The sequence below is a fragment of the Geotrypetes seraphini genome, chromosome 6 (genome assembly GCF_902459505.1).
Source record: "Geotrypetes seraphini chromosome 6, aGeoSer1.1, whole genome shotgun sequence".
Taxonomy (NCBI): Eukaryota; Metazoa; Chordata; class Amphibia; order Gymnophiona; family Dermophiidae; genus Geotrypetes; species Geotrypetes seraphini.
Genome location: NC_047089.1, coordinates 84,654,326 through 84,798,504, shown reverse-complemented (window position 1 = coordinate 84,798,504; position 144,179 = coordinate 84,654,326).

Sequence of the window (144,179 nt, the reverse complement as noted above, 5' to 3'; positions counted from 1 at the left end):
ATTTAACCTGGTGGTTTTTTGCCAATGACAAGAAGTGTAGCAGCTTAAAGTCTTTTTGATCTGCTGTCCTTATGTATGATTTTGAGGCTTTTTCTCCACCTTTTATGATAATTGATATCTCTACTGGCTTGCCCACCTCTGGCTGGTAGTATTTGTTTTGATTTTTGGATTTAAACATCTCTATCATATCTCCCCTCTCTTGCCTTTCCTCCAAAGTACACTGTATATATTGTGATCTTTGAGTCTGTCCCTGTGCGCCTTATGACATAGACCAGGGTATGCTGTGTTGTCTTCAGTTTGTCTTTATATATGTGGGTCCACTAACCTACAACAAACATGATACCAAAATTGAAGTTCATGACCAACGGACCTCCCTGTTCTCAATCAGGTCACAGCATACCCTGAAGAAAGCCACAGGAAGATGGCTGAAACTTCGGTTTCTACCTGACAAGACACAGCGAGATCTACAAACCTGCAAGCATGCTTGAGATTGGTTTGCATACAGTGGAGGTAATACATGGATATCTATATCAATCATATTCATTGTGAGTATCCTGAAAACCTGACTAGCTTGGTGTGTTGAGAACACCTGTTTTAAAAGAACCTTGCTTTTCTTTATAAAATAGGTTCTACATAAGTATCCTCTGGGCACCCCTTTATAGAATTACGATCTCAGGGAGTAATTTTATAGTCATTTCACATATACAGTATGTGATAGTATTTGGGCTTTGTTTACATCCAAAAATTTTAAAGCACTTTAATAAAAGGGACCCTAATGTAGGTGTTTTGCATAACAGTCAATATGCACTAACTGTTAATGTGTTACTGTGCAGTGAGCAAGCAAGCATTAAAAGCCTCTTTGAACACCAGACATGGTCCTATGTGAGTTATTTCAAAACTGTATCCAAGCTTATCTAATGTTCTTGATGAATGGCATGTCATAGATCAGCAAAAAACAATTGCCCCCTTTTACTAAACTTCGATAGCGGTTATTAGCGCAGGGAGCCACGCTGAATGCTCCGCCCTGCTCCTGACGCTTATGGAGTTCCTATGAGTGTCGGGAGCAGTGCGGGATATTCAGTGCAGCTCCCTGCGCTAATAACTGCTATCTCGGTTTAGTAAAAGGGGGGGGAGGGGGATGTTTAGTACAGAAGAGGCATTCTTTTTCAGGCAGACTGTCAGAAAGTCATATAAAATGGTACAGAGCTGGTTAGATACCTACAAATATAATATAATAATGTGAGAAAAAAATCAACTGCTGCCTGTTTTGTTTTCAGAACAAATACTTGTACTTCCACAAAGACCTGATATAAATCCATTTTTTTAACTGGCGATTCACTGTTTATTCTTCAGAGAAACATTACAGAAGAAAACCAAATAGGTCTTTTATAGGAATTCATTCGTTCATTCTGTTTTTGTGTTTTGTTTTCTATTTTGTCTGTGGCACAACATCCCTACTCCTAAAAAAGTTAAAGGTAGAATGTAACTGTTTGTCACAATTATGTCTCATATTGGCAGGTGTTTTGAACTTTTTGTTTGGTGACCAGACATATAAATTTCAGCTCTTAAAGCTTTACAGGCAATTTAAGGGCTCATTTATTTCACTGACAGCAAGATGTATAAGCTACCTGGCATCCTGGATGTCTGGGGCAACAATTCAGCACTTTGTTGCTTGCTTGTCTCATAGGAAGTAAATAGTGGTAATTTTTCAGCAAAGGCATAGGAGCACAAGGTGCTTAGCAAATAAATGAGCAGAAGATAACCTGTAGTGTCCTGAAATTACCACACTTCATGAATAATAATATAATGATCTATAGATTGTTCATGGAGAGCCAGGACATATTTAGCGAAAGCTAATTTGGAGTCTGTGAAACTTAACAGGATAATGTGTAACTTTTGAAAACATGATGACTTTATCAGGTTGTACCTATTCTTATTGTTGTACTTTTATAGATGTAACTTTGGGCAACATTTCTGCACCTCACCAAAAATGGTCTTGGTAAGAAATTGTATACTAACAGTATGAATTGTTTTAAATGAATAATTCTGTCTATGTGACTTTCTTTGTTTTATTTCTTTCTAAAACCTATTTTTTTTAACTCTTATTAGGGCAATTTATAAAACTCAATAAGCAGGAAAGGAACTATAAATTCAAAGAAAAAAAAAGATTCAATTGCAGTCGCAAATCTCTCTGCCATACTAATTATTCCCCGGGAATACTTTTTGAAACAAATGAGCTTTCAGAAGTGATCAGAAGTTCAGATTAGATAACTCAGAGTATGAGATGTGGAGGGCCATAATCAAAAAAGACATCTAGGTCTGACTTGGGGCTCCTTATACGAAGGTGCGCTAGTGTGCGCTACAATGCCACGTGCGCTAGACGCTAACGCCTCCATAGTGTTAGTATGTTCCACGTGGGGCATTATAGCGTGCACTAAAAACGCTAGCGCACCTTTGTAAAAGGAGCCCTTGGATGTTTCCTGCAAAACGTCCAAATTTGAAGTCGCAAAAATTGCCATTTTTTGAAACATTAACTGCTGGACGTCCAAATATATATAATTTTAAAATCATCTATTTGGAAGTCTAGGCCACCGGGACATCTAAATTGCCAGGACTTTATACCCCATTTTTGACCAAATGAATCATTCAAGTTAGAAACATCCAAATGGACACCACTTAGATGTGGGAGGGATCAGCATTCTAATGGACTGGCCACATAGACATCCCAACAGAGCAGTGGGGCACCTTAGAGGGTATTGCTGTGAACTTCACAGAAAGGGTGTCACAAATACATCTCATCACAACCCCCTTACAATTTAGGTGAGCTCCTCAAAACTCCCCTAATACCTATAATACTCACCTGTCTACCACCCCAAAAGCACTTATGGTTGCAGGTGTCACCTATATGGTAGTAGAGCAGGGTTTTGGTGGGCTCACACTTTCAATCATAAATGGAGTGGTTAGAGGGGAACATGGGCCTAGGTCCTCCTCTCTATGGTTTACTAGGTTACCCACTAGTCTAATTAAAACACCTGTGTGATGCTGTACTAGGCCTTTCCAAAGAAGACAGGTATGCTGTTCTAGAGAAAGGTATGTGCTTTTTTTTCAGAAATTTTGGGGGTAGGAGGTGGTTAGTGAGCACTGGGGGAATGTGGGGGACTCATGCTTACTTACGTCAGTGGTTTTCTGGTCAGTTTGGGGACCTTTGTGACACCCCTTATTTTACTAAGGTGTGCTAACCATTTTAGTGCGCTAAATCTACACGTGCACTAACCGCTAACGCATCCATAGACTAACATGCACGTGTTAGTGTTTAGCGCATGGTTAGCATAGCGCACCTTAGTAAAAGGAGCCCTTAGATGCTTCTAAAACAGGTCTAGGTGTAAATGTCTAAGGCCCTCTTTTACTAAGGTGCGCTAACTGATTAGTGCGCGCTAAACGCAAACATATGCATGTTAGTCTATGGATGTGTTAGCGTTTAGTGCATTCTAGTTCAATTAACACGCGCTAATCGGTTAGCACACTTTAGTAAAAAAGGGGGTAAGTTTCATCCAGTATACTTCACTGGCGATATACTAAACTGGTTGCATCTTATTTCACAATCCTTTATAGTAAGAAAACTGAGTAACCTCCATAAATTCTTAATCGCATCTCACATATTGTTTGGATCATTGGAAACCCTTGTAGTAATCCTTCATTGTTTTGTACAAAAAGACTGATTATAAGTCGTCATCAATCCTTTTAGTTTTTTGATTTAGTTAAACAATTTATTTTTTCTTCTTATATTAAAACTTAATTTAATTTAAAGCATTTATCTTTTAAGTAAGATTTCTGTCAGCTGGGGGACTCTTGCCGACATGTTTCACCTATATACGCACATATTACTACAGGTTTACACCATACAGATCCTTTACCCATATACAATCATTGATATTCACATTTAATACAACTTTTTCTTACCTAAATCTACCGCAGTCCACCATCCAGTCTTTCTTTTTGTCTGACAAGATGGCAGTGGTGGTTTTTTTACTTCTATTTATATACGCTACACTATGACATCATCCTGTACTTCATTACGTTTTCATTTCATTGACTCTCTTCTGATAGTTCTTCTTTTATTCAATATTACTTATAAGATTGCAGCTGTATTCCTAGCATCAGATTAGATAGTTGTTGTCTCTACATCAGAGTTGACCATTCATTTTCTAAGTTAAGTCCTTTTGGTATTACAGTGTCTAACATGAAGATCCATTTCTGTTCTCTATAGTTCAGCAGACGTTCATAATTGCCACCCTCCCACCCATCTATTATTTAATCAATTACTTGCCACTAAATTTCGCTCCAATGATGTTTTTATCACACCAATGCTATACCAGCGGGGCTTGCATCATTCCTGTTGTAATCCGTGATTTATATTCATTTAGTCGGATATGCACCGGTCTGCTGCTCCTCCCTATATGCACTAGGTTACAGGAGCACTGTATCATGTAAAACACATTTTTTTACTTTTGCAGTCAGTAAATGTTTTGGCAACAATTTTCTTTCCTGTTTCTGACATTATCCATTCATATCCTTCTATAGTATACTAGCACCATTGGCAAGATCCACATTTTACATGTTTCATTTTGATTTTATCTTTCTTTTGGCACATATTTATTTATATAAAAAAAAAATTATATACTGCATTCAACTATGCATTTTCCATATCACAAAAAGAAAAATAAAGAGAAACCGGAACAAAAATCCACACATATATAAAATCTTGTTTCCCAACGATTATCACATATAACACAGACATATCTAAACAACATCATTAATCGTTCCTGTTATAAGCAGGGATAGAATGCAAATTCAATCAATTCAGAAATACAAGCAAGCTTTAAATCATACATTGCTAGTCAAAGGAATTCTAAAAAGCGATTATCAACTGAAATATACCTTAGCATAAGAAGGCATTGGCAAATAATTGAGTTTTCAGCATTTTCTTAAAATTCATCATCCTCATACAAAACCGCACGATACCAGGCATATCTACCTTTAGCTATTATTTCTTCTCTATTTTTATTTCTCCGCTATGCTATTGTTGGAAGTGCTTCAAATTCATCAGATAAGAGAAATATATAATATGCCAATATTTCATTATCACTGATTTTAATTGATGTGCCATTCTATTATAAGGCAGTACACATAGTACTTTATCTTCATGTTGTTCTGTCTTTTCTTGTAGTAATAACTATCTTTGAGCATACCGTGCCTGAATCTCTGCTTTATGTATCACCAATTTTGGATAATTTCTATCCAAAAGACATTGTTGTAATACTTCCACTTCCATTTGATATAATAATAATAACAGTTTATATACCACAGGACCATGAAGTTCTATGTTGTTTACAATGATTAAAAAGTTACAGATTGAGTAGTACTAATAGAGTTAAGATTTAGCGGTCGGTTATTGTGGAGAAAGGTTGTTCAGTGTAGCTGCTTAAGTACTTTAGGAACAAATATATTTTTAGGTGTCTCCTAAATTCCCCATAAGTATTCGCGAGCATGAGTAATTGTGTCAGATCTTTACCCCATAACGCTGCTTGATAAGAGAAGAGATATGTCTCCTTAGTAGAACATATTCTTCTTATTCTTAAATATGGGCCTATCGGTAGATTATAACATAAAGAATAAGGGTGGGCACTGTGGAATTGCAATAGTGTATTTCTCTATGCCAATTTTCCATAAAATTGAGTCTGTAATTCATTACCTCTTTTCACAATTAATACATTTAGAAATTGTATTTGTGTTGCATCATATTGTAATATAAATTGTAGGTTAAGGTTACATGTATTCAACCAATTGCTGAACTCCAATACACTGTTTTCTGCCCCTTCCAAATGAGTAGGATATCATCCAGAAATCTTTTCCATAACAGAACAAAGGCAAATTCTTCAAATTTTTCCATATAAAGTGTTGCCACTGAGCGAAATACTGTAGCTCCCATCGCTACACCTTGCTGTTGTTGATAGAAATCCCCTGCAAACCAGAAATAATTGTCCTGTATTACTAATTTTGCTAGTTGATTCAAGAATTTAGTAGATACTCTATTATTATCTGTTCTTTTTTTCCAGTGTAATATTAATTATATCCAGGGCACCATCCTGTGGGATTTTGGTATATAAAGATATCACATCCAAAGTTGCTAACCATACTTGCCCATCTAAATTCTTCATATCTTCCAGTATCCTAAGTAGATGTGAGGTATCTTAAAAAATATTTAATTTGAGTAGTTGCGGGCTGCACATAAAAGACCAAGAACTTGGATAATGGTTCCAGAATTGATCCTCTCATGGCTACTATTGGGCGTCCAGATGGATTGGTCATGTTCTTATGAACTTTAGGTAAAAAATAAATCTTCAACATTTTTGGATGTTGTTCCATTAGGAAACTACTTTCTTTTGATGTTAACATTCTTATCTTCTGGGCTGGAATTACTACTGGTAGTTGTTTAATTTCTTCCCTCAATCTCAGTCAGATTGTCAACTAGTTTGCAGTATGATGATTCATCTAACAATTGTCTATACAGTGTGCTTCCCTTTCATACTGTGGTTGTGATTTGCTTATAATGGTAACCCCTCCCCCTTATCTGCTCATAAGATTAGTAGATGGTTAGCAACTCTTAATTGATTTAATACTTTACATTCACCCTTAGTTATATTATCCTTTTTAAATTTATCTTTCTAATTTTTCCATTTGATCCTCATTCCATACTAGTTCTTTGAATGGCCTTTTCCTGCAAGACCTCAGCAAAATCGTCATCACCCCGATCCTAAAAGACTCTAAAGGAGCAACAGATCAACCATCCAACTACAGACCAATAGCCTCAATACCACTTTATGTCAAACTAATGGAAGGCCTAGTAGCCAAACTCCTCACCAACCACCTAGACCAACTACAGCACAGAGACACTACTAGGTTCCCTCCTGGACACAGCTAAACAACACCTTAGCACAGGTAGTAAAAAATGCTGATTATACAACTGGATCTCACCACAGCATTTGACCTGGTGGACCACAACATCTATTACAAATACTAGATACAATAGGAATCACAGATAAAGTACACACATGGTTTCAAGGATTCCTACAATCCAAAACTTACAGAGTAAAGTTGAACAAAGAAAAATCAGAACCATGGTCCAACCCCTGCAGCGTACCCCAAGGATCTCCATTATCCCCAACTCTCTTCAATCTTTTCATGGCATCCCTCAGCACCTGCCTGGACAAATTAGGCTTAACCTCCTATAGCTATGCAGACGACATCACCATTCTTCTTCCTTTTGACCAACCAACATCCTCCAAGACAGACACTCTGCACAGGACACTTGAAACAGTAGCAACATGGATGAAAAATCACAAACTGAAACTGAACCCAGACAAGACAAAATTCATTTTCCTCAAAATAATAAAACCCCAACCATAACAAATCTAGTAATAAACTCAATCATACCCCATACAACAACCCACTCTAAAGCTTCTGGGAATGATGATAGACAGATGCTGTACCATGTATCCACAAATCAACAAAACAATACAAAAATCATTTGCGGTCATGAGAAACTTAAGGCAAGTTCAAAAATTCTTCAACAGAACACAATTCCAGCTCTTGGTCCAGTCCCTAGTCCTAGGTCTTCTAGACTACTGCAACAAACTCTTATCTCCCTTGCTCCACAACCATGATAAAACAACTACAAACAGTACAAAACACAGCACTAAGACTTATCTATTCACTGAGGAAATACGACCACATCACAGCGGCATACCTCAACTCACACTGGCTCCCAATACAAGCGAGAGTACTATTTAAATTCTACTGCCTACTATTTAAAACCATAAACAGAGACGGCCCTGCCTACATAAACAACTGCCTAATTCAAACTACCTCAACCAGACATAGGAGAACCCACAAACCGTTCACGCAGCCCCAATCAGAGATGTCAAATGAAAAAAAAACTGTATGATGGCCTTCTAGCCACACAAGCAGCAAAACTAGACTACCAACTCTCTAATTTACTGATAATGACCCCAGACTACAAATCATTCAGAAAAGAAATAAAAACCATGCTATTCAAGAAATCCTTGAAGACAAACTAACACCGCAAGACTTGTCCCAATTCTCTGAAGCAACCCGCCCTACTCTTCAATTCCTCTGGAAATGGCCAGATAAGTCCTTTTATAATCTGCCTTGAACTGCAAGGTAATGGCAGAATAGAAATCACTAATGTAATATAATGTAATAATATGGGTTCATCACCCCAGGGGGTATCCAAGTAGACCTTGGTTTAACCTTTGATATATCCACATTTAGGAGGTTTTTACAAAAAATACCTTTAGTTATAATTTTCTAATAAACTGAAGTTGACTAACTCTGATCTGAAAATTGTCATAGGGAGCAAATCGGACAAAACTCAATCCTAATTCAAATACCTGTATTTGTTCATTAGTAATCTCATATGTGGATAAATTTATGACTGCTGATTGTTTCAAGTTTTTGGTCTTATTATATTCGTATTCTGATTTCTTCCTCTTTTCCCTCTTCCCATTCGACCTGTGCCTGTATCCTGTCGTGCTAATAAAAAATCAACCTTCTGTCTTTCTTGTGCATTATATCCACCACTTTCCTCTATACTAGAGAATGACACGGGGAAAAACTTTATCACCATTCCCGTCCCTGTCCCGTCCCCGCGAGCTCAGTCCTTGTCCTTGCCCTGTCCCCGTGAGCTCAGTCCCCGTCCCCACCCTGCAAACTGTCAGATTCCACCTGCACAAGCCTCGAATAGTTATGATTTTATACTGAACTTATTTTATTAAAGTATAAAACAAGGCTATTCTGTATAATTGTCATTTTATAAACACAAATAATACAGAGCAAGGATCAACAAAACCCCTGTCTCCCCTCCCTTTCAAAAATATCCCCTCCACTATTGTGAAAACTGAACAAACCAAATTACTACAGAATGCTAAATAGAAAAATTAAGCTAACAGAATACTTCAGTCACACATGGCAGGAATAGTGTTAGGAGAGAGCATCTTGTCAGAATTTTTTTAGTTTTCATTTGCCTCAATGAATCTTTAAAGCCAGCCATCATTTGTTTCAGTTCTTCCAACCGTTTATCATATTCTTCAGAGTTAAACTTATCTTTAGCTGTCTCTTTCAAAGTTGTCATCTTGGTCTTCAATTCACTCTCCACTTTCCCCGTGGTTTCCACAATCAATATCATTAAATCACAACTGCATCGATTTAAAATTGCTGTCCATCTATCCAAAAAGTTCTTATCTGTATTAAAAAATTTGGCTCCTTCAACATTCTTAATCCTCTCGGGATCATAAAGTTTTGTAAATATTGAATGAGTGCTACCATGCAATTCAACCCTAATCAGACACTTCTGAATCAGCTGCAATTACACTGGTCAAAAGCATTTTGCTACTGGAGTTCTGTCACCTGCACCTTAACAAGGGCCACATGCTGACTCTAAATCCGAAAACAGTTTTTGTCTATCACATCCTGTCTTTAAGGTATGCATCAGTTTGTGTTTATATCATTTTCATCATAATGCTACAGTGAAGCGTTTGTATTTTACTGTTTCTGTAACACAATATTGAATTTTAGGACAGCTCATTAATCACATATATCAGTAATTTGAAAGCTTATACTAAAAAGTGTTTTTGTTTAAGATATTATAATTACTATGAACATTGTCTGCGGAAAATTTACTGCACAAGATCAGTGAAAGAATCTGTCCAGCAGACTTCAAAGTGCATACAAGCATTATTTTGGCTGTAAAGTTGATGTGGGCACCTCATGTGTGCTGCACTGTCTACTATTCTGGATTAACACAGTGGCTAAATGGGAAATGGAAGATTCCTTTCATTGTACCCATGGTGTGGCGTAGACTGTTATTTTTGCTTGAAAAAACTGCTGGATTCACAAAGAGGAAGAAATAGGAAATTTTGTATCCTGATTACCCTTCAACAATTAAACCTGTTCTCCAATTGAAACAGTCATTTGGTTTACAATTTAGTCAGCACTTTAAATGGTTACAATTAAAACAGGCAATTCTAAATGGTATTCCGAATTGGCATACTTTTAAAAGGTCAACACAGCCTTTCATATTTTTTGTTTCCAAGTGGCGTTTCATGGTCATGAGGCCAATTTGGCAAACTGTCTAAAAACCAGTAACGTGTATCTCAGAAACCTGACATGCTAACTGAATTTCAATTACAGATCTGAAATCAGTGTCATTAAATTAACTAAGAACACTTCTTAAGTTCTCAGTAGCAAAGAAAAACTTTTGTGTTGGCCACTGTAATTAGGATATTATCAGTCATCATCTTGCAGTGTAGCATTTATATTAGCATTTTGTTTATTTAATTCATTCAAATATGTGCACATATTTTCTAATATTTGTAAATATTTATAACGTTAATTATAAATTAATTAAACATTAATTATAAATGTGTTTATTATCAGCATGCCAGAACTTAAAAGCTAACAAGAAGTATGACACTTTTAAATTAATGAATTTGGGTTGTCCTAGACCATGGAGAATCACATAGGAGCACTCTGTCAAGAAATATTGTGACATTGTGAATTAATTTATATCTCCGATGATTACTTCTTTATCCTCTGAGATAAAGTTTTAACCTTTGTAAGCATTGTGATTCCCAACAGTTTGTTTTGTATGTTTGTTTGTTTTCTTTTAACTAAATTTGATTTGTACATCGCTTTGAATTAGAGAAAGCGATTAATCAAGAAAAAATAATAAACTTGAAACTTGAAACTTGAATTACATAAGAACATAAGAACATAAGCAATGCCTCTGCTGGGTCAGACCTGAGGTCCATCATGCCCAGCAGTCCGCTCACGCGGCGGCCCAACAGGTCCAGGACCTGTGCAGTAATCCTCTATTTATACCCCTCTATCCCCTTTTCCAGCAGGAAATTGTCCAATCCTTTCTTAAACCCCTGTACTGTACTCTGCCCTATTACGCCCTCTGGAAGCGCATTCCAGGTGTCCACCACTCGTTGGGTAAAGAAGAACTTCCTAGCATTCGTTTTAAATCTGTCCCCTTTCAACTTTTCCAAGTGTCCTCTTGTTCTTTTATTTTTCGAAAGTTTGAAGAATCTGTCCTTCTCTACTCTCTCTATGCCCTTCATGATCTTATAAGTTTCTATCATATCCCCTCTAAGTCTCCTCTTCTCCAGGGAAAAGAGACCCAGTTTCTCCAATCTCTCAGCGTATGAGAGGTTTTCCATCCCTTTTATCAAGCGTGTCGCTCTCCTCTGAACCCTCTCGAGTAACGCCATATCCTTCCTAAGGTACGGAGACCAATATTGGACGCAGTATTCCAGATGCGGGCGCACCATCGCCCGATACAATGGCAGGATAACTTCTTTTGTCCTTGTTGTAATACCCTTCTTGATTATGCCTAGCATTCTATTTGCTTTCTTAGCGGCTGTTGCGCACTGTGCCGTCGGCTTCATTGTCATGTCCACCATTACCCCCAAGTCCCTTTCTTGGTTGCTCTCATTCAATAATATCCCTCCCATCGTATAGTTGTACCTCGGGTTTCTGTTTCCAACATGCAAAACTTTACATTTCTCAACGTTGAACTTCATCTGCCATCTCGCCGCCCATTCCCCCAATTTGTTCAAGTCCCTTTGCAATTCTTCGCATTCCTCTTTAGTCCCAGCTCCACTAAATAGTTTTGTATCGTCCGCAAATTTTATTATCTCACACTTCGTACCTGTTTCTAGATCATTTATGAATATATTAAATAGCAGCGGCCCGAGCACTGAGCCCTGCGGAACACCACTCGTGACCCCCATCCAGTCCGAGTAGTGGCCCTTCACCCCTACCCTCTGTTTCCTACCCGCCAACCAGTTTCTGATCCATCTATGTACGTCTCCGTCCACTCCATGGTTCTTCAGTTTCCGGAGTAGATGTTCGTGAGGCACCTTGTCAAAGGCTTTTTGGAAATCAAGGTATATGATGTCTATGGGGTCTCCTCTGTCCATCCGTTTGTTAATTCCTTCGAAGAAGTGCAATAAGTTCGTTAGGCACGATCTCCCCCTGCAGAAACCATGTTGGGTTGTTTTCAAAAGTTCGTTTCTTTCCAGATGTTCATCGATGTGTTCTTTAATCAGTGCTTCCGCCAGTTTCCCCGGAACCGAGGTCAAACTCACTGGTCTGTAGTTTCCCGGGTCACCTCTTGATCCCTTTTTAAAGATGGGCGTGACATTGGCTATCTTCCAATCCTCTGGGATCATGCCTGTTTTCAAGGATAGGTTGCAAATTTGCTGCAGTAGTTCCGCTATCTCCTCCTTTAATTCCTTCAGAACCCTGGGATGGATTCCGTCCAGACCCGGGGATTTGTCAGTTTTAAGTTTTTCTATCTGCCTGTGTACATCATCAAGGCTCACTTCCATGGATGTTAATTTTTCTGCTTGATTTCCATTGAAGATCTGTTCAGGTTCCGGTATGTTGGTTGTGTCTTCGTTTGTAAATACAGACGAGAAGAACATGTTGAGTCTTTCTGCGACTTCTTTCTCCTCCTTCACCGCTCCCTTCCTGTCTCCTTCGTCCAGCGGTCCCACCTCCTCCCTAGCTGGCTGTTTCCCTTTAACATATCTGAAGAACGGTTTGAAATTTCGTGCCTCCCTGGCTAGCCTCTCTTCATACTCTCTTTTGGCTTTTCGAACCACACGGTGACATTCTTTTTGATACTTCCTGTGCTCCTTCTGGTTCCCTTCAGTTTTGTCCTTTTTCCATTTCCTGAATGAATTTTTCTTATTGCCTATCGCTTCCTTCACTATTTTAGTCATCCATACTGGGTCTTTTGTTCGACCCTTTTTGCACCCCTTTCTGAATCTGGGGATGTGCAGATTTTGTGCCTCGCTCACTGTGTCTTTGAAAAAAGACCAGGCATGTTCTACTGTTTGCCATTTTTTGGAAGTGTTCCTTAGTTTCTTCCTTACCATTTCCCTCATTGCTTCATAGTTTCCTTTCCTGAAGTTGAAAGATGTCGCTATGGTTCTCTTTCAGTTCGGTATGCCTACTTCAACCTTGAACTTGATCATATTATGATCACTGTTTCCCAACGGTCCCACTACTTCCACTTCCTTTGCAGGTCCCCTTAGTCCATTTAGGATTAAATCCAGAGTGGCATTTCCTCTCGTCGGTTCTCTAACAAGCTGCTCCATGAAGCAATCTTGTATAGCCTCCAGGAATTCTGTCTCCCTAGCGCATCTTGAGCTTCCAAGACTCCAGTCTATCCCAGGATAGTTGAAGTCTCCCATAACAACTGTGTAACCGCTTTTGCATTCTCGCTTCATCTCGGCATCCATTTCTTTATCGCTATCTCCGGTATGCCCGGGTGGACGATAGTATAGGCCCATCTTTATTTCATGCTCTTTTCTACCCGGTATTTTAACCCATAGCGATTCCAGTTTGTTGATCATCTCCGCTGTGTCCATTCTTGTCGATTGTATGCTTTCTTTTACGTATAGGGCTATTCCTCCTCCTTTCTGACCTGACCTATCCCGGCGATAGAGCTTGTACCCCGGCAGTGCTGTATCCCATTTGTTTTCCTCATTCCACCACGTTTCAGAGATTCCAATGATGTCTATGTCCTCTGCATTGGCCATGGCTTCTAGCTCCCCCATTTTGTTTCTTAAACTCCTTGCATTAGTATATATGCAGTTTAGATCCTGGCATTTTGTTGTCTTCATTTCTTTTCCCTGTGCTTCGGTCTTTGGTGTCTTCTCTTTTGCTACAATCTTTCTAACCTCCTCTTCTGGGTTAGTTGACTCCTGTAATTTGTTTCTTGTTTCTTCCCTGCCTTTTTTCCCCTCAGTATCTTCACGGGATACCTTCTTCCGAATCATCGACGCTAGGTCGTCTGTCGGCTTTCCCCTTTCTCTTAGTTTAAAGCCTGTTCTATTCCTCTCTTGACGTTGTTTTGCTAGAAGTCTTGTTCCCGCCGTGCTCAGGTGCAGTCCATCTCTCCTGTAGAGCTTGCTCTTGCCCCAGAACGTTGTCCAGTTTCTCACGAAGAGGAATCCTTCTTCCTCACACCATCTCCTCATCCACGCATTTATTGATTGTAGTTCTTCCTGCCTTTTCACATCTGCCCTCGGTACCAGTAGGATCTCTGAGAATACTATCTTCTGGGCTCTCATCTTCAGCTTCCGTCCCAGAATCTTGAACTGTTCTATCAGCATGCCTCTTCTGTAGTCTCTCCTGCTGACATCATTCGTCCCAATGTGGATCATTACTGCGGTCTCTTCCGTCTCCGCTCCATCCAGGATCATCCCAATTTTGTCCACGATGTCCTTGGTTCTCGCTCCTGGGAGGCAGGTCACCAGCCGATCCTCTCTCCCTCCTGCTATGTGGCTGTCCACTTGCCTCAGTATCGAGTCTCCCACCAGGATCGTTGACTTTCCCTTCTTCAATTTTCGTTTCGGTCTCAGGTCAATGTCCTCAGCGTGCTTCACTCTCTCTTCTTCTGGGCATCGACTAGCCAATTCTTCCCCCTCGTGCGGTATTCTTCTGTGGGTGTCTTATATGAGGTCACCTGCTTCTTGCTCCCCCTTCCAAGTTGGTGTTGGTGTAACTTCATCTCTCCTCTGGAGTTCGTTCTCTTCCACCCTCCTCCTGTATGCTTCCTCAATGAATTCCTCGAGTTCCCTGACTTCCTTCTCGATGTGTCTCTCACTCTTGAAGTCTTCAAATACCCTGGTAGGGTCCTCTGTGGTGTACATTCCTTCTAGCTCCTGTATCTTGTCCTCAAGTCGCTTGACTTCTTTCCTCAAGCTTTTCAGCTCCTGACACCGACTGCATACGTATGACTGTCTCTAATTTATGTATCAGCTATAAAGTATGGCTCTATTCACTCAATTGCAAGATTTAGGAAAATTCCAAAGAAAATGATCAGCCTTAAAATAATCCAATCTGAAAGACATATAGGATATAAGCTGGATCAGTGTGTCTCAAACTTTTTAAGGTGCGGTACACTAATCTTGCAGCCGTGGCTGGAGGGCACCCTTAAATGCATGGAAGTTGATGCAATGACTTCACATGCATGCATGATGTCATCATGTCAATGTCAACATATGCGTGAATGTCCTCCATCCACTGTCCTGTGCCTCCTATTACTGCTGGAGGAGGGGAGGTGCAGAAGGAGAGGTGAGGAGAAGGAGCAGAGGGACCGGCGAGGAGGAGAGGCGCAGGCTCTGGCTGACTGTCTACAGGACGTGCCCCTTGCCTCAAAAGGCATGTCCTGTAAGCAGTCAGCTGGTGCCAGTGCCTCTCATCCTCACCAGCATCTTGTGGCATACCTGGAATCTACTGGGGCACACTAGTGTGTCACAGCAGTTTGCAATAAATTGATGCTAAGATTTGCAATAAACTAGATGCTAAGATTTGGATGTGCATGTAGAATAATGATGTATGTGCACACTTACATGCATATATCCCTGCTTACATTTTGGGCTAGATTCAGTAAAAGGTGCTCAAACACTGATGCTGAATAAAACATGTGCGCAATGCTATTCTTTAATAGGTACGCAAAGATGAACTCCCAGTAGATATTTAGCATTGCCGATTTTGGTGCCCACATTTGGGTGCTAAAATTCACACCTGCTGAAATCAGGTATAATTCCTAGTGCCCAATTTGGGCACACATCCCCAGTATTCTATACTAGTGGTTATCCCAACCCTGTCCTGGAGGACCACCAGGCCAATCGGATTTTCAGGCTAGCCCTAATGAATATGCATGGAGCAGATTTGCATGCCTGTCACTTCCATTATAAGCAAATCTCTCTCATGCATATTCATTAGGGCTAGCCTGAAAACCCGATTGGCCTGGTGGTCCTCCAGTAGAGGGTTGGGAACCACTGTTCTATACCACCATGTGCACATTTTATGAATGTGCCTGACCTGCCTATGCCCCTCCCATGTCCATTCCCCCTTTTGGTTGTCTATGTGGCCATTTTATGTTCCTATGCTGCAACACAGAAGTCCGTGTCTGTTGTTTTCCCTGTTCATAATTTCGATATTTCAGTATGTAAAATGGATGTTCATGCTGGACACTTCTGGCACATGAACATCCCATCTTACATGTGTTCTAAAATATATGTAAGATAGACATCTATTTGTGACATGCTGACTTGGTTGACCATATTATTTTCTTTTTTTTACTAAACTGTATTAATTGAAGCAAAACAATGCATAAATACAGTACAATCAACAGTATATACACAGTGTGTTCTTCAGTGCACCCACCCATGGCATATACCATACTATTCCAAACCCACACCCTTTGTAGATACCATAAACAAAGAATAATCCCTCATTACTGTCCTCCAGGAGTATACAACCCTCAAAGCCTCATTTCCAGATCTGGAATGTGCACCATTTCTGCTCAGAGGACCACTACTTTTGGTGAACAATTACAGTCAACTGATACATAGCATACCATTGGTCCAACTTGTCCACCACCAATTGTCAGTCAGGTGGGGAGCTCTGCATCTAGCAGTTCACCACCACCACTCGAGTTGCAGCCATACCCAATCTCATCAGCTCATCTTCCAAATCACATGCTCTCACATTTAACAGAGTTATTTGCAAAACATGCACTAAACTTCTTTGGAACATCTGAGAAAACATTTAAAATATCCATTTCCAATAGGACCACAATCCCTCCAACACTGGTCGGAACCAGTGCTATACATTTCGGAAAGCAACACGGGAGTGAGATACCAGTGTAAAAGTACCTTTCATCCATTTTCCACAATCATTGCACTCATATTCAAATGCCTCGTACGTGTCCAAATTTCATCCAATTCAGACAAGCAGAGCTCTCTCCCCAAATCAGACTCCCAATGTGCATATACGTCAATTTGTTCTCTCCATAGTATTCAAACAAACATAAGTCTTGGATATTGCCCCTCTGTGTACCACCAGACCCAAACATTTCACAAACATAACTTCCCCCTTCATAAGCCCTGCAGAAAATGGATATTGCACAGGTAATGCTTCGCCTGCAAGTAAGGAAAAATGTCATGGGCTGAAGGCCATACTGGAGTTGTAAATCCCCAAAATTTCTCACCTACCCCCTCAGCTCATCAAAAAACTGGCCCATGCATACCAGACCTCTCCTTTCCTACCTACCAAACTTTTGTCCCTCCCCGGACAAAACTGCATATTAAAGCACAATGGGGTAAACCAAGAGTATGTTCTGCCCCCCATCAACCCTTACCTCAACTGCCTCCATATCCTCATTGAAAGAGCCTGATACAGGCTGCCTTTACCTAATCCCATCATTCTAGAAGGGGGATGCCAATGCAAATGGATCAGGGTAATATCGGCAACCTCTTCCTGTTCTAATGTCATGACTACTTAATATCCTGTGTCTGCCATGATAAAAGAACATGTAACTGAGCTGTTTGGCAATATTTCTTAACACTGGGCACCGCTAGGTCCCCCCTCTTACCTATGAAGGCACATAATCTTATGAGCTACCCTTAGATGTTGTTCCACCCAGATAAAATGTGATAGAAGTTGCTGGGCTCTCCTCAAAGTCCTCTCTGGAACACAGAAGCCAAGGCAATGCCATCATTTTCATCATTTCCATCCTCCTCATCCATGAGAGATGGAGTCTAGCTCATCCCTCAAAGCCCCTACCCATTTGCCTCCAAAGAGGGAGATAATTCAAATCATGTAAATTCATGTATCTAGCACCCCCCCCCCCACCCCAATCTAAATCTGCAGATATCTGAGTGATGTCCACATCCATCAAAAAAGAAAACTAAGTTTTCAAATCAGACAGGACTTCTGGGACACCATAAAATTCAACGCTTCAAATTTAATCATATTCACCTGAAAGCCAGACATTCTACCAAAAGCTTACAATTCATGCACCACTGCCACAAAGGAGTCCTGGGAGTTAGTCAACATAAACAAGATGTTGTCCACAAAAAGACTGATCTTATGCTCTGTGCCATTCACCCAAACATCCCCAAATCCCTCACTCTATCGCACCCTCTGGGCAAATAGTTTAATCACCATTGTAAACAGAGGTGTGAACAAGAGTCTACCCTGTCTAGTTCCCCTGCCTAAAGTGAATGGCTCAGGATATCCCCCATTGATCTTTAAACACTGAAGAGGGACAGTTATAAATAGTGCAGACCCATTCCAAAAGAAAGGATCCATCACTATCCACCCCAAAACCTGGAACATGAAGGGCCAGAACACTCAATCAAAGACCTTCTCTGTACCCAATTAAAATAAAAACATAGCTTGATCTGAGCTTTGACCTTAGCAATTAAGTTAAGCACTCATCAATTGCTATCCCCAGCTGGTCTACCTACTATAAAATCTGATTGATCAGGGTGTACTAAATTTGAAATCACCCCCATATGTCTATCTGCCAGAATCCTAGTGAAAATCTTAGTATCTATACCTAGCAAGGAAAAAGGCCAATAAGACCCACACTGTAGCACAAAAACAATCCTCAAATAGCTGTGGCCCACAAAGCTATAATCCTGGTCCAGAGGGTGTTTGGCACTCCAGCTATCCAACAGATCTATATAGCTGTTTCTGGCCCCCCTTCCCATATATGCCCCTCCCCTTGAATTGTCAAGACCCGGAGACAAGGTCAGGTTAAAATCACCCTGAAGCAGCAAAATTATCTCCTGCTAATGAAGTATTTCTGTGAGATATTTATCAGAAAATGGGCCTAGATCTGAGTAACAGAAATATAATGGAAGATAAAGGCCAAATGACCCATCCAGTCTTCCCATCTGCAGCAACCATTATCTCTTCCTCTCTCTCTCCACTTCTGGGGGAAACCATACCAACTCCCAGCCTTGGGCGAGTTTAAGCATCCCTAGGTACCTTCCTGCACCCATGACATATGCCTATAGTTTAGGCGGTCTGCTTCAGGGTTTGTTTATTTTAAGAAGATGTGTGTCCCGATTGGCTGGTTAGACAGCAGTAGGACGCCTACCACTGCCTACAGTCGGGATGCCATTTATAGAATTTGCCCCTTTAAGTCCAAACTCCTGGATTATAGTAAACGACAGGGCAATGAAAATGTTAAAAAGAACAAGTGAAAAAGCTAATCCCTGGGGCACAGCATGTAAGAATTGAAAACTTTTTGAGCTAGAAGATTTCACTCTAATAGAATAAGTTCTGTTTTGATGAAAAAACTTTAACCAGTCCAATACTATAGAAGAAATTCCAATGGACATAAATCTATTTATCAATAATGCATGATCAATAAGATCAAAGGCCACAGCTAAATCAAGGGAAACTGCAAGGGCTATATAACCATGATCTATTATTTCCAACGTTTCACTAAGCAAACAGCATGCCTGGTCTGGTTACATTTAAGAAACATATGCATGCACTGACTCCACTGTAAGTAAATATTTCAGTACATTCATTGTGGTAATCTCAATAATGTGACTAACTGGATATGTTACAAGGAATGGGTCAGAATCACTGATCTAGAGACAGAAAATAGTAGAAACAAAACTCCTCTCTCCATATATATAATTCTGAAAACAATTCTGTGGACATAGTGTCTGAGAGAACCCAAACAATTTTTATTTGACAATGACATTCAAAGCAGTAAGAACCCTAGCACAAAGTGGTTTATACTGTACAGTATATCTAATACCTTCATTGTATATCTATCTCATGCATATTCATACAAGATATCTTGACTCCTTAGGGGAGGGAGGAGGTTGGAAACCACTGCTATAGATTATAGTTCAGGAGTTCTTAACCTTTTTTTTATTCCTGCTTTGTGTTAACTGATCAATGAAAAGCTTTGTTTCCCTTCCTAAACTATGTGGTCCACTAGAGACCAATAATTGTCTTCCCTCTGTCTAGAAAGTCAATTACTTCACATTTCAAGATCCTATTCATACTCTATTTGACCTTTTCCTGCACACCTTGGGGGTGAAAGCACCACTGGTTAAGGACTCTTGCCCTAGCTAACCTCTGTCCTTTCTTTCATTTCTTTGTCTCTAAGCATCCTATGTTCATATTTAATGCTTTTTGCCATATCTGTCACAGTAGAAGCTAAATTAAGAAGCCACCACTCTTTCCATATATAAATTTTATTAATGTTCCTATCCTATCATAATGAACCTTAGTTATAGAACTTTATTTTCACTGGAAATATTTCATTCTTCTGTGTTATTGGCCAATTTCAGTTAACTAACATGTGATAGTCCTATCTCATTTTTCTTCCCTCTAGATGAAATGTATTTAAGTTTCAAAACTGCCCATTTTACAAAAAAAAAAATTAAGATCAGAATTGGGACATCTAGGTCAGAATGTGTTCAGTTCTGGTGGTATTTTATTCAAGCCTCTGGTGAATGTAGAGCGTTCTATGAAATACATAGAAAGACGTGCAGGAGATTTCTCCAGTACATGCGGCAGAAGCAGCCATATTACAAATTTGCACATGCCTAAAAAAGAGCAACATCACTGCAACATTTTCCATGTTTAAGTGCCAGTGTTTAAATTCCACAGGGAATTGCTAACATGTACGAGCTAACACAATTTTACAAAATTGAGGGGCTCATAATCAAAACTTAAACACATCTAAAAACCCAGTCATGGGATTTTTTTTATGCCTCTGAATGCCACTGTGTGTCCAGAGATGAAAGGGGCGTATCTGGAGGAATGGTTAGGGCAGTATGTGGGTGAGATATGGGCCAACATAAACTTAGTCGTCCTGCAGAGATAATCAAATATTTTACTAGACATCCTGAATGAAACTTAAAAATGTAAAAAGAGGTATAAGTGCCAAAAAGGTATCCAAAGTGACCAGATAACCACTGCAGAGACAAAGTAAAGACCTCCACACACTCCCCCAGTGTTCACTGACCCCCCTCACACCCCCACAAAGATAAGAATAAAAAACACATACCTGTCTCCAGAACATCAGCACCTGGTATAAGAAAACCCAGTAGGGCTGCACATAGGTGTCTTAAGTAGCCTAGGGGATGGGCTAGTGAGCCATAGAGAGGAGGACCCAGGCCCATAAGCCACTCTAACCACTACATTTATGGTAGAACATGTGAACCCACCCAAATCCCCCCAAACCCTACTCTACTGCCATATAGGTGCCACCTGCATCAATTGGGGTTGTGGACAGATAAGTATAGTGGGTTTGGGGGGCTCACCATAACCTATAAGGGAATTATGGTGAAATGTTTATGTAGCACCCTTTTTGTGAAGTTTACAGCAGTGCCCTGTAAGGTGTCCCACTGCTCTGTTGCCATGTCTGGGTGGCCAGTCCAGTCAATATTGGCTCCTCCCATGTCCAAATGGTCTTGTTCTGGGTATTTGGGACTTGAACAAAATTTTGATCAAAAATATGATATAAAGATCCTGACGATCTGGTTGAACAATATGAACATCTAGATAGACGAGTTTAGAAAAAAAATATTCTAGATGTATTTGTTGAAAATGGGCATTTCCCCATTGCTGCCTTTGGACATCTAGTGTCATATGCCTAAATTGGATTTAGACGTATGTTTTGATTATGCCCCTCCATATGTCTTACTGCATGGTTTGCTTTTATTTTCAGAGGCAGAAATAAACAATAGGGGATTAAAGACAATTCCTCCCTTAACACCTCGTGCAAAAAGCCCTGCTCGTTTTTTTGAAAAAAATCTATACATTATTTTGAGCTGATGTAAAACATGATAGGGATTTTTCTTTTTAACATAGATGTGTATTCCCAATGGCCCAAATTCTATAAATGGTGCCATTGTCAGTAGCCACCTTAAAAACTGCCGCTGATAGTGTACCAATCACATGATGGCACCATTTATAGAATCGCAACTTCATAAAAGGTAGGAGTCAGAAATGTAGGACTCCTACATTTTCTGTGCCTACCGTTTATGTGAATTATGCCTATGGAGGCATTTTACGATGCCCAACACCACCTTTGATGTTAGCCACACCCACAGTGGCATTAGGTGTCGTAAAGAGTCTCTGTAGGTGTGATGCAGGTACAATTTTTTAAGGCGCTGGTAGGTGCCTAAATTTTTCTTTTTAAAGTGCTGAGTTTTTTTTTCTTTTACTTTTTTTAAAAGGTGTTTTCAACTTAAGTTAGGCACCAATAAGTATCTACTAGCACTTAAGGTACCTTAATTGTGGTGTCTATGATTTTGTCTTTAGGGCTAGCCAGGAAAAATTTTGTTTTGTCGGGGTTTAGTTTCAGTCTGTAGGATTGCATCCAAAGTTCTATCTGGTTGAATGTATTTGAGAGGGCGGTGAGGAATTCTGGTGTGAAGCTGGATAGCGGGATGACTATTGTAATGTCATCAGCGTAGATGAAGAATTTGAGTTTGTGACTATACAGAAGATTACCCAGGGAGGCAAGGTAGACATTAAACAGGGTGGGGGACAGGGGAGCCCTGCGGAACACCACAGGAGTTGTCCCAGCTGTATGAATAGGAGTCATTCTTGAATACTCGGTATGATCTGTTTCTTAGGAATCCCTGGAACCAGTTGAGGACCTGGCCGGATATGCCGATGAGTGCAAGGCAGTCTAATAGAATGTTGTGGTTGACTAAGTCGAAAGCGCTGCTCAGGTCGAGTTGCACGATCAATGCGGTACTATTGATACTTAAGGTACTATTTATAGAATATGGGCATATGTGAAATGAGAATACACATGTGGATATTTAGCCTATCCAAGCCATGCCTAAACATACCCAAATTATATCCTCTGTGTCCCAGTGATCTCCATATGTAAATAGAAACTTTCTGACATTGCCTTTTACAATAATATTTGGTATATACATGTAAATGCTAGTATTTACACATAAAAATGCTTCAAAAATAGAAGCCTTTAATGCAGGATCCATATCTCTGCTGCCTCTGTTCTGTCTAAATTCATTTAAATAAACACTGTACTTCAGACATTGTTTTACCAATAACCATTATCACCTCTCTTTTCTTCTGGCTACACCTCTCACTTTGTACCCTAGCATTCATCTGACTGGCTAACATCTTAAATGCAAGAAAGATATTAGGAAGAAAAAAGCCACTACAGAGTTTGTGGCATTTACAGGCCAATAGATTTACTGAAGCCAAAATGTTTTAGAACAAGAGTCCAGATGACTAAGCAGACTCTTGTCCTTGAAAGTTTATTTGTCCATAAATCCATTAGGTTTGTAAGGTTCCATCAGCCTCTGTTGTTTTCCCCACTGTTGACTAACAGCTGCTTCTTTTGAAGTCTTTTAATCTATCACTAGAGGTTTCTAAAAGCAGTTTAGAGAGGCATTTGTCTAAGATAATATAGGTTTATTAATCTTTCCTGAAGGCAGAAGTATTGACAAGCTGACCTTTTCTGGTTTCTTTGAGTTTAGATGTTTTACAGTATGATTCTTTTCTTTCTTTGTAGGAATATAAGACATACCCATCAGAAATAAAAAGAGACAACTTCCATATACAGTTTTAATGGTAGAGTTTCTACTATCATCTAAAGAACTTTATGTTGTGATTCATTCCCCTTTGGGAGTAGCAGAATCAGGGATTTCCGGGTTCTCTATGAACAGCAATATAAGGTGAGTAGCTTTAGGCGGCGTTCCTCATTCAGTTCTGATTTCTTTGCCTTCCGGGTTGGTAAAAGCCGTGACTGGGTAGGTGATTTAGAATTTGGCAATATTAGTAAGTTATTTAGGCAATGAATTTAGAATACCACTAGTTTCACATGGTAACTGTTCGAGTACATTATTTAGTTGACCCCTCCTGAGGAAGAGTGAACGAAACTCGAGTCGGGGGGGGGCCAGCGATTTTAACATGGCTATTAGTTTTCCACTACAGCACGTTTAAGCATTGGCACTTTATTTTCACCTGTGGTCATTGATAATATACTCCATAAGCCACCTTCCACTTGAGATAAGTAAACTTACAGTGTTTATTATTGATTGCATTGAGCGTGTGGTTTTGGGACTGTAAAGGCGATGATGGTCCAAACAATAGCCACAGTTCGGTGTTACCACTGAATAGATGGTTAAAGGGTCTGAACACTTTACAAACACAATTTTATTACTTTAACATTAGTACATTATTTAGAGCTGTGATTTAGAAATTGTGAATCATTTTGGGGCATGTTCACAAAATGAAAATATTCTGCTCAGTTCAAAGGCACTGTACATTTTTCTCCTAGCATGTTAAAAAACAGTTATAAAGCCATAGGAATTGCATAGAAATACACTCTTACCTAAGCTAGCAAAGAAGAACCACAGCCTTTCAGTAACAGTAAGAAAAAACATTTCAGTGGAGTATAATAACTGAGCATCTTGCAGTGTAGACACCAGCTAATCTTATACCTTGGAATGGGTATACAATTGAGACAGGACACCAAATTTACTACAGTAAATACTATATAAGTAACTTAAGGAGGGTGAAGGAACGAAATTATCTGCCAGACCTCTTATTTAAGGGATTTTCAGTGATGGACTTCCTAAGTTGCTACAATCTTTCTGCAGATATAGAAATGCAAATAATTTATCTATCTGACTTTCATCAATAAGCACCAAACCATATCATCTATAGAGGTAATTTAACTTGAAATAATGAGGGACCATCAGAAAACAAAAATAGATAACTGTTCTAGTCATCAGCCCCTTTTAAAAGTCCAACAAAGTTCATAATCTAAAGCATTCAATTCACCAATAATCAGAACTTCTACTACTTCTTATGGCTTTTTTTGTTTTGTAATTTAAAAACCAGCGCAATATTTGATAAGCAATTTGGCTAAGCACTTTGAGCAAGCTAAGCAACTGAACTGCAAAAGATGTCTTCAAACTATATAGGACTTGATATTCAGGGTGATTTAAGAAAGCTGAAGAAGCTCCAAGTCACTTCAATCACTCTGAGTCACATAATCAAATGATATTCAATGGCTTAAATCAGACAGTGCTGCTCAATATTATCTCTGATCGCCCATGTCAAAAGTGAGCAGGTCAAGGTCAGTACAGAGATGGAGAGTGTGGCGCAGTGGTTAACGCTACAGCCTCACCACCTTGAGACGCTGCTCCTTGTGACTCTGGGTAAGTCACTTAATCCCCCAATTGCCCCAGGTATATTAGATAGATTGTGAGCCCACCAGGACAGACAGGGAAAAATGCTTGAGTACCTGAATAAATGCATGTAAACCGTTCTGAGCTCCCATGGGAGAATGGTATAGAAAATTAAATAAATAAAGGTGAGCCAGTCAATATTGTGTATTTGGATTTTCAAAGGCATAGCAAAGTACTTCATGAAAAACTTCTGAGGAAATTAGAAAGCCATGGGATAAGAGGCAATATCCTATTATGGATTAAGAACTGGTTGATAGAAAACAGAAAGTAGGCTTAAATGGTCAATATTCTCAATGGAGAAGGGCAAATAGTGAAGTTCCTCCGGAGTATGTGCTTAGGTCAATGTTTCTTTTAACATATTTATCAATGATCTAGAGATAAGAATAAATAATGAGATATTTAAACTGATGCCACAAAGTTGTTCAAAGTTGTTAAGTCAAAAGAGGATTGTGAAAAATTGCAAGAGGACCTTGTGAGACTTGGAGTCAAAATGGCAGATGACGTTTAATGTGAGCAAGTGCAAAGTGATACATGTGGGAAACAGGAACCCAAATTATAGCTATGTGGTGCAGGTTACACATTAGGAGTCACTGCCCAGGAAAAGGATCCTAGGTGTCATCGTTGAAAATACATTGAAACCCTCAGTTCAGTGTGCGGCGGCAACTAAGAAAGCAAATAGAATATTAGGAATTATCAGGAAAGGAATGGAAAATAAAGATGAAAGTGTTTCAATGACTTTGTATCTCTCTATTGTATGGCCGCACCTTGAATGTTGTGTGCAGTTCTGGTTGATGGACCTTCAGTCTGTCCCAGTATGTCAACTCTTATGATACTGAGGAGGAACTGGTGGTTAAGCATGTGTCAGTAATATTCAGTGCCAGGACCTGCATAGCTAGGCTGGTCAAGGACAGTTCAAAATTTGTCCTGACTTTGGACAACTTGGCTATGCAGGTCTTGGCACTGAATATCATCTGTGGGTTGCATAAATTATTTTAGTTAGTTCCCCAATCCTCTAAAAAAGTATTCCCTCCTTTCTACCTCTTCCTCCCATGTCTGTAGGCTCCCTGGGCCTACCTGATAACCCTGGTAGTTCAGTGGGATTAATGAGGGAAGGAACAAATGCCATTTTCTCTTGCCACTTGTAGTCACAAAGAAAATTCATAGTACTAGCCCCAGATAATGTGTTCATGCCCACTCTCTACCCATACCTCTGGTTCATTTATTTTTAAATTGTGTTTTTTGGTCACTGGGTGCTATGGAACTGGAGATTATGGGGTCCTTTTATCAAGCCACGTTAGCGGGGTTAGTGCGTCGGATATTTCATCATACGCTAACCCCTGTGGCCAGCTAAAAAATTAACGCCTGCTCAATGCAGGCGTTAGTAGCTAGTGCGGCAGGCGGTTTAATGCACAGTATTACGCACGTTAAACCCCTACTGCAGTTTGATAAAAGGACCCCTATGTTTTATATTTAAATCATTTTTATTAAAAGAAGTTCAACAACACAATTTCTTGTGCATCACACATCATCAACCAAACCATGGATAATGAAATGGACAGAAACATTTCTATTATAATTTTAATTTTTCTCTCCCCTTCTCCCCCATCTCACCCCTAGGGCTGCTGTATAAGACATAAAAGAAGACATGGTGAGCATGAATTTAATTCATCAATCTGCTATGGGCCAATGGTATAAAAGGAGCCCCAAATCTCTCCCAAGTCTTTTCAAAAGCATCCCCTTGGAGGAAGCCATGTCCTTAGCATCTAGTTGCTCCAAAGAAAGTAAAGTTATCATTTGTATCCTCAAGGTCACCAGTGGTGGAGCTGCAACCTCCAAACATTATAACATTATAACATGTTTGCTCTCTGTAAAAGAACATTAGAACACAACGTATAGGAGATAACAGTGGCAAGATATCAAACAAAAGCATGGGGGTCAGTCTAAAATGCCGGGACCATTGAGCTCAATATTTTGAAAGAGAGGTGGATATGAGGCTTCCGGCATTTTCAAAATTCCATTCAATTATCTTTTAAACATAACTATTGCTGTTATTGAAATTTGTTTAGCAAAGTTAATAATTCACAAATTTGATCTCCTAGTAAAATTTTCCAGTGTTTCTTGATTAAAGTGCAAACTTGCACTATCTTTAACCCAAGCCAAGGCTTGGATCTCCAAAGTTTTAACTCTAACTTCTACTCCATCTAATTTATTTTCCAAAGTCAATGTCCTTGTTTTTAATTCACAGCGTTCTGAAAGTACCGTTGTGCACTTTGTAGAAAGTTGCTCCATTTGATTACCCAGAGAGATTTGTAAGTTAGATATTGCTTCCCAAATTGTTTCCATTTTGAAGACCTTCGGCCTCTGTAAGGGAGCAACCTCAGTTCTAAGACCCATAGTAGAAATCACAGTATCTGCTGATCCAGCTTCAATTGTTGAAATAACCTGGGTTTGTTGAAATTCCCCTGCCAACTGCATCGTTGACTCACAGCGTTCCTCCTGCTTCGATCCAGGGCCAGCACTCACTCCCTGCTGGGTCAGCAAGGGGATGTCCTGTGTCGGGTTAGCCTCTAGCCACTCCTCCGATGTTCCAGGGCACGCTAGCAGGCTCCGCTCATCCAGGGACAGTATGGCTGCCTTGAAAGAGAGTTTGCGTGCCTCAACCTGCATGCTCTCCCCAGCCGAGAAATTCTCTGGCAATTGTGCTCGGGAGCTGTGCTCCACAAAAGCATCCATCAGGCCAGTCTGAACTGCAACAGGCTCTTCTGGGAAAACCGGGTCTTTGACTTTCTCTTCACCATAGAAAGGTAGGAAAAGGAATCCAAACTGACCAAGGCAGCATCTCTGTGGAGTCTCATACCACCTTCTTGGTTGAACTCTGCCCCCCAGCCATCTCCTGAGTATTAAATTTTATGCAGATCTGGATACTACACATCATAAGAACAGAGAGTGATTGATCAACTCATTAGTATCCTCTTGCTCTGTTGTGGTGGGGAGAAATAGGCACTACTAAAATAATGATAGTTCCATACATCAACTATATTCTAATGATTATTCCTTGTGTTGAAACTCTGGACTTTCACTTACAACTTGAACATATCTTAGGTCAACTTTTATGGCATCACACTTCTCCCAGGATTTCCATTAAGAAATTTAACTCATTATGAATAAAAAGGGACCTTAATTTCCATGATTTATATATATATATATTTATATATATATATGCTTTTAAATTAATATGCCAACAAGGGCTATGGTGGTTCATGGAAAGCAAAATTAAATCCCCCCCTCTCCCCATTGAGTTCTAATTGAAGAAAAAGTATTTTTTGTTTCTCTGATGCACCCTCCATACCAGACATACATAGATCTTATTTGATTCTGATGTTACTTTCTTCAAGATCAGGGGCATTATCTAAATATCACTCTGTATGGTTTAATCCTGTGATTCTTGTCAGCAAAACTCCTATATACAATATTGGCCCTAAAGGTTATCTTTAGAAATATTGAACGTGGAACATGTTATTTCTTATAATGGGTTTAGATGTTTTACAGGAGATGCACAAAAATGCACTAGCAAATGTTCCCATTTTCAAAACTGCAAAATATCTACTCGTATCTTGGATGTGTTTGTGCTCAGTGGCCCTTATTCTTTATAGGATGCCCAGGAGGGGTGTCCTATACAGAATTGGGCCTACACTAACCGCGGCCGCTACACTTATTGTGGCAAGGGATCTCCCTGCTGCAATAAGTATAGTGGCCGCGGCCGCCTGTCCCCCTCCCCACAGATGATCACCAGCAGGAGGGTGCCCAACCCCTCCTGCCTAAGGATGCCCCCCGATGCCTCCCGATTGTCGGCAGGAGAGTGCCCAACCCCCTTTCTGCCAGAGGATGCCCCTGGATACCCCCTGATTGCCGGCAGGAGTGTGCCCAAACCCTCTTGCCGGAGGATGTCCTCTGACACCCCTGATTGCCGGCAGAAGGGTGCCCCCGAAGCTTCCCATTCGCTGGCAGGAGGGTACCCAACCTCTCCTGCTGGAAGATGCCCCTCAACGCCCCAATTGCTTGCTGGAAGGTCCCCAACCCCTCCTGCCAGAGGATGCCCCCTGACGCCACCGATCACTGGCAGGAGGGTGCCCAACCTCTCCTACCGGATATCACCCCCCTCCAGACCCCCCCCTGCGCTAGCACCCCCTGCCTTTTAATGTCTTCAAGCACAATATCTATTGCCTGATTTGATTTATTTCCAATGGATACAACTTAAAAGTTCTATAAGGACACTTACAATCTCTCAAGACAGATTTGATAACACACCCTCTCTTCTTGAACTAGTAGCCCATCCTATTTTTCTGCCTATGGCTCCTGCCCCATTGATCTTCTGATGGACCAGCATGGATTAAACTAGGCCTAGCAGGCCAGAATAGGGAATAACCACCTCAAAAAATGAAAATTCACCCTAAAACATGGGAATGACATAATGAAAAGTATTCTGGCTGCTCATCTTTAATAGTTATGCTGTGAGGGGCAAATTCTATAAAAAAAAAACGCCTATAACTTAGGCATCTAATCTAATCTAATCTAAATCTTGGGTTTATATACCGCATCATCTCCAACAGGTGGAGCTCGACACGGTTTACATGGTTAGGAAGCAACGGAACTCCAGTGGGTTTATAAAAGTAAGTAAGAGAGAGGTTAGGTGTGATAATAATAGGGAGGGGACGGGTTACGTTTTGGAGAAGAGCCAAGTCTTCAGAAGCTTACGGAATGGTAGAAGGGGGCTCAAGTTGCGGAGAGGGGAAGGGAGACTATTCCAGAGCTGAGCGATTCTGAAGTGGAGGGAGGACCCGAGTTTACCGACGAGGGAGATACCCTTTGAGGAGGGGAAGGATAGTTTTAATTTTTGCAGTGGATCTGGTGGAGAGTGGGTTTGAGGAATTCCAGGATAGAGGAATAAGAGGTGGAAGGATGCCGTGGAGCATCTTGAAGGTTAAGCAGGCACATTTAAAATGGACCCTGGAGATGACAGGAAGCCAGTGCAGCTTGGACAGGAGTGGAGAGGCATGGTCAAATTTGTTTTTTGAGAAGATAAGTTTGGCCGCGGTGTTCTGGATTAGTTGGAGTCTGTGGAGGCTTTTCTTTGTTAAGCTAAGGTAGATGGAATTGCAATAGTCCAATCTGGAGAGGATGATGGACTGTACGAGCACGGCAAAGTGTTTTTGGTGGAAGCAGGACCTCACTTTCCTCAGCATGTGAAGGCTGTGAAAGCATGTTTTTATCAGGGAGTTGAGGTGGTCGTTGAAGGATAGCGAGGAATCTATGGTGATGCCCAGAACTTTGCTAGAGAACTCTAGTTGTAGAGAGGTGCCTGTGGGCAGTGGGATGGAGGTGTCCAGCAGACCAACACTCAGCGTGATTCTATCATGCATAGATGTACAATAGAGAATCACACTCAGTGATTCCTAGTGAATTTAAACATGTCTACTTTAGTTAGGCGTCCTTTATAGAATCAACGGCCTCTTTTACAAAGCCACGCTAGCGGTTTTGCTGCGCTAATGGCCCCGAAGCCCATAGAGATTTAAAGGGCTTTGGGGCCATTGCTGCACGGCTTTGTAAAAGAGGCCGCAAGTGTTCTTATGTGCATGCTTTGTAGAATCGCCTTTTAGGCATCTCATAGACATCCAAACGACATCTAGAACGTTATCATATTTTAGCATTATGATGCCATTAGAATGGCAATTTTATCCTGGTTTTTTTACATTAAAATTGATTGATTGAAGAAGTTTTAGATAAGTTTGTATACTTATTTGTACGTTAGTTATATGATGATTATCCCCCCCCCCCCCTTTTACAAAACTGTGAAAGTAGTTTTTAGCATAGGCCAGCACGCTGAATGTTCTGCGCTGCTCCCAATACTCATAGATGAGTGTCAGGAGCAGCGCAGAGCATTCAGCGTTCCGGCCTGTACTAAAAAGCGCTTTCGCAGTTTTGCAAAAGGAGGGTTATGTTTATAGTTTTGTAAACCGCTTAGGTTTAGGTAGGTTAGAAATTTTTTTAAATAAATACATAAACTAATCCAAAATAGCATAAAACAAAAAAAGTCTTTAATTTTTTAAAAGGTTTTGATAGGTAATGCATGACCGCAGACTGATGGGTAATTTATTCCATAAAGTGGTAGATAGAAAAGAGCAAGAACAGAAAACCTGACTCCTTGACAGAACATCTTTAAACAATGGAAAAGAGAACTTATAAGTATTAGAAGATCTATGGCCACTTTATTCAATATTTAAACCCCCATGGCCACTGTTTATTTTATTTTTTCAGGGAACTAACCACTGTCAAATATATAAATAGTGGCTATCCATACAGCTAAGGGTTCCTTTTACAAAGCTGCGCTAGGGCCTTAATGCACGGAATAGCGCGCGATAAATTGCTAGTGCTAAATTGCCGCTAGCCGCTACCTCCTCCTTTAGAGCAGGCGGTAGATTTTTGGCTAACGTGCGCTAATCTGGTGTGTGTGCTAAAACGCTTAGCACACCTTTGTAAAAGTAGCCCTAAGTGTTTTAAATTAGGACTACTTTTTTTGCTGTCCTAAACGTGGAGAACTATTTTACACAAAATCTAGAAATTAAAATTGAGATGTTGAGGTTGGAATATGTTTAGTTCTGATGGCATTTTATTAAAGGCTCTACTGAACTTTTTCTAAAATACCTGCAGTAATGCACATGCACCTTTGCTTCTGTTTGTTCTTATTTTGCAAGCAGAGATTTTTTTTTTTTCTTGTTTGACCTGTCCATTTGAACAATAAAATGTTGGAGCTATGTTAAAGACTCAAGTGTGCCAAGCTGATGGAGTTAAGAATAAATCTAATAAACTTATTTCATTCTGAATTATCATCAAGGGAACTGGAAGAAGTGCATGTCAGCACATTCAGTGACACAGCCTAGGGGACACAACACTTTCTCAATGTGGAAAAGAACAGTAGGATTTTTCACTACAAATAAAACAGGAGAAACCCGTGATCACAAAAAAAGAAAGAAAACCACATTGCTCAGATGATACGAAAGTGCTGGTCGTCCTGAACTTCCAGCTGTGACTTCCTCAATAGAATCCTCATATCAATTTACACAAGTTGTTCTTTAAACTTTACACAGCTAGTCAGAGCTGTGAAAAAGTAAATTAGATGCACATTTCTACTGGCTGCATACTGAAATTAATAACACATTTTTCTCCAAGTGAGATTATTTATCTTTATAATGATTACATGTTAAACGGGAAAGTACTAAAAGTTTGTAAAGTCAATTTAATATGTAAAGATAAAGTTGTATATTTTTAAAGCAAATTCAGAAGGGAGAGCCAACAAAGATTAAATAAGCCTTTAGTGCTGTATTTAGTTTTTGAAATAAGATATTAAAAAATATTTTCTGTTAGCTTTTATAATAGAAATAGGGATAGTCATAGGGCAAACAAAGGACTAGTGCAAGGAAACTGGGTTCCCTAGGTGAACCTTAACCCTATGAAGTGGATAGTAACCTAGCGGTTAGGGCTTCAGTCTCAGCACCCTAAAGTGCCCTTGACGCAACTCTCCTGCCCTCGACGCAACCCCCCTCCCCCAACGACCGCCCCCCCAGAACCCCCGATCACCCCCCCCAGCTGATCCACGACCGGCCATGTGCCTAAGGCCCCGCCCACAGGAGGAGCCTAAGGCTCCCGAGCCTATTCTGATTGGCCCAGGTGCCTTAGGCCCCACCTGTGGGCGAGGCTTTGGGACGGCTGGGCCAATCTGGCCCCATTCTGGCGTCGGTTGCCTACTGGACGGACGGGTTTGGCACCCGTCTGTCTGGCCAACTTTAAAAAAGGTATGGGGAAGGGGGGTGGGGGGGTTGTGGGGTCAGCCGGGGGGGGGTCGCAGGTCAGCTGGGGGGGGCGATCAAGGGTTCTGGGGGGGGCGGTCATTGGGGGGAGGGGGGTTGCATCGAGGGCAGGAGGACCTGGGATCCCTCCTGCCCGTATTGTAGTGGGGGGTAGGGGGTTGCCAGGGCCAGGGGGTCTTGGGCTCCCTCCTGGCCCAATCCAGTCGGGGGGGTCGCTGGGGCCAGGAGAGCTTGGGCTCTCTCCTGACCAACTCAAGTAGGGGGTCGCCGGAGCCAGGAGAGTCTGGGCTCTCTCCTGGCCCACTCGAGTCGTGGGTCGCCGGGGCCAGGAGAGCCTGGGCTCTCTCCTGGCCTGTTGTATTGGAGGGGGGTCGCCGGGGACAGGAGAGCTTGGGCTCTCTCCTGGCCCGATGTTAATTGCGAGGGGGGGTGATGGATCGCTGCAGGAGAGATGTCTCATCTCCCCTACCGTGATGCCATCACTCCTCTACCGGAACTGCCGCGACTCGCGGCAGGAGAGATAGGGAATCTCTCCTGCCGTGGGTCACGACAGTTCGGATAGAGGAGTGATGGCATCACGGTAGGGGAGATGAGGCATCTCTCCTGCCACGATGGTTGCGGTGGGTAGGTTGCTGGCCCGCTGAACTGATGGCGCCAGTGGCCATCAGCTCAGCAGCCCCTTTTCGGCACTTAGACCTGGTTTGACTATATCTAAGTCAAAAAGGTCTAAGTGCCGACTAGGCAACCTGTAAATGTTTTGGTTATACCTGTTGTACGCCTAGGTGTAGGTCGGCCCACCTCCCGCTCACTGCCCGCCCTTTCCCCTCCTCTAAACACACCTCTTTTCTCTCTGTGCATCTAGAGGTAGGGGAAAGGCCTAAGCTGTTTTTAGATACGTCTAAAAACCAGCTTTGGTTATGGGTATTTGGACTATCAGGCTTTTTGATCGTCCAAGTAGCCATTTAGGACACTTTTTAGACGTTTTATTTTTTTTGATTATTAACCCCATAATATATTGCTTACTAAATCTCATTTCCAAAAGGTTAAGAAAAGAAAAGGAGATACACTACTTACAATGGCTGTAGTGCAGAGCTAGTAGACGTGCCTGGTGCACAATCTTGACATCATTGTGACATCATCAAGATGCACCTAGATGGCAGAATGCCACTAAAAAAATATATATGTGCTGGGATATCTGACCATCCTTGGGATTTTAACTTATGACCTTTGGAAGATGGAAATAATGTCTTTAACCACAGAGCCACAGGCACTTTTTTGAAGTAGGGGTTCCAGCCATGTGAAATGATGTGAGATCATAGGCATCTTAGGGTAAAAATAAGTTGCTTTCTGGACCTTGAAAGGGCAGAGTACTAATACAAATGGCAAAGTCCACAATCCATACTCTCTTATTAGACCAAAAAGAAGCTGTGAAGGTATTAGGGGAGTTGTGTGGATTTGAACCCACAGTCTTTGGAAGATGCTTTTAATCACTGAGTTATAGGATCTTTTGTTAAGGCAGAGATTCCTATTATTTTGTAGTGACATTCTGCCATCTAGGTGAATCTTGATAATATCACAAAGATGTCAAGATTCTGAATCAGACACAGCCACTTGTTTTGAACTACCGTATTTTCACATAGATAACGCGCACACGGGTATAGCGCACAAAAAACACATATTTATGTACATAAATTTTTATATACCGCGCACACCCGTATACCATGCATGCTGCCCGACTCTCCTTTCGCCCGCCCCGACTCTCCTCTGGAGACCCTGACTCTGTTTTCGCCCGCCCCGACTCTCCTTTCCTCCTTGAAGTCCTGTCCCTACCCTGAAAGCCTGATGCCCCCCCCGACGTCCGATTCACCCCCCCGCAGGACCGCTCGCACCCCCACCCCGAAGGACCGCTCGCACGCACCCCCACCCTGAAGGACCGCTCGCACCCCCACCCCGAAGGAGCGCTCGCACTCCCACCCCGAAGGAGCGCTCGCACCCCCACCCGAAGAACCGCTCGCACCCCCACAGCCTCCCCCCCCTCCCCCATGGAGAAGCTGTCTACCTTGTTTCCGGATGCCAGCGAGCCCAGCTGTTTCCTCTGCCGGTGGTCCTGCCCCTTCTCTGAGCCCTGCTGTGCTGCTTTTTTTTTCCGGCGGTCCCGCCCTTTCTCTGACATCAGAGAAAGGGCGGGACCGCCTGAAGAGGAAGCAGAGCAGCACAGGGCTCTGTCCCTGCTATTAGGACATCCAAGTGCCTACTTAGGCTGGTTTTTGGACATTTTATCTGTTTTTATATAAATTTTTTATTTCAGCAAGATAATTTTTCAAGCAGAGCAGAAAAATGATACTCTAATCTGCTTTCTTTCCCTTTACTAGTCAGCTGATAATCACTCTTGGAATTTGGGAAGATGGGGATAGACTTGTTTGGAAGCTTGTCAAAAAATTTGAAAATGAATGTGGAAAGACTTTGTGTCCTTCTGCCATCTCCTTATCCCCAAATGTCTTCAGCCTCCCTGCCCTCCCCCCTCCATAGTCAAACTTTGGTATATACTGTACATGAATGGAACAAATAGTTTGTTAATGCGGCCCTTCCTCTATTTACATTCATCATTTACTACCATTCATCTGAAAAACAAGGGGCTCATAATAAAAAAAAAAACGTCCAAAAAGTAGCCTAAATTGGTACTTGGACGATCAAAAAGCCAGATCGTCCAAGAACCGAAAATCAAAGCTGGTTTAGATGTATCTAAAACCAGCTTAGGCCTTTCCCTGCCTCTAAATGCCTAGAGCGAAAAGAGGCATTTTTAGAGAAGGGGAAAGGGCAGGAGGTGGGCTGACCTAGACTTAGTCGTTCAGTAAATATAACCAAAAACTTGACCAGGTTGCTCAGTCAGAACTTGTACGTTTTGACTTAAACCAAGTCAAAACAGGTATAAGTTCCGAATAGGGGCCGCTGAGCTGATCACGGCTGCCACGATCAGCTCAGCAGCCCCAGCAACCTGCCCACCCACTACCGTAATGATCGCGGCAGGAGAGATGGTTCATCTCCCCTGCTGCGATCACGATCCCCACCTCCCAAACTACCGCGACCTGCAGCAGTTCGTGGGGTGGGGGGAACTTGATCATGGCAAGAGAGATGCCCAATCTCTCCTGCTGTGATTGCGATCCACCCCTAAACCCCAAAACAATACTGGCAAGAGGGAGCCTAATCCCTCCTGCCGAGATGCCCCGCGCCCCCCCTCCCTAAACAATACCGGTAGGAGGGAGTCCAACCCCTCCTGCCAAAAAACACCTGTGACCCCCCCTAAAATACGGGCAGTTGGGAGCCCAACCCCTCCTGCCCATGGCGTACCCCCCTGCGAATGCCCCCTCCCTAACTGCTGATTGGTGCCCCCAACCCCTAATCATCCCCCACACCCAACACCCCCCCCTTTACTTAAGATAAGCTGGCCGGAAGGACGGGTCCCAAGCCCGTCCACCCGGCAGACCTGCCATCCTCCGAATGGTAGACCTTAGGGCCTAATTGGTCCAGGCGCTTAAGGCCTTGCCTACAGGAGCGGCCTTCTGTGCCTGGGACAACCGGAATTGGCCCATTTGCCTTAGGCCCCTCCTTTTGGCAGGGCCTTAGGTACATGGGTTCAACCCAGCCCATGTACCTAATGCCCCACCCACAGGAGGGGCCTAAGGCAACTGGGTCAATTCCTGTGGGTGGGGCCTTAGGCACCTGGCCTAATCAGGTCCTAAGGCCCACCATTTGGAGGATGGAGGGCCTGCCGGTTGGACAGGCTTGGGACCTGTATGTCTAGCCAACTTACCTTAAGTCAAGGGGGGTGGTAGGGGGGTTGTGGGGTTAGGGGGGGCAATTGGGGTTTTGGGGGCTGATCAGGGGTTTGAGGGAGTGTTCGCATATTAGGGGGGTGGGGAGTTGCAGTGGGCAGGAGGGGTTGGGCTTCCTCCTGCCTGTATTTTAGGGAGAGGTGAGGAGTCGCCATGGGCAGGAGGGGTTGGGCTCCCTCCTGCCTGTATTTTAGGAGTGGATGGGGTGCCTCGGCAGGAGGGGTTGGGCTCCCTCCTGCCAGTATTGTGTCAGGTGGGGGGGTCGCGGGCGATAACCATCCCCCTTCCCCCAAACTGCCATGAACCGCAGCATGAAAGATTGCAGGGGTTGGGGTGGATTCTGTAACTGGTGTTGTTTTTGACAGATGCCGGTTACAGAATCCAGCTTTTAGGCAAAGTACTGGCCCCCTCCGTTGCCTAAAAGGTCTTGTTTTGGGCGTTTGAGACAGCCTATTTTTTGGTTGATAATGTGTTCTAAGGTTAGACGTAGTGGTGGTCTGGGTGTTTAAACTGCTGAACGTAGAGGTTGACCATTCTAAAACAAACCTCATATTGGACGTTTTTTTTTTTTGAGAATGGACATTTTCCCTGCTGCTGCTGCATTCAGTGTTTAGGGCCTTAGGCCAAAAGGGGACTTAGACGTTTTTTTTTTTTTTTTATTATGCCCTGCAACGTCTGCAACCTTAATATCTTGCATAGGAGCCAACTTTTCAAAATTATTGGGAGTGCTAAATGGAAATTACCTCTTCCTAGAGACAATCAAGGAGTTTGTTCAATATTGTGGCTCCTCAAGCACCCACAGAGATGGAGTCTTATGCTATCTTGGCTGATTTGCCATGAGATGATTCATAATCCTATATAATAAAACGCTAGCCGCGCATGCGCACTCAACTGCGTGCTTCTGTTTTCCCTGATCTGTGAGATGTAGGTCCGTGGCATTGCAGGAGTGCGCATGCGCGCCTAGGGTTCTTTTCAGTTTGTCTTCGTCGTCGTCTTCGCCCCTCCCCAAATCCCCGTTGAGCCTCCCACCTGATTTTCTCTTCTCGCGGTTTAGCCGGCTCCCTTAGTCCCTTGCCGCCGCCACCCCCTTCCCTTCCCTTCCCTTCCCGCGGTCGACAAACCTCTTGGCTCCAGCAGCGGCCGCAGCACTGTAAACATGCTGCTTCACGGCCTCTACTGCCTTGATTTGCTCTTCCGTGTCCCTGATGACATCATCAGAGACGCGGCAGAGCAAATCGGGGCAGTAGAGGCCGCGAAGCAGCGTGTTTACAGTGCTGCGGCCGCTGCTGGAGCCAAGAGGTTTGTCGACTGCGGGAAGGGAAGGGAAGGGGGTGGCGGCGGCGGCGGCGGTAAGGGACTAGGGGAGCTGGCAGACTGCGGGGATGGCGCGCATCTTCAAAAAAGTGTAGGCGGGAGGCGAGTGAAGGAGTTTCAGCTCAGAGAAACGGCTGGAGGGTGCTGCAGGTGGCCCAAGCAGGTAAACATTCTCACAGGAGGGGAAAGGGGGCTGCTTTGGGGGGAGGGGTGTGCTGGGAGGCAGATCGTTTTGCATAGGGGGAGACAGAAGGGGGGCCACAGAGAGACAGGGAGGAACTGGAGAGGGAAAGGGGCCTGCTTTGGGGAGGGGTGTGCTTGGAGGCAGACAGCTTTGCTTGGGGGGAAGACAGAAGGGGGGCCACGGAGAGACAGGGAGGAACTGGAGAGGGAAAGGGGCCTGCTTTGGGGGAGGGGTGTGCTTGGAGGCAGACAGCTTTGCTTGGGGGGGAAGACAGAAGGGGGGCCACGGAGAGACAGGGAGGAACTGGAGCGGGAGAGGGAAAGGGGCCTGCTTTGGGAGAGGGGTATGCTTGGAGACAGACAGCTTTGCTTGGGGGGGAGACAGAAGGGGGACCAAGGAGAGACAGTCAGGGAGGAACTGGAGGGGCAGAGGGAAAGGGGTCTACTTTGGGGGAGGGGTGTGCTGGGAGGTAGATAGCTTTGCTTGGGGGGGAGACAAAATGGGGGGCCACGGAGAGACAGTCAGGGAGGAATTGGAGGGGTAGAGGAAAAGGGGTCTGCTTTGGGGGAGGGGTGTGCTGGTAGGCAGACAGCTTTGCTTGGGAGGGGAGACAGAAGGGGGGCCACGGAGACACTGTCAGGGAGGAATTGGAGGGGTAGAGGAAAAGGGGGCTGCTTCAGGGGAAGGGGCGTGCTGGGAGGCAGATTGTTTTGCTTAGGGGGGAAGACAGAAGGGGGGCCACGGAGAGACAGAGAGGAACTGGAGGGGAGAGGGAAAGGGGGCTGCTTTCTAGCACCCGTTAATGTAACGGGCTTAAACATTAGTTTGAATTATATATTTTCCCTGTTATATAATTCTTTGACCCAGAAATAAACATGACTTTTAGGAAACTCAAATCCTTTACGTGGTTCACGTCTGAACTGAGAAAGGTAAAATGCTTCTGACCTTTGGAAAGGTTTTGATTACAAAAATGAAAAAAAAAAAGGCAGACTCTTAAATTTAAGTATATTTTCAGTCTTCTATTAGTATAATATGAATATGTTGCTGTTGAGACAGATTTGGTTTCTTCCTCCTCTTTCCTGTTAGCTTCCTAATAATTGGAGCTCCAAAGCTGTGCTTTTGTTAAATATACAGTATATTGTAATTCAGAGGGTTTTTTTGTGTTCTGAGTTAGAGGCTGAGGTTGAAACCAAGACTTGTGCTGCTATTAGATATCTGATCTCTGCTATAGTTTCAGGTCTTTCTTCTAACTGATTAGAAATTCAATCTGTTTCTGTGGATAAGGCAATTAGCCTTTGGGCCAAGGTTCAACTTGTGTATCTGATCCTTGCCCTTCAATTTTGATCATGGCTTCAGATGCTGTGCTAGGAGCTCCATTAGTTACCATCATTAACACTTCTTTGGAGGAAGCTGTTTTCTCAGTGGTATTCAAATGTGTCATGATCTCTTTCTGAATGCTAACTTGAAAAAAATTATGGACTTTACTTGAACCTTCCCTTTCTCTCTAAATTAATCAGTGTGGTTGCCATGTTAGCTCACTTTAAAGAAAACAAAAAGAAAGGAAAGGGAAACTTTTTTTTTTCTTGAACTCAAAGGCACAGCCTTCTTTTTCAGGTTCGTTTAGAGATCAAGAAAAAAAAAAAACCTATGGCCCTCTTTTACTAAGGTGTGCTAATCGATTTAGCGCACGCTAAACACTAACGCGTGCATGTTAGTCTATGGACGCGTTAGCGTTTAGCATGCGCTAAATTGATTAGCACACCTTAGTAAAAGAGGGGGTATGACTTTAAAAACTTTTCAAAAAATATATTCATAGTTGGCTTTTACAAAGCCACAGTGGATTTTACCAGGGGCCTGCGAGGTAATTGCTCTGATGCTCATAGAATTCCTATGAGCGTCAGAGCATTTTACCTCACCATTCTGCAGTAGAAACCTCTACTGTGGCTTTGTTAAAGAAGTCCTCAGTCCAATTATATATATATATATATATATGTTTTCAATATGGGATGCAAAATGGAATCCACTTTGTTGTCTCTGCTGGACAACCAAGATTAAATATTGCTGAGGAAAAGTCTTCAGTTTTATTGAATTTGCCTTCAATACCATTGATTAAGGGATTTTATTATTCAGACATGAGTACTGGTATTGGAGGCACTATTGCCCAGTGATTTCAAACCTTTCTTGAAAACAGTTCTTTATCTGTGATGAAAAAATGAATAATATTTGTTCCAGATGGCCTGAAGTGGGCAGTTCCTCAGTGCTATTTCCAATGTTATACTGTATGATCAACTGACCTTTGGGTTCAATCTTTAGTGTTATGCCTGTTGGGAAAATCACAAATGTGAAAAACAAAAAGAAGGTAGTTTAACTGAGTCCTTTATATGAATGCTTTATGATTTTATTTATTTATTTGTTAGGACTTGCTGTACAGCTTTTATTAGCAAGCAAAGTACAGACTAAAAATAAAACAGTATCTTTGAATAAAAGGTACTACCTTATACTAAATAATGAATGTGATGGTGGATTTTGTGATGTATAAATAGCATAGAATGTTTCACTTGTTTAGAGACGCATGTGCTTGAACTGAGAATGCATGGACGGAGCTGAAAGTGCACCACTGACTGCCCTGGATTTTAGACTGTTTCGGGGGGGGGCGGGCGCCAGAGAGGACTTCATATAGCAGGGCTTCAGGATCCCAACAACCAAGGTATTTTTGATACCACTTTTGGGGTATGTAGTAGGCAAAGAGGAAATGCAAGAGCTGTCCACCTCAGGGCCACCCAGAAATTGAGTTCTGGCTGTAATTGGGTTCACCTTAACCACTTATGGGTTCCTCCCCACAGTCCAGAAGCACAGCTTCCTTAGCCCTCTGCCAACCAAGCCACTTTCTGCCCAAAATGAAAGTATAAGCATTTGGAGGCCATACCACTTATGGATTTGCTGGTTCTGCCACACAGAAACAGGAAGCTCATATCAGAATGGGGTTGGACCAGCAGAACTATCAGCATTGTAGCCTAGAGAGCAGATCCATACATCTATACCACTTTTTTTCTTCCTGCTGGAAGCAGTGGTGCTAGAGATAAGGAAGCTGATGGACCAGGGGAGGGGAAGGAAGGATGATGCTGGAATGCAAAGATGCCATGGGTTGCCAATCCCAGTGTGAATGAAAGCCAATGAGTGAGGTTTTTCTTGTGGTGTATTTGGAATATAAATTTGGCATGGCATTAAAGGGACTGAGGCCAATCTATTGACCAGTAATGGCTTCATTTGAAACTAAAAATGGATTTCGGTATCACGGGTGACATCCAAGTACCAATTTCCAAAGCTGTTTTTCAGGACATCTAGTGAGGTGTTTTGCTCACTGTGTATCCAGAGTTAGAGGGCATGTTGGGAGGCATATTAAGGGGGGGGGGCAGGCTTAACTTATATGTCTTGCAACAATAATCAAACCTTTTCTAAGACATTCTGAACAGAATTTAGACACTCTAAGCGAGATCTGTTTTAGAAGTGTCTAAGTGCCACAAAAGGACCAAAAATTACCAAATGACCACTGTTTTAAAAAAGATTTTATCCCCTCCACACTCCCCCACTGGTTACTGACTACCTTCCACCCCCTAAAAAAAAAATCTGAATGAAAAGAGTACATACCTGTCTCTAGAAGAGCAGCACTTGGTGGATGGGCTAGTGAACCATAGCGAGGGGGACCCAGGCCATGAGTCACTCTAACCACTACATTGATGATGGAAAATGTGAGACCACCAAAACCATACTCTGCTGCCTTATAGGAGCAACCTGCAGCCATAAGAGCTATTGGGGTGGTAGACAGGTAGGTATAGTAGGTTTGGGGGGAGTTTTGGAGGGCTCACCATTAATTATAAGGGGATTATGGTGAGATGTACATCTGGCACACTATGTAAAGTTCACAGTCGTGCCCTGTAAGGTGTCCCATTGTTCTGTTGGCATATCTTGTGTGACAAGTCCATTGCAACAATGGCCACTTCCACATCCAAATGGTCTGGATTAGGATGTTTTCAACTTGGATTTTCCGTGGTTGAAAATGGGGCATAAAGTTAAGCATCCTAAGGGTTGGATATTCTGTTGGCCAATACATCCAAGTAGGTGACTTTTTGAAAACCAAATATCTTGCGGTTCGGCTTTTGAGAATGGACATTTCTGTGTTTCTGACTTTGGATGTCTTACGTGAAAAGTCCAAGTCAGACTTAGATGTCCTTTTTAAAAATGGACCTCCATGCATAAACTTGGACAAAAATATATTCAGAACCTTAGCACTAATTCCCAGGTCTCAAAAATCAACAGTTTTATCCATGAAAGGGCAGCATTGTAAATATTAACCAGGGTTTTATTGTCAGTGGAACTGCTGAAGGATACAATGGGACAAGACTTGTTTGATAGTGTTAACAATTGTTTGGAGAGACACAAATATAAGGTAACCAACCATTCTTTGTAACAATTTAGTGACATTTTGGCAGGGAGTGTGGCCTAGTGGTTAGAGCCACTGTCTTAACACCCCGAGGTGGCGAGTTCAATCCCAGCCTATTCCTTGTGACTCTGAGCAAGTCATTTCACTCAGCATTGCCTCAGGTACCACGGATTGTGAGCCTGCCAGGACAGATTGGGAAAATTCTAAAAGTACCTGATTATTATTTAATGGTGTTATAAACCATTTTGGATAAATTTATTCATGAAAAGGCAGTTAATAAATCCCCATAAAGAACAAAATATTATTGATAGTGAATTATATGGTGAATTTGTTAATTTTCTGTTTGCAGCTTACTAGGGATAGTACTGCCATTCATGCAGCTCTTTATTTGCAAAAATTGTCTACCCATGTCTAGCAGAATACTGCACCTTGGTAGCACACACAAAACACAGATAATATGAGACAAGGACCACAGATCAATAATAGATAGTTTAAGAGAAGATTCTATCTGGTGTCCCATTGATGCAGGTGTGCCTCACGGTTCTGCCTTATCTGCTGTATTGTTCAACATTTATTTGCAGCCTCTTTGTAAAATTATTTCTCAGTGAGGCATTACTTGCCATCTTTACACAGATGACACACCAAAAAGCAGTAGAAGTCAATGGATCTGAGATGAATACTGGGTCTTAGTTTGGACCACTACAGCTCCGTCCTTATCAGTAGGTTTAATAATTAAGTTTGAGTCAGTTTGCAGAGTCTGATGCTGGGCATGGGTCATGTTGAAATACTTGCAGTGTCCACGGGTGGTCCCCAGTTGGTCAATGTCTCTCAATACCAGGTCCTGAAAGGCCCTGATGTTAGGGTTTATCGGGCAAGGGGGCACCCAGTGGGATTTTGCATGAAATAACGATACATCATTGTGAACAGTTTCAAGTTTCAGCCATGGTAGAAAAAAATAATTTGATTTGAAGGCTTCTGGTAAACCGAGCCATGTCTCTGTGTATGGTAAAGCGATCCAGAAGTGTAGTAGGGACAAAGGAAAAGCCTTTATTAAGGACTTGGACTTGGGTAGGAGTCAACATGGTCTCTGAAATGTCAATTACTGCTGATTCATTTGTGTTTGAAACCGAGTGTAAGGTTGATTGTATCCTTGAGCCTGGTTGCGATCTGACTGACTCAAACTTAATTATTAAACCTGTTGACAAGGGCGGAGCCGTAGTGGTCCAAACTAAGGCCCAGTATTCAGCTCAGATCCAGTCTCACATCTCCAATACTGCATGGTACACTAAACTTGACTCTGACCCCTCTCCTGATTTACAATCCACCATTATGAATGTTATTCAAGCCGCTCTTACAGATAATGTGGTTACTAAATTTCTTACTCAAGTGCCCAGCCATACTCCAACTTTTTACACTGTTCCCAAAATACATAAGACACTTGAAAAATCCACCGGGGAGATTGACTGTATCCCTTAAGGGCACGATATTGGAACCTCTATCAAAGATGGTGGATTATTTCTTCAAGCCAGAAGTAGCTAAGGCTAAATCTTTTGTTTTGGATACTACTCATTTTTTGAATTGTATCAAACTGGATGTTGTACAGCAATTTGATCTGTTGATCACCCTTGATTTGGAAGCTTTGTATAGTATCATCCCTCAACAGGAAGCGCTTAGGATTGTGGCCTGTACTTTATCTTCTTTGCTCAACGATACTCATATATCCAAATCCTTTCTTATGACCTTATCTTCCTTTGTGTTGCAAAATATTTCTTTGAAGTTCAAGGTGATTTCTATCTGCAAACCCATGGAGTTGCCAAGGGCACTGCTATGGCACCCAGCATTGCGAACCTCTATGTTACAGCTTTTGAGGAAAAGCATTTGTATTCATCTTCCTGGGCTGCATCCATTACCTTATGGCTGCGGTACATCAACAATGTTTTTTTGATTTGGTCTGATTCTGCTGGGAACTTTCAGGAATTTTTAATATGGCTCAATTCCATAAACTCTCATTCGAAATTCTCTGCGGTTGTTAACAATCATACTGTCACTTACCTTCACACGGTGGTTACTAAGACAGCTTATAAGTTAACCACCACTGTCTTTAGGAAACCTACTGACCGCAACACTTATCTTCACTACTCCAGTTGTCATCCCACCAGATTAAAACAATCCTTGCCAGTTAGTCAATTTCTCAGGGTCCGACGCGTATGCTCTACCACCGCCAAATTCAAAATCCAGGCGAAATAGATATATCAACGCTTCAGAACCAGAGGGTACCCGGAATGGGCTATTAAACATGCTTACTGCAGAGCCCGTTATACCAACCCGGAGTTGCTACTCACCCCACAAAGCAATAATATTATTGACCGGCAAGTCTGTGTCATATCTTTTTATGATCAGATCATCAGGAAACATTGGCACATTTTGGACTCTTATTCCATCTTTAAGGACCCTCCTCATATTGCCTTTTCCCGCCCTAGGAATCTGGGTAATCTTCTTACCCAGATCTTTTCAAACACTGTTTTTACTCAGGGGAGACAAAGTGCATGGAACCCAAGCACAGTGCAGGGTAAAGCTTTGGATTCTTGCTCAGAAATAGCTAAGAAGAAAAAATTAAAAAATTTAAATTGAATCAGGTTGGGCAGACTGGATGGACCATTCGGGTCTTTATCTGCTGTCATCTACTATATTACTATGTTACTATGTATTGTAATATGTGCCACAACTCCCTTTCCATCTCTAGCTAGCATCATCCTCAAACCCATCGTGAATACAAATTAAGACATCAAACTACCTGCTTATCGCAGTGGGTGATTTATGTAATCTTATTCCCATGTCATTTGCTATACATAGGGTGTACCAGCAGAAAGATCAAGACAAGACTATCAGAATATAAAAGCAGACTTAACACTGCTACTTTATCTGCTCCCATGGTTCCTCATTGTCTGGAGAAGGGCCACAATTTTACGATCTTTCATGGTTCATCATGGAACATATACTGTGGGACTTTAAAGGAGACAAGGCTGCCCGCATTCAGTTAAGGGAACAATTCTGGATTTTTCAACTTAATACTGTTCAATCATATGGCCTCAATGAGAGCATTGAGTGGAACACGATCGTGTAACCTCTCTTCTGATTGGCCTAATCTCTTTTGGCCTTGGATGGCTGTTTTACTTTCTGACGTCAATCCCTTTTGGTTTTAAAGTGCATCTTGCACGCTGCTCTGTTAGCTCCTCCCTCCTCTCAGCTGGCTCGGGTTTTCAACTGTTCACCGAATGTGGCAACGTGTGTGATTCATCTCCTCCCTGATTGGCAACAGGTTCCTGATGAAGGGACTTTGAGTCTTTGAAACCAGGCTTGGTTGAACCTGGTTATAAGGTTGTGTAGGAATGATGCCCTCCTTTTTTGACTACAGACCAACGGACAAATCTTCAAGCTAAGTCTGAGTTTATTTTTTTTTTGAGGTTGGCTGGGGGGCTCTCAGAGTGGGACTTCCTGCTTTATTTATGCACTTGTGTGATTTATGAATTTTTTATATCACTGAGTATAAACACTATTAATTTGAGCACATATGAGGTGTCCGGTGATGGTGTATGGGCAGAGGTTGTTTAACCTGTGCCTTGTTGTGTAAAGCACTGTAGAATCTTCTCTCTTCGCTGACCTCTCACACTGAAGCCACCCCTTTCACATATTAAATTAATTCAATTTAATTTAATTAAATTATTCTGTCACTCATTTTTCTTTCATGTCTAAATTTGATCATATTAGACCTGTCCTTCAAGCTCTATATTGGCTGTCAATTATCTGTACAAATTGAATTTAAGAGTTTGGGTTTGATTTACAAAGTATTAAACAATAATGGTCCTATTGCCTTGACATCACTGTTTCAGAGATATCATACTTCACTATCATTACATTCTGATGACATGAATCTATTGGAAGTTAAATCATTTAAGTTTGTCAAATTTTTGACTCATTTCCAAACTATGCTTACTATTTAAGGTGTAACATTGTGGAATACACTGCCATTAAAAGTTAGATCTCTGCCTGAGCTTTTGCAATTTAGAAAATGTCTGAAAACAATTTTATGTGAGCGTTTTTATCTGTAGATTTTTTGTTAGAATGTTTTTTAGCTAACCTGTTTCTTTTTTATATGAAGTCTTGTGGTTGTGTGCTCTTTTTAATGTTTGCTTTATTGTACCCCGCACAGAACTGTTGTATGTACTGGGTTATACGAAAACAAACTATTGGGACATGCAAGCAGCCAGCATTCTTAGCAAACTGGCCATAGACAGCTGAACACAGCTAAGCAAAGCAGAGGGACAATAGAGCTGTGGTCTCAAACTCAAACCCTTTGCAGGGCCACATTTTGGATTTGTAGGTACTTGGAGGGCCTCAGAAAAAAAATAGTTAATGTCTTATTAAAGAAATGACAATTTTGCATGAGGTAAAACTCTTTATAGCTTATAAATCTTTCTTTTTGGCTAAGTCTTAATAATAATATTGTAATTTACAGCTAAAGACATGATCAAGAATCTGTTTTATTTTACTTTTGTGATTATGATAAACATGTTGAGGGCCTCAAAATAGTACCTGGCAGGCCTCATGTGGCCCCCAGACTGCGAGTTTTATACCACTGCTCTAGAGGGTACTGAAGTGAACATCACATTAAAAAGTCTCAGGTACACATCATTATAACTTGCTTATATTGTATGACGAGCCCTCCAAAATCTTACTGTACCCACCTGTCCTTATGCCTGCAGGTGTCATCTTTATGAAGCTATAGTAGGTTTTGGGAGGGTTTGGGAAAGCTCACCATACAATACAAGTAGGTTATAGTGACATGTCTACCTGGGACTTTTTATCTTCCATTCACTGCAGTACCCCTTAGAGTGCCCCTCTGCTCAGCCATCTGAAGCTGTAATACAGACTGGGATGCACTGTTTTTTTCCACATCTTTGGTTGGTGGGAGGGTACTGGTGACCACTGGAAGGGGTTATGCCTTAATCCCTCCTGTTGTCATCTGGTCAGTTTGGGAACCTTTTTGACCCTTATTCATTTTTAAAACAGGTCTAGTCCCAAACATCTAAATGGTGCCCTGGACATTTTGTTCAAAGTTTGATTATCCCTGCAGATCATCCAAAGCCTAAGGGTGCCCTAAGCCTGTCCAAACCATGACTCTAACATGCACCCTTAATATTTAGATGCACTGAAGACAAAAAAACCAGAAAGAAGTCTAGAAAGCCAGTTTAAAAAATGGCAACTTGGATGATTTGACTAGTAAGATATCCAAGTGCCAGTTTATGATGTCTTTTGGACAGCTATCTTTTTTTGAAAATGAGCCCTATATTGTACACTTATGCAAAGAAATGTGAGCTGTGCGCACAACGGTATTCTGTAACATATGCACACAGCTATCATAGCATGTAAATTCAAAGAGGCGTACATGGAGACAGAGATTGGGCAGGGTATGGGCATGTCTCCCTCTTAGGGGCACAACTTACAGAATACTGTAAGTTACGCATGTGCTATGTGCTGTTCTTAGACATGCCCATTTATGTCTGCCATAGACCTAGCATGAGTTGTCATGCCTGAACATACCCATGTTTCTGCCAGCTTAAACTAGTGTACAGATGCCGTTATAGAACATGGCTCCCAATGCTGCATCTGGCTGTCAGAACAATTCTATAAGTTGGCACCTCCATTTAAGTGCCCCATTCTTGTGTAGTGAAAACATGCTATAATACAGTAGCATCTTTCTTTTTTTACTTGTCTACTAGAGTGCTGAAATATGTGTGACTCTGGTTTTCTGTTTTTGGCTGATCATTTTGATTTCACTGCACAACAAAGTTTTTGCTTCCTGAACACTGCTGGGTGTTTCTTATAGAATTTTGGGTGCTGATCATGAATATTACATCAAAATTACCCATCACGTACCATTTCAGAGAAATCTTCAATTTTGTCGTGATTTTTTCTTATATTTGGATGCAAACAATTTTTTTCTCCCATAAGTGTCTTATCAACAACGGTTTGTGCCGCCTGGGTATGTCCATGCATAAAAATCTAGCCAGGTTGGAAGCTGTTTTATGGAAGATGACATCCTGGGCATGTCTGGGCAGGTCTGAACGAGCTTGCGCTGTCTCACCATGCTATAATGGTGGCTTCCATACACCGATCCTGCTCATTTGGTTAATATAGATAGTCCGTGTGTGTATATAGTATCAGTATAGTAAAGTATAGTAGTATAGTAGCTGTAGCAATATAACAGTAAGTAAGCTTGATGCTATAGACGTTTTGGTGTCGGGCAATATGTCTCGTCGGTGTCGTAACAGCCGCGACACATTCTGCTATATCTGTGGGGAATATACACTTACGCCTCAGAGACGTTCGATGACTGCCCTTGTAAAGAAAGCCTATCATCTGTATTTTGGCTGCAAAATAGGTGATCAAGACAAGCAATGGGCGCCTCACATTTGCTGTGCGACATGTGCTGTTAGTCTGAGAGCCTGGCTCAGAGGTACTCGAAAGACGATGCCATTTGCTGTTCCGATGATATGGCGAGAACAGAAAGACCATTGTGACGGACTGTTATTTCTGTTTGACTAATGTGTCTGGTTTCTCTGCCAAAAACAAGAAGTCAATTGAATATCCTAATCTGCCTTCAGCAATGAGACCCATGCCACATGATGACAGTCTTCCAGTTCCGAAACCACCAGAGGATTGGACCTTAGACGAACCAGATGAAGAAACTGCAGTGCAGGGTTCTAACAGTGACATTGACCCGGATTTTGAACCATCCTCATCAGGCGATCCACATCTGATAACACAGTCCGAATTGAACGATTTGGTCAGAGATTTGGGTCTGTCAAAAAGCAAAAGCTGAGCTGCTAGGTTCGAGACTGCAGGAATGGTGTTTGCTATCACCAGGTACGAAAATTTCTGTGTTTCGAGACCGGCATCATGATATAACCAAATTTTTTGCACAAGTCGACAGTCTCTGTTTCTGTTGTGACATTGAAGGATTGTTCTCGGTCTTTGGTTGTGATCACAACCCGGAAGAGTGGCGTCTTTTCATTGATTCGTCAATGTTAAGCCTGAAAGCTGTTCTGTTGCACAATGGCAACGTTTATCCTTCAGTACCTGTTGGCTATGCAGCACATATGAAAGAAACATATGAGAATATGGAAATGGTTACTAAAGTATGTCCAGTATACCAGGTATAACTGGAATATCTGTGGAGACCTCAAAGTCGTTGCTCTGTTACTAGGACTGCAGCTTGGCTATACAAAGTACTGCTGTTTCATCTGCGAATGGGACAGCCGAGACAGAGAGTCGCACTATTCTAGAAAGTAACTGGCCACTTCCGTAAAAAGTTAGTTCCAGGACAGAAAAATGTAGCACATGAATCGCTTGTTGACCCGACAAAGATATTTTTGCCTCCTCTTCACATTAAACTGGGACTCATGAAGAATTTTGTGAAAGCAATGAACAAGGGAAGGGGAAGGTTTTCGTTATTTAAGACAGATGTTCCCAAGAATAACTGATGCCAAGATCAAAGAGGGTATTTTTGTTGGCCCCCAGATCAGACATGTTATGAGTGACAAGCGATTTGAAGATCTGTTAGTTGGGCCGGAAAAAATTGGCTGGAAAGCCTTGAAAGACGTTGTTGACAATTTTCTGGGCAATTACAGAGCCCCAAACTACATTCAGCTGGTAGACAAACTTCTCAAAGCATACAAGAGAATGAAGTGCAATATGTCACTCAAGATTCATTCCTCCATTCACACTTGGACTTCTTCCCCGCAAATCTCGGTGCTGTGAGTGACGAGCACGGTGAAAGGTTTCATCAAGACATAGCTACGATTGGAGAAACGATACCAGGGCAATTGGAATCCGTCAATGCTTGCCGACTATTGTTGGAATGCTACAACGTGATGCACCAGACACTGAATATAAAAGAAACTCGGGAGCAAAACACTTTTAATTCTGTTTCATTTAGTCGCTTGTGCGAAACGTAAACTTGACTATATATTTTATTGTCAGTAAACATAAAAATGTCTATTTCTCATAGTTCTTACGTGATGCAGTAAAACCAAAACCATATTTGAGCATACCAAGTTGGTACCTGTCATAATCACCAAAAACTTTTCAGGAATCAAGACTTAACCAAAAAATTGTTGTGCAGTGCAGCATAGTGGAGTCAGTGATGTAGCGAGGGTGAGAGGTGCCTGGGTCAGTGGCGCCCCTCCCTGGACCTCATCTCTGCCCCCCACCCGCTCCTTCCCCTCTCCCCCTGACCCCGTCGGCTCTCCCTCAATGTCACTTCCTATATGCGGCACCTGGAAGTGACATCAGCAGGAGAGTCAACAGAGTCACGAGGAGCATGTTGTTGACCACTGTGAGCGACAACTTCAACTAGAGGTAAAGGGAAAGTGTAGGGGTCGCAGGCGTGGCGAGGGAGGAGGTGGAGGCAGAGATAAGGAGGGGTGCTGGTGACCCCATCAACATGGCACCCGGGAAGGACTGTCCCCCTTTTCCCCCTTATGATGCCACTAAGTGGAGTAGCATGCATGTTCATGGGCAATGTGATGATGGAGCATGAAAGGGTGCAAGTATCTGCATGAGAATATATTTGAAGAATATATGCATTGGGAGGTGAGAAAGAAAAGCAAGAGGGATTAAAGCATTTTTGCAAGTTAGTGCGCACCAGTAGAATGCTTAATCAATTCATTATTCTTCATTTGTATCATCATTAATCTTCTTTACAAAGACAAGCACAATAAACAGCTCACTGCACAGTAAACATCTCGTGGCATTTTTGGTACATCTAGCCCTGCCTCAAAAAAACTCACATCGATAGTTGTATTATTTTTAAGTCACAATTCACTGGGTCAGTGCAACATAGTAACTATTTATTTATTTAGTTATATGTTAAAATGTATGCACCACCTAAACCTAAGCAGTTTACAGAAAACATCCTCCTATATAATAAAACCTTACCCATGCATGCGCTTTTAAAATGGCGTGATCCCTGCCGCTGTGAGTTGTGATCCGTGGCCGTATTCTATTTTAGAGCGCGGCGGCAGGGATCACTCTAGCCACTCCCCTCCTCCCGCCTTCACTCACCAACCTCTGGAGGAAGCGCAGGCAAGCTCTCTCCCTGCCCGTGTCCTTGGCAGGGAACACACTGGAGCTTCCCCCCTCCCGCCCTCACTCACCAACCGCCGCTGATCCTCCTCTTCAAAGCAGCCTATGATCATAGCTGGCTTTAGCGAACCACGCAGGCCACTCTCCAACCTCAGTAGCAAGTTCCCTCTCACGCACGGGATCACGTCAGAGGGAACATGCTACCGAGTTGGAGATCAGCCTGCGAGGTTCACTAAAGCTGGCCACGATTGCAGGCTTCTTTGAGGAGGAGCAGGCCAAAAGATGCCGGGATGGAGGGAGGGTAAGAACAGGAACAATACAGGGGGATAGGGATAGGGAAAGGGGGCTGTTTTGGGGGGAGGGGTGTGCTGGGGACAGACAGCTTTGCTCGGAGGGGAGGGAAGACAGAAGGGGCCATGGAGAGACAGGAAGAGGGAAAGGGGGCTGCTTTGGAGGGGGAGGTGTGCTGGGGACAGACAGCTTTGCTCTGGGGGAAGACAGAAGGGGGGCCATGGAGAGACAGTCAGGAAGAGGGAGAGGGGGCTGCTTTGGGGGGCGGGGTGTGCTGGGAACACTTTGCTCAGGGGAAGACAGAAGGACGCAGACAGCGGCCAAGGAGAGAGAGAGAAAGAAATACAGACAGACAGACACATCTATTCTAGCACCCGTTAATGTAACAGGCTTAAAGACTAGTATATAATATAAAAATAATACTTAGAAACAAACCTCAGTTTTGCCTCTTGCAAAGCCTACCCAATCTACCAGCAATTCCAAATTTGTACTAAGTAGGTAATAAAAAAGCAGGGGCAAGGAGCTGAATTTTAAGCACTCTTTTGAAAGACCCTCTATTTGCATAGAGCTGTAAAAGGCCGGATAAACCATTCCACAGCTTCACTCCTGTCACAGCAATTGTAGAGGCTCTCGTAGAGGCATACCATACCTTCACCATCTTTTCCTAAACAGATTGCTAGGAATGATTAAGAAGGGAATCACGAACAGATCGCTGTACTGGGCCATGGTGCACCCTCACCTGGAGTACTGCGTCCAGCACCGGTTGCCATACATGAAGGACATGGTATTACTCGAAAGGGTCCAGAAAAGAGTGACTAAAATGGTTAAGGGGCTGGAGTTGCAGTACAGTGAGAGATTGGAGAAACTGGGCCTCTTCTCCCTTGAAAAGAGGAAACTGAGAGGGGACATGATCGAAATCTTTAGTAGATAAAGACAGGTTGTTCACCCTCTCCAAGGTAGGGAGAACGAGAGGGCACTCTCTAAAGTTGAAAGGGGATAAATTCCGTACAAACGTAAGGAAGTTCTTCTTCACCCAGAGAGTGGTAGAAAACTGGAACGCTCTTCTGGAGGTTGTTTTAAGGTAAAACACCCTCCAGGGATTCAAGACAAAGTTAGACAAGTTCCTGCTAAACTGGAACATACGTAAGTGAGGCTGGACTGGGGGCCGCCGTATGAGTGGACTGCTGGGCATGATGGACCACTGGTCTGACCCAGCAGTGGCAATTCTTACATTCTTATCAACATCGCATGTTCAGATCGCAAATTCCTGCCAGGATAATAGATTTTTTTAAAAGACTGCTTAAATTACCGTGGTGCAGGAGCATACAGTGCAGTACGGGTGTGTATGAGGGAGGGGGAGGGCAAGGGGGCGGTCTGCCCCAGGTGGTCTTGCTCAGGGCGCCGACACCCCTCGTCCTCTCTGCCCCATTCCCACTCCTCCCCCTGCTGCACACACGTCCCTTCCCTTCCACCCATACCTTTTTAACTTCAGTGCAAGCAGCTACCAACTTGCTGTCCATGTCGGCTTCAGCACATGAAAATCACAGTTTCTTAAATTCAATTGTCAGGCCTCTCTGTCCTCATGATGGTCCTGTTCTTCAATTTGTAAAGCATTCAGCTCAACACAAGACTGTTTTTCGCCACCTGGCATCTTCAGGAGCTGTGTTTGCAAGGTTCACCAACATCACAACTTCACCAGTAAACTAAGCAAGACTCGAGCAGGGACCCATGGTTCGGCACAAGCTGGGATCAGCTGATAGGCAGGAAACACACCATCTACCAGGAAACTGTAATTTTTATGTGCTAGACTTTTGTGCAACTCTCAGTTTGAAGCCTCTCTGACTAGATGATCATGGACTTATGAATTCATGAACTAACCAAGATCCAGTTTTGGATAAAAGTAATCACAATGACTGTAGAATGTGTGTAAAAGTTGGGAAGTGAGTGTGAGTGATGGGGATTAGGTTCACTGACTAAATTATTTTGATATTTATTAATAAATTAAGTATTGGTAAGTTGTAAAAAGTACTGTAATGAAATGAATTGTGGGAGATAAGATTAAAATTGAATTGATTCAGATAATACTTGTTTGTATTAAATATTTAATAGCTGGTCTTAAGAATTTGAGTTTATGAATATGAATGAGACATATTTGCATGCCAGTCTCCTCCATTATATGCAAATCTCTCTCATGCATATTCATTAAGGATATCCAACATTTTGGAATGTCTATGTCCTTCCCCCTGGCCACGCCCCATCTTTTTAGTTACATGCTAGAGGATTTAGGCACGAGCTGTTAAAGTATAACACACAGGAAGATGTGTGTGCAAATCCAAATTAGTGTCAATTAAGTACTATTATTGATAAGGCATATTAATTCATTGTTGATAGCTTATTAACTAATTTGGATATGCATACATCTTGGATCCCTGCCTAAATTTAGGCACCAATCTTTTGGCACCATATATAGAATATGAGAGTTTGTGTCTAATGTTAGGTACCTTAATATAGAATGAGGGAGTTAATAGGAGGAAATATTTTTTTACTCAGAGAATAGTTAAGCTCTAGAATGTGTTGCCAGAGGATGTGGTAAGAATGGTTAATGTAGCTGGTTTTAAAAACAGGTTTGGACAAGTTCCTGGAGGAAAAGTCCATTGTCTGCTGCTTGCCCTAGATCAGTTTATCCAATAGAACCCACAAAAGAAGAATAGTGAGGATAAATACAAAAGGAACAAAACTTCTTATAAATTGTTTGGTGCCACAGGGAAATCCAGAGTTAGCCAAATAGGTTATCACAAAGCACTGGTAAATTAATTAATGAAAAAAAATATTCAAGGTTGTTAGAGGTCCTCAGTAGTCAGGACTTGATTCAAGTAGAGGACTGAGGACCTCTAACAACCTTAGTAAAAGACCCCCCTAGTCTTTTCGGTATTGAGTTTTAATCTAAATTCCTTCATCCAGTTTTCCATTACATGAACTATACCAGAAAGTAGGTATGGTTAGGGGTGGATTCTGGGTGGATTTAGGGCTCCTTTTACGAAGCCAAGTTAGCGGTTTTATCGCATGCACCTTTTTAGTGCACGCTAATCCCCGTGCTAGCCAAAAAACTGCCGCCTACTCAAGAGGAGGCGGTAGCGGCTAGCACGACCGGAAAATTAGCACACGCTATTACGCATGTTAAACCGCTAACGCGGCTTCGTAAAAGGAGCCCTTGGTGCATGGTTTGCCTTAGGCACTAGTAGGTGCCTCACTTAGGTGCACTTATTTAGGCCATGAAAACCCTGGCATAAATGGGAGTGCGTCTAAAGTTTGAATGCCTACCAGCACCTAAGACTGCTTAGGCACCTCTAGACATGATTGTACTGTATAAATGGCAGCTGGCAGATGATTGACAATTGTGTTCCTCTAGTGTTTATGCTTTAATTATTTGAATTGCACTATTAACATTTGAAAATCAATAAAGAATAAAAAAAAAAAAGAATCAGGGCCTTACTGACACCTATATTGTACTAGGGGAGTGCTGAAAAGTTCTAATCTAAGCTAATCTAAATTTTAGGTTTGTATACCTCATCATCCTCAAATTGGAGCTCAATTTGGTTAACATAAGAGTACAAACAAATTCAGATAGAATATGATAAAACATAAGCTTGAACCAAAATTTAATACTGCCTCATTGGCAAGAATCGCTATCGGCAATATACCAAGATTATTTTACTATCCTACGGCAATTGTCTAAATATTGTTGAAATAAGAAAATTTTCTAAGTCTTTCGGAAGATTTGAACTAAGTGAGAGTCCTAATAGAAGATGGAATTTTATTCCAAATCTCAGTATATCTATATATGTAAGATCGACAGAGCTTGTGTACAAGAAGCAGGCAAAAATTTATTGTACCAAAATTAAAATGCAAATAAGTAAAATAAAACCCTTTTACCAATCAAGGGACCCGACAGAGCTTACCAGTTGATCTAATCCCTTTAAAAGAGAGGAAGTTTATACTGTTGTATATTCCTAGTCTCAGCCCAACCAAGAAGAGAATAACATGGCTATGGTTCAATCAATGATCTGAAACAATGTCAAAACATGAAATTGTAATTTCTGCAAATTGGCACTTAACAAAATAAGATAGCACTAAGTTATTTCTTCATTGAATTTACTTAGGTCTTGGATCATTGCGGACAAAATAATGAATATTTTCCTTTATATTTCTTTGGTTGGGGATCACCATCCATTGTTTCTTATATTGTAATTGTAATCCATATTCAAGTTGTTTAAAATGTATAATTAGAATTAAAAAAAAGAGCCCCTAAGTTCCATACTCAAAAGTGAAAAGAATCTAAAGTATCGCATTCTCAGCACCATTTATTTTTGACTGATCAGTGAATGAGATGTTCTCATTTCCAATAAACTGAAATTTTTAAAATAATGGACATCAGTATGAGCCCTTACTTTTTTTACTTTTTTACTTTTTGAGGCTCCGATGGCTAGTAGCTGGGATGTTCTTTTTGTCTTGTTTTGTTCTGTTTAATACCTATTTGTTTTAGTCACCCCTTTTTGATTTTTCAGTGCATGATGCGCTCCATTTTTTTCATGTTTTTTGTGTGGTCACATCATTTCTGACATTCCCCCGGACATTTAGGTGTGCTGCTCTCGCGGGACCTCTAAGGCAGGGGTGTCCAATGTCGGTCCTCGAGGGCCGCAGTCCAGTCGGGTTTTCAGGATTTCCTCAATGAATATGCATGAGATCTATTTGCATGCACTGCTTTCAATGCATATTCATTGGGGAAATCCTGAAAACCCGACTGGACTGCGGCCCTCGAGGACCGACATTGGACACCCCTGCTCTAAGGCATTCTTAATTTCCTGAGACGCCATTTCTATTTCCTATTCTCCAGTGGTTTGGTTTTTACACGCTGCGGAAGTTTGGGCAGACAGATCTTATCAGCCTCTGTCACCGTGCTAAATTATTGTTGACAATCTCCGCTCCTGACGAAGGTGGCAAAACGGAGCTCTGTCGAGTGGTGATTAACATTTTATGTGGCAACAGATGTTTTCAACAAACTTCAGCTAAATATTTTTCAGTGAATTATAATTGTGGATGATTTTTTCTCACTGTATCATAATTGCGGATGAATTTTTCCATGAACAAAGTGGTGCTATGAACTAATTGGTGATTTTTGTAATAAACCTTAATACAAACTTTAGCTAAGCAATCATTTTTTAATGAATCTCAATGGCGGATGAATTTATTCTTAAATTAAGTGGTGCTATTAATTGCAACAAGGAAGAATGAACTTTACATAGGACATGCATTTTCTTTAGTTCTATTTATGAACTGTGGTTGGGTATTTATTTATTCACTTCTCTATCAATGTGGTATAAATTTGCTTAATGTGAAAGCTTAAGATAAACTTTTTTACTACTTCACCCTCTCTTTTTTAACATTATCATATATATTTCGTGTCACCATAGTATGAAGTTTTTATGAGCACTTTGCACTTTACACCACAATAATTTTTTAAAATTGTTATGCTGTTGATTTTTTGATGGGTCTTGGGAGTGTATTTATTGATCCTGTATTTTTCCATTTTTTTCCTTGGTATGAATGCTTGACTATGTTTTAAATGGGATGATGATTAGATTGATAATACTACAAAGGACTAAATGATGTATGGGGCAGATCTCATTTAGACTTATGTCTGGTGCTGGTCACCTATGAGTTACTACCTGAGCCCACATTCCCTCGTTTCTGCACTAATGCTCATACTGATGTCCATTACTTAAAGAATTTCAGTAATCATTGTAGTTTTTTAGTTCAAGCATTCTCCCCAAGGGATTAAGAGTGTTAGCCAATTATATGCTGGATTTGTGATTGGATTTATTGGCTTATATTTTTTGTGCTCATTGGTTAGATTGGTTAGATTTTTTGTGCTCATTTCCAATAGTCATGTTATGCATATTTTAAAAGAAATGTGTGATGCATTGTGCAGAATCAATGGCAAAACAAATCAATTGTAAATCATTTATCATGTATTAAAACATTTTATACTGCATGGCTAAAAATGATCACTGCGATTTAAACAATATCATATACATGAATTGCACAAATAGAGAGGAACTCCATAATAAATAAGATAGATTTAAACCATATATACAAATATTAATTAATAGTAGTCCAACACAGAGAGAAAGAAAACAAACCCATAAGGCCCCTTTTATCAAGCTGCGCTAGAGGGGTTTTTTTTAGCATGAGCTGGCATGGTAAATGCTCTGCCACTTATAAAATTCCTATGAGGATTGGAGCACTTACCTTGCCGACCCATGCTATAAACCCCTAGCACAGCTTGATAAAAGGGGCCTCATGGGGGTTTTATTTCTCTCTCTGTGTCGGACTACTATTAATTAATATTTGTATGTATGGTTTAGATCTATCTTATCTAATATGGAGTTCCTCTCTATTTGTGCAATTCATGTTGTTTTAATTACCTTATTTCCCTGAAACATCAGAAAGACCAAATACTTGGGTAAAAAAAAGTCAACTTTTTTCTTTTTGATCTTCTTCATAAGCCACTTAAAAATCTATAACATCTCCTTCCTCCATATTGCAGCAAAGTATTACACATTTATGAAGTGATATAACCCTGTACTGGTGATAAAATGTTGAATTACAGCTTCTTATGTCAAGTTCCATTGTCACATTTAGATGCATTTACACTTATTTTTGAAAGTAAAACACAAGAGCCTCCGGGTGCTGGATGTGTTTTGTCTTCAACAGGACAAAGATAGCATCATTGCGCAAAATATTGAACATACTTGCAACTAGTCTGATTTTTGCAGCTTAGAAGTCATTTACTTTCTCTCTGTCGAGAAAAAAAAGTGCTTGTGTGTATGCACAGTTACTTCATTTAGAAGAAAAAATGATATGTAAAGAGTGTCCTAAGAATTCATACATTTAGGTGGGCTTTGCAAAGCTGCGCTACTGAGCAGCGCACGCTAAAAGCCAACCACCCATAGGATTAGAACAGGCAACTTGGCATTTAGTGCACGCTACTTGGCAGCACAGCTTTGTAAAAGGACCCATTAAGATTAAGTGATTAGCATGCTAAATGATACAGACACTGCTGGATATTGAAGCACCTTCCTTAATGGCAATGGAGTTTAAAGAATACCCATTTATCCCCTGTAGTGTATTGTGCATTTTCTAACCTTCTAAATGAGTTCAAGAGTAACTTACTGTTACTCATCACAAGGTCATTGCAGTATTTAAGAAGCCTACATAAAGATAATTGATTGAGCCAATCCAAGCGCCTTGCTCGTCTCCCTAGACCTATTTCTCAGCTGCTCTGGGTTAATCACCAAGTCCACCTCATGCTGATGTCCTCCATTACATCATAATTAAAGTGAGACAGGGAAAGCTGAGAAGAACTGATGGAATTATTCACATTCTCCCCTTAGGAACCAGATGTTGTTGGATAGATTTCATTTAATCCAGTGACAGCTGCAATAATAGCCTCCATGCGCATAGAGATGATAGTGCCATTGATAATAGTCTAAAGAAAGAGCAGGAAGGTGTGAGTCTGTGTGCACTAGTTAGTTATGATAATTCATTATAGGGAAGTGTCGTTATTGTAGATCATCAAATTTTATTCAGCTAATAAATCAAACTGAAAAATGCATTTGGTTGTGCAAACAAAACTTTATTGCAGATAGAGCAAAACTTTGAAAATACTGTGGCGCAGTGGTTAAAGCTATAGCCTCAGCACCCTGAAGTTGTAGGTTCAAACCCAAGACACTCCTTGTGACCCTGGGCAAGTCACTTAATCCCCCCATTGCCCCAGGTACATTAGATAGAATATGAGCCTGCCGGGACAGACAGGGAAAGCTGCTTGAGTACCTGAATAAATGCATGTAAACCGTTCTGAGCTCCCCTAGGAGAACGGTATAGAAAACTGAATAAATAAAAATAAATAAATTATTTCTTTTGGGGTAAACCCAGTATTTGAGTGGGCATACAGGTACAAGGGGGTGCTGAAAATTTCTCAGCGCAACCAACCAGCTTCCAAAGTTTTGAGCATTATTTTGTCACTGTAGCTGAAAAGAGTGTTATCTTATTTCATTAAGTGCCAATCTGCAGAAACAAAATTTGATGTTTTGACATTGTATCGGATCATTGACTGAAACATATCCACGTCATTCTCTTCTTGGTTGGGCTGAGAATTTATCAGCACCCCCTCATATACTGTATGCTGTACAGAAAAACTTAGAAGTACCATATTTTCATGTAGATAACGCGCACCCGTGTAAAACGCGCGGGAAACTGACATATATGTAAAAAAAATGTATATACCGCGCACATCCGTATACTGCACATGCTGCCCCGTCTCTCCCGTCGCCGCCCGACTCTCCTTTCGCCCGCCCCGACTCTCCTCTGGCCACCCCGACTCTCCTCTCCCCTGCCCCGACTCTCCTCTCCCCCTTGAAGTCCTGTCCCCACCCTGAAAGCCTGATGCCCCCCCCGACGTCCGATTCACCCCCCCCCCGCAGGACCGCTCGCACCCCCACCCCGAAGGACCGCTCGCACGTGATTTTGCAAATGTGTCTTTTACCTCAAACACTAACATTGTGAACCACTGTACCTGCAAGTAAACCTCTCTTGTATGTTTTATAGATTAAAACGTCCCTGCTTGCATTCTCTTATGATTGTGTGACAGAGCTTGGAAATGGAAGAAGATAGAAAGGAGACCAGCAAAACTATAGAGCAATTAACTTAAGTTTCTATCTCTCTCTCTTTTAGAAGCTTAGCATCCAGACATGGTCATTAGAACCAATTTCACTGTGCCATATTTAAAATACTTCCAGCACTGTGACCTGATAGTGGGAATCCAATGGATACCAAATTTGTTTATGACTCTTTTGATTAATAGTGTGCTTATTTACAGATTAAATTCAACCCTGAATCATTGCCGATGGAAGAAAGCATGCCGGAGCTCTGTGTTTGTCTGTTTCTGTTATGTGTTGTCTGTTTTAGCTTATGGGGTACCCCAATAAACATCGCACATTGGCCATTTACAGAATTTTTCCACCCCTTCTATTAGTCCAAATGGTACCATATCCCTTTCCAAAAAAAAAGATTCCCCCACATACAAGAAAGTTTCTTATGAAAACCATGCTCACAATGATTTTCTGCTATGGTTCATACAGCCCAATTATAATTTAGTTAGGGGTAATATTATAATAGGATATCTGAAGAGAAAAAATTAGAAAGCTTTATACCTGGTAAACTGGTGCTCATTGGTATTTGATATTTGCTAAATAAAATAAAAAATGGTCTCTCTTTATTTAACTTACCAGGTATAAACAGTGCAGTGCACATCTCTGACATAAGTTATTTTGGTATTACCATCAGTACGTGTTTATGGTCTCTCTTAAGCGACATAATGATTATGTCCAGAACATAAAAAGGTGTATTTTCTGAATGTCCTACAGAATACCTTTAAGTGCATTAGTGTTGTTTCTCTTATCTCAAATAAATACTACCTTACACACAAGTACAGTGGTGCCTCACACAACGAACTTAATTCGTTCCAGGAGCAAGTTTGTTATGCGAAAAGTTCGTTATGTGAAACGCGTTAAGCGCAGTGACTAACGACTGCCTGAAGTGCCTGCGAGGAAGGATGCAATACATCGGCAGCGATCGTGGAAGCTCGGGCGACTTCGTTGTGTGAAACGAAGTTCGTTGTATGAATCATGACATGAAGTTCGTTGTGTGCAGCGTTCGTTGTGCGAGGCGTTCTTTATGCGAGGCACCACTGTATTGTGTCACATGTTATCACATTCTGTACATGAAGTGGTTTTTCTTTTCTTTTTTTCTTCTTCTCTTTTACCACTAGGGGTTTTTATTGTAACTAAAGCATTGAAGCTAAACAGTCATGATGAAATATTTTCCTTGGAAAATCACGTCCTGGGAAATGTTATTCCATATAGACTTTCATCCCTGTGTGATAGAATTGGTCAGCTCTGCTCTCTTATTTCTTATGATTTGGCTAACATGCTGGGTTAAGAGAAAATTTCACCAGATCGAGAAGATGATGACACGCAACAGTGCCGTGCCATGACGCTATTATGTGGCATCGACTTGGGAATAGAAGTGAGCCTATATCCTGCCGCTTCACATTAGGGCTGGTCTCTGGGGGTGGTGCACTTGACTCTTACGTGAGTGAAGGCATGTGAGTGGCATAGCAAGCCTATTGAAACTGGAGCATAGCCAGACCCTAACCAAAGCTGCTAAGAAAAACGGGATACCAGATAACTGCAATGATCGATGGTGAATATGAAGCTACCCTAAATGTATGTAAGCCATGAGTAAGAGCACAAATATAATATTAATAAGATTATTAATTTCCATGATTCCCTATATGTGATACTTTCAAGTAAAATGCCTAATTAGCAAGAAATATTAGGGAATGCAAGAATACCAGGTTTAGAATATAAGGAAATAATTTATGAATGGAAAATTAATTTTTTCATTTTACCTAAATGTAGAACCTGAGGTATAGTAAATACTATTGTTTCTGAAATACTGGCTGGCAAACAAGCATATTTTGGCTCCAGAGTAGCAGATGTATTTAGATGGGAAGGTGAATGGGTGCCAAATACTGTACATAATCATGAAATAACACTACGATATGATCAGTTAATGTTACATGTCGTCAATGATAACTGTGTTTTGTTTTCTTACCACAAAGAATTAACTTTATCTCATTGATTTAAAACCACATCACATTCTGTACCCTTAGATAGAAAATGGTGTAATTTTGAAATGAAACGATGTGTCCTTTTACGGTGATGCCTTTAACATTGGGACCCCAATTAGGGTTTCCCACTTATCATGGGCAACTAATAGATGAACAAAATAAAACAAACGTGTCATCTATGAACCATGTTCTTTACAATTTGTGCCAATGGACCATTCCACCGCAAGGTTATACCTTTATACAAGAAATATCACATAAAAAATGTTTGTGTTGCTAGCACTACTGTTAAACTTGTGATTCATGCTATTCAAGCTCCCTTTTCAGTATCAAATGTGAATATTAATTTTTCTTTTGCCGATTGCCATCTATAAAGAAAGCCATGCAAAATATAGCAATCCTATAGATACTGAATTTTGCAATACTAACTTGCATTCTGTGGCAGATCACATTGAAGCTACCACTGCACACCCTTGGTGGGATGCTTTTACTAGAGGGAGGGCTACAGCACAAAAGGTGTTTCTTCATTCCTTACTCTATATTTTTGTTTAACTATCCTTATGTTAACATTTCTTAATTGTGGGTTTACCTATTGTGTATACAAACGGACACTCTCTCTCTTTATTCGGATGATTTCTATTGGGGAGGTGCAGACTTGAGGATCCAGGGGTGGACTGTTATGCCTATGGCCAGGGGTAATTAAAACTCAACATACTACGTAATATGTCTCCTCAAGTCTGCTTATCTGACCTGGGTGTTGCCAAGACAACATCAAAAAGTACAGTAAAGCCAGATGGGAAACCGGGCTCTGCAACACCTCCTTGATAACATCAAAAGGACAGTAAAGCCAGATGAGAAACCGGGCTCTGCAACACCTCCTTGATAACATCAAAGTCTGCTTCTCTGACATCCTGACTTCCTTTGCCTGCGTGTCGCTCAAATAACATCAGTAAAGCCAGATGGGAAACCAGTCTCTGCAAAACCTCCTTGACCTAGGTGTTGTCAAAACAAGGAACAAAAGACCAGGACTGGGGGGTGCCTGAATCGTAATAGCAGGACCAGCTGTTCTTACTATGAACTCAGCAGTCTTTTATCCTATATAAGACCAGAATTCTGCCCCTAACATTAGAATCCAAGACGTCTAAAAGGGATAGTCTCCCGTGTCCACCCGCCTATCAATTGCAGGGGTTCCCAATTGTGAAGGAGGTCGATGCCTGGAATTACGGTTGAAGTTATTAATTCTTATATATATAATAAAGGGTTATTGTTTATGCTTTTATATTGTCTGTGTGCTTTTCTGAGTGTCACTGATCATCCCATCTGTCAGAAATAAGTGGCGGAACAAATGTAATACCTTAAAAGTTGTAATTGATTTTGAGAAAACATAATTGTTGTGAATTTGGTCCTATTATGTTGGGTAGAGGGTAGTCAAAGCCCAAATCTAGAAGAAGAAGACAAAAGAGGGGCATAATCAAAACATACGTTTAAGTATGATTTAGACATAGGGCACTAGTCTGTCACAGTCGGCAGGGCACAAATTTCCATTCTCAAAAAATATGTACAGTATACTATTAAAAAAAAAAAACATTCATCTATACGTCCCAGGCGTTTGATCGTCCAGAACTGGCAGTATGTCCTATCTTTATACAACATTCTCATCCAAATATTCATCCAAACACCCAGGAACGAGACCTTTTGGATATGGGATAGGCCCAGCAATGCGATGGACTTGCCACCCAGACATGGCAACAGAGTAGTGGGACATCTTACAGGGCACTGCTGTGAATTTCACACAAAGGGTGCCACATAAACATCTTACCAGAACTCCCATATAAGTAATGGTGATCCCCCCTAAAACACCCCCAAACCCACTATACCCAACTGTCTACAACCCCAATAGACCTTATGGCTACAGATGGCACCTATATGCCGGTACAGTAGGGTTTGGATTTTTTTGGTGGGCTCACATTTTCCACCATGAATGTAGTAGTTAGTGGCTTATGGGCTTGGATCCTCCTCTCTATGGTTCACTCTCTCCTCCCCCCCCCCCCCAGCTACTTAAGAGACCTCAGTACAGCTTTACTATGCTTTCCTATAGCAGGTGATGATATTCCAGAGACAAGCATGTACGTTTTTATTCTGATTTTTATAATGGTTTGAGGGGGGTCAGTGATAATGGGGGAGTGTGTATGGGTCTGTACTTTGTGTCTGCAATGGTTATCTGGTCACTTTGGATACTTTCAAGGCACTTAGACCTGGTTTTAGATCACCTAAGTATAAGTTCTGTCTAGGCAGCCTCATAAAATTCCTTGCAGTATGACTAAATCTAAGTCTAGATTGGCCCACATCCTGCCCAAATCCTGCCTTCACCACTCCCCCAAAAATGCCCCTTTCAGCTCTAGGTGCACAGCTGCACTCACAGGCCTAAAATGTTACTGGGTATGTCTAAGAAGCCACTTTGATTTTTGGCACTTGGACAACCTGTCTTTTAGGTTATATGACTATATATATGTTATATGTACATATACATATATATATATATATATATATATATATATACATATACACACACATATATATATATACACATATACATATATTGTGTTTATATTGCATAATCGTGTATATATATATATGTATATATACATATACAGACATTTTCAGTCCATTATATTAAGATCCATATACATACAATTTATATTCTTTTTAAAAAATTATTATACTAGAAAGACACCACCCTTGCCTTTTTGTTTGTCTGCTTATATCCCAAGGTGAGATGTTCTGTCAGCCTCAGCATTGGACAAATGGATTAGTACATTACCAGGTATCACTTAGGAAAAAGTTGATATGTCCAGAATGGGAATCAAAGCCATATTTATAGAGCATGATGAAAGAGAAGAAGTTATGGAAGTGTGCTGAAACGGAAATGGCTGTAGCAGAGACCTGAGTCCTGAAAGTTGGGTACATTGCACCCTACCAAAAAATGCAAACTTTTTGCAAAAATGCACACTTTGCAAATAGCGTATATTTTTTTCAGAAAAGTATACAGTACTCCCCTGAAATCTGCAGGGGTTCTGTTCCAGGAACACCTGCAAATTTGGAAAAACTGTGAATGCGGTTTTGCATCTGTCAAAAGGCAGGAGAGGGCAGCTGGGGCGGCGGCGGGTGCAGAAAATCCTTCACGGTATGCTCCGACTGCCTCTTCCTGTTACTAAAGTCTGGCTACACCAATCAGAAGCTGCTTTGACAAGCAGCTTCTGATTGGTGGAGCCTGACTTTAGTACAGGAAAAGGCGGTTGGAGCATACCACGAATTACTGAGTACTATATACTCTTTCAGAAAAGTGTACTTTATTTTTTTCCAAAGGGTGTGCTGTCTTTTTGGAAGATTGCACACTACTAACAATGCTGTTTCTCTAACAAAAATAAACCAACAAAAACAAAGCAAATCTTCCCAAAAAGAACACAGGAAACTTAATGAAACATTTTGGGCTGCACATCACTGCTATGCAAATGATCAGTTGAGACTTGATGGCTAAATAAACGTAACTTCCTTTGAATATAGACTCATATGTCTATGACTTTGCTGTAGAATTACTTTCAATATCAATTATGGAGGTTAATCTAAATTTTCTGGAAACTCCAGGACAAGAAAATGTGCTAACATTTACCCCCTTCTTTTATGAACACATAGTGCAGGTTTTAGCACCAGCAGCGGTGGTAACTGCTCTGATGCTCATAGAATTCCTATGAGTGTCTGAGCTGTTACTGCTGCTGCCGGTGTTAAAACCCACGTTATGCGTTTATAAAAGAGAGGGTTAATTCTGCATGTAACACTACCAATGCCATGAAAATATAATTGCCACATTCACTGAGTTTACAAACAAAAGTGATCATCAGAATAAAATGAGCCCCCCCCCCAAAAAAAAGATTGACAATGAGATGTACCTTATAATAATAATAATAATAATAATTTTATTCTTATATACCGCCATACCCAGCGAGTTCTAGGCGGTTTACATCAGTTAGATTAGGATCTGCGTAGACAAGCAAATTTACAACTATTTATCAGAATTACAGCTTTGATCGAACTAAACAGAGGATGTGGAAAGTAGGGAAAAGTTCAGAATATATTTGCAAATATTTCTGTGCTTTATATAATACATTGGGATTGGGATTGTTAATATAAAAAAAATCACACATGAATGTTGTAATTAGGATTTGACTTTTAAAACATTTCACACAAGCTAATTTTAACATTTGATTTTTTAAAATGTGTGTCAAGATAATGACACAGTCACATTACAAGGTGGCTAGATACAAAGGTCAAATTTACAATTTATATACTGACTTGGTGAGTTTAATTAAAGGATAATAAAAAAGCTATCATTTATTGAAGGTTTTAGCATGCATTAATGGAATTGACCCTAGGCTTGCCTAAGGCATAAGCACTGAGCTTATTTTAACACAACATGAATGTTCTGAATTATTCGATATTTAAGTGCATTAGTTATCACAAAATTAAAAAAAATAAGCATGATCCCTAAATATGTCTATGTACAGATTAGTTCTAGATACAGTAATATAAGGGTGGTTTACGAATGCATAGCGCAGGTTTTAGCACCGGGAGCAGCAGTAACTGCTCCGACGTTCATAGGAATTCTTTGAGCGTTGGAGCACTAAAACCCACGCTATGTGTTCGTAAAAGAGGGTGAAAATTTGGTAAAAAACAAGTTAACAGTACAGGTACTCGTCGACTTACGACCGTAATTGGTTCTGACTAACAGGTCGTAAGTTGATCGAGACGTAAGTGGCCTATGTTAGATTATGTTTAACGGATTCAAACCGATAGCTCGTTCACCCTTTAAATACTGAAGGGAGTGATCGAAACAAGCTGCCCCTTCTAAACTTTGGAAGAAGTTCCCAGAATTGCCGAACAACGCACAGAACATGGTGATGGAAAAGAGGCGACCAGATATTGATGCCAGCTTACTCTCACGCTGCGTAGTACTGCTGCGTAGCGAGACTTGGGAGTGCTGGTTCTGGGAGATGAGCAGTTAATAAATAAATGTAACACTCGTATGCGATACCGCTGCGAGGGAAACATGGCCTTGCGTCACCATGGGTCATGTTTGCGTGAATGTAAACGCATTGTAAAGTTGAACAGTCATAAATCGCATAGGTTGTAAGTTGACGAGTACCTGTATAATCTCATTTAGAGGGGCATTTTCGATAGGACAAAATGTCCATTCTCAAAACAGCAAGAAATCTATCTTTTGAAAATGACCTATGTAGATCTTTTTTGGCCATTCTCGAATATAAATACAAAGACTCGATCAATGATACCACAAAGATGGGAATAATAGAAGTAGTGATAATGCTGGGTGACTCTACTAGAAGTGAATAGGAGCATCTCATCTGCAAATCTGGAAAAAAGTAGAATGGTTCTAGATACCTTGCAAAGGACTTTGCTCAGACAAACAGTGAAGGAACCCATTTGTTTAGGGAAAGACTAATACAGGATTTAGTGCTAATAATTGGAAAAAGTGTGTCGTATCAGAAGGCATCCACTTGAGGGAAAGTACTTATTTCATCATGTGGTTTGATATAAAAGCTAAGGTGAAATCCAGCCACACCAAAATAAAAACACTAGATTTCAAACTTGCTGTTTTTGGTAAAATGAGAAAGTACTTCAAAGAGGAAGTAAAAGATGTGGAAAGACAGTGATCTAAACAGAAAAAAGTTATATGCTTTCTACAGCATTTCATTTGGTTGATCATTCATTTTTGCTCCAAAGACTTTCCTTTATTTGGGTGGTTTACATCTTTTTTTTTTTTTTTTTTTTGTGGTGCCTTACCTTGAAAGTTTCTATGTCAGGAAAACTATTACAGTAGCATAACAAGGGTAGGAAGTGCCTGGGGCTGTGGCAACCCCCTGTGCCCTCTTCTCTGCCCCTGCTCCTTCCTCACACCCTACACCACACTCTTACACTCCCTTCCTTCATACCTCTTTAAATCTTTGCCAGCGGAAGCAGCTTGGCTTTCCCTCTGATGTCACTTCCTGGCCCTGCAACCGGGAAGTGATTTCAGAGGGGAGCCATATTGGTGCAAGCAGTAGACCTGAGAAGTTGCTCATGCTGGTGAAGATTTAAAGAGGTACAGGGGGAGGGTGAAAGTGTGGCATAGGGGGCATAGAAGTACCAGCACCGTCACCAAGATAACGCCTGGTGTGGTCTGCCCCTCCAGTTGATGGTAATTTCCACCCAGTTAATTTGCACTGAATGTCGGCCAGTAAGTGCTTATTATTATGCGGACTGTACTCCAATTATACAAAACATTAGCATTCGCATTCCCATCACCTGCAACTGAAAGCTAATCACCATCAATCAATAATCACACAACTCAGTTTTATTGGAATAAATATTTGGCCGCAGCTTTATTATGTGTCTGAATATTATCTCCACTTACAATACAATCTGTGTCCAAAAGCCAACAAACCCCCAATGCACATTTCACCCCCCCCCCCCCCAGGGAGTTATTCGGTGTCAAAACTAGCTCCCGTTAAGTCTTTAAATTTATAACATTCCCGCAAACATGACCCATGGTGACGCAAGGCCATGCTTCCCCTCGCAGCGGTATCACATACGAGTGTTACATTTATTTATTTACTGCTCATCTCCCAGATCCAACTGGGCCAAACTCCATTTTCCGCCACAAGCGGTGACAGCCTCGAGCTTGTCACCGCTCCCCACCACATAAGCTGCGGCCAACAGCTTTAAAACAAGTCTCCAAGAAATCCTAAAGAGTACCCCAATATAATTGGACAAACCTGAAAGGTAGACAGCAGCAGGACAATAATGTCCAGGGAAAACAGCTGCAACAAATTCATGAGATACCACTCTAAACCCCCAAAAGCTATCCGTAACACCAAAAGCTCAGTATTAAACCCATTTATGCAACCACTCAATAGCAACCATGTCCCAATCCTCCTTACACACTCCATAGAGGACCAAACAAAACAAAACAAAAGGGGTGGGGGCATTAGGGAAAACACAGACAGCAGACAACAGATCCCGCCTCAGGGGCAGTATGAAATCCTCTGCCTTTGCTGAACAAATGTCACAACCCACCAAAAGAATCAGAAGTAAAGCAGAATAGGAGATTAGGAAATTGTCTGTGCTGGAAAAGGATTAGCAAGAGTCACTCCCAACAAATGTTCCATACACCTAACCATAAAATCTATAGTCCATGCCCCACTGGAATGAGAAACAGCTAAGACAATCCTCCCCAGCCCACTAGAATGGTACACATGATACTGCACATTCCCGTTACTCCACACACACGTACAAAAGAATCCAAATTCCTGATCCTTCCAAAGCAGGTGACCAGGGAATAGGCAATTGCATTTAACCTGTAGTCAACCCAACATCTCCAGACAGCTACCCCATGAACACAATAGCAGGTCGAGAAGGTGCCAGCTCACCCACTTGATAAGCTGCCAAGTGCCGCAAAAAGGCTAACCGCCAGAGCACCACTACAAATCATGAAGTGCACACAACAGGCAATACTGCAAACAAATGTCACCAAACCCTCATACAAAAAACAAACAAGTAAACCCTACATATGGACACTGCATCACACGTACCCACAACCCATTTCAGTACCAGTTTCATAACTTCCATAAAATCCCCACACCAGCAAATGTCCAGTGAACCATCTCCCAAAATTATCTTACAAACAAACCATATAGTACTAATAGAACATGCAGCTGCTCCATATGAAAAAGGAGCAACGCACCTCTGGCACCCAAAATTGCAGAAAATAAGTCAAAGCAGTTTGGCTCCTAGCACCTAGCCAGCGCCTTGTAGTTCCTCGTAACCCAGTCTGAGGACACAAGCAAAGCCACCTAGAAAAAACATAAGGACAGATAAAGCCCAAAATGTCCAGTCGGTATACCCCTCCACAGCAACAATTAACTCCTTCTCTCTCCCAGAGAATACATGTGCCTATCCAATGCCTTCCCCAATTCAGAAACTATTTCATGCATCTACTACTCCTACACCTACTGGAATTCCAAAACTATTTCCTGCATCTACCTCACCTTCTGTAACAACGTAGTGCCATATAGTACTGCAGAGCCCAGCACTGCTACACTGCATCCCCTGCCCTCTTACTCTGGATTTGCTGCCTAATAAAAGGGGAGTCATCTCATGTATAGTTAGGCCACATAGGTATTTTAAAAATCACTATTATCTCCCTTCTCATGCCCTTCCTCAAAGTATACAGATGGAGATCATGAACTCAGTTCCCATATGCCTTTAGGACATAGACCGTCAATCCTTGTAGTAGCCTTCCTTTGAACTGAACTTAAATGCACACAAAATTCACAATGGGGTCTCACCAAAATTTTTAGAGAGGGGCAGCAAACTTCCATTGTCCTGCTGGCCGTACTGATCCCCGTGCATCCAAACATCTGCCTAACTTTTACTAGCACTGTTACAACCTGGTTGCCTCCTGAAGCTTATCACATACTATCATACCAAACCCCTACTCCTCATTCATACACCAAGGTCTTCACCCCTTAATCGCACCATGCCCTTGTGGTTTGGCAACTCAAATGCATGACCTGGCATTTCTGAGCAAGAAATCTGAGCTGCACAATATAAAGCCATTCTACAAACTTAAGCCCATCCTCGTTAGGCACACCATAAGGACTATCTGGTCCATTACTGCTTTGGCCTCCTCCACAAAAAGGCAAATCTTACTTACAACCCTACAACAATCCTACTTACAAAATTGTGAAAAGAACAAGCCCAATAACAAACCTTCAAACACATTACCGATAAGATCCCTCCTTGGCATAACCATCTCCTGGGACCACAACCTACTGACACCTTACTGACCAACTAGTTCCTGCCCCATACCACCAGTGGAGCCCCCATACCGAGAACACTGAGTATGATATGCCTATGAAAATGGTAAAATTACTAAATTAAAATACACCATATTCACCACACTCCCTTTATCTAATGCCAAAATCACCCAAAGAAAGTAAGCAGATTTGTCGATCCAAACCCGTCTCTAGTGAATCCCCAAGCTCTGTTGTAAAAGCGTTTCTATTGAGTTATTTACCAAAAAGTCAAACTTACCAGCCTGAATATCCCTAGTGCTGCCTTCTCTCCATTTGTTGTGGAGAGAAACCACATCTTCCTTGCTCTATTTCTACATTACCCACTCCCGACTCTAAAGAAGCAGTCAGCAGTCACCAGAACTACCCCCAAATTCCTGCAGTACCCTTGGATGTACCAGCCATTCCCCTCGTAGTATCCACCCGTAGTTCTAATGAACCCTCACAAACCCAAGCCACTGAAAATAAATCAGGGTTTATCACACCTCCTGCCCCAGTCATATGAGGTGTTTGTACACCCTCCTCCCAAACACTTCAGCTGTGAACCCAGAACAGAAAATATAAGTGAAGAAGTCAGCTATCTCTTTATCAGCTGCTACTTATTGCCCCCTTATACCCCTGGGTTCCACAATGCCATTTTTGCATGTCTTCCTATCCCTAATACATCTAAAAATGTCTTGTCCCCCATCATGACCGTGGCAGCTATTTATCCTTCCATCTCCATCTTCGCTTTCCAGACTACTCGACCAACTCCCCCTTAACTCTATCCAATAGTGCCTCTGATGCCTTGCACTTCATAAGAACATAAGAACATAAGAATTGTGATACTGGGACAGACTAAAAGTCCATCAAGAACAGTATCCTGTTTCCAACAGTGGCTAACCCAGGACCCAAGAACCTAGTGAGATCCTATAATCCAAATTCCATGCCCTAGTAATAAAACAGAAATTATGCTGCCTATCATAGGAATAAGCAGATGATTTCTCCAAGCCATCTCAATAAGGCCCTATGTACTTCTCTTTTAGGAAAGTATCCAAACCTTTTTTAAACCCTGCTAAGCTAACTGATTTAGAAACATAGAAACATAGAAACATAGAAAGATGACGGCAGAAAAGGGCTACAGCCCATCAAGTCTGCCCACTCTACTGACCCACCCCATTAAGTCTGAGTGCATATGACTTAGTTCCTTAGCTCGACCTTCGTAGGGATCCCACGTGGATGTCCCATTTATTCTTAAAGTCGAGCACGCTGGTGGCCTTGATCACCTGCACCGGAAGTCTGTTCCATTGATCCACCACCCTTTCTGTGAAGAAGTACTTCCTGGTGTCACTACTAAATTTCCCTCCTCTAAGTTTAAGCGGGTGTCCCCTTGTGACCGAGGGTCCCTTGGGAACGAATATGTCGTCTTCCAGCTCTACACGACCTGTGACGTATTTAAATGTCTCAATCATGTCACCCCTTTCCCTGCGTTCCTCTAGAGTATAGAGCTGTAATTTGCCCAGTCTTTCTTCGTATGAGAGACCCTTGAGTCCGGAGACCATTCTAGTGGCCATCCGCTGGACCGACTCGGCTCGAAGCACATCTTTACGGTAATGTGGCCTCCAGAATTGCACACAGTATTCCAGATGAGGTCTCACCATGGCTCTATACAGTGGCATTATGACTTCAGGTTTGCGGCTGACGAAGCTTCTCTTGATTTCACCTCATTCCCAGCAATGAATTCCATAGATTAATCACTTGTTGTGTGAAGACATATTTTTCTGGTTTGTTGTAAATCTAGTACTTAATAGAATCATTGCACACCCCCTAGTCCTAGTATTTTTGGAAAGAGTGAACAAGCGATTCACATCAACCCTTTTCACTGCACTCCACTCAGTATTTCCTATACATGACATACACAATGGGTTGCTACCCTTACAATAACTTTGTTCAGGTTTGCTCACCACTTACGTAGATGATTCCCCACTAACACCATAAAAACTTTTCCCTTTAATTTCTCCAGCACAAATAAACCAAACCTGCAACCTTACTACAATGATCCCCCCCTTTCCACAGACACAGACACCAAGAAATCTATTTCCCCCTAACACACACACACACCACACACCCAGAAAAACACCACAAGTACATAATATGAATGTACCTGAAACACCAAAAACAGGTCCTCTCCAGCTAAGCTAACAAATCAGGACAGCTGACACCGTGCTGAATCACCACAGAAAGAACGCCAGTCACAGGAAGACCTAAAAGACCCAGAAAGCCCACAGTACAAAAGGAAAATTAGGAAGATGGCCCCTATTGACACTCCAAACAAAATTTTAAATCACAATGCTGCGAAAATGGTGATGCCGTACAGTCATGTACCCGCTGAGCACACAACTATTACAAAGGCAGCTGCCACTGCTCCTCAGCCCCCAGACAAGGGAACACCAAATCCGTGAAGGCCACAAATCCACAACTCTGCCTAGCTTTAAAAACAAACACCCGAGTGCAGCATCGGCACCTCCCAACTCCCTCCTTACCTCTAACACCAGAATTCAGCGTCAAAGCCTCAAACCTTTCTATAAGTGCCCAACCATGTGGCACACAGACCAGCCAGTTACTGCCCTCGTGAACTAAAGACCAACCACCTGCCAGTTCCCCCAAAATAGTCTAATAAGAAACATCCTGGCAAAAATACACCTCAACAGAAAGACCTCTCTGTGTCACACAAAAATAACCCCAACAGGTAAGTCCCTCTCTCACACACCGTATTAGCGAGCAAACACCTTTCACATCCCATCTCCCTCATAGTCAACCCACTCTCTACCCACAGTTGTGCAGATAACTCACCAAATGGCAGCCCAACGCTAACTGCTGCTCCACACAGGGGACTGTTGTGCTGTTAAACCTCCACAGAAAAGCCCAAACTGCCCCTCTCCATTGCAGCCTCTGCTTCCTCAGACAAATCCTGCACCTGACAGAGAAATAGCCTGCCCTGACTAAAACACAGACACAGAGAAGGTTAACAAGGCAAAAAATTCCTTACTCAAAACAAACCAAACTTCCTAACATTAAAATCACAATGAAGAAGAATATTTTTAGTACAAATTGTTCCCTTTCCTCATAGAATTCACTCCAGACTGCCACAACATCCAACCAATCACATGACTGTTCCACCCCATCACCTTAGAAACCTCCTTAATCATTTTTCTTTCTTACAAGCTCTGTCTATTAACCCTTTCTTACCTCCTCTTATAAACTTGTCAATCTTTATTCTACAGACCCTTGACAACACCTCATATATTCCCCTTACCTTCTGCCCCCCTCTCCTATTTTACCCACACCATCATTCAATATATATTATCAGCCGGTGACATCAGCTCAGCTAATGTTATATCACACCAGATGAATCTGGTGTTCTTCTTTACACCTCTTTTGAATCTGTAGATTTTTCCCTTCTTCATACTTGGCTTGAGGCCTCTGCGAAATGGCTCAAATATATACATTGGTCTTAAAGCCAGAGAAAAAAAGTTACATGCTGAACCACTAGCCATATGCCCCTACTTTCCCTCATTCCTACTCCTGGCGATTTATGCATTTTTTATTACCTGCTTAGCACCTAAATGGTTTACAGTTAAAAACATATGTTAGTCACATACAATAAAACACATTAAGCAATCAAATCCAACACAGACACTACATAGTGGCTAAAAAAACTCAGGGCTCCTTTTACAAAGCCGCGGTAGAGGCTTTGGACTAGCGAGGTAAATGCTTCTGTGCTCATAGAAATTCTATGAGCATCGGAACATTTGCCTTGCTGGCCCATGGTAGAAACCTCTACTAAAGCTTTGTAAATGCCAACGTCAATCTTTAACATAGCATCTGTGGACTACTCTCCGACTTAACAGAATGCCTTCAGAAAAAATCAGGAAACTCGCTGGACTAAGGGCCTCTTTTACAAAGCAGTGCTAGCGGCTGCCGTGTGGCAACAACCCCGAAGTCCTTTAAATCTCTATGGGCTTTGGGGCCGTTACTGCAGTGGCCTGCACTAAACGGCTTCATAAAAGAGGCCCTTAGTCCAGCAAGTTTCCAGTTTTTTTATAAACTATTTTTCCTATAAAATGAAAAAAAGCTAGAAACTCACTGGACTAAGTGTATAGCTCTCAATGGAGACTATTGTTTAACTTGTTTTTTTACCAAATTTTTCAAACCACCCATTTATATGTAATTATTACATGTGTTTATCTTTCACGTTTCCTACTTTTATTAGTACTCATTTTCCACTTGTATAATACATTGTTTATATATCAGATTTATTTAAAAGGGAGAAGGTCACTGAATAAGCCCCTGATGCATGTTGCATGCAGTGGCATAGCGAGAGTAGGAGGCGCCTGGGGCATTGGCACCCCACTTCAGGTGGGCCGTGCTCCATTGCCTCCACCATGTGTCATCTTGAAGTCTAATTTTTTTGGTGATCAGCTACTTTTATAAAGGGAAGAAAGCTTATAATAATAATAACTTTATTCTTCTATACTGCCACAGTCGATATCATATTGGTGTCTATCCTTCCTAGCACCACCACCCCCTCGCCAATCCTGCCAGCAATATTTGTGTTCAGTGTCCTATTCAGACAAATGATTCAACTGATCTAGGCAGTAAAGTTTGAATCTTTAAAATGTAGTAGTTTTTTTTCTGAAATTCTCCTTCCAGAAGTTAACAGTATAAGCTTGGTGTGTCTTCTCAGGGCTTTGTTTACACTCTGGTTTTTGACACCTACACAACTATTTTCAACTCTCTACTTCGCAATGTTCTTCAGAACACTCTTGATAACTCGTATTTTAATATTTTTTTTTTCTTTCTACTTCACCTGTTTTTATGAAAATGGCATTCCTTTCTCTATTCATTTTTTGTTAGCCACGCTAATGTTATAGCAAAGAGTGGCCTATAAACATTAATAGATGAAAAAACAAGAAAAAAACTGCAGACAGAATGTACAAGATGAAGGCTATGTTTATTATATCAAATATAAATGCGGTGGTAATATTAACCGCATTTATATTTGATATAATAAACATAGCCTGCATTTTGAACATTCTGTCTGCAGGTTGGGTTGTTTTTTTTTTTTTTTTTCCATCTGCTTCACTTTACTACAGTCTTTGTTGGATTTTTTCTTGTTTCTTCTATAAACATTAATAAACATAAAATGCTATCTGAAAGCGGCTACTGGTTAATACCTATAGTATTATGCTGTTTTATCCAATGCCTTTCCTTTCTTTTTCTTTGCAAAATCAGGCTTAGGTTTGACTTTAATTAGTGCTGCCTGGGGCTCTTGTTCTTTTAGACATTTGTGACTTGTTTGTTAGAGACTGGAAAGAGCCTCTGCTCTGTACACAGCCATTATGAGAGCCCGGAGGAGTTTCAGTGAGCCAGGAAAGTGCTTTTAAAATAAGAGAGATGTCTTGTTCTAATATTGAATTGTCTCACCTGTAGCCTGTTATAGAGCTGTTTAGAAATCTGTTTGAAAGTGGCTGCTACCTACAATAGTCTGTGTTACTATATTTGATACCTTCTTTGTACTTTTATTAATAAAATCAGGCCCAGCTATAACTTTACTTAGTCATGCTCATTGTGGGAGTCTCTGCACAGAGGGGCATAATCAAAAGAAATGTCTAAGTCTGTTTTGGGCTTAAGTTGCAAGTTGCCCATAGTCATACACGGGAAAAGGTCTATTTTTGAAAAATACATCCGACATTTTTTTTTTTTTTTAAATCATCCAACTGTACGTCCAGCCATCTGATCGCCCAGACCGCTAAGTTGTCCATCTTTATACCTCATTTTCATCCAAAAATTTGTCCAAGTCACAAACGCCTAGAAAAATAACTTATGGGTGTGGGACAGGCCAGAAAAGTGATGGACTGGACACCCAGACATGGCACCAGAGTAGTGGGCTACCTTACAAGGCATAGCTGTGAACTTCACAAAAAAGGTCCCACATAAACATCTCATTACAGTTCCCTTATAGGTCACGGTGAGCCCCCCTAAAACACCTCCAGAATCTACTAGACCCACCTATCTACCAACCCAATAGCCCTTATGGCTGCAGGAGCGACTTATATGGCAGTAGAAAAGGGTTTTGATTTTTTTTGGGGGGTGCACATGTTTCACCATGAATGCAGTGATTAGAGTGGCTAATGGGGCAGAGTCCTCCTCTCCATGGTTCACTAACCCACCCCCAAGACTACTTAAGCCACCTCTGTGCAACTCTACTAGGCTTTCCTATTCCAGGCTGTCAGGTGCTGATGTTCTGGAGGCAGATATGTAAAGTTGTTATTATGATTTTTATGGGGGGGGGTCAGTGATCACTGGGGCGTGTGTGGGGGTCTGTACTTTGTGTCTGCGGTACTTATTTGGTCACTTTGGATACCTTCTTGTGCCTTAGACCTGGTTTTAGTTGGCCTAAGTCAAAACATCCAGGTTCCGTCTAGGCAGTGTTGTAAAACTTTCGGTTATACATGCAGTACAACTAAGTCTAGGACAGCCCACGTCCTGCCCAAATCCCACCCTCGACTCCTTCTGATACGCCCCTTTAACTCTGGTCATTCAGCAGCACTTTGAAGGCCTAGGTCATTTTTAAATATGTCTAAAACCTGGTTCAGTTATCGGCACTTGGACTACCTGTCTCACTGATTGTCTAAGTGCCGATTTAGGCCGGTTTTTAGACGTATTTCTGTTTCGATTATTAGCCCCACAGCTCCCGACTCAATATTTACCATAGGATTATTTGGCTTATTCTTCCATTAGAAATTAGAAACATAGAAACATAGAAAGATGACGGCAGAAAAGGGCCACAGCCCATCAAGTCTGCCCACTCTACTGACCCACCCCATTAAGTCTGAGTGCTGATGACTTAGTTCCTTTGCTCGACCCTCGTAGGGATCCCACGTGGATGTCCCATCTATTCTTAAAGTCGAGCACGCTGGTGGCCTTGATCACCTGCCTCGGAAGTTTGTTCCAATGATCCACCACCCTTTCCGTGAAGAAGTACTTCCTGGTGTCACCACTAAATTTCCCTCCTCTGAGTTTAAGCGGGTGCCCCCTTGTGACCGAGGGTCCCTTGGGAAATAATATGTCGTTTTCCACCTCGACACGACCTGTGATGTATTTAAATGTCTCAATCATGTCACCCCTTTCCCTGCGCTCCTCTAGAGTATAGAGCTGCAATTTGCCCAGTCTTTCTTCGTATGAGAGACCCTTGAGTCCAGAGACCATTCTAGTGGCCATCCGCTGGACCGACTCGGCTCGAAGCACATCTTTACGGTAATGCGGCCTCCAGAATTGCACACAGTATTCCAGATGAGGTCTCACCATGGATCTGTAAAGTGGCATTATGACTTCAGGTTTGCGGCTGACGAAGCTTCTCTTGATACATCCCATCATTTGCCTTGCCTTGGATGAGGCCTTCTCTACTTGTTTGGCAGCCTTCATGTCTGCACTGATGATAACTCCCAAGTCCCGTTCTTCTGAAGTCCTAGCTAGTGCTACTCCATTCAAGGTGTATGTTCTGCATGGATTTCTACTGCCGAGATGCATGACCTTACACTTCTTAGCGTTGAAGCCCAGCTGCCATGTCGAGGACCAGTTTTCCAACATGATCAGATCTTGCGTCATACTATCCTTGAGATTGCTTTCACTTATATTACACAGTTTGGCGTCATCAGCGAACAGCGCTACTTTACCCTGAAGCCCCCGGGTCAAGTCCCCTATGAATATGTTGAAAAGGGATGGTCCCAGGACTGATCCCTGCGGCACTCCGCTAGTCACCTCCGATGTCTCAGAGAGGGTGCCGTTGACCACCACACTCTGAAGTCTTCCACTCAGCCAATCATTGACCCATGCAGTTAGTTTCTCACACAACCCCATCAATTTCATCTTGTTTAATAGTCTACGGTGCGGGACACTGTCAAAAGCTTTACTGAAATCCAAGTACACTATGTCTAGAGACTCTCCCGAGTCTAGCTTTCCTGTCACCCAGTTAAAGAAGCTGATAAGATTGGATTGGCATGACCTGCCCCTAGTGAATCCATGTTGACAGGGATCCCTCAGATTTCCCTCATCCAATATCGTGTCTAATTTACCTTTAAGTAGAGTTTCCATGAGTTTACACACTATTGATGTGAGACTCACTGGCCTGTAATTCGCAGCCTCTGCTCTGCAACCCTTTTTGTGCAGAGGAACAACGTTGGCTGTTTTCCAGTCTAGGGGGACTCTCCCTGTACCTAGGGAGAGATTGAAGAGCATGGCTAACGGTTTCGCCAGAACATCGCATAGCTCTCTGAGCACTCTTGGGTACAAATTATCCGGTCCCATGGCTTTGTTCACCTTGAGTCTTGACAGTTCTCTGTAAACATCAGTTGGTGTGAACTCAAAATTCTGAAATGGGTCTTCCATGCTTTGCTTTGCTTCCAGCCGTGGCCCGTGCCCTGATGCCTCGCAGGTGAAGACTGAACAGAAGTAATCATTCAGTAGTTTGGCCTTATCAGAATCTGTTTCCACATAGTTCCCTTCTGGCGTTCTAAGGCGTTCTATCCCGTTTGTGTTCTTTTTCCTGTCGCTAATGTACCTGAAGAAGGATTTGTCCCCTTTCTTAATGTTCTTCGCTAGAGTTTCTTCCATTCGAAGTTTGGCCTCCCTGACTGCTGTTTTGACCGCTGCAGACTTTGTCCTGTATTCAATGTTTGCTTCTTTTTTCCCCGTGCGTTTGTATGAGAGAAATGCTTTTTTCTTCTCTTTGACGAGGTAAGAGACCTCATCAGTGAACCATTGGGGTTTCTTTTTTCTTTGCTGTTTGGTTACCGATTTTATGTAGCGTTTAGTTGCCTCATGAAGGGTCAATTTCAAGGTTGACCACATAGCTTCCACATTATCAGTTACTTCTTGAACCTGCAGCGTCTGATGGACGAAATCTCCCATGCGTGCGAAGTCAGTGCCTCGGAAATTGAGTACCCTTGTTTTTGTTTGTGACCTGGGGAAGCCTTTCTTAAGGTTAAACCATACCATGTTATGGTCACTGGTGGCTAGCGTTTCTCCCACCGAGACCTCCGAGACACTTTCCCCATTCGTAAGTACCAGGTCCAGGATGGCCTGGGCCCTAGTGGGCTCTAGTACCATTTGTTTGAGCCGTACTCCCTTCATGGACGTTAATATCCTCCTGCTATCACAAATTATGTCATGAGAGGTGGTGGCTTAGCTTTGCTGACCCATATGGAAATTTCAGTTAGACAATTACATCTATCTTCACCATCTTAGTAGAGGCAGTGCTTTTCTGGTGTTCTACTTCAGCTTTATTTGCGCTACTGATTTTGAGATTCTTTTTAATCTGTTTTGTTCAATATGGCTCTTCAGTATCCAAATTTGATTGTTCTTGGTGACTTTAATATTCAGTATGAAAACCCTCAGCGTCCATTTGACTTTCAGCTTTCTTCGTTAGCATATGAACTAGGGCTATCGACATGTTTCTCAACCAACCCATTCAGCTAGTCATACTTTTGACCTTATCTTTACACATTTTTCTGAATCTTGGTCAATTACTTCTCCTTCTACTCTTTCTATTCCATGGTCTGACCATTCTATAGTGCATACAACTTTATCTATCCCTGATTTTTCTTCAACTCAGTCAACATTCACTATTTATCACAAAGCAAGATTTTTGTGCTTGTGATCCCTCTTCTTTATCACCACTGTTTACTCATTTTCCTCCTGATTTTTTAATCACTTCCTCTTTCATTTCAATCTAGGATGTGGAATTATTCTCTTGAAGCTGCAATTACAACAAAAGTCCCTATTAAAAATTTTAAATTAAACACCCGTAAGAAGCCTTGGTGTTCCAAATAATGTCACCCTTTTAAACATTGCGTGTTTTTGAGTGCAAATAGCATAAATCGCATGATACTCTTGATCTCTATGAATTCTGTTTGTTGCTCACTCAATATTGCTCTTGTTTAAAAGATGCCCATCATACCTATTATATTGATCAAATTAAGTGAGCTCCTAATAGGCCTAAACAATTGTTTGCTACATTAAATAGGCTCTCTAATCTTAATTCTATATCTTCTCATGGTTATCTTTTTTGTCAGCCCAAACTTTAGTGACATTCATTTCCTATTTCACCATCCCCCGTTTCTCCACCTCAGATTAATCAATATGATCAATTTCTTTGACTGGGTAACCAGAGAATTGGATAGAGGATATGTGCTAGATGTGGTGTATTCAGATTTTAGCAAAGCCTTTGACAATGATCCACACAGACGTCTGATAAATAAACTGAGTGCCCTTGGGATGGGTCTCAAAGTGACGGGCTGGGTCAGAAACTAGTTGAGTGGAAGGTGACAGAGGGTAGTGATCAATGGAGATCGCACTGAGGAAATGGATGTTACTAGTGGTGTGCCTCAAGGTTCTGTTCTTGGGCCTGTTCTTTTTGACATTTCTATAAATGATATTGCTGAAGGGTTGTCGGGTAAGATTTGCCTCTTTGTGGCTGATACCAAAATCTGCAATAGAGTAGACACGCTGGATGGTGTGAATAAAATGAAGAAAGACCTAGCGAAGCTCCTAGAATGATCTGAAATTTGGCAGCTAAAATTTAATTCTAAGAAATGAAAGGTCATGCATTTGGGCTGCAAAAACCTGAGGGAACAGTACAATTTAGGGAGTGAAGAACAGTGCATGACAGAAGAATAGGACTTAAAGTGGCCAAACATGTTGAAAAGGTGACGGTGAAAGCTAGAAGGATGCTAGGATGCATAGGGAAGGCCAGCAGGAAAAAAGAGGTATTGATGCCCCTGTATAAGAATCTGGTGAGACCTCATTTAGAATATTGTGTACAATTCTGGAAGCCACACCTTCAAAAAGATATAAAAAGGATTACGTTGTCCAGAGGATGGCTACTAAAATGGTGTGTGGTCTTTGTCATAATGCATATGGGAACAGATTTAAAGATCTCAATCTGTATACTTTGGAGGAAAGGTGGGAGAGGGGAGATATGATAGAGATGTTTAAATACCTATGCGATGTAAATGCGCATGAGTCGAGTCTCTTTCATTTGAAAGGAAGCTCTAGAATGAGAGGACATAGGATGAAGTTAAGAGGTGATAGTCTGATAAGTAATCTAAGGAAATACATTTTTCCTTAGATTACTCCTGAAAGGGTAGTAGATGAGCGGAACAGTCTCCTGGTAGAGGTGGTGGAGATAGACTGTGTCTGATTTCAAGAAAACCTGTGATAGTCACGTAGGATCTCTTAGAGAGAGGAAGACCTAATGGTTACTGCGGATGGGTAGACTGGATGGGCCATTTGGCCTTTATCTGCCATCATGTTTCTATGCAAGTGATCTCTTAGTACATCTTCCATTTATGTATTTTTTATTACCTGCTTAGCACCAAAATGGTTTACAATTAAAATCATATGTTAGTCACATACAATAAAACACATTAAGCAATCAAATCCAACACAGACACTACATAGTGGCTAAAAAAACTCAGGGCTCTTTTTACAAAGCTGCAGTAGAGGTTTTGGACCAGCGAGATAAATGCTTCTGTGCTCATAGAAATTCTTTGAGCATCGGAATATTTGCCTTGCTGGCCCATGGTAGAAACCTCTACTAAAGCTTTGTAAATGCCAGCGTCAATCTTTAACATAGCATCTGTGGACTACTCTCCGACTTAACAGAATGCCTTCAGAAAAAAATAAAAATTAAATAAATAATACATTTTTTAACAGTTTCTCAAACATCAGATCATTGTGCAAATGACCCAGCAAGGTATTTCATAATACTGGGCTAGCCACCGGAAAACAACAACAACTCAGATTTGAAGTCCCATTTTATAGAGCACATACATAGAATATAGAAAATAAGAATAAAGTCTTTCAGTTTATGCTGCATCAATTCCCACTGATATTTTAGACTAGAATCTTCTTATATAGAGCTTTTCCTGAAACACATGCAGGAATGAAGGTGTATGCACCAGCTACAATGTCAAAATTTTCAATGGAACAAACATGGCAAAATGCATGTGTACGAGTGTCAGTTTAGAAACCTACACATTTGTTTCCACACACTGTTAAGAGCCTGGCATAATTTGCCAGTATTGCTTTTGAAGTTGGGGAAGGGGTAAAAAACACTGGAATATAAAGGGGTGACCTCCTATTATCCCTCCAGTGCAAAATAAGCACCTTCACATAACCTACAGTAGGTATCCACAGGACTACTTGTGAGCCAGGAAAGTACATACGTGACATGGTGACCCGTGAAAAGTGTGCCGGACATTGGCACACCGAAAATTACGCCCTGACATTTGTGCGCAGGAAAAATGCATGCTGCCTATCAAGCCTTCCCGTTTGCGCTCTGAGGGTGTGTTTGTGTGTGGAACCCCCCCCCCCCACACTTCACTTAGAACTGCTTGTGCTCCCATTGAGAGGGGTCTGGGGGAAAACCCCCAGTACACTTAAAACATACATATATTTGGAGAGTGCAAATTTTAAGTGTACTGGGGGGTTCCCCCAGACCCCTCTCAATGGGAGCGCAAACAGTTCTAAGTGAAATGAGGGAGGTTCCCCACACAAACACCCTCAGAGCGCAAACGGGAAGGCCTGATAGAGGTCACAGTGGCTGCGCACATTTCTCCTGCGTGCAAATATTGGGGGTGTGATTGTCGGCGCGCCAATGTCCGGCGCTTTTGACAGTGTACCACATAACACAGATCAACAGCAACAAAAAATTATTGGTGCCTTAGGTTTTTCCCTGTTCCTGGGATTATTTGGGGCATTAATTCAAATAGACTACATCAGCTCGTTTCTTATATATGGTTGAATTTATTAAGATTTTAATGCTATTTAAAAGACCTCTTCTACAGAATCAGGATGTTGTAACAAACTTTCTTTTCTGAATGGGAAATTTAAGTATTTAAATTACCCACATTTTTTTTTTTCACAACTATTTATCTACTTCCTTTCTTATAATACACACTGGCATAAAAATGTAAAGCTCAAATAACAAAATCGCCTTTGTTCTGTTATATTACATAATTATATGCAAAAAAATTTAGATGGTAAACATGCTATAGACTACATAGGGCTCTTTTTATCAAGGCGCGCTATGGGGTTATCGCGTCGGACATTTTATCACGCGCTAACCCCCGCAGCAAGGCTAAAAACTAATGCCTTGTCAATGGAGGCGTCAGCGACTAGCGTGGCAGGTGGTTGAACGTGAAGTATTCCACGCATTAATCGCCTACCGCACCTTAATAAAAGGAGCCCATAAATGTGTATTTCAAAGATTTTTCAACCTGATCTGTTTAAAACAGTTGCACATAGATTTAAATTCTAACAGGTTTTTCCACTTTTCTTCTGTTACCTGGTTTGTGTTTTTGCGTACAAGTTAGCAGATATAGTGAGAGTGTTTACATATTTCCAACTGTGGTTTTACATCCAAAACATTGGATTGTATAAGGTAAGTAACTTAACTATCTGCACAGTTGGATTCACTTAGCTCTCCGATCCTATCCAATCCGTGGCAGGCCAACCGATTCGCTACCAGTTCTTATGCAAATCAACACGATCAGAGGCACACCCCACACCGACCCCATGGATCACTGCAGAGCGATCCCAACACAAGCGGCGGACGAACAGAACACTCTTTAGCCAGAGCCCCGCTGCAGCCAGGAATAGAACACACTTTTAACCTGCGGGTTAAAACCACGGGCTTGAAGGGTGGCAGAGAGTCGGGGCGGCAGAGAGCAGGGTTTTTGCACAAGGGAGATATTATTTCAGTCGGAAAGGACGTGAGCGACTGGTCATCAGCAGATGCTTATTTTTTGATCGGCCAGCCCAGTTCCTGAAATTGTTTAGTGAATCGCTGCCTTCCTACATTTGCATGCCATTTCTCCTCATTTGCATTTGCAGATCAGATTTGGTGTGGATCAGACCGGGAGGAAGGTTAGTGAATCGGGGTCGCAAAGTGGTCAGGACACGATTGGTAAGTTTAGTGAATCTAGGCCTTAGATCGCTTTCCAGAGAACCTTGGTGACTTAAGCGAAGAAGATGTTGAAAGATTTCACCAAGATAAAAAAACAATGGAAGCCAGATACCAAGAAAGATTGGATGCGCACATGATGGCAGACTATTATTGGAATCTTATGCGGGATTGTCCTGGAAGATCCCACTCTCAGAAGTCTTACAAAAGGAGCTTCTTGTGTGTCTAATGACTGGAAAGTTTGTATCATAAACTTGTGCTTTTGATAAGAAATAAATACATTTCCATGTTGTACACTTTTCTTTAAATTTTTAATGTTTCCTTCGTACTTAAAAGATATTAATTTAAACACTACATTAAAATATCCTGATTATTTAATGGGTGAGTAGAGTGAAGTGTGGTATATGGCACATGTGCTATATCTCAAAAACTAGAGTTGATAGGATAAAACTGGTACCATATTTGCAATCAGTAGGTCAAATATACCCAGACAAAACCAAAGAACATTGACCACAAGATATCCACAGAGAAAAAAGTCCAGAAGAAACCAAAAAGAACACTGTGGAGTGACGATATTCCTGAAATGGACTTTATTATGTCAAAGTTCCAAAAATACAATAAAGCAATCCACATAAAAATAAAATGATCCACATAAAAAACCTAAAGGACCTAGTCTGCTGAAAGCGTAGGACCCAATACGGTCCGCGTTTCAACAAAATAGTCTTCTTGAGGGGTCCCTGAAAAGTTCTATGGTGGTAAACGCGTGAAAAAAACTGATATGTGGATACTTGTGAGAAAAATGTTGCTGGAATTCTACATATCAGTTTTTCTACGCGTTTACCACCATAGGACTTTTCAGGGACCCCTGAAGAAGACTATCTTGTTGAAATGCGGACCATGTTGGGTCCCACGCTTTCAGCGGACTAGGTCCTTTAGGTTTTTTCTGTGGATCATTTTAGTTTTATGTCGATTGCTTTATTGTACTTTTGGAACTTTGACATAATAAAGTCCATTTCAGGAATATCGTCACTCCACAGTGTTCTTTTTGGTTTCTTCTGCAAATATACCCAGAAACAGGTCTAACATTTGAGGCACCAAAATGAGTGTTGGCCAGTGTAATCATTGCAATCATAGGGGGGTCTTTTACTAAGGTACATTAGCCGATTTCGCACATGGTAAATGCTAACGCGCCCATTATATTCTATGGATGCGTTAGCATTTAGCACGTACTAATATTTAGCATGGGCTAAATTGGCTAGCACGCCTTAGTAAAAGACCCCCATAAACATGCATTTCCTTTCTGAAATGGGGAATGTCCTGCCCACCCAAAACACACTCAAATCACACTTCCCTGACATGAATATCTTTACAATTTGGACATTTATATTTCGTTTTTTGTAAAATCAAGAATTAGACATGTATGTGCTGTACATATCTAAATGCCAGTTTATGGATGTCCAAAATCACATTTAGGACTTCTATAGTAGTCATTATAAGCTTAGTTCATTGCTTGGTCATTAGGTATGAATTATTTTTAGCCAAAGACCTGCTGCTGATTCAGCTAATTGAGTTGGAGAATCATTTTCTTTAGTTACACTCTGCATATTATTTGTATTCCAGCCCTCTCCTATTTCTGAGAATCTCAAGAAGCCTCACTTTGCAGCTATCACCACCCTAATGTTCTGTCTGCATTACTAGTTTGCAAGCTCCAAGAAATAGGGTTTGCCTTCTATATGTGTCTGTAAAGCACTGCATAAGTCTAGTAACACTATACAAGTATGATAATGTTATATTCTATATTGTAGTTTTCATGTTTCTTATATACTCATGAAATTATTTCATCATATAGTTATACCACTGAGATGCTAGATACCGATTCCATGTTGTCACTCTTACTTCTGGTACAAAATATGGAATGCATCTCCCGTGAAATCCTAAAGGGAGATGATTTCATATTGAAACCACAAGGTGTCACCCTAGATTCATTCAAATCCAGTTAAATGTGTACATCTGACATTTGAGTAATAAAGAACATTTTGTAATGGCAGTGCTGGGTGTTTATCATTTTTCTGAAGTGTTCATTATTACGTAAAATATAAGTTAATGCAACATCCGGTACACATAGATTAAAACATATTACTTTATCTCTTTGTATCTTAGTAGGTAGATAATCTTTCTTCCTATAGTTTTGTGTGAATAGAAATTATGAACTAGTGTTTTCCACTTTGTTTTATTTATCTTGCTATAGTAGGTCCTTATAATTGTATAGGATCTTTTGAAAAAAGCTATAGCAGAAATATTTCTTTTTATAAAGTAATGTGATAACTTTAACTTTTTTTTTTCCTTCACCAGTTATTCTATTAACACTCTTAGCTTTCTTTACATTTAATAGTCTGCAGGTTTGAAATAAGAGCACACAACAGTTAAAGGGGCAGAGAAGGAGTAGGATTTGGATTTAGCTTGTACTTTTCCAGTAGTAATTCTAAATGAATTACATTTGTGTACAGTATTTTTCTAATCCTGTATGAATTACAATTTGCTTGTACCTGAGGCAACAGAGGGTTATATGCCTTTCACAAGATCACAAGAAGCATCAATAGTATTTTAGCCTGGTTTCCCTGGTTCCAGTCCCATGTTCCTGGGGCAGACTAATAGTCATCTGGGTTACTGGGCAATAAGGCTTCAAGGAGTTACTAGCTACCAACCAATAGTGATTAAATCAGCTAGATATTAGGGGAAAGTAGACCCCCCTACTGCTGTGGGCCCTTTGGCACTGCCCTGTTGTTGCAGCAGCCATTTTGAAAGGCAGCTGAGAGGGGCCAGGAGCAAGGGGGCTATGTTCCTACCCTGAAGATCCCTGTTTGACCACCAGGTATGCAGGTAAGCCTGAAAAGGGGGGCAAACTGTACATTGGGAGAGGGTGAGCAGATAGGATATGCGTTTTGCTGTGGGAATGAAAGAGATGAGGCATTGGAGTGTGTTTGTATGTGGAGGGGGTCATTACATCCTCCAGTGATCATCTGGTCAGTTTGGATTTCTTTTTGCACTTAGATACTTTTAAAAAAGGTCTAGCTCTGGACATCTAAGTTCCATATGGACGTCTTGGGAAATGTTCAATTAAGACCACAAGATGTCTAAGTGCTAAGCACGCCCATAGCCCACCCATAACATGCCTAGAATACACCCACTCAAACTTTGGATTCCCTAATGCTGATTTATGCCATTTTTAGGATATCTTATGCTGTTTTTTTTTCTAAACGGCAGTAGAGGTTTCTACCATGGACCAGCGAGGTAAGTGCTCTGACGCTCATAGAATTCCTTTGAGCATCTAAGCATTTACCTCACCATCCCACAGTAGAAACCTCTACCACTGTTTAGTAAAGGGCCCCTAAAAGTCAATTATGCATGCTGTGTTTTTGGCATTGGCCAAAAAAAAAAACCCTTCAGTTTTGTTACTGATAAAGTTCTCAGTTAACTTATTGTTTTAAACTGTTTATTGATTTTGTAAAAACATTTTACAGAAAGTGCAACAAAATAGACATCAACATTTCTTAAAAGCACTTATGTACTAAACATGAAGCACAAAAAAAACAACCCCCTTCCCACTCTCCCTTCTTCTCTGGATTTGTATGTAGAATATGAATCTTTAATGTGGCAGGTTCAATCATACTTTTAAAGCTATTTAACAAAAATCTAATGGACCCCAGATTCCTATGAATTTTGAAGATTCATTCACTTTCTCTGCTAGTATTTTCTCATATCAAAAATGGAAGTACTTCTATAGCAATAATAGCAATTATATTAATAAATACTGTGAGGAGTTAGTCCCACATCCTGTAAAGAGTACTCCTCTTCAATTTCCTTCTTAACTATTCTTTTTTTTTTTTAGAAATATGCATTCAGTCTGTCCATTTTGTTATACTCCATTCATATCATTACCTCCATTCATATCATTATCTTCTTTCACAATTATAAATCATTTCAGGGGAAGACCAAATTTCCATTTCAGAACATGGCTTTTCAATCATTGTAACTGAAACCAAGATGCTAACTTTTAACCCTACGTTATTGTGTCACACATTTTCTAATTGAGAATTAGCATACTGATGAGACCATTTAAAAAAAAAAAAAGAAGGCCTTTCATTCAAAAGAAACAGTCAAACCTCGTGGCATCATCTTATCCAATAAAAATATCCAGCATTGACAAAGACTCCTTCTAATGTTATCCTGATGCATGGATGATATAAGCTGTTCAAAAAACATAGCAGCAAAGCAAGTCATGGTTGAACTCATCACAATGTTGAACCAATGCTTCTGTAAACTGTTTTAGTGGAATTTCTATCTATAAGGTATCTGTTTCATATAGAATGTTTATTTTGTTAAATTAAATTTCCTCTTTAACATAGAACAAAACCCCCTTTCAATTTGATCCGCTTTATGATTGATATATAATTGTACCTTGATAAAAGTGTCTCATTGCTTGTCCTCCTTCCTAGAGAAATACACGGGGACATGGACAGAACCCATGGGGATGGGATATTGGGGATAGGGATAGAGCCCATAGGGATGGGGACAAACTGTGTCCCCATGTAATAAACTAACTTGAATATAGCGACCTGTTCTGGTCTAAATTTCTCAATCTATTATCCTCTGCTCTTAAGCCTGCAGATTCAGGTACTAATTGGCATAACTGGGTCGCTCTCTCCAAATCCACCTATCTTTCCCTCGCCCCCCTTTCCACTAAATCCATCTCCTATCCCCACAAGGCCCCTTGGTTTCTCCCATATCACAGAGAGCTAAAACAGAAATGTCGAGTTCTGGAGCGCATATGGAAAAAATCGAAATGTCCTATAGACAGATAGTCCTGGAGAGTCAATATCAAGCTGTACAATACAGTGCTAAAAAAAGCAAGAAAGAACTTCTATGGTGACAAAATCTCCAGGTCCAACAATCAAAGCAGTACTCTATTCAACATCTGGCACTCCCTAACCTCCAAAAGAGACCCCACCGTGCTCCCATCCTCTCCCTCAGCCAATGTTCTAGCAAAATTCTTCAATGATAAGGTTTCTTCCTTGAGATGCTCCTTCCCTCCTTCAGTCTCTTACAACTCCCTAGTGCCCACCGATTCCACTCCCACCCTAATGGTCTCCAACCCTATCCCAGCTGACAGATCCTGGACCACCTTTGAGTGCGTATCTGAATCCCTGGTCCTCAATCTCTGCCTCAAACTGAAATCCTGTAATTGCTCCTTGGACCCATTCCCCTCCTACCTATACGAGAACATTCCCGCTCAGGCTATTTCTTCTATCACCAATCTCATAAATTCCACACTTCAGTCGGGCCATTTCTCCCCAGAAATGGGTCATATCGCCTTGACCCCATTACTGAAAAAATCTGACCTTGATCCTTCCATACCATCCAGCTATCGCCCAATTGCAAATATCCCTCTCCTAACCAAGATGCTAGAGTCCATCATTTATTCCCAACTCTCATCATACTTAGAGAGATTCTCTATTCTTTTACCCTATCAATATGGCTTTTGTCCTAACTTCAGCACCGAATCCCTACTGTCTTCCCTGATTTCAAGGGTTCAACAACTTCACTCTCGAAACAAGTTTGCCATCCTCCTACAATTTGACCTTTCTGCTGCTTTCAACGTTGTTCACCATGATATTCTTGCTTACCAACTCTCTGAGATAGGTATCAACTCTACAGTCCTAGGTTGGTTCTCTAAATTCCTCCGCTCTCGTTCTTACATTGTTAACATGAATGGCACCTCATCCTCCCCCTGGAAACCGAATTGTGGAGTCCCGCAAGGCTCTCCACTATCCCCTATCCTTTTCAACATCTATATGTCCTCCCTAAAACTCCTCCACCTATCTCCCCTTGAAACAATTTACACTTATGCAGACGACATCCTCGTCCTCCTCGAGACCGATTCGAACCTCGCCGACCTGTCTCAGAACATATCCTCTTGTATAATGAACCTACAATCCTGGGCCCACACTGTACAAATGAAATTGAATGAGTCCAAAACAAGACTTCTTTGGCTCAGTCCAAAACTAGATCACCTACCCACCTCCATCCCACTACCCTCTGGCTCCTCTCTGCAGCTTGAGTTCTCGAGCAAGGTCTTGGGCATCATCATTGATTCCACATTGTCCTTCAATGACCACCTCCAATCCTTGGTAAAAAAAAGCTTTTTCAGCCTTCACATGCTGAGGAAAGTTAGATCCTTCTTCCATCAAAAACATTTTACGCTCCTTGTCCAATCCATCATCCTCTCCAGATTGGATTATTGCAACTCTATCTACTTAACCCTAACTAAGAAAAACCTCCACAGACTCCAACGGATTCAGAATGCCACGGCCAAGCTCATCTTCGCTAAAAGTAAATTTGACCATGTCTCCCCGCTCCTGGACAAGCTCCACTGGCTTCCGATAATCGCCAGGGTCCACTATAAATGCGCCTGTTTAACTTTCAAAATCCTATATGGTATCCTCCCTCCCTTTATCCCTCTTTCTTGGAATTCCTCAAACCCTAATACCACCAGATCCTCCCACAAATTAAAACTATCCTTCCCATCGCTAAAAGGCATTTCCCACACAGGAAAGCTAGGGACCTCCCTCCACTTCAAAATCACTGAGCTCTGGAACAACCTTACCTCCCCTCTTCGGAACTTGAGCTCTCTCCAAGTTTTCCGCAAACATCTGAAAACCTGGCTTTTCTCAAAAAATGTAAGTCTCCCTCCAACTTAGGAATCAAGGAAACTCTTATATCTTGGCATCCCAAGTACTCTAAATTTTCTTCACACTTCTACCTCTAACCCTCTGTTGTAGTTCCTTCCTATTTCTCCTACTGTAAACCGCGTCAAGCTCTACGAACATGGAGATGATGCGGTATACAAACCTAAGGATTAAATTAGATTAGATTAGATTAGATTAAATAGGCTGTTCCAACTAGATGGGCCAGCATCTATAAAATGCTAGTATCAATATGTTAAAAAATAACACATCTTGTCAAACAAACCTGATTGAATTTTTTGATTGGGTGACCAGAGAGCTGGATCGAGGACATATGCTAGATGTAATTTACTTAGATTTCAGCAAAGCCTTTGACAAAGTTCCTCATAGGAGGCTCTTGAACAAACTTGAAGGGCTGAAGTTAGGAACCAAAGCGGAGAACTCGATTAGAAACTGGTTGATGGACAGACACCAGAGGGTGATGGTTAATGGAAGTCGCTCGGAAAAAGGAAAGGTGAGTAGTGGAGTCCCTCAGGGTTCGGTGCTGGGGCCGATCCTATTCAATATGTTTGTAAGTGACATTGCTGAAGGGTTAGAAGAAAAGATTTGCCTTTTGCTGATGATACCAAGATTTGTAACAGAGTAGACACTGAGAAGAGAGTGGAAAACATGAAAAAGGATCTGCAAAAGTTAGAGGAATGGTCTAATAACTGGCAACTAAAATTCAATGCAAAGAAATTCAAAAGTAATGCATTTGGGGATTAACAATCGGAAGGAACCTTATATGCTGTGAGGGTAGAGGCTGATATGCATGGAGGGGGAGAGGGACCTTGGGTGATAGTGTCCGAAGATCTAAAGGTGAATAAACAGTGTAACAGGGCAGTGGTTGCTGCCAGAAGAATGCTGGGCTATATAAAGAGAGGCATAACCAGTAGAAGAACGAAGATGTTGATGCCCCTGTACAGGTCATTGGTGATGCCCTACTTGGAGTATTGTGTTCAATTTTGGAGACTGTATCTGGCGAGGACCCAAAAGGCTTGAAGCAGTCCAGAGGAGGGCAACAAAAATGATAGGTGGTTTGCAAAAAGACATATGAGGAGAGACTTGAAGCCCTGAATATGTATACTTTAGAGGAAAGAAGGGACAGGGGAGATATGAAGATTCAGATGTTCAAATACTTGACAAGGTTATTACGTAGAACATAATCTTTCCAGAGAAAAGGAAAATGGTAAAACAGAGGACATAATTGAGCTTGAGGGTTGGTATATTCAAGAGCAATGTAAGAAAATTCTTCTTTACGGAAGAGGGTGGTGGATGCCTAGAATGCACTCCGCCGAGAGAGGGGTGGAGATGAAAACGGTGTGACGGAGTTCAAAAAATACGTGGGATGAACACAGAGGATCTAGAATCAGAAAATAATAGTAAATATTGAAGAACTAAGGCCAGTACTTGGCAGACTTGCATGGTCTGTGTCTGTATATGGCTGTTGGTGGAGGATGGGCTGGGGAGGGCTTCAGTGGCTGGGAGGGTGTAGATGGCCTGGACGTGAGCTTTGACGGATACTTCAGTAGTTGGAACCTAAGAACAGTATCAGGCAGAGCTTTGAATTCTTGCCCAGAAATAGCTAAGAAGAAACCCCCCCCCCCCCCCACACACACACACAAATTTTTAGATTGAATCAGGTTTGGGCAGATAGATGGACCATTCAGGTCTTTATTCTGCCATCATCTACTATGTTACTATGGGCCTGTTTTACAAAGCCGTGCTAGCAGCTTCTGCGTGGTAACGGCCCTGAAGCCCATAGAGATTTAAAAGGCTTCGGAGCTCCTTATCTTTTCCCTTTTTGGTTTCTCCATTGTATTGAGGTCAAATAAGAGCTTTAAAAATTTATGTTTAAAGATTTAATTTCCAATTTATTAATTATATTTTGTTAAACCTAAAAGAAATACCTTTTGGTCTTTTGGGGAAAATTACTTGTATCTTGTTATTTTTGCCCTGATTTTCTGTAACAAGAGGTTATCTTGTGATGAGTTTGAAAAATCAATCAACAAATATATATATATATATTACATTACATTACATATTTCTATTCCGCCATTACCTTTCAGTTCAAAGCGGATTACAAAAAGAGTTATGGAAGAAGGGTTACAACGTTAGATCAGAGAAGGTTTCCAAGAGAAGGAAAAGTAGGATCTGGGGTTAGGGAGGGGATGGTAAGAGGGGGGGGGGGGGTTAAGCTTTATCATGGTATTAAAGCTTTATTAAGGGATTTCTTGAAGAGTATAGTTTTTATTTCCTTCTGAACATCTTGTAGTCTGGGTTTGTTGTCAATAGGTTGGAGACTTGGTTGTCTATCTTCCGCTGCCCGAGTGGCCAGTTAGTCCGTTGTATAGTTTTTCCCTTTTACTTCTTTGATTGGGGGTAGTGAATGGGGTGTGTGTTTTATCTATGCCTGGTAGAGGTGGTTTGGATGAGGCGGTCATTTAGGTAGGTTGGGGCTGTCTCCATTATATAGTTTTAAATAGTAATACAGTAAGAATTTAAATTGTATTATTTCCTGGAATGGAAGCCAATGAGAATTGATGAATGCCTCAGTAATGTGATCATGTTTTTTCAATGAATAAGACGAGTCTCAGAGCTGTATTCTGAATTTGTCTGTGAGTTGTTTAATCATTAGTGCAGGGTGCAGGGGAGGTAGAGGATGCTGCAATAGTCTAGGATACTTAGATTAGAGATTGTACTAGGAGCTGAAATTGCGTTTTTTGAAGAATTTCAGGACTTGTCTAAGGTTTCTCATAACTGCGAAAGATTTTCTGTATTGTTTTGTTAATTTGTGGTTGCATGGTGCAGCCTTTGTCAATAGTCATACCTAGAAGTTTAGGGTGGGTTTGCAAGGGTAGTTGATAGAGTTGATTTCTAAGTTGGGTTATGGTTTGGATGTTTGTTATTTTCTAGGAGGGATGAATTTAGTTTTGTCTGGGTTGAGTTTCAGTTTGTGGGCTTCCATCCAAGTCGTAACTGTAGCTAGAGTTCTGGTAGTGTGTCTGACATTAAGAGCATTGTTGGTCAAAAAAGGAATTAGATGGTGAGGTCATCAGCATAGCTATAAGAGGGATAGGCCTTGTTTGTTCAGGTAAAACGCCAAGAGAGCCGTATATAGGTTGAAGATAGTAGGGGACAGTGGGGACCAAGGTTTGGATTTTTCTTTGTCTGATTTTACTTTGTATGTTCTGTATTTTAAGAAACCTTCAAACCATGAGTATACTTTACCTGAGATGCCTATTGAGTCCAAGATTTGCAGTAGGATGTTATGGTCTACCAGATCAAATGCCGCCGTCAGGTCCAACTGTATGAGCAGCATTTTTTTTTCCCAATGCTGAGGTGTTGTCTTGCTGTGTCGATAAGGGAGCCTAGTAGTGTCTCTGTGCTGAAGTTTAGTTCTGAAGCTGGATTGTGTGGGATGGAGTAAGTTATGGTCCTCGAGATAGTTGGTGTATGTGTATATATGTATGTGCATATATATATATATATATATATATATATATATATATGTATGTGTATATATATGTATGTGTATATATATATATATATATCTCAAAAGCAAATTACATCACTACCTTCAAGGTGAGCTGGCTTGTCACATGACATTCTATGATACACCGTCTTATCACTTCTCCCGCCTCAACCATTTCACACAAAAATATGAAAGTGCAGAAACTTTTTGAACTCTCGCATTTTGGGAAGGGAAGCATGCTCAGAAGTCTTGTTAGGGAGAGAATATGGATCTGGCTTCAGTGGAATTTTGTATATATTGGTTGGGTGTTCACTGGATGGCTTGGAATCAATTGTTGCCTTTGTTACAAGTCAGATGTTGACTGGCTAAACCTCATTCATTATTAGTTCACTTGGGTGGTAATGATTATTTATGTACTGTTAAAAGTGTTGGTCTCATCACACAGATGAAAAAGGATTTAATATGGATCAGTAGTCTGTTCCCTAAATTTTATTTAATTTGGTCACACATCATTCCTTAAAGAATTTGGAAGGAGTCTTATATGGCTATAGCAATTGAATGATTTAGGAAGAAGGCAAATTCTGTAATCTCAAGGCTGATTATATTATTGGGGGGTGATGGTTATATATTACCGGTAATAACAGTTGATTGATCTGGCCTTTATCAGCCTGATGAGGTATACCTTTCCAACATTGGTGTGGATATTTTTATGAGTTCTGTTGAAGATATTCTGGAAGTGGGTGGGGAAGGTATTAGGGCCACAACTGACTGGGGGAGCTGAAGACAAGATAATGATGTCTGTGCTTATGGTGGTTTTTTGACAGATGAGCCCTGGTGAGTTCCAATTGAAGGAGTTTGAGCATTGGGGGATTGATCTCTTGTGCTACTGCTGGAGGCACGTTTTGAGTGTCATGTTATTATGTTGTGGCTTTGGATCCAAAAAACTGGCAATAACTGCAGTGGTTTTTAAAAGGCAAAGAAAAAAAGAGTGTTGATTTTCAGTTAGACTTATATGTCACTGTCAAGTATTTGAATGAGATTTTATGCTATTAGGTTATGGTGAGTGGGCAAACTAGTTGACTGTAAATTAAGGGGTCCATTTTACGAAGGCGCACTAGCTGATTAGCGTGCGCTAAATATTAGCATGTACTAAATGCTAATGCACCCATTATATTCTATGGACACATTAGCGCAGGGGTGTCCAATGTCGGTCCTCGAGGCCGCAATCCAGTCGGGTTTTCAGGATTTCCCCAATGAATATGCATGAGATCTATGTGCATGCACTGCTTTCAATGCATATTCATTGGGGAAATCCTGAAAACCCGACTGGATTGCGGCCCTCGAGGATCGACATTGGACACCCCTGCATTAGCGTTTAGGGCGCGCTAAATCAGCTAGTGCACCTTAGTAAAAGACGGGGGTATATTACTTAATGTTACTGTTTTGCTATTATAAGTAAGATAAAGCTGCAATCCTATTATTTCATATGATCTATGTAGATGGCTTTCTTTGGGAAGAGAAAGTGACTGTGAATGGTTTCATGTTGACTATTATCCAAGATGAATAGAGGGATAGTATCTGGTCATGAAAGTTGCCCCACCGATAGGACCACCATTTTGCCCCTATCTGAAGTTGGTTATTAATTATCCATTTTTTGTTCCCTTGAGGCAATGGCTTATGGGTCCTGTTCTATCTGAGGTGTCTTATAATGATAGGAATATTTGTATGCTATCAATATGAAAGTGAACTATGGGGCCAAAGTATATTTGATATCTTTATGCAAAAGGTAATACCTTACAAATAATAGGAATAGTGAGGAGTTTTACATTACACCTAAGTATATGCAAAAGATAAAAATGTATGATTCACTTATGGCTCATTTGGTCTCTTTTCCATATTTTCAGACATAGTTCATTCCACACATTAATTTTAATAATATTTTTAATGAGCATTAATGTTTTTTAGCCAACACAAATTGACTTAAAGCAAATTAATTTTGTAGTTTAATGGACATAAGTTGGATTTGCCTGCACTAATGCCCAAATGGTGCTTTCAGTTGCATGCACAAATTTGACCATGTGCCCAATTTGCACAAGCAACTCAACTGAATGAGCCAATTAATACTGATGGCTTTTTAACAAGCAATTATCAGCGTTAATTGCATGGAAATGGAAGGATCATGGGTGGATCAGGGGTATGGGGCATTCCTCAAAGTTAAAAGTATAATTATAGAAAACGGGGTATCTGTACCATGTTTCAATTATTGCAAATAGTTGTATCCAAAGTTAGGTGTGGCTCCTGGGCACAAGCACTATTCTATAAACTGGGGTGCCCAAATGATCAATCGTAAAGGCAATGTAAGTCAATTTTGTTGCCTTTGCGATCTTGTTCTTCGTGCCTCCCTGAGCCAGGCCAGACGTGTACAAGTGCTAGACCCACAAGCCTTCACCTCCGATGTTAATTCTGATGTCGGAGAGGAAGTTCTGAGTCAGCCAATCACTGCCTGGCAGGCCTGGAACTTCCTCTCCGATGTCAGAATTGACATTGGGGGGAGGCGGGAAGGTTTGTGGGCCTGGCATTTGAACACGCCAGGCCTACCTCGGGGAAGCAGGGACAAATCGATGTGGTGGCTTGGGGGGGCAGGGAGAGAGAAAGAATTGGGGAAGTGGAGAAATCAGCACGATGGCTTGGGGGGCAGCAGGAGAGAGAAAGAAAGACAGGGCAGGCAGGGGGAGAGAGGAGAAAGACAGGCAGGCAGGGGGAGAGAGAAAGATAGAAATAAAAAGGGGCAGGGGGGGAAACAGAAAGAAAGAGAGACAGAAAGAAAAGAGGGAGGGGGCAGAAAGAAAGAAAGGCAGAAATAAAGAAATATTGGATTTACAGAAGAAGGAAGTGCAACCAGAGACTCATCAAATCACCAGTACAAAAAGGGTAGGAAAAATTATTTTATTTCAATTTAGTGATCAAAATGTGTCCATTTTGAGAATTTATAGTTTGCTGTCTATATTTTGCACTATGGCCCCCTTTTACTAAACCACAATAGTGGTTTTTAGCGCAGGGAGCCTATGAGGGTCGGGAGCTGCGAGGGACATTCAGCACAACTCCCCTGCGCTAAAAAACACTATCATGGTTTAGTAAAAGGGGAGGGGGTATATTTGTCTATTTTGTATAGTTGTTACTGAGGTGACATTGGCATATATTTAAAGTCATCTGCCTTGACCTCTGAAAACCCCCCCAAATATAAATGATAATTAACATTTCTCTGTGTACAGTGTGCTTTATGTTTTTTTAAATTTTATTGTTGGTAGATCATTTGACTTGGTCATTTTAAAAAGTAGCTCACAAGCCAAAAAAAGTGTGGGACTCCTGCTATAAACCATGCCTAACCTTTTTTTTCAGCAGTGATTTTAAGTCCTGAGAGGAAAATTCTATTAAAAATTGGCAGCAAGATGTAGGCACCACAATGGGGCGCAGTTAGTACCAAATCTACAATAGCTTCGAGCATGCCTAAGGTATTATAGGAATGCTAGCACAAAGCACTTTGGGTGCCAAGAGTGAGGTGTGCTAATTTATATAAAGTGATTGGGTGGTATAAGTTGACATACCTAAGCACACCATGCAACATGCACAACTGATAGTATTCTATGAGGGGCCACTGAAAAGTTCTTAGCCCAACCTACTGCTACTACTATTTATTATTTCTAAAGCGCTGAAAGGCGTACGCAGTGCTGTACATTTTAACATACAATAGCAGTCCTGCTGAGTCACAGGGGCGGTTCTCAGGCAGGGAGGAGACTATATGCATGAGCCTGGGATCAGCTCAGATAGGTCCCTGGGCGAGAGAGGTGAAAGCCTGATTTTTCCCTAGACATCAGCTGAGGGCAGAGTTGTGGGAAAAGGACTGATGCCTGTACTGCTTGGCTGAGGTAAGCCAAGCTATCTGTAAAGTATAAGGCAAACTAAAAAGAATAAAGTGTTTTCTTCATATGAGACTGTTGTGTCCTAACCTTTCCTCTCCAGCACATGTGCTTCCTTACCACAAGGATGTAAGTGTGATTATGGATGAGTGTGTGTGAGTGCCTAAGTTACCACATAAAAAGCAGTCCTCTTTGTGATTCTTCATGGCTGGCAAAGTGCTAAATATCATACTTAGGCCAGCTTTTATCAAGCTGCACTAGAGATTTTTAGCACGGGCTAGCACTGTACATGTACCAGCACTTATAGAATTCCTATGAGCATTAGAGCATTTACCTCATCAGCTCTTGCTAAAAATCCCTAGCACAGCTTGATAAAAGAGGGGGTTAATCAGCTGTGTTTCAGCCGTCTCCCTATATCTGGATATTCAAGACTGGAGCCTGGACGTGACTTAGCATGGAATTTCTGGTTTTAACGCTGGCAGTGGTCAGCAAAATACTGATCTCCACTGGCTGAATATCGAGCCCCGAATGCCTGCTAAAAAATGTAATCCTTTAGTACAGTGTTTTTCAACCTTTTTTGGGCAAAGGCACACTTGTTTCATGAAAAAAATCACGAGGCACACCACCATTAGAAAATGTTAAAAAATTTAACTCTGTGCCTATATTGACTATATATAAAGTAATTCTCTTGAATAGGAATCAAATAAACACAAAGAAAGTATTTTATAATGCTGCCACCGCCAACAACACCGTTGGCGGCGGTGGCACTCAAGTGGCTAAAAAGCCGCAGTTTGCCGGCCTAGGGACAACACTGGAGGGTGGCCAGCTGTGCACCCCCTTGGGACGTAAACCCGGGATGGGGCAGACCGCCCCCCCCCCACCCTGGTATGCCACTATCTGTACCTCACTCCCTCCCTATGACCAAAAATTCTCCTTTCTTCTATTCCCTGTGTACACAACCATCTCTTTCCCTCCCTTCCTCTCTCCAAAGTCCATGCCTTCTGTGTCCAAACACTCATTCCCTCCCCCACCTCAGCATCTCTTTCCCTCCCTTCCTCTCTCCCAAGTCCATTTCTTCTGTGTCCAAAAACGCATTCCCTCCCCACCTCAGCATCTCTTTCCCTCCCTTCCTCTCTCCCAAGTCCATTTCTTCTGTGTCCAAAAACGCATTCCCTCCCCCACCTCAGCATCTCTTTCCCTCCCTTCCTCTCTCCCTCCCTTCCTCTCTCCCAAGTCCATTTCTTCTGTGTCCAAAAACGCATTGCCTCCCCCACCTCAGCATCTCTTTCCCTCCCTTCCTCCCTCCCAAGTCCATACCTTCTGTGTCCAAAAACGCATTCCCTCCCCCACCTCAGCATCTCTTTCCCTCCCTTCCTCTCTCCCTCCCTTCCTCTCTCCCAAGTCCATTTCTTCTGTGTCCAAAAACGCATTCCCTCCCCCACCTCAGCATCTTTTTCCCTCCCTTCCTCCCTCCCAAGTCCATACCTTCTGTGTCCAAAAACGCATTTCCTCCCCCACCTCAGCATCTCTTTCCCTCCCTTCCTCTCTCCCAAGTTCATGCCTTGTGTCCAAAACGCACTCCCTCCCCCCTTTTGTGTTCCGTGTTTGCCTACCAGCCCATCTTTGCAACTTTCTCAGCAAAACGACGCTCAAGCCGCGAGGCTTGTCTTCTGCTTCCTGTCTGCCCTGCCGCACACAAATAGCCGAACGGAAGTATTCTCCGACGTCAGCGCTGACGTCGGAGGGCAGGCTTTGCTTAAGCCCTCCCTCCGACGTCAGCGCTGACATCGGGGAACGCTTGCGATCGGCTATATGTTAGCTGCAGGGCAGGCAGGAACAGAAGACGAGCCTCGCGGCTCGAGATGTATTGAACTCCGCGGATCCCCCGTCCAGCTCTCTCCTGTCCACGTGGGGCGGACCGCCCCTCTCCCTAGACTGGTGGTACTGCCCTGATGGCGGCCCTGACTGTACGGCACACCAGGCAACATCTCGCGGCACACTAGTGTGCCGCGGAACAGCGGTTGAAAAACACTGCTTTAGTACACCCAACCACATGGAACTAGGATGCTGATAGTTTTACAAGCTAAGTTACTATGAAATCTGCAATTCAGGAAGAGTTTGAAACTCTCTCTTTTTTTTTTACCTATGATTTGTTTCCTGTTCCACCACATCAAACGTAATTGACATAATCAATGGACTATAGAGGTGACATCTCCTTCCTGCATATTTTCACATACATTTGGAGGGTTTTTCCCTTATGAGCATCTTTGAAAGCAGACTTCCTGGGAGTGAAACAAGCCCTTCATGAGCAATGTTGAACATAATAAAACTTAAATGTCTTGAGGTATAGTTTGGAATTAATTAGACTTTTAAATATTCCCTGTATTTTTATAAAGCAGAAAAAAAAAACCAAATCCTGCAGTTTTGCTTATTCGTTTATGGGCCAATATTCCAAGTCATTTATTTGGATAACGGTCACTGTCTTTGAGATACATGTTTTAGCCAATGGTAAGCTGTGGATATTCAGTAGCACTATCCAGATAGCACTGTTGAACATCTTCACAAACCACCTTGGCACTAATGGATATGGACAGTGCTGGGGAAGTTTGGTGACAGAATGGAAGGTTATATAGTTAGGGACATATTGTATATATGGCATCCAAAAATCAGTGCCCATTAGAATGGTGTTCAGTGTAATTCTATAAAAGGTACGCACACCTTATAGAATTGTACTAATTTCCAGTGTACATCATAACTTTTGAGTGTTTCCATTTAGGCCAAGGAAAACCAGGCTTAAAAACCCGTGCCTAACTTGTGCATATATCAGGCATATTCTATATCAGTGCGCCTAACTTTTAGGAATACCCATGATCTACCCATGCTCCTCCCCTGGCTATACACTTTTTGTGATCCACACACTACAAATAATTTACCCCACTTTATTGAATGCATAACTTCTAATTAGTCAATTAGCACCAACTGATGTTAATTGTCAATTATTAGCGCGGATTAAGCTTGTTAATCAATTAAGTTGTGCACACAGATTGGCTGTGTGCACTGATTTGTGCACACAACTTAAGGCACAATATGCAGAATTTGTGGGCTACTGGTGACATTGGGTCCACTATGCAGATAACTAGTTTGGATAGGGCTGCCATTAACCACACTATATGGATATTCTATCCAAGCTGCAATCCAGAGACAAGCACTGAATATCCATATTTTATTTAGCTGCTGCAGTTGGCATTTAAAAACAGCACAGAACAAGGCGGCTGAATATTGATCCATTATTATTTTTTTCTTTCTGGTGACCAAAGATTTCATCTAGTTCATCATTTGTAAAGATTTTCTGCAAGTACTACCCAGCACCACTTGCAGATCTATTTTATTACCTATTTATCTTTTCTTTTGTACTAAATTCTGAAAAAAAAAGGGAACAGATTCAGAGTTGTCAAGTGATTAAAAATTGTGACATGAATAATGATCTTAACCTAAGAGTTGCTTCTCCATTCTGGATTTTAATTCTACTGTTTTTTTCTTATGAGAAGCATAATTTATAGGTAGCAGCAGATTTGATTCAAGGTTGAATCCTCCTTCAAGGATCATCATCATTTACTGTACTTTAGAAAACTGTGTGGGTGGAGCAAAGAACAATTTATTAATTTGTGACTGGATATGAAAGTACTATAATGCACATAATTCTTAAAAAACACAGTCCTGATAAGTAACCTCAAAGGACAAAACACTCTAATTAGGAGTATGTTTCCTGTTCCCTAGAAAGGTAAGAGATTCTATAAAATAAAAACTTAGGAAGCGCCATTGCTCTGATTAAAAAAGAAACCTGCTCCTCTGGAGAGCAAACTGAAAAAAAACCATTTGCTTTACAGAGGAGCATTTTTAAAAAAATCTGTTTGTTCATCCACATTTGTGTATTTACATCAAACCGGACCCCTGAGGGAGGCGTGTCCGCCGAAACACAGACCGTGTTGGGTCCTGTTAAATCTCAACATATGTGGATGCATATGTATTTTTTCTTGGAAACAAAACTACTCTGGCTTGGCCCAAAATTATATCAGTTACCCACACTCATTCCACTACCTTCTGGTCCCATACTGCAGATCGAATTCTCAAGCAAAGTTTTGGGCGTCATTATTGACTCTACACTTTTCTTTAATAATCAGCTCAACTCTCTGGTAAAAAAAAAAAAAATGTTTTTTTAGTCCTCACATGTTGAGGAAAGTGAGATCCTGCTTCCGCCAACAACATTTTGCTGAACTTGTACAATCAATCATTCTTTCCAGACTGGACTATTGTAATTCTATCTATCTAAGTCTAACCAATAAAAATCTTCAAAGGCTTCAGCGGATCCAGAACACTGCGGCTAGGTTGATCTTCGCAAAAAGCAAATTTGACCATGTTTCCCCGCTTCTATCAAAACTTCACTGGCTTATTCAAGATCCTACAAGGCATTTTTCCTTCCCTAATTCCACTATCCTGGAATTCTTCAAGACCTGACACTACCAGATCCGCCCACAAACTCAAACTATCTTTCCCCTCATTAAAAGGTGTCATGTATGCAGGTAAATTAGGGAAATCCTTTTCTTCAAATTCACTGAGATTTGGAATATCCTCCCTGCCCTGCTGCTGAACCTAGGCTCATTCCAATTATTCCGAAAGCATCTGAAAACCTGGCTTTTCTCCAAAACGTAAAGCTATCTATTTAAAATGTAAAGCTTTGCAATGCCAGGTATGACATGAGTCACGTTTGTAAGAGGATTAATAGCACCCTTGCAGTGTTATATAATTAATGCCCCACACCTATATGCTACCCAAACTCTGCCCATGTTCATGCCTACCAGCAAAGCATTCACCATCAAATCATGGCATGCACTTTTCTACTAGCTGGCATCCATAAATGGCCACAATACTGCCCTTTATGTGTCTTCTTGCAACCTATAACTAGGTGGCTCCTTATTCAATTACTTTAAGCTTTAAGCAGAAGAATTAAGAAGAACAGTATTATTTACAGAAATGGAAAATGGAGGTAATGGAGCAGAGGAAAGATGAAGAGGAAAGATGAGCAGCTCAGTTTTGGAAATGTTTAGTTTCAGGTGACAGTGGGACATCCAGGCAGCAATGTCAGACAAACAGGAATATATTTTTTCTTTGATTTTCAGTGAAATCTCATGACTAGAGAGCTAGATCTGGGAATCATCAGTATATAAGTAATACTGGAGGCCATGGGAGGAGATCAGAGCACCGGGGGGATGAGTGTAGAGAGAGAAGAAAAGAGGTCCTAAAATGGAACCCTGGAGTACACCAACTGCTAGTAGCATGGTAGCATAAGAGAATCCACCAATGTATACACTGAAGATGCAATAGGAAAGGTAGGAGGTAAACCAGGAAAAGACCGATTTATGGAATCCTAGCAAAGACAGTGTGTATCAAGGAGTAAGCAGTGATTAACAGTATCAAAAGCAGCAAACAGGTCAAGAAGAATGAGAATTAAGTAAATGTCCTTGGATCTGTTCAGGAGCAGGTCACAACAGACTTTAAGGGCTATCTCTGTGGAATATAGGGAACATAAGCCAGATTGTAGATGATCAAGGCAGCAACAGAGAACAGTGTGTTCAAGTAGCTTGGATAGGAATGGAAGAATGGAGACAGGGTAATAGTTGGAGGGGCAGGTGGGGTCCAGCGATTATTTTTTTTTAAGAGACAGCTTAACTCACCGCATATTTGAAGGTATTGGGAACAGTTACAGTGGAAATGGATAGGTTGAGGAGGATATGATAGGGTTAAGAGTATGAGAGAAGGGGTCAAGTAGAGGGGTCAGAGGGGCATGTAGTGGGTTTGGCAGAGAGCAGTTGTACAGTTTCTTCCTTCATTATTTCAGAGAAGGAAGAAAAGTTGGTGGGAGTTGAAGGAGGGTTGAAAGGACGGAGGAAAGAGGGTGGATTAGGTGGGGGAGGATGTGCTGATTTATCATGAGTTGTTTGAGCAAAATAAGAAAGAAAGGTGGGAGCTGGAAGGTCAGGACAGTGAATGTGGGAAAGTGGAGAAGGATGTGACTTAGTAGCTAATTCAAGGGTGATCTTGTGAAATGTCATCAAAATATTCAGCTAATATCTGGGGATAGAGGGAAGGAGAGGTCAGAGGAGGGACACTTTGAAGAGGGAGTTCAGGGTGGCAAAGAGATTGTGTGATTTGGAAGAAAGAAAATTAGTTAAGTGGACGTAGCAACCTTGCTTGGCTAGTGTAAGAGCAGAATTAAAGAGGTCAGTATAAGTTTAAAATGTAGGAAGTCAGCAAGTGTATGAGATTTAAGCCAGAGGAGCTTAAGTAATAAATGTCAGCATCAGTAGATAATTGTCAACTTGTAGGGCAAAGATGAAGTCCTCCTGTAGAAGTGTTATGTTTGCAGAAAATGCTTGCATGCTTTGCACAGTTCACAGGTCTCACTGGAGGTCTTGTCTTGCTAGCATAATGTCTCTCATGAGGAGTCTTCTCTCCGTAGGAGCACTTAGGTAAAGTTGGAGAGAGAGCAGTTAGAGAAGAGAAGACAAGATTGATGCAGTGGCCATGCCAGTAAGGGCGAGAGGAAGTGGTGAGAGGAACTTGTTGTAAATTTTTCAGGCTAGAAGTTTGCTCTTTCCACAAAATTGGCACTCGGTCCTTGTTGCCCCCCCCCCCCCCCAACACAACACAGACCCATTGCTCTTCAACAAATGTGGATTTTATTAGTAGCTGCAGCCATAAATGCCCAACTACAAACATCTTCAAACAGTAAATATCAACATAACACCATCATTAACAATGCACATTTCGAATTGCAGCTTCCGCCTCAGTTCTGGTCACCTTGCCTCCCTTTCCTCGCCCCCAGTGCCTGTGTCCCTGCTCCTAATTGGTTCCCTGCCTGTTTCCCTCTTCTCCCTTGCCACCTCCACCCCCACCCACCTAGTCCCCTCCCTGAGCAACGGCATCAGCTCTTTTGTCGCCGCTCCCCTCCTAGACGGGGGGGGGGGGGGGGTGCTTGTCCTTTTACACCCTCTTTCTGATAACATAGCATCTAGCAACACCAAAGATATACTGAACAAATTTTATGAGGGGATGCTGAAAAGTTCTCAGCCCCAACCAAGAAGAGAATGATGGGGGTATGATTCAATCAATGATCTGAAAGAAAGTCAAAGCATAGAATTTCATTTCTGCAAACTGGCACTTAACAAAATAAGATAGCACTCTTTTCAGCTACAATGGCAAAATAACTCTCAAAATTTAGGAAGCTGGTTGGTTGGGCTGAGAACTTTTCAGCACCCACTCATATAAGTCTTTAAATCCTCCTATTGCTATCCTTCTCAACATACCCATGTGAAATCATTATCCTCCCTCTATTCTTTCCCTCATACTTCCCTTTTAATCAGCACATGAAAGGGGGCATCCTATTCATGTATTACCACTTTGACTTATCCGCTATAATAAAACTCTTACTGTATATGCACAGTTCACACTTCGTGATCCTTGCATCCCTGATCCGTAACTCCGTGGCAGACATGCACAGTACAGCGAGCGGCATGTGTGGCACAGTACAACGTGTGAAGCGTGTGCCGATGCAGCCTGTGGCGGTTTGCAGCGCGTGTGGCGCTTTCCTCAATTTCCTCCAGCTGGAGCTTGTGGCGGTTTGTGCGTGGTGGTTTCACTATCTATAGAATGAGCCTGCGTTGGACATTTTTCCCTAACTATACGACGTTATAAACAAAAAGGTAGGTGGGAGAAGGGGCACGAGAAACAGACAAGCAGGGGGCAGGGAGATAGACAGACACACAGAAAGACAGGGGGCCAGGGAGAAAGAACAGAGAGAGAGACAGAAAAAAAGACAGACACATACAGCGGCCAAGGAGAGAGAGAGAAAGACAGAAAAAAAGAAATACAGACAGCGGGTAAGGAGAGAGAGAGACAGAAAAAAAGACAGACAGATAGTGGCCAAGGAGAAAGAGAGAGAGAGACAGAAAAAAAGACAGACAGACAACGGCCAAGGAGAGAGACAGAAAGAAAAATAGGACAGAGACAGAAATGAAGAAAGACAGACAATGTGTGTGTTATCTTCAGGTGAGGGGGGGGGGGGCGGTTGGGGTAACCGAGGCTTCAGTCTACATGTTTACATGTTTGTATGGATAGTTAGTTGGGGAGGGAGAGCAGTTTGGAGGAAAATAGTGCCACTGAGATTGGTGTGGGAGAGAAGGATCACACAAAATAAGGAGATTTGTGAGGCATTTTTAATTGTAACTATATGTCCCTCTGGCAGAGGCAACTTTATTGGGGTGTATGAGTAGTACAGGGGTCTGCTGGAAAAATGGGAAAGCAAACAATTTTTGAGACCCGCAGCATCCAACAACAACATAAGAACATAAGCAATGCCTCCGCTGGGACAGACCTTTGGTCCATCGTGCCAAGCAGTCCGCTCACGCGGCGGCCCAACAGGTCCATGACCTGTGCAGTAATCCTCTATTTATACCCTTATATCCCCTTTTCCAGCAGGAAATTGTCAAATCCTTTCTTAAACTCCAGTACCGTACTCTGCCCTATTACCCAACAACTTAACATTCAGAATATTGTTTAAAGCCTGGAAATCAACCATACAAAGGATTTTGTGATCTATTAAGGGCTCTTTTTACAAAGATGCGCTAGCGGTTTTAGCACGTGCTAGCCGCTAGCGTCTCCTTTTAAGCAGGTGGTAATTTTTTGAGTAGCGCACGCTATGGCACGCACTAATCTTGAGCGTGCACTAAAAACGCTAGCGCACCTTAGTAAAAGGAGCCCTAAGTCTACATATCTATTCTAGCACCCATTAATGTAACGGGCTTAAACACTAGTAAGTTATATATTCATTGTTGAATGTATACCTTTCTCTCCCACCTTTGCCGTACCCCAAACCATGCCACAGTGTGACTGTTTTGCAAATGAAATGAACAAATATTAATGTACATACACAGAAAATTATTTTTTGACTAATAAAGTACTTTTGTAATAGGTGTGGCACTGGCTTCTGTACAAATTACAATACTGAAACAGTTTTAGCTTTCATGGCTGATCACCTTTTCTATTTGTTCTCCTGGTGAAAAAGCGCACTGGTATTGCCATTCAACTTGAGCAGTGCCTTTGACTTTGTCGATCATGACATTTTGCTTAGCTGCCTTGATTCCATTGGCATTTCTGGACAGGTACTAAATTGGTTTACGGGTTTCCTAAAACACTGTATCTACCAGGTTTACAGTGAAGGAACTTTCTCACAACTCTCCCCTTCACTTTTCAATATCTACATGGCATCATTGGGAAAGTGATTGCCCACTTTTTTCATTCCATCAGAAAAATATGAAATGAAGAGTGAAAAAAATCACTGGACTAATTGTATAGCCCTCGACAGAGACTGCCCTGACTTTGTTGGCTGGGGTGAGAACTTATCAGTGGCCCCTCATAATGGCAACATCAGTGCATGGCCATTAATGAAAAAAATGGGATTTGTACAACTGTGGTAAAAATAGACCTTAGTGCACTGGAAAGACCCCATAAGGACTATTGCAACTCTATCTACTTAAGCCTAACTAAGAAAAACCTCCACAGACTCCAGTGGATTCAGAATGCAGCGGCCAAGCTCATCTTCGCTAAAAGTAAATTTGACCATGTCTCCCCTCTCCTGGCCAAGCTTCACTGGCTTCCAATAATCGCCAGGGTCCACTATAAATGCGCCTGTTTAGCTTTCAAAATCCTACACGGTATCCTCCCTCCCTTTATCCCTCTTTCTTGGAATTCCTCATACCCTAATACCACCAGATCCTCCCACAAATTAAAACTATCCTTCCCTTCGCTAAAAGGCATTTCCCACACAGGAAAGCTAGGGACCTCCCTCTACTTCAAAATCACTGAGCTCTGGAACAACCTTACCTCCCCTATTCGGAACTTGAGCTCTCTCCAAGTTTTCTGCAAACATCTGAAGACCTGGCTTTTCTCAAAAAATGTAAGCCTCTCTCCAACTTAGGAATCAAGAAAACTCTTATATCTGGCACCCCAAGTCCTCTAATATTCTTCACACTTCTACCTCTAACTCTCTGTTGTAGTTCCTTCCTATTTCATCTACTGTAAACCGCGCCGAGCCCTATGAACGTGGAGATGATTCGGTATACAAACCTAAGGATTAGATTAGATTAGATTAGTTTACTGAAAGGTCCCTTAAGATAGTCTAAATATTGATTATAGATTCAAGAATTTCAGATAAAATAGCAGTTAACTATTTACAGGCAGTCCCTGAGTTACAAATACCCAACTAAGTTCAACTCATTCTTAAGAATGTGGGTGTGGCTTCATTTGATTTCAATGAGCAGTATTTCCAATGGCATAGTGTCCTATACTTCTCCTGCAGCAGATTCAGGAATGATACATGGCCACATTAAAGAACGGTGTGTGGTTGTTCTTGCTATACCTTAGAGTAGTGTATTGCAAACTGTGTGCCGCGGCACACCAGTGTGCATCCTGAGATTTCTGGTGTGCCACGGTACACTGGGGAAGAGGAGAGGTGCCGACACCGGATGACTGTCTACAGGACATACCTCTCGCGAAGAGAGTCCCTTCTCTCCAGCGCAGATCTTTCTGTTGGTGCAAGGCCTGTTTGAAGGGCCTTTGTGTATGCGCTGACGGCGGCATTCTGACATCATACATGCACATGAAGTCATCACGCCGACGCTAGTGCACTTCTGGATGTCTCGAGCCGGAGATACTAGGTTTAGTGTGCCCCTATTTGAAAAAGTTTGCGAGCCACTGCTTTAGAGGAAACACTGGTAGGGATAGTTGGCCCTTTCGTCAGCTGGAAGCAGAGGTAAACAACAAGAATCTTAAAATCTACAAGTGCTGAGATACATGCAAATTCAACTTAAGAACAGCTTAAAAACGTAACTCGTTCTTAACCCGGGGACTGCCTGCACTGCCAAAAATGAATCATTACAGCTATCTGTATTAATGATGCTTCAGTTAGCTTATATTGAAATAATAATATTTTTATTGGTGTATGGATGCACATCCTAATATTGACATGAAATGCAAAATACCTGATTGCAATCATGCTGGTGAATAAAATATGTAACAAATGAATCTGAAGAAGTCTCTTTTGATTTAGAAGAAAAGATTATGTTATAAGGAAATGAATGCCTTAAATTATTTCACTCTTTGAAACTTTACTATAATTATCAAAGCTTTTTTTCTCCATGCAAAAGAAAGAGTTGAACACTATAATTAGTGGAGGTCTTCCTTTATCAGTGATTTTTTAAATGCAATGTATTGTTTCATTGGTTTCTCTAAAGATAATGTGACATTATTTTTTTATATATATATGAAAAAATAAAACATAGCTAATACCTAATCTTCTGGCTGATGACTTAGAATAGAATTTTCTGTTACAACCCCCAGATGACCTAAAACATTTTCAGCATAACAGTGAAGTGAAAGACAGGTAGATGGCTGTCATGTTAATATCTCATTCCCGCTTTCATTTTTCACAGTCAATGATTAATAAGTTTTGCCTAAATCTACTTTTGCATGCAGCAAAAGCAGTGAAATTGGTCTGCTGAGGGTTGCATAGAGTTTTTCAGGATAGAAGAACTCTGGGGATCTTTAGTCAAATATGCAAATCAACTAGCAAGAAAATGCCTGTCTCCAATTTGCATAATGTATAGAATAAAACAATGGATAATTTATACAAGAAATAGCATATCTTCAAACATCAAATCATTTTCCTTATCATAGACCTCTTAAATATGTTCTTACATGCAACCCCTTTTCTTGAAAATGCTCAAAGACTTAAGTAGGTTGTCCATAAAGATAGATCTATACACTTATATTTAGGAGATGCTGACCAGTTTCTATTTGAAATCTTTAGACTAATACTTAAAAAGAATGTTCACTCAAGTAGATCTTGCAATCCAGGATGACTTATGAAATGAGAGGGACCACTTATAGCAGCTCCCCGTTTTCTGAGATGGATTTTGATTCTGATTGAACTGTAATCTGTATTCCTCTGAGAAACACTTGATAATTATTGTAAATTGTTGTAATTCACTACATGTCTAGCTTTTTCTTATTGTAAACCGCCTTGAAATGAAGGTTTGGTGGTATATAGAATAAAATTATTATTATTAATATATTAAACCCAGTTATGCTACTTGCTTGTACTGTATCCTCTAGCAATGAAATCAAGAGCATATGCTCCTTTGTCACTCTTTATATCTGTTCTTCAGGCAAACTGTTGCTTTCTGTGCCTTTATCTGCTACTTCTAATCCCAGACTCTGCATTCATTTTCTTACTTCACCATGGGGCCCTTTTACTAAGCTGCACTAAGTACTAATGCATGTTTACCACAGGTTATAAACAATTATCACAAGGTGCACTCTTGGGATTGACGCATGCTTCCCACATGCTAACATATTAGATTCTATGTATTAGCACTGGGGCTTTTGGGGGCAGAGAGAAGGTATGTTCTACACCAGTGGTCTCAAACTCAAACCCTTTGCAGGGCCACATTTTGGATTTGTAGGTACTTGGAGGGTCTCAGAAAAAAATAGTTAATGTCTTATTAAAGAAATGACAATTTTGCATGAGGTAAAACTTTATAGTTTATAAATCTTTCCTTTTGGCTAAGTCTTAATAATAATTTATAGCTAAAGAGACATATGATCAAGAAACTGTTTTATTTTACTTCTGTGATTATGATAAACATACCGAGGGCCTCAAAATAGTATCTGGCAGGCCGCGAGTTTGAGACCACTGTTCTACACTAATCAGTTAGGGCAGCTATAGTGCCACATGCTAATCGGATTAGCGCTGGAGTCCTTACAACCTAGAAAATAGATGTTAGCAAGTGCTCATGCATTATTGGTCATATGCTAATAGGGCAATGAGTGCATGGCTATTAATAGGGAAAATTGGAAAAGAGGGCCATTTTACCACCACGCCACAGGTGTCTCAGCATGCAGGAAATCCCCACATTGGGGATACAGTAGGCCACCTGTTTTAGGGCACCTTTTAGTTAAAAAGTTTCAATATGTCAAGTTCTGCTTGAAAACCCATCTCATGTAAGCTGTATTAAATCCAAAATGTCTGACTCTTCCTGATCATCCCATAATATGCATTTTACTGTAGTATTCAATTGATTCCTAAAAATTATTTTGTCTATGTGTCTCAAGCAGATTATAAGTTCCATGAAGAAGGAAGTGTCACTATTGTATGTGTTCATATAGCACTGTTTATACCAGACCCTCCTTGAGGGCCGCAATCCAGTCGGGTTTTCAGGTTCCCCCAATGAAAATATGCATGAGATCTATTTGCATGCACTGCTTTCAATGCATATTCATTGAGGAAATCCTGAAAACCCGACTGGATTGCAGCCCTCAAGGAGGGACTTTGAGATCCCTGGTTTATACTTAACAGCAATACAGATATATTAATAACATACTAACAATAGTAACTAGTTTGCCACAAATATCCAATTCAATTACATGTATTTGTACTGCAACCCACAACATACTGGTCACTTCAGGAAAAAGAGTTGACATATCTTTTTCCCTTTATTAACTACTAACCATTTGTTCCATGGACTTTACCTCCATCCGTATATACTATCACTTAGCTCTAAAACTGAACCATCAATGTTAAATTTCTCTCATCTTTGAACACTTGAGCCATTAATGTAAAAATTATTTTGCTGTGAGACGCATTGATTCCATGTAGAAAAGTGTGGGATACAAGAGGTTGAATTGTATTGTATTATTTATGTTTAAAATCTTTGTGCCTCGCCTAGAGCGTTTCATTCAAAGAGGTAGATTAGAAGCTCAATAAATGAAAATAAGAATGATCACATCCTATTTTTAAAAGCGTGGTTTATAGGTCTTCCACATCTTGAAAAAGTCATATAAACCCTCTTTAAATGGGTTTTTAGACCAGCCTACTACATGAATCATGCAGTACCTTATCAGCTTCATTGTAATGAGCTTGGCTCTACTTACCCCTATCTTAATAAGCAGAGTTGCTCTCCTGACACAGTCAATATCTGAAATTGAACAGAGGAAACATAATGTGTGCTCATGTCATCATGTCTGCTCAAGCTAAGGACAAGAAGCTAAAAATATTTGACCTAACATCAATCACAGCACCACCTCATTTAAATATGCTCACAACTATTTTTGCATAGGCTCTATGAGAAGCAATGGAAAATGTATAGCAATTTTAGGCATTTATAATACCCAATAGATAAATTCCAGAACCAAATTTAAGTTTCTTAAATTTCAGGATAAGAAAGGGACACTTAGACCTCCTTTTATTAAGCTGAGTAAGGATATTTTATTGCAGAACGCTGCGGTAAAAGCTCCATTGTTTATATGAATTCTATGAGGGTTGGCGCTTTTACCGCAGTGTTCTGCGATAAAAAAACCACAGCTTGATAAAAATGGTTATAGCCATGGAAGCTATTTAGGTCTTTTCAAGTACAATTAATAATGGAATCAGGAAAAAAAAAATGTAGTACACACAAAGGGCCAGATTCTATAAATGGTGTCCCAACTGTAGGCGGTGGTAGGCATCCTACCGCTGTATAACCAGCCAATCGGGATATGTGTTTATTTTTTAAAAAACACCCAATCCTAAGGCTGGTCACCTACACTATAGGTGTTTTCACGAGCCTAGGGAGATATGTAGGGTCGCATAAGCTCGCCCAAGGCTAGGCATGGGCATGGTTTCGCCCAGAAGTGGCCCTAGGCAGCTCCCTAGGACCGCTATAGGCATCTGAAATGTAGGCCAGCAAAAATCAGCTACAGCAGGGAACCCCCCCCCCCCGTGAACTCATCTGGCAGAAGGGATGCCTACTCCCTCCCACCGGAACCCCCAATTCCCCCCCTCCCCGAATGTCCACATCAGGAGAAGTGCCCAATTCCTCCTGCCACCAAACCCTAAGGCATCTCCCAGCCGGAGAGATGCCCACTACCGCCTGCACAACCCACGAAACCACCCAACCCTGAATGTCTGCAGCAGGAGGAGTGCCCAATTCCTCCTGCCACAATGGCAAACCCTCCCGACACAGTCCACAGCAGGAGGAGTGCACAATTCCTCCTGCCATCACCCCCTGAGACATCCCATGGAGGGCCACTCCCATGGAGGGTGGCCTAAGGGATCTGGCCAATTGGAGTCTTAGGCTACTCCTTGTGCATTCCAAAATGTACTGGGAGGAAGGCCTATGATTCTAGTTGGCCAGATCCCTTATGCCCTGCTATTGGCCAATCAGGGCCTTTGGCTCCTCCCTGGTGCATCCCAGGATGCACTAGAAAGGGGAAGGCTCACCATTCTGTGGCAGTAGGCCTGTTGGCCAGAGGGAGTAAGCATTCCTCTGGCCGGCCAGTGAGAAATAGTTACGTGGGTGTCCAGGTGTGCTTGGGGGTTTTGGGGTGGGCATCCTGCCTTGGGGGTGGGGTGGAGTGCTGGCAGGAAAATTACCTGTTATGATGAACTTTATTTTAGTACACCAATTTGACAGTGGTTCTCAAATATTTTTCTCTTATCCTACTAGAAGAAAAATACTTATGCTCCCTGTGCCACAAAGACCATTGATCATTATTAGTAACCACCTGCACAAGTAATTTCCTCAATCTGCACTTGTACCCATAACCTTCAGAAGTTATTTCAATATGATAAGTGCTTACTAGTTTCTATTTAGGACATGTGAAGGGACATTTTCAATAGTGCATCCAAGTCCAACTTTGGATGTCTCTAAGGGATGGATTCTGTAACTGGCGCCCAAGTCGGTGGCTGCCTTAAAAGCGGCCACCGATCGCCTGTCAAATATTCTAGGGTGCCGGTTACAGAATTGCGGCTTTGGAGAGTCCATGCTGCTCAACTGATGGGGGAGGGGGGAATTCCCCTGCCGCAATTGGTTGCTGTAGTCTAGAGGCAAAGATAGGCGGCTGAAATGTAGGCCAGAGTTTTCAAGGCCTACATTCCATCCACCTATCTTGGCATGAATTGCAGCTGGGTAGCCGCTGTAGCCCACCTAATGCCACTTCTGGCATTGTCCACACATAATTTGGCGTTCCACCTCCTAAAGTGGCTACCTAAGTGCAATTCCAGCGGCCATTTCAGCCACTTTTTATTTAGGCATTGGTAGGTGCTTCAACATTGCCATTTCTGACTGCATTTATCAATTACCTAGGCTTCGACAGAGTGCCTACCAACTCCTAAATTTAGGCGCTAGTTATAGCATTTCCCCCTAAACGACTTAGGTGCCTATAATGTAAGCCTTTAAAACCATGGCCTATATTACAGGCATCTATGTTTTAAATTAGGTGCCGCTAAGCGTGTTTCTGTAATGGGTGCCTAAGTGTGGTTGACATGCAATAGATGCCTATCTTTTTTCTGCTCCAATTAAATAATCTGACCAAGAAAGCCTACTTATAGTTATATATACATTACTGTATATACCCTTTATATTCCATCACCCCTCTAGCATTCCAAGGGCTTGGAAGTGGGGGCAGTCCACTCTGAGAGCAGGGATCTGCATTTATGCAACTGTCAGGTGTGTCTGCCTCTCACCCCCTCAAACATTGATTTATTGTTCTGGAGAAGAGGAATAGCAGAACTGATGACTGTTATACTTACACACACACTTCACACACACACACGTTGGACACCAAGCCAGGTATACCACTGCTTCACCCAACTCTCACCACATCATCAAAAGCAAACCTGCCCACACATTTTCATGACTATATTCACTTTATCCTCCAAAAGCACAGGACAATAAACCACCTTTCTTTCCAAAAAAGGGAGAAAAGACCTCAGTGTCTAATAGGGGCTCTATAGCAGTGTCTGCTAGGATTAAATTCTGTTTAAAACTAGCTTGTCTAAGTAGGTAGCCTATAGAGCCCCTATTAGACACTGAGGTCTTTTCTCCCTTTTTTGGAAAGAAAGGTGGTTTATTGTCCTGTGCTTTTGGAGGGTGCAGTATTTTTGTGATTTATTTTGGGCATCCTTTTCTTGATTTTTTTGATTTTTTTGTTATATATTCACTTTATCACATAGACACCATAATCTGCATTTTATCCATGTGCACATGTACCACCACACACGTCTCTAATCACTATTGGAAAGCATTTCTTCAAACTTTCCCTAATTGTTTAGATAAGGAAAAAAAATCATAGAATCCAGAAAACAGGACCTTGGAAAGAAAAGCATGACCACTGTACATGTTAATACAAATAGCACACCTATGAAGGTGCCTGGTATGGACTTAGTAACAGTAGATGCCCTTTCAAAAGCTTTGACCTATTAGCTATAATAGAAGAAAAGAAACATGTGTGTAAAAGCAGTGAGATTTATGGATAATGTTAGAGCTTTCTTGGCAATGTCAAAACAATAACTTTCTTCACTTTCCAGTTACCTTGTTGTGAAAACATGTCAAGATTATTTCTGGAAATACTTGGCCTCTAGGAAAGCTGTGAGAGAATTTAAAGCAGTTTTTTTTTTTCATGTATCATCCTAACAAAGAGAAAACAAGCCAGAAAACAATGGAGTCGATATTCAAGTGGCATGATCAATGGAGTACATCAAATGTTGACATTGGTGTATAACTTAATCCATATATTTGATGCCACTATCCACCTAGGTAGGCAGTTCTACAACTGGATGTCTCCATTTAGGTCCCTGAGGATGTGCACTTAGAGATTATACTAAAATAGCTTCTGGGGGGCCCAAGATTCCATTGTAAAATATTATCCTAACTTTAAATCAGGACATGATATTTGTTTACTTACAATTATACCAGCCATAGAGCTAGCATAACTGCAGGTTCATAAATGGGACAGGGATACACAAAACTGAAAGTATTACAATGCAGCACTTAAGAGCCTCAATGGCACTTTCACAGCTTAAGTGCTAGTATTCTTTAAATTTATGCATTCACCTTGACATTAAGATGGGCACCTATTTTATATAATTGCCTTTTACATGGATAGGTTAATAATAATAATAATAATAATAATAACTTTATTTTTGTATCCCGCCATACCCGGAAGAGTTCTAGGCGGTTCACATCAATTAAACAAGGTTACAAGTGGTTTACAGCAGTTGAGCGGGGTTATGAGCGGTTCAATAACAAATTGATCAAAGTTGCCAGGGGGGGGTGAGGGTAGGATGTAGAGGGGAGAGTGGGTGTTAGATAGAAGGGGCGTTGGGATCCTGGTCTTGGAAGAGGCGGGTTTTGAGTAGTTTTCTAAAGCCGAGGTAGTTGGGGGCCTTGAGGGCCATTTGGGATAACCATGGGTTTAGCTTAGTGGCTTGGAAGGCGAGGGTTTTGTCGAGGAATCTTTTAGAGTGGCAGAGTTTAAGGGAGGGGTAGGCGAATAGTTGGATTCTGCGGGAGTCCTTGATGCTGTGATTTAGGGCGAAGTGAGGGATGATGTAGCTTGGGGATAAACCAAATACTGTTTTATAGCAGAAGCAGGCGAATTTGAATAGGACTCTGGATTCTAATGGCAGCCAATGGAGTTTGTGGTAGAAAGGGGTGATGTGTTCCCATTTTTTTCAGGCCGAATATGAGGCGGACAGCAGTGTTCTGGATCATTTTTGAGTCTCCTGATGGTTTTTTTTGTGGAGCTTAAGTAAATGATATTGCAGTAGTCCAATATGCTGAGGATGGAGGATTGTACTAGCAGGCGGAATGAAGTTTCGTCAAAGTATTTTTTTATGGTGCGGAGTTTCCAAAGCACCGAGATACTTTTTCTGACGGTATTGTCCGTGTGTTTGTCGAGGGATAGATGTTTGTCTAGTGTGACGCCGAGTATTTTTAGGTTGTGTTCAAGGGGGAAAACGGATCCTTTTACTTGAATTGTGGTGTCTTTGATTTTATCTTTGGGGGTTGCTAGGAAGAATTTTGTTTTATCCGGGTTTAGTTTTAGTCTGTATGATAACATCCAGTGTTCTATCTGATTGAGTATGCTTGAAAGGAAGGTAAGGAGCTCTGATGTAAAACTGGTTAGCGGGATGATTATAGTGATGTCATCTGCGTAGATAAAAAATTTGAGCTTGAGGTTTTGCAGAAGGTTTCCTAGGGAGGCGAGGTAGACGTTGAACAGGGTGGGAGATAGGGGGGAGCCCTGTGGCACGCCACAGGAGTTCTCCCAGCTATATGAGAAGGCGTCGTTTTTGAATACCCTGTATGATCTGTTCCGTAAGAACCCGTGGAACCAGTTAAGGACCTGGCCCGAGATGCCTATGTAGGAGAGGCAGTCAAGGAGAATGTTGTGGTCGACCAGATCGAATGCGCTGCTCAGGTCGAGTTGTACAATCAAGGCGCTGGAGCCTTGGCTGAAGAGTTTGTGAAGGTGGTCTAGGAGAGAGGCTATAATGGTTTCGGTGCTGTGGTTGGAGCGAAAGCCTGATTGATTGTCATTTAGGATATTGAATTTATCAAGGTATGTGGTAAGTTCGGCATTAACCAGCCCTTCTGCTATTTTGGTGAATAGTGGGATGCTTGCGATCGGTCTGTAGTTGGACGGGATATTGGGTGGTTCTTTTGTGTTTTTTATGATTGGGGTGATCGAGATGTGGCCTTGTTCTGCTGGGAAGCTTCCGGTAGACAGTAGGAGGTTGACCCATGCCAGCATATTTGCTTTGAAGTGGGTTGGAGCCGTTTTCATAACGTTAGGGGGGCAGGTGTCTAGTCTACAGAAGGAGTTGGTATATTTGTTATAGAATTTGTTGAAGGATTGCCAATCGATAGTAGTGAATTGATCCCAGTTTAGGTCTGCTCTGAACCCCGGGTCTGGTTTGGGACTGTTGTTGTCTTGGAGGGTTGGAAAGTCCCCGTGGGGATTGGCAGGGGCAGTTATCGAAGATCTTAGTTTCAGTATTTTGGAGTTGAAGAAGTCGGCTAGGGAGTTGGCGGTTAGTGTGGGTTCCTCGTCCCGGTTGTCGGTAACTGTCTCGAGATTGTAAAGATCGTTGACCAGTTTGAAGAGGTTACTACTGTTGATTGTGACATTTCCAATTTTTTGGGCATAGAAGTTTTTTCGTTTATCCTTGGTTAGGGTTTTGTAGTTTTTTAGTTTAAGTCTCCATTCTATTCTGTGCTCTTGGGTTCCAGATTTGGTCCATTGTCTCTCCGATTTTCTGAGGTCCTTTTTTGCCTGTAGTAGCTCTGGGTCAAACCAGCCCTCCTGGTTTGAGGATCTAATTCTGCTGGTTTTTAAGGGGGCTATTTCGTTTAGTATGTTTGTGCTGTCTTTGATCCAGGTGGTCATGATTTGGTTCGTTTCGTCATTTTGTTTTGTGATAGTTTCGTAGCGGGACCAGAATTCATTCGGGTCGATCTTGCCTCTAGTGGTGTGGGTTTTGGTGTTTCTTGCTTTTCTGTTTATGGTGGTTTTTTGTTGGTAGTGAATGGAGAAGCTACAAAGTTTGTGGTCAGACCATAGGGAGTCTGTCCAGTTGTCTTGTTTCCACACAAATTTGGGAGTGATTGGTTCTTTGGCGGAGAAGGTCACCAGGTCTAACTGGTGACCTCTTTGGTGGGTTACGATGGGTGGGGGTTTGAAGTAACCTAGCTGTGAGATTAGTGACCAGCAGCTGCAAATGACTTAATTTAAATACCAAGACAAAAAATAGAACCCTAAATGGAGGAGGTACAACAACAAGCTAACAAATGAAAGAACCTCCCTCACCCCAAGAAGTCTACAAAGATTAAGGAAAAGAGATGAAGTCCAACTCCAAACTGAGCAAAGAATGAAAATAATTCTATAATTTAATTTAAGAGTATTAACCGGACAAGCCCTCAGTCACACAGCAACCTCTGGAAACTCCAGGGAAAAGCTGTCGCGGATTTACACCCAGGAAGGTGTTAACTGCGAAACATCCCCGGGCTTGCTCCGGATAATATTTGTGGTGCTTAACTAGTGCAAAATGTGCAATGTGTGAAAAAACTCAAATGAAAAAAACACACATTATCAAAATAAAGAAGGAATTCATCTCTTACCCCTAAGCTGGGGGCCAAACTGGAAAGTTAGTGTCCAAATCCAACCAAGCTCAAAAATACACAGGCTGTAAGAACTTAGCTTCTCCGTGTGTAATGGAAATGGTGATCCATAAGCAGTAAATGAAGTAAATGTCCAACGGACTCCGTTTCGGGGGTGAACCCCCTTCCTCAGGAACCGCACTGCTCGATGACTCTCAAGTTCGTGAATGAAGCAGGAAAGAAACTTTCCAGTTTGGCCCCCAGCTTAGGGGTAAGAGATGAATTCCTTCTTTATTTTGATAATGTGTGTTTTTTTCATTTGAGTTTTTTCACACATTGCACATTTTGCACTAGTTAAGCACCACAAATATTATCCGGAGCAAGCCCGGGGATGTTTCGCAGTTAACACCTTCCTGGGTGTAAATCCGCGACAGCTTTTCCCTGGAGTTTCCAGAGGTTGCTGTGTGACTGAGGGCTTGTCCGGTTAATACTCTTAAATTAAATTATAGAATTATTTTCATTCTTTGCTCAGTTTGGAGTTGGACTTCATCTCTTTTCCTTAATCTTTGTAGACTTCTTGGGGTGAGGGAGGTTCTTTCATTTGTTAATTTAAATACCAGCATCACCTTAAAAATTAATATTCATATTCAGGACCATGTCAGTTCTGCCATAGCTATAAGTTCCCCCTCCCCTCTTTTACCAAGCCGCTAAAGAGGGTTTTACCGCAGCTTGGAGTGCTAAATGCTCCAATGCTGCTCTGACGCTCACAGAATTCCTATCAGAGTAGCATTGGAGCATTTAGCACCCTGGGCCATGATAAAAAACAAAACAAAACAACAACCCTCTATCGTGGCTTAGTAAAAGAGGGCCTTTCTTAGGCCTCTTATTTTGAACTTCTGCACCAGATATTTTAAGGCTCCTTTTTCAAAATTGTGGTAGAAGTTTCGACTGTGAGCGAGCAAGGTATATGCTCAGACGCTTACAGAAATTTTATGAGCGTCGGGGCATTTACCTTACCAGTCTGTGATAGAAACCTATACAAAATAAGAAAAAGATCCCATTGTTCAAAACATAAGGTGTAAAAAAGGGGAGGAAAAGGATCTCAGAAACCTGCTTGGTGACAGGAAATAAACCTCAGCCAAGTCTGACAAGGTTCCACGCTTCATTCGTTGATCCTGAAAAACCTCTCCCTTCCTTTTTTATTCTATTTCTTTTATATTTATTATGATTATTTCTTTTAATATTAATTTTTATAAAATCTTCTCCAGTGAATTTTGTCTTAAAATTATAGCCATTCAACATGAAGCCATACGATTGAATGCTGCTGAATAAATATGCAGCAGCCTATGTGAACCCTATAAAATAAACAACCAAGTATGTGTGTGTGGGGGGGGCTACCATATTTACATTAAAAAAGGACATATCTTCTACCAGATGCTTCTCCAATTCTTTGCCTGCCCTTTACCAGCCTCATACTTTTGATAAGTTATAACTGGTAAAATAAGCCAGTTAGAGGCAGGACTGGAGAATTAGCAGCATCAGCAAACTGAGAGCTTTCTCTAGACCAGGGGTGTCAAACTCAGGCCTGCGGGCCAAATTTGGCCCTGGTGTAGAAGTACACGGAGGGAGGGAAGGAGGGATCCAAAGAGATGTGCATACTGTGGTATTCAGCCTATGCATGTTAGGTCTGTCCCCAGAGCAGTGCACAAACTAGAAGCAAAGGCACTAGAAACAGCTCACTTTAAACCTCAAACTGACCATTTTGAGGACTTTTCTTCTTTGGCCTCTAGAGGGAGCAGGAGAGCAGATTTGCCTGTTCTACATCACACATATAACTATAGCTTGGTTACCAGCAGTCACGTGCAGACTGAAACTAGAACCAGTAGGAAAGCCTTTGCACCTAAGGGTTTGGGGTGTGGCTGCAGGCTTTTACTCCAAAGAGCAGATTAGCTAGAGGAGTAGAGGGAAAAGAAGCACCAGCAAGGAAGGCAGGAATGCTCAGGGCTGAGAGTTCTGGATGGCAGTGAGCAGCCAGAATGTATGGAGCTGGTAAAGGCTGGTTCAGAACAACAGAATCCAGTGCACCAGGATTTTTAAGCTATAGAGTTGGAGCCGTATCCTGAACTGCCTAATGGGGCCCTGCCAATGGAAGTCTGCTGCACTAAAGGCAAGTGAACTAAACTGCCTAATTTGAACTGGATATATATAGATTATTTAATAAACTTACTGGATGCATAGAGCTATGCAACCATAATAAAGGTGTGGTGCTTGGTGGGACTTGATTGAACTTTAAAAGAACTGTGTTTTGGTTTTTTTTTTATTTTCCTCTGTGTGGGGGAAGGGCCGTTAGTAGTCACAGGAAGTGGGGACTGTTCTGTGTTTTCTGTGGTGGGTTTTTGAGGTTATACTTTTGCAAAATTGAGACCACACAGAGCACACTTCCTGGCCATCAAGTCTTATGCTGGGGCCTAGTGCCCTAGCACTAGTGCAGGTTGAGTTATCTGATAGCCCAAGAAACTGTTTTGGATAAATTCAGAGAGTTGCTTTAGAGATAAGCTGTGGCGGCTTTGAGAAGCCAGGACTATGAATTTTGAATTTATTTTTAATGAGAGACTCATGATGAAAGAGTTTCAATGAACTTTATTGAACATCAATAACACAAGGACTGAATATATATATTTTTTGTGAGCATGGTGTACACTGGTAAAAGGGCCCAGACTTGCACGGTCTGTGTCTGTATATGGCCGTTTGGTGGAGGATGGGCTGGGGAGGGCTTCAATGGCTGGGAGGGTGTAGATGGGCTGGAGTAAGTCTTAACAGAGATTTTGGCAGTTGGAACTCAAGCACAGTACCGGGTAAAGCTTTGGATTCTCGCCCAGAAATAGCTAAGAAGAAAAAAAAAAAAAAAAAAATTTAAATTGAATCAGGTTGGGCAGACTGGATGGACCATTCGGGTCTTTATCTGCCGTCATCTACTATGTTACTATGTTACTATGTGCTTGGAACATTCTGACTGTATTACTTTCTTTTTGAACCTTGGACTGTTTAAACCTAGATGCAAGAAAGTTGGTTTAAATTGGGGGGGGGGGGGGGTTGCCTGAATAAATTAGGTCCTGAAAGGATAGTTGAGAAAAGGAGAGATGGTGGATCTGGGGATGGTGGGGCCCATCGCTGTAGCTGCGGGGATGGAGATGAAAAAAGAAAAGATGCCAAACCTCTGGGGGAGGGAAGGGAAATGGAAGGGGAGGACAGAGATGGAAGATGGATGGTTAGTTTTTTTAAAAAAATTTCTGTTTAGGAGATAAATCTGTTGTTTACTTGTTTGAAACATAAAAGTTCTATCCACAAAGGACCTGTATTTACAACCAGTGATCATTGGGTAGGCAAAAAGATTATAATTTATGGTTATCCTAATATGCATTAGTAGCATAAACTTGTATAAATGTATGTCCCCAAAATATTTTAAAAGTACCTTTTTCTAATCATAAAATGCTGTTTTATGTGAAAGAAAGCTTTGTAAAATAATCATTTGTTCAGGGACATAGTATCTACCTGTTGCTTCCAGTGGAATATGTATGTATATGCAAGTATGAATAAACATGCATCCACAAAACTGTATGAGCTCAGGGGTTCTCAACTGCAGTGTTCTACGGTCCAGACAACGCAACTTGACTGAGTCAAGAGTGTTGTAGCTCTGACACTCGTACAATCATGTGGCCTCAGATGGAAGGAAAGAGATTGAAAGCATTGATTTAATGAGGTCAGATTAGGGAGGAATGCCTGGATCTGGGAGGGCAGGTAAGCATCCTTTGGTGACTTTGACTGGATTTCACATTTGAATATTTTCCTTTTGATTTCTATAGAACTGGGCCATATTAGAACTTGAAGATTAAAATTATATAAAAAATAAAAAGGACTTTTGGCTATTGGGATACAAATAATCAGTATGGCTAAACATCAGTGTGTAAGTGTGCTAAAGGGGCCTTTTACTGAAGTGCATAGCAAAATTTAAAGCACACCAAAAACAAAGGCTGTGCAATAATGTTAGAGAACATGCCTAGCATATCTGCAGAAATTACTGCACTGTAAAACTCATTAGTACTAGTAAACCTTTTCTCAGTGTGAAAGCATTTAATAGCGCCTAATGAAGAGGCACTAAGGAAACCCACACAAGACAAAAAAAACTGACCGTGCATGGTACATTCCAAATGCTATCTGTACTATGCAGTCCTTATTTATCCTCACCTTCTATGACAATATGCAATTAGGGACTGATTCTATAAATGGTGCCTAAATCGGCTTGCGTAAAAAAACTTGTGCCGGCCATGGGTCAATTATACATAGGCGCCATTTACAGAACCACAGCTAGTGGCATCTAGAGTATGTAAAAACTTACGGCCTCTTTTACAAAGCTGCGCTAGCGGCTGTGCTGTGCCAACGGCCCTGAAGCCCATAGAGATTTAAAGGGCTTCTTCGGGGCTGTTGCCGCACGGCAGCCGCTAGCGCGGCTTTGTAAAATTAGGTTAGAGTTTTAAAGGCCTACATTTCAGGCACCTAAATTTTTGGAGAATAGCGCTTAGTGACGCCTAACTTACAATCTGCCCATGGAAACACCCACTTAGATGTTAGGCGTCTATCTTTTATCGAATCAGAGAGTGCCTATTGCCCAATTATTATTTTTTTTATTTTAGCAATTACTAAGCCTATTAAGGGTATTTTGCCAATTAACCCCCCACCCCTTCCCCTTTTATGAATCCACATTAGGTTTTTTTATTGCAGGCCACAGCGATAAAAGCTCCGACGCTCTTACAATTCCTATGAGTGTCGGAGCTTTTACCGTTGTAGCCTGTGATAAAAGCCCTAATGTAGCTTCATGAAGGAGGGGGGTGGGGAACGAGTAAGTTAGGCACCTAAAGAGACACCTTTATAGAATCGATGTGTGAATTTACACACTAACCAGCACGACACTTGGTGCACATGTGTGGTAGTGGTCCAGCATACCTTTGCATTATATTCTGCATTTTGCTAATATCAACAGTAAAATATTAACTGAGAGACAATATGTGGGGGATAGAATGAATTGAGTTTTTCAAAGTAAGAGATTGGCAAAAATGACCCAAGATATTTTTAGACAAGTGGGGTCTTAAATTTATCATTTTTAACCTAGGAAATAAATATTTTAATTCAGCAAAGTCAGTAAATATGTTTAGGCTACAATTTTATTAATGTCTCAATTGTGAATAAGTTGAGATCATTGTGAATATATATTTTTTTTTTTAGCTTGCTATGAAAAATCTCTTGGTTGACCGTCCAGTACATAAGACCCAAAATTGTCTCATCCATTCTGGCAGGTTTTCTACTAAGCTATATGCAATTGTCACTAGAAAGACATTTATAGAGCTGCCCACTGTGCAAACCTATCAGTACAGAGATTTAGTAGATTTTATGAAGATGCTGAGTATTTATAAAAAATAACACATGGTAAACCGCATTGAATCATGCTGCTTAATCCAACACATAAAGATGGCAAAATAAAATGAACAGTTTTAGAGAAAAAAAATTCCTCTGGCTGAAATTGTACACTAAAATATTGAATCACTGCAGCAACAGAGCAGTCAAGTGGTACAAAATGTCTAGCCCTATTTTATGAAGCATTAAACTGTTCAAAATAACTATTGCTTCTAGATGTCACCCATAAATCAAATCAGGCCAGTGGCAGTAAAGTGATGGATGTCCAATCATCTGAAGGATTTGTTCATAAGACACAAACTAAAACAGTGACAAGGCAGAGATAAATGTTTGTGTTCAGATTAACATTCCAAGGTCAGAGTGTCCAAGCATCTCAATGAGGTATTTTCAAACAACATTTTGAGAATACTAATCCAAACAGGTACTAATCCAAACAGGTATGCGAGAGGAGGAGATACCAAAATATAATGAAGTTGCCTGTACGATTATAAAAAGAAGACCAAAGTAAATGTATCAAACCTTGTTGTTTTTTCTTTTCTTGTACAAAGCGCTTGCTGTTATAGGTTTATTCTTATAAAATAGTTGGCCTTGTCATAAGGTTTATAGGCATATTTCCTTGTTTTAGTTGACTTTTTGAGATGTGCAGGGGCATTTTCGATAGGACATCTAAATCCAAATTTGGATATTTCACATAAGATGTCCAAATTCGGAAGCAGAGAAACAGCAATTTTTGAAATTGCTAGACAGTCGTGTATATATATATATATATATATATATATATATATATATTTTTTTTTTTTATCATCTACTTAAATGTCTTGGCCACCGGGATGTCTAACCTTAGGAAACCTAACTTTATTTGTCATTTTCAACCACATAAATGTCCAAGTTCAAAACATATAAATCTAGACTATTTGGACATGGGAGGAGCCAGCACTATAATGGATTGGCCACATAGACATTACAACAGAGCAGTGGGATACTTTAAAGGACAATGCTGTGACCTTCACATAAAGAGTGTCAGGTGTACATCTCATCATAATCCCTCATAATGTATGGTGAGCCCTCCAAAACTCCCTTAAAACTTACCACCCCAATAGCCTTTATGGCAGTAGATTTATTTATTTAAGTACAGTATTTATATTCTTCTATTTCCATAGTTCTGAGCAGACTACAAATTATATAAATTGACTCAACTTAAGGCACATTAAGAAAAAAAACTTCCCTCTCTGTCCCAGATGAGCTCAAATTCTAAACTAAAGTGCCTAGGGAAATAGAGAAAAATGAACAGTATTATAAGTATTTACATATCTAGGGAAATAAAAGAAAATAAGAATAAAAAATAAAGAAAATAAAACTGGAATACAAAAGATTAAATAAGTCCCAACAGAAATGAAACCAACTAAAGTAAAAACAAGAGAAATAATAAAGTCCGGTTAATCAATGTGGTGGAGCTAGCAGGACAAAACTCAAATGCAGGCCTTTAGGGCTCTCAGACCTTGATGCAGGAATAGCATGGCAGGCAGGCAGGATATCAGACACTCAGAAGGCCAACATCTGCATGACAGATCGAGACCACTCTCATATAGTTCCCTCCGAACACTGCAGGGCCTTTCAGACGAGCGGGACAGTTTCAAGGCAGAATGACTGTGCCTTGTTCAGCTGTGCATGTTGGATGACTTCAAGGGTCATCTTCTCCATCAACGTGCAGCTTCCACGCCATCCATGATGCGCTGCCGCCACCCAAAGGGAACATCAATCTCCTTGTCACCACCCTTTATCGCACTGTGCTGCAGCACATCACCAGACAGTGGCAAACAAAGGAGCATAATTTTCTGGTGACAACATAGCGGTTGAAAATGCAAAAAGCAGGTTGGATGCCCACTGCCGTTACTGTTGTTACCGTTAGTTACGTTATATGCACTGTGTATGTAAATTTTTAAGGGTGTAAATCTCGCACAATTGACCATCAAAATATATACAACTTCTTTATAGGATATAAACAAAAGTAAAAGTAAAAATTAAACAGTCAAATAAGATTTAGAAAAGAAAAAGGGACCCGATGACGAGCTGACACGTAAAACTTAGAGCAATGACATATTATTGAGCTGTAAGTGCAGCTGAGGATCCTATAAAGAAGCTGTATATATAAGGGTTGTAGACAAAATAGTGGATAAGTTTTACTACTATTTTGATGACCAGTTGTTACCATTAGGCCATGGAACTAATGGTCAGACATGGGGGAATAGAATAAAAATTAAAAATTACAATCTAGACCAGGGGTGTCAAAGTCCCTCCTTGAGGGCCGCAATCCAGTCGGGTTTTCAGGATTTCCCCAATGAATATGCATGAGATATATTTTCATGCACTGCTTTCATTGTATGCTAATAGATCTTATGCATATTCATTGGGGAAATCCTGAAAACCCAACTGGATTGCGGTCCTCGATGAGGGACTTTGATACCCCTGATCTAGACCAATAAGTTCAGATCGGTTCAGAAACGGAAAAAAGTTAAAACATTAAAAACTAACTAAAGATGTGAAAGAAAGTTAGAAATAAATTCAAAATAAGAGAAACAAGGGAGTGAGGCACTACCACCTATGACCTATCCCAGCACCATCTTAAAAAAATATAAATATATAGGTATAGATAGATGGTACCTATATAGTAGTATAGTAGGATTTTAGTGTGTTTTGGTGGGCTCCCACTTTGGCCTTACTGGGTCACGGTTTTGAAATGAAAGCATTTTTGGTTCACCTCACACGATGTATTAAGAGAAACTTGTTAAGTAAACAATTTCTGAGTGGGTTCAATGCTATGACCATATGGCAACAGTCTCCCATTTCAAATATGAATTTGAATTTTGTTACAGATGCTTCAGGAAGTGTTAGATTTGGCATCAGTTTTCAAGGGTTGTAGTATGCACAGGCTTGGCCAGTGTGGTGAAGTGAGTGGGGTTGGTGTGCGAATGTGGTCTTTCTAGAATTGCTTCCCGTCTGGGTTGCATTGATGCTATGGGATGCTGCTTTCTTACTCTGATAATGCTGGTGAAAATGTTGTGTTTGATTGCCCTGCAATTCTTGAATTTTACTGCTGTACTAGGCTCTCTGTCCCCATAGTACAGCAACTCTTTCTCTCTCCCTTCCCATGCGTCAGATAGATCTCTTACTCCTCCTCTTTCCCCTCCCCTGATCCTCACAAACAAGTGAGATATGGGCAGCACTAGAGACATGTTGCTGCTTTTGACTGCTCTGGCCCTTCTCTCTGGTACAGTGCACAGGTACTTGCATCATAGAAGGTAGAACTAACCAGAGGAAAGACCATTACTGTCCTTGCATCAGTGTTTAGAAATTGAATGGAGTACAGTTTACACAGAAGTGGCCCTTTAAATATTGGTTCTAGTGAGAAAAAGCTCTGCTGTCTATCTGAGGCTGCCATATCATTGCAGTGGTGTGAGTATCTAGTCAAGGCTCTTCCTTTTTGCTCTAGGATGATGCCAGAGGAAAGAGGTGGGGTGGGGAGTGGTCATACCTTTACCCATCATTGTTAACTGCTCCACATATCTCTAACATGCATAGTCCCAGTTTCAGGAGCCCCCAACTGAATGACAATATCACATACTATGACCCTCTGGGCCCCAATGATTCAGTGGAAAAGTCCATAAACCCATAGTAAAGATGGAGCATATGCTGTACTATCCTAAGCTCCTCATTACTCTTGACTTTCTCTCTCCTACTTTTCACTTCTTTCTTTTCTCTTATTTCCTGTCCTATGTATAATTGAGTTCTTTTCTCAATTTCCTATTGACTTTAATTGTAAACCACTTTGCTATTTTCGCAGTGAGAGATAGTATATCAAACATAATACACCATAAATGCTAACATCCACTTTATAGAATTACCCCCATCTAATATAATAAAATGCTAGGCCGCGCATGCGCACTCCCATCTGCGTGCGTCCATTTTCCATGCGATGTAGGGCACCTAGGTAGGAGTGCGCATGCGCGCTTACGTCACCAACCGCCGATACCTCCACAAGCCGGGACCGCAGCCAGCCGCCGATCTCCGTTCCTCCAGCGGGCCAGCGGGTGAGCGGCCGGGCGGGGGGGTGTCTCGGAGGAGAGGCATCGCAGCTGCTCAGCGCCCCCACCGAGGAGCCCAGCAACTTTCTGCCCCGGATCGGGACCCGAGTCCTTTGCCGCCCCCCCCCTTCCCTTCCCGCGGATCAGACTACCTTGGCGATTCAAGCACCGTGTGCAACAGTCTTCACACGCTGCTTTGGGCCCTTCTACTGCCCTGATTTGCTCTGCCGCGTCTCTGATGATGTCATCAGTGACGTGCCAGAGTAAATCAGGCCAGTAGAAGGATCCGAAGCAGCATGTGAATACTGCTGCACATGCTGGAATCGCCAGGTTCGTAGTCTGTACCGCGGGAAGGGAAAGGGGGGTAGAAGAAACGCTAATTCAGCTGCAGGGAACTGGTGTGGGGGGAGGGAAATGGAGGGGGAGGAAATGCTGCTTTGGACTGACAGACAGAGGGAGGAAGGGAGACAGAAAGAAAAGAAGAAAGACACAGGGGCAGGGAGATACACAGAAAGACAAAGGGGGCCAGAGACAGACAGAAAGAAAGACAGCGGGAGTCGCGTCAGGAGGGGTGCGGGATGCGGCAGAGGGAACTTTTCCAATGGGTGCAACTGGGCGGCTGTCGGGAACCTCTGATCAGGGCCAGAGCAAGGTAAGTGTATCATAGGGATAAGAAGGAGGGGGGGAGAAAAAGGAAGGGACGCCTACTGCTGGACAGGGGGAGAAGGAAAGAGGTGCTGATGGACAGGGGGGGTGAAGAAAAAGGAACTGAGGCCTAATGTTGGACAGGGGGGGTGAAGAAAAAGGAATGGAGGCCTAATGTTGGACAGGGGGAGAAGGAAAGAGGTGCTACTGGACAGGGGGGAGGTAAAACAAAGGGAGAAGGGCTGCTGCTACATAAGGAGAGCAGTGAAGGGGTGGTGGTGGACACAGTGGAGGTAAAAGGAAGGGAGAATGGACAGGGGAAGCAGGCAAGGGGTGGTGATGGACAGCCAAGGAAAAAGAAAGACAGAAAGAAAGAAAGCGGCTAAGGAGAGAGAGAGAAAGAAATAAAGACAGACACACACACATATATTCTAGCACCCGTTAATGTAAAGGGCTATAAGACTAGTCTTGACTAAAGCTGTGGCTACTACAACCACCTACAAATCATATTATCACAATTATTTTCAGGACTGAGATAAGGATGGATAGAAAATGATGTATGAATTTGGTTTGAAAAGTTTGGTTAAAAAACGTAGTCTCCATCAAGGACTGTTTAGTCCAGCGAGTTTCCAGTGTTTTTGAAAGCTATTTATCTTACAATACAAAAATGACCCATTCTGAATAGAAAATCCAGGCATATGGCCATCTGTGTGGCAGCATAGGAATAGCCATCTTATAATATGTATCTATATATATAAAATCGGATGTATGTATGTATGTGCCGCGATCACGCAAAAACGGCTTGACCGATTTGAACGAAACTTGGTATGCAGATCCCTCACTACCCGGGATGATATGTTCTGGGGGTCTCGCGGCCCACCTGCACACGTGGGCGGAGCTACAAACAGATAATCGGATTTCACCCATTCATGTCAATGGAAAAAATGTAAAGAGCTGCCAACGCAAAAATGGCTTGCCCGATTTGAACGAAACTTGGTATGCCGATCCCTCACTACCTGGGGTGATATGTTCTGGGGGTCTCACGGCCCACCTGCACATGTGGGCGGAGCTACAAACATAAAATCAGATTTCACCCATTCATGTCAATGGAAAAAATGTAAAACAGCTGCCAACGCAAAAACGGCTTGCCCGATTTGAACGAAACTTGGTATGCAGATCCCTCACTACCTGGGGTGATATGTTCTGGGGGTATCGCGGCCAACCTGCACACCTGGGCGGAGCTACAAACAGAAAATCAGATTTCACCCATTCATGTCAATGGAAAAAATGTAAAACAGCTGCCAACGCAAAAAACGGCTTGCCCGATTTGAACGAAACTTGGTATGCAGATCCCTCACTACCTGGGGTGATATGTTCTGGGGGTATCGCGGCCAACCTGAACACCTGGGCGGAGCTACAAACAGAAAATCTGATTTCACCCATTCATGTCAATGGAAAAAATGTAAAAACTGCCTCCGCAAAACCGGCTTGCCCGATTTGAACGAAACTTGGTATGCGGATCCCTCACTACCCGGGATGATATGCTCTGGGGGTCTCGCGGCCCAACTGCACACGTGGGCGGAGCTACAAACATAACTTCAGATTTCACCCATTCAAGTCAATGGGAAAAATGTAAAAAGCTGTGGGACCGATTTGAACTAAACTTGGTATGCTGATCCCTCACTACCTGGGGTGATATGTTCTGGGGGTCTCGCGGCCCACCTGCACACATGGGCGGAGCTACAAACAGAAAATCAGATTTCACCCATTCATGTCAATGGAAAAAATGTAAAAAACTGCCATTCTCACAGTAATTCCAACTACCTGGAGTGATATGTTCTGGGGGTCTCACGGCCCACCTGCACACGTGGGCGGAGCTACAAACAGAACATCAGATTTCACCCATTCATGTCAATGGAAAAATGTAAAAAGCTGCCAACGCAAAAACGGCTTGACCGATTTGAACGAAACTTGGTATGCTGATCCCTCACTACCTGGGGTGATATGTTCTGGGGGTCTCGCATCCCACCTGCACACGTGGGCGGAACTACTAACTGAAAATCAGATTTCACCCATTCATGTCAATGACAAAACTGTAAAAAGCTGCCAACGCATAAACGGCTTGCCCGATTTGACTGAAACTTGGTATGCAGATCCCTCACTACCTGGGATGATATGTTCTGGGAGTATTGCAGCCCACATGCACACGTGGGCGGAGCTACAAACATAAAATCAGATTTCACCCATTCATGTCAATGGAAAAAATGTAAAAAGCTGCCTTTCTCACAGTAATTCAAAAACGGTTTGACCTATTTGAACGAAACTTGGTATGCTGATCCCTCACTACCTGGGGTGATATGTTCTGGGGGTCTCGCATCCCACCTGCACACGTGGGCGGAACTACTAACTGAAAATCAGATTTCACCCATTCATATCAATGACAAAACTGTAAAAAGCTGCCAACGCATAAACGGCTTGCCCGATTTGACCGAAACTTGGTATGCAGATCCCTCACTACTTGGGGTGATATGTTCTGGGGGTCTCTCGGCCCACCTGCACACATGGGCGGAGCAACAAACAGAAAATCTGATATCACCCATTCATGTCAATGGAAAAAATGTAAAAAGCTGCCATTCTTACAGTAATTTCAACTACCTGGGGTGATATGTTCTGGGAGTCTCTCGGCCCACCTGCACACTTGGGCGGAGTTACAAACATAACATCAGATTTCACCCATTCATGTCAATGGAAAAAAAGTAAAAAGCTGCCATTCTCACCGTACTTCAAAAACGGCTTGACCGATTTGACCGAAACTTGGTATGCAGATCCCTCACTACTTGGGGTGATATGTTCTGGGGATCTCTCGGCCCACCTGCACACATGGGCGGAGCAACAAACAGAAAATCTGATATCACCCATTCATGTCAATGGAAAAAATGTAAAAAGCTGCCATTCTTACAGTAATTTCAACTACCTGGGGTGATATGTTCTGGGAGTCTCTCGGCCCACCTGCACACTTGGGCGGAGTTACAAACATAACATCAGATTTCACCCATTCATGTCAATGGAAAAAAAGTAAAAAGCTGCCATTCTCACCGTACTTCAAAAACGGCTTGACCGATTTGAAAGAAACTTGGTATGCAGATCCTTCACTACCTGGGGTGATATGTTCTGGGGGTCTCTTCACCCAAGAATTTATATGTTCTTGCTCCTGGAGGTGAAACTAAAAATGTTGTTTATAATCAAGTTTTGTGTTTGTTGTATTGTATTCATTTTGTCAAATATTTCACATTATAATTTGATTATTGTACTTTTTATAAAGCTGTAAAAATATAATTTCATTCACCACTATTAAGTATCTTTATTTGAATCCATTTACTGTGTTATTGCTATAATTAAATACCCGTGCAATGCCGGGTCATCAGCTAGTACAGAATAAATCTTCTCTTAGATATGGAAAGCCATAAAAATTCCACAGCAAAAGGACCTATGATTGCAGCTGCTGGCATTATTGGAAGCTTGAGTGATCTTATAAAATGGCTATACAGATGTTCATCTGAGAAGAGGGGGTAGCCAACTGATTAGATCAGTGGACTGGAGCTCAGGGGACCAATATTCAAATCCCACTTCAACTGTTTATGATTTTATTTTAATTGTGAGCCCTCCAGGAGCAGAAAAATATTTGAATGTATACCACGTCAATAAATTCCAGGTTTGCAGGTATCTTATATATTCAGATATACCTAAATTTCTGTCCCCAGAAGGTTTACACTTAAAAATATATATATATATATGCTGAAGTGGGATTTGAAGTTGGATCCTTTGGTTCTTAGTCCACTGCATCAACCATTAGGCTACTCCTCAAATTTTGCATGCTGTTCCTTTTTTAAAAAAAATAATCTTAGCAGTCAAAAAGGAAAAAAAACTTCTTGTTGACAAACATTTATCTATGAAATATAACATAATTTTACAAAGGAAGAGAAGAAGGAGGAAAAATTTTTTAAACAACAAGAAGTAGGTAGTCCACAATATATGCAGACAGAGCTGACATTTGCTGAAATTTAAACCTACAAAACATAACAAGGAAACTAAAGGTGGCTCTCAAATTTTCCTAATTGAGCTAAATAACTTCAACAAAAACTCATGTTATAGTAATAGGTTGCCCTTTAGCAGAAATAAATTATGATGGGTGCTGTGGTTCATAGAAAACATACTGTATTTTTCGCTCCATAAGACACACTTTTTTCCACCTAAAAGTGGGTGGAAATCTCGGTGCATCTTATGTAGTGAAGGTACAAAAACTTACACTCCCCGTATCATTTAAAAACACACCTCTCGCCGCCGAACCTTTTTAAAACACCCTGCCCGCTACACCTGTATAAAACATCCCACCCCCTGCATGCCCACCGCCGTCCACACATTTATAAAACCCCGCCTGGCCGCCGCTGTCCACCTGACTGCTTACAAATTACAGTACCTGTTGGTCCAGCGTGATCCCTCCCTCCCTAGCTGTCTCCTCTTATTTCCCAGCCAGCAGCACGGAGGTGAGAAGAGCACAGCAGTCAGGAGCAAAGCTTTCCACTCTCCCACTTGGGCCTGCACTGTTTTCTGAATGGCTGCAATCAGTTTCCCCAAGTCCCGTGAGAACTGATCGCAGCCATTCAGAAAACAGCGCAGGCCCAAGCGGGAGCGCAGAAATCTTTGCTCCTGATCGCCGTGCTCTTCTGACCTCCATGCTGCTGGCTGGGAAATAAGAAGAGGAGACAGCTAGTAAGCATGGAAGGGATTTTAAAAGGTACTGGGGGGATGTTTAAAATAACAAGACAGCCATCTAGGGAGGGAGGGATTTTTAAAGGTATGGGGGGGGGTATGATTAAAAAAGGTACTGGGGTAAGTAGGGGGTATGGAGGATGATTTAGGGTATGTGGGGGTATGGGGCCTGCCTGCCATTAGGCCACTAGGCCAGCCTGCCTGTCACTAGGCCTAACTGCCCTGTGCCCTGTCCCTCCCCACCCTGTGCCCTGTCCCAGCCTACCACTAGACCACCAGAGGGGGGACAGGGTGCAGAGCCTGGTAAGGAGTTTGGGGTTGGGTACAAAGCCTGGCAGGGAGAATTTGGTTCAGAATGTGTGTGTTTTTTTCTTGTTTTCCTCCTCTAAATCTAGGGTGCGTCTTATGGAGCGAAAAATACGGTATCTGTTTTCCTTAAAAGTCAAAATACATTTACAAGGGTATCTTAGAACAAATGTTGCAGCCAACTGGAGTACTTGAGGTCTCAAAATGAGAAACTGTTTCCTTCTCTTCTGGTTTGGCCGGGATACATCTGGATACATTCGTATTACATTAGACAAAAAAGGAACATCTTTATATTTGAAAAACAAATTAAGCATCCATTCCCTATTGTTTCTGACATCTGAGTCTCAGGGCCTCTTCTATTAAACTGCGCTAGCAGTTTGTAGTGCAGTGAGTTGAGCTGAATGGCCTACACTGCTCCTAATACTCATAGAGTTCCTATGAGCATCGGGAGCAATGCAGGCCATTCAGCGCGGCTCTCTGTGCTAAAAACTGCTAGCACAGTTTGATAGAAGAGGCCCTCAGTATCCAATCTCTCCAGGAAATTAGATAAGTCCAAACTATCAGCAGAGAAATTCTGCTGGTTAGGACTTTGTGGCTTTATTCTTCTAGGTAAATAATAAATTTTATAAAGGCAGATACAAGGCTTCTGGTACTTTCAGAATTTCGTTCAAGTATCTTTTAAATATAACTATTGCATTTATTGGGGTTTGTTTAGGAAAATTAATAATCCGCAAGTTTGATCTGGTAAAATTTTCCAACATTTCCTGTTTAAAGTGCAAACTTGCACTATCTTTAACCCAAGTTAAAGCTTGGGTTTCCAAAGTTTTAACTCTAACTTCTACTTCATCTGATTTATTTTCCAGAGTCAATATCCTTGTCGTTAATTCACAACTTTCTGAGAGTACCGTTGTACACTTTGTGGAAAATTGCTCCATTTCATTACCCAGAGAGATTTGTAAATTAGAGATGGCTTCTCAAATCATTTCCATGTTAAAGACCTATGGCCTCTGAAGGGGAACAACCAAGGCCCATAGTAGATATCACAGTACCTGATGTCCCAACTACAGTCATTGATATAACATGGGTTTGCTGAAGTTCTCCCGCTGACTGCATCATTGGCTCGCACCGCTCCTCCTGCTTCAATCCAGTGCCAGCACTCGTTCCCTGCTGGGCCGGCAAGGGGACGTCCTGCGTCGGGTTCACATCCAGCCACTCCTCTGATGTTTCATGGTGCACCAGCAGGCTCCATTTATCCAGGCAGCCTCGAGGGACAGCTCGCATGCCTCAGCCTGCGCGCGCTCTCCAGCCGAGGGATTTTTCTCCAGCAGTTGTGCTTGGGAGCTGTGCTCCACAAAAACATCCATCGTGCCGGTCTGGACTGCACCAGGATCTTCCGGGAATACCCGGGTCTTCGACTTTCTCTTCAACATGAATAGGTAGGAAAAAGAAAATCCAAATGGACCATGGCAGTATCTCTGTGGAGTCTCAAACCACCATCTTGGTTAAGCTCCACACCGTCGCTTGTATGCTGTTCTTTTAAGAATGTTCATAATACCTGAAGCTGTCATAGAGCTTGATATCTCTTGTGACTTTCATGTCAAGGGATGAAGGAGGTGGAGAATAACCACTGGGGGATTAAGGAGGTGTTGTGACTTAATCCCTTTAGTGGACAGCTGCTCAAATCGGAGCACCTTCTGCAACTTGGACTAGGCCTAAATAGCATTGTCCATCTTTTTTAGGTTTGGATGTCCCTTGATGATTGTTGTAGTTGTTTGGGTCTCACCTCAACTGGATAGGTAGAACTGGCATCTCAGCCATCATTCTATGACTTTCTTCAGGGTATGCTGTGAGGTCTGCAGTTTGTCTTTATATACAGGTATAGTGGGTTCTCTAACAAGAATAGAGCTTCTAAAATAATCACATTGACTTCTTAATGTCAGTGTCAAAATTGTACAGCTGTGTTTTTCTTTTTTATGTCTGCCATTCTAATCCTCTTGGGGTGAGCCTGAGGATAGCACGAGATTCAAAGGCACCTGTCAGGAAATAAATCTTCTTTCATAAAGTTGTTGAAATTAGCTTCTTACTGGCCTTGCTGTCAAATCAAAATTTTCAATCAAAATACATGTCAGGCACCTTGTTTTAATGTTATTTATATTTATCTTCTTCATTTATAAGAGATTGATGATTAAGGCCTTTGAGATTACATTTTCAGCATTCTGAGTGTGTATTCTGATCACCACGATTATAAATCTAAATTCAGATGTTTGTGAGGGTCTTCAAAATATTTTGTATCTGGAACTAACACACATAAACATTAAAGCCCAGTTCAAATTGTACATGCTAGCAACTTTACTTCACAAAAACAAAATAAAGCCCAGTTCAAATTGTGCATGCCAGCAAGTTTACTTCACAAAAACAAAATAAAGCTGATGTGCTTCTTTTTGATTTTTGGAGAAATAGTTGGTATTCTTGGTAAAAGTGGGGAGCATAACCTCGTTGTGGGAAAGATATCAGTAAAACCTTTTCAGGGGACCAGTGGTACCTAACATTTTCTTAGGAATTAAGTTATGACTTCTTTAAACTGGACTAGAGAGAAAAATCAGGTTAGTTCTTTTTGTAAATATTTATTCACTGAAATCAATATCTAATTACCTGTGTTGTTTTTCCTTCTCTTGCCTTTCATTTGTTAAGGTTTACAATGCAGTCTATGCAGATACGTGTATGTGTATTTCATGTGATGAGAGTATACTTTAGGAGATGAACAAAAACTTAACCCCCTCTTTTACAAAACCATGCTAGTGTTTTTAGCGATGGTTGCAGCGGTAACAGCTCCGATGCTTATAGAATTTGTATGAGCGTTGGAACTGTTACTGCCACGGCTGGTGTTAAAACCATGCTACGGTTTTGTAAAAGGGGGAGGGGGGGTGCTAAGAGAAAATAAGGGATCTCATCTTATCTGCAAATTTTAGCTGAGTTCACAAGTCAATAAACAACACTAATACTAATGTATTTCCCCATCAATGTGTTTTACATAGTCCTCTATATATTCACTTCAATATGAAGAAGAAAGAAATAAGCATGACTGTATTTTATTTAAGTGCTAACATGCACGCACCCACAGCTTAAAAGTGCCTGTGGCCTAAATGGCTACTTGGACGATCAAAAAGCCTGATCGTCCAAGTACCCATAATCAAAGTTGGTTTTAGACGTATCTAAAACCAGCTTAGGCCTTTCCCCTGCCACTAAACGCACAGAGAGAAAAGAGGCGTGTTTAGAGGAGGGGAAAGGACGGGAGGTGGGCCGACCTACACCTAGGCGTGCAGCAGGTATAACCAAAACCTTAAGCAGGTTGCCTAGTCGGCACTTATACGTTTTGACTTAGACAAAATCAAAACAGGTCTAAGTGCCGAAAAAGGGGCCGCTGAGTTGATGGTGGCTGCTGCGATCAGCTCAGCGGCCCCAGCAACCTGCCTACCCCCTACAGCAATGATCGCGGCAGGAGAGATGCCTCATCTCCCCTACCCCAATGCCATCACTCCTCTACCCGAACTGCCGCGACCTGCGGCAGGAGAGATGCCCTATCAGGTATGGGGGGTGGTATTGGGGGTGGGGGGGTCATGGGGTCAATGGGGGGGTCGTGGATCAGTGGGGGGCCGATCAGGGGTTCGGGGGGGCGGTTGTTGGGGGGGTTGTGTCGAATGCAGGAGGACCTGGGGTCCCTCCTGCCCGTATTGTAGTGGGGGGTGGGGGGTAGGGGGTCCGCCCGGGCAGGAGGGGTTGGGCTCCCTCCAGCCCGATCTTGAGGGGCGAGAGGCCAGGAGGGCTTGGGCTCCCTCCTGGCCGGATCGGACTCAAGGGGGGGGGGGTTGGGGATCGCGGGGTAGGAGGGCTTGGGTTCCCTCCTGCCCTGAACGTAATCAGGGGGGGGGGGGCTGGGGATCGTGGGGCAAGAGGGCTTGGGCTCCCTCTTGCCCCGATGTCGTGGGGGTGTGTGGATTTTGTAACCAGTGTTGTTTTTGACAGACACCAGTTACAGAATCCAGCTTTTAGGCAAAGGACTGGCTCTTTCTTCGCCTAAATTCCTTGTGTTGGATGTTTGGGGCTTAGGTGTTTTTGTGGTTCATTATGAGGTATAAGTGTAGATGTCATGGGGGTATAAGTGTAGACGTAGTGGTGGTCTGGGCGTTTAAACAGCTGAATGTAGAGGCAGGCCATTATAAAAAAAAAACCTCCATTTGGACGTTTTTTTTTATTATGGACATTTTCCCTGCTTCTAACTTTCAACGTTTAAGGCCTTAGGCCAAAAGGGGACTTAGACGTTTTTTGTGATTATGCCCCTCCACATGTGTGCACGAACCCCAAGCTAAAAACTTTTTCCGTATTTTTTCTCAGATGGGGCGTATCTTGGGAAGATAATATTACAGTGCAAATCAGTTATTGCAGCCACATAGTTGCATGTTAATTGATTAGCATGGAATTGGTGTATAAGTCCTTATCACCAACAAAATAGGTGGCAGTAAAGGCTCAGATGCTAATTATTGTTAATGGCCATGCTGGATATGAAATCCTCATACACTAACATTCCTCAGAAAGAAGTTATCCAGATCACTGATGAATTTTTGGAAGCTTGTACGTGTCCTCAAATGGTGCCCACTTGTTTGTTTGTTTTTTATTAAATTAACTACATTAGTTTTGTAAAAAATATATATTTTATTTTCAATCAAGATTTTTATGAACAAAAGCACGAGGTAGTACTAGGAGCATCATTCATTCCATCTAATGTTAATTGTTTCATGGCTATGTTAAAAAAATGGTGGGTTTATGCTGCTCAGGAATTTTTGCTTAAAAGCTGTCCCAAATTCACCTGATGACCTTATACAGGCCCTGGCTGAATATCAGGTCAGAGCCCACATTAATTTGTTTTTGCTTTTTTTAATTTCCCCTTCCACGCCATCAATGTTCCTTCCCCTCCTCTCTCCCTCTACCCTGCCCTTAGCAAATCCACTCCCTCCTGCCACAGAACAATTTTGGAAGTGCCAGCAATGGGCAAAACTAAGGGGGGGGAATGCTCCTTCCCCCAATGACCCCCATTAGACCACCAGATATGTAGGTAGGCCCAGGGAACCTACGTACGCATGGTGGAGGGGGGTAGGCAAGCAGGGTGGACTTTGTGGACTTTGGGAAGGGGGGAGGAGGAATTATTGGGAGAGTGGAAGGAGGGTACAAAGGAATTTTTTAAAGCAAAAAGCACTTATGCAGGCTCTGGCCCAATATTCAGCAGGGGCTCTCATAACTCTTATGCGACCCCAGTTGAATATCGGCTGAGCCCATATAAACTCTGGGTGGCCAGGCCACCCAAATTATGCCCCAATATTCAGGAATTGTATGAGTGTCAGAGCTTTTACCACCATGGCCAGCGCTAAAAAAAGCCTAATGCAGCTTTATAAAAGAGGGGTGGGGTGCTATAATTCAGTTTCCTACATAATACATGTCTCGTTTATAATTCAAGTGATTCGGTATTAAAGTTTACTTCTAAGTATAACACAATTTAGGGCTTCTTTTACTAAATGGCGGTAGAGGTTTCTACCGCGGCCAGCAAGGTAAATTCTCCAACACTCAAAGGAATGCTTTGAGCATGAGCATTTAACTTGCCGGCCCAAAGTAGAAACCTCTACCAACGTTTAGTGAAACCCAGCGTTAATTTGTAAGTATATTCCAGAGCAAATAATAGTTAGATATAATTTTTCAGAGATTTTTGTTATCATGCTCAATAATTTCCTTGGGGAAATTAATAGAAAAATAAGCTAATAAATATGAAAGATCTTTAGTATGGATGACAGAAATATTCCACCAGTTGGCATTTCCCAAAAGATATATTCAGAGAGGAAGAAGGATATATGATGATAGCACAATAGAGTACATCATGACATGTTTTAGACATTTCTTATGATACAAAATTAATAACCCATACTAATAAGTTGCTAATTCATCCACTGACTAGGAATAGAGAAGATTGTAAAAAATTCATGTAGCTGAGATTGCAAAGACATATCACATTAAATGTGTGATTGATAGATATGCATCTTCCATTTTCTTTTTCTGGATGAAAGAGTGGGATAGGGCACATGTCATAATATTCAGATTGCTTAGGACATGTGGCATCCATTGCATGTACTGCCTCAAATCTGCACCCTTGTCATCTAACCCTGACTGTTTTACTCGGATCATAATGTGATGTTTTCCTGATTTCAGGAAACTTACAAACTAATTCAAGTGAACTTGCCTGAACTTATTTCAGTAAAATAATTTTGTATGCTTCCTTCCTACTTTCAATATTATTTTAAAACAAATCATTCTTTTTTTTTTTTTCTTCCACTGGTTTAAATCAGTGTTAGTCATTATTGGAAAAAAAAAAAAAATCCAATTTTTTAAAATACATAGGTTCAATGGATTATGCAAACACTATCCTAGCTCCTCATGAACTCAATCCTCTAAAAATCAATCGGGATCTGTCACACCTCCATCCCTATCTGTGTTTCTCTTCTGTGGTCACACCCCTTGCGCGTCATCTGTGAGCACAGAACAGAAATATTTGTTAAGCAATTCAGCCTTATCCTTATCAGCTTCTACATTTTGCTCTACTTCATCTTTGAGTCTTACAATGAAACTTTTGCACTTCTATCACTCTCGTTCGTATACCTAAAAAAATGTCTTGTCACCCCATTTTACTGTGTCGACTATTTTTTCTTCTATTGGCATCTTTGCTTTCCTAACTAGCTGACCAGCCTCTCTTAACTTTTCCAGATAGTTTAGGTTGTCTTCCTCTTTCTATGATCTCTTATAGTTTATGAAAGCTAACCTCTTTTTCCTTACCTTCTCAGATACTACTTTTGAGAACAAAAGCAGCCTTCATTTCTTCTTTTACTTACTTTCTTTACAAAATAGTTTGTTGTCCTTAAAATAGCACCTTTAAGTTTTACCCACTACTTTCCTACTTCTTCCAGATAAGAACATAAGAACATAAGAACTGCCTTCTCCGGATCAGACCTTCGGTCTATCAAGTCCGGCGATCCACACACGCGGAGGCCCTGCCAGGTGTACACCTGGCTTAATTTATAGTCCACCATATCCTTATATGCCTCTTTTAAGGAGATATGCATCTAGTTTGCTCTTGAAGCCTAGGACGGTCGATTCCGTCATAATCTCCTCTGGGAGGGCATTCCAGGTGTCAACCACTCTCTGAGTGAAGCAGAACTTCCTGAAATTAGTCCTGAACCTGTCCCCCCTTAGCTTCATTACATGTCCTCTAGTCCATGTCAAATTGGACAATGTAAATAATCTTCTCTGCTCTATTTTGTCGATTCCTTTCAGTATTTTGAAGGTCTCGATCATATCCCCACGCAGTCTCCTTTTCTCAAGGGAGAACAATCCTAGTGTTATAAGTCTGTCCTCGTATTCCAGTTTCTCCATACCCTTCACCAGTTTTGTTGCTCGCCTCTGCACCCTCTCCAGCAGTTTTATATCCTTCTTTAGGTAGGGAGACCAATGTTGGACGCAGTATTCCAAGTGTGGTCTGACCATTGCCCTATAAAGCGGCATTATAACTTTCTCTGATCTACTCGAGATTCCTTTCTTTATCATGCCCAACATTCTATTTGCCTTCTTTGCCGCTGCCGCGCATTGTGCCGACGGCTTCAGGGTCCTATCTATCAGTACACCCAGGTCCTTTTCTTGTTCACTCTTCCCCAGAGTTGCACCTGACATTGTATACTCGTATTCCTTATTTTTATTAC